This window comes from Polypterus senegalus, chromosome 7 (assembly GCF_016835505.1).
Source record: "Polypterus senegalus isolate Bchr_013 chromosome 7, ASM1683550v1, whole genome shotgun sequence".
NCBI lineage: Eukaryota > Metazoa > Chordata > Cladistia > Polypteriformes > Polypteridae > Polypterus > Polypterus senegalus.
Window position 1 is genome coordinate 129,411,770 of NC_053160.1, and position 144,179 is coordinate 129,555,948.

General features: G+C 37.0%; 1 protein-coding gene across 3 annotated transcripts; it reads right to left on the bottom strand.

Annotated features, from left to right (window-relative positions):
- Window positions 1–13,161: 13,161 nt before the first annotated feature.
- LOC120532856 (hyaluronan and proteoglycan link protein 1-like) lies at window positions 13,162–120,308 on the bottom strand. Of its 3 annotated transcripts, none has more exons than XM_039759293.1 (5): window positions 119,873–120,308; window positions 81,407–81,520; window positions 63,781–64,149; window positions 24,715–25,017; window positions 13,162–13,544 (listed from the first exon to the last, which is right to left on the bottom strand). In XM_039759293.1, the coding sequence occupies exons 2-5, from the start codon at window positions 81,498–81,500 to the stop codon at window positions 13,255–13,257; spliced, it is 1,056 nt and encodes a 351-aa protein (XP_039615227.1). In that variant the 5' UTR covers window positions 81,501–81,520; window positions 119,873–120,308; the 3' UTR covers window positions 13,162–13,254. The 3 variants fall into 3 exon arrangements, with proteins under 3 accessions (XP_039615227.1, XP_039615228.1, XP_039615225.1); XM_039759294.1 differs by lacking the exon at window positions 119,873–120,308 and adding an exon at window positions 94,493–94,583; XM_039759291.1 differs by lacking the exon at window positions 119,873–120,308 and adding an exon at window positions 85,799–86,091.
- Between the last annotated feature and the right edge of the window lie 23,871 nt (window positions 120,309–144,179).

Below are 144,179 nucleotides of genomic sequence, written 5' to 3' on the forward strand. Positions count from 1 at the left end.
CCTACCATATTGCTGACAGATGTTTTTTCTTGTTTGCCACTGAGAAAAATTGTTTCTCAGTCCCTGTTCTGACACAAAAGCCTAACGGCATGTATAAACCTGTTGCCTATTTTTCCAAGACACTGAACCCTATGTGTAAAACTTTGCCACCTTGTCTAAAAGAAAAAGCTGCAGTTCAGTTACCTGGTAATTCTGCTAGACCTATCTTGTAAGGTTCAGCCTATACTCTTGTGGTGCCACATGACATTGCAATGCTCTTAACTACCAGAGCTACCCAACACTTGATATCTTCCAGACTAACAAATTAAGAGATTTCATTCTTAGATCCCTATCTAGAAGTTCAAAAACACTGAATACTCAACCAGGCCACTTTACTGCCAACACTTTGAGGTGGAGGAACTGAAACATGACTGTGTGTTACTGACTGAGGTATTCAGTAAACCTTGACAAGATTTGGGTTCTACTCTACAAGCAAATCCAGAAATAGTATTGTATGTAGACAGATCTTGTTCTAAATATCTAGTGGACATAGAGTCTCAGTATATGACATCTATTCAGATTGTGAAACTGGGACCATTTCTCCTTAATGCTCTGCACAATTGGCTGAGCTCATGGCAATCACCTGAGTCTACTGCTTAGATGCAAGCAAAGTGGTAAATAAAAAGACAACAGGATATACCTTTGGAGTAGTGTATAATATTTGGTATACTGTGGAAACAAATGGAATTTCTTATCTCTTCTAGAGATGGAGTTAAACATGGCTCCCTGGCTGAATCATTGTTTAAGTTTTTCTTCTGTTGTTTTAGTTCAAACTTGCTTAACAAAACACTTTTGAAATAAGTAATTGATGGAGAGTTATTCTCTGAAGCCTCAAGATGAAATTGTTTGCTGCTTTAGACCGTAATATAGAGAAGGTCTGGAGCTTTGTGGATAACTTGTAGTGCCAGGGAAATATTGAATTATGATCTGCAGATAATGCAGCCCTGAGGGTGTTTTTAATGTTAATGAAAATCCAGAGTACATATTTGTTCACTCTAATGCTAACAGAGCAATATTTATACTGTATAATTCTTTACCTCTTACAATGTCTAAGACAAAAGGCAAATCAGTAACTTTTGCAAAGTAAATTAATTTTTCCTTTATGTTACTTCAGCTGAATTACCTGCAGAATCTGAGGACAAAAAACCAATTGGGGGCCACATTCTAATAGGTTTCAAACTTCTAAAAAATAACTAGCAATGATATGAGACTAGGACATGAAAATTATGAACAAGATTTGAAATGGGACTGCATGCATCGGTATGGAGTTTTAGCATTTCTGACGTTTTAGCAGTTGCACATCAGCAGGAATGCAAGGAGACCCATAACCACCCAGCACCACTCTCTTCGATTGACTTTGAGTGGACCACCGAGTTCAAAGCTCCTACTCACATGGAGTACTGGCACTTATGTGTATCCACTTCAGGCATAGAATACATGGAAAAAAGGTGGAGCTGGGAATTAGGACCAAATAAACACATGCCAAAAATTCACCACATAAAGATGATTGAAGGACCCCCATAACAATTTCAGATGACTACTGTCAGCAAACATGAACAACTTTCTCTAGGCAAGCAAGCACCCCCTATATAGACATGTAGTGCTGAAATCGTGTATGCCTATCAGAGATGTGATAAGTCACTTAGGAATTCCTTTATGTGGAGATGCTGGAAAGAACTTCTTATCTCTCTCCTGGTGGCAACACCACTTTCTGGAATTTCTGGAAACTTCCTGCCCCTGGCTATGATTGCTGGAAGACTGAGCAGACAAAAGACGAAAAACACTAAAATGAACAGGTAATCTAGTGGAAAAGTTAGATTGAACTGAGTAAACAAAACAACCACCATTTTGATTGTTTGTATTGGAACTGGTGTGTCTGGTCAGTAGGACATTTCATAGTTACTAGGCATGAAACACAAGCCTTGTATGACCACTGACTTTACTTTATGGTGTCCATATTATAAAAGATGCATAAACTTAAACAGCATCGTAAATTTAGAGAGACAACATTTTTGGCATTCATCTGGTTGTGAATCTTTTTTTCCATGACTCTGAATTTAGGATTCTTGCTAAACTTTAACACGCAATCTACTGAGCACTTGAGTTACTCGATTTGATTATGCCTAACACTCCTCCTGAATTGTCCCTAAATCTCTGCCATTTGATTAATTAATTCTGTCCATCTGAACACTTATAAAAAGATTATGGTATTCTCTATACATTCACTTTGGGTAACACTATTATTTGTTATATGGTCATCAACACTATTAAATTTAAAAGTGTTTTAAAATGTGAAAACATGTTTGAAAATCTTTTTTTTAGTCGAGCAATTTTTGCAATGATAGCATTTGGCATTTGCCTTATTATATACAGTATTTTACATCCTCCTTATTTCTTGTAATACATGTAATCTTCATTTTTACTGTGAAAATAATTAAATCATTTCTTATTGTTGACTTTGACATTTTGAGCCCTTCTTTTATTCTTACTACTTTTTCTTTTTTCTAATTTCCTTTTAATATTTATTCTGATGTGCTCATGATCATTGGGCCTTACACAGTTGCTTTTTCTTTACTCATTCACTTAGGAATTCTCTTTAATTTTCTAATGATTCCATATTTTGGGATGAACATAATCTAATATTGTAACTAACATACCTTTAAACTTACTCCACTGCTCTTCAGCTGTCTCTATACTTAAAGATTCATGCTAATTTCTTCTTTTTAGTATTTCTCACATCTGCTTTAAAATGACCTTACTGTGAAACTTACTGTATTACTAGTAGTATTTACATCCTGCATTCTGCAATCAGTTTGGTTTTCTTGTTGAACTGATACTACAGTTGCCTTGATAGTGCATATAGGGAATGAGACATTTTTGGAACACTTATGACATATAGTGTTTATGAACTAGGCAGTTAATTTTATACTCTTAAATAAAAAAAATCATTCAGGAGTAAGTCATCCATCCATCCATCCATTTTCTAACCCGCTGAATCCGAACACAGGGTCAAGGGGGTCTGCTGGAGCCAATCCCAGCCAACACAGGGCACAAGGCAGGAACCAATCCTGGGCAGGGTGCCAACCCACCGCAGAGGAGTAAGTCAGACATGAACGAATAAAGAACAGTGCAGGACAGGTAGAGGCAGCAATAGTTGTTAATTTGAATGGATCATTGGTAATGTAATCAATTTATATTACGAAATGGGTATAATACAAGTTGTCACAATGTGGGTAGAAGGTTCGGGCCGAGTGAGACTTCACCAGGAAGTGCTCTGTTCCTGCCTGACCAAGGATAAGAGTTCTCTAATTGCATTCTCTGAAAAGAACTGCTTTTGACGGTCCTTGTAATGCAAACATCACAGTTTTAAGGCTATCATTTGGTAGTTGCCACAATGAAAACTTTTTAATCTTGTTATGGGCCATGGTGCGATTCCATTACAAAATAATACAGTATAACACTGAGGGGAAAAAACAAAAATCAAAATACTGCAGGTTGTTATGCTTCCAGACAATACAATAATACAGGACAGGAAACTGAAGTAAAGACTGAACAGTGTTAATATCTTAAATTTTTAGGACAATGTGGGACAATAGTTTTTGTATGATTTCACAATTTTTAGTAACATTTTTTTTTTCATTGGTACCACTTAGGTAATGCTTGATTATTTCTTTGCAAATATTTTCATACAAAATATAAATACGATAAACATAGAAAAAAGAATACAAGCAGCACTTTAGTTGTAATACCACAGATTTGTAGTCATCTGTGTTATTCAGCAACTGCTGTAGACCAATACAGAGATAGTCTTTTCCACCTACAAAATGTGAAACAACATCATGATGAGGTTGGATTTTTTTTTCTTTTGGTTTTTTAAAACTAGCCAAGAATATCTTGTTAGTTAATCAATCAATGATTAACATGTAACTGTATTTATTGTGTATATTTTTGTATATAAAAAATAAATAGGATCAAGGTCAATAAAGGATACAGGCAGGACTCAAACCAAAGATTCTACTATGCTGCATCTGCTCTAGACTAGCACTAAGATCACTATTACCGGATATTAAAGGATAACCGGTATTTTTCAAGTCAAAGTTATTTCTTCACAATAACAGTGTTTATTAGTTTTGTCGCATTAAATTGTGCTGTAATGTCAGCATATTTTATAAATTTAAATCTTGTTTTGTAATGGAGCTAGGGTACTCTGCCCCCATTGCAAAGAAAAGCCTTAAAACTTACCGAGTGCTTCCAATTTAACAAAATATGTTACTGAGCAATGATCTCCATCTTGAGATTATACTCATTGCAAAACAGCATATCCATATCATTTTAAGAAGGGTAAAAGGCAAAAACCAAAACCATTGTTACGAGATTCAGCTGTTTTAAAAGGAGACTAAATCTGCAATTTACTTTATCTCTTATTTTCCTCCATGGCACCTTTTTACTAATGCCAATTCACCAAAGTTTAATCAGGTTGAAGTTTAGTAAGTTTAGAACAGATGTTTTAACACAGGCAGACTGGTAGGGCAGAACTCTCCTTCCTGCCTTACAGTGCCTGTTTTTACACGGAGTCCACATGTTTTCTCTGTGCATTTATTGAACTGATTAATATCATTGCAATTCAGTGAGTTTTCTCTCAAACATTGTTCTCGGTTCTTTTTGTATCCTCAGAGCGACTTGTCATGAATTAAAAAAACTCTAATTGCCTTCTGGTTCTTCAGTTTGCTCTATTGCATTGTATGCTGTTTTTATTTTCTGAGAATTATTTTTATTGTTTTATCAAAAATTACAATGTACATTAGGCTTGGTGTTTTCACAAATCTAAGGATTTTTATTAAAGTGACAATGCAGTGTAATCAGTTCAATTTAGATTTATTGCTATGTGTACGAAGTGCAATGAAACTCATACATGCTCTTTTCACCACTCTGCCACTTGGCATGCATCTCGCTCTGTCTGGTGGTAAGTGTTTTCATAACTTCACCCAAAACAGCCGCTGCAAGTCGAGACACGAGCAAGAAATACATCTTTATTTCAGGATGATAGTGCAAATAATATTTGATAGAATGTATTACTTCAAGTTTACTTTAGTTGTCACAAGCATGTCTCAGAAATGTGGAAGACACATTGACTTAAATCAAAACCTTTGTTACTTCAAAATGGGCATATATGGTAAGTTTTAAGCCTTTTCTTCACGTTAGTTCCATAAAAAAACGCAAGAGCAGGCAGTTTTTCTTTTTTTTTTCTCTTTTATAAGATATGCTTCATTTTACAATTGAATGTAATTTGGCAAACTGATATATACCATGTAAAGAATTAACTTTGACATTAAAAATTCCAAACTTATCTTTTACATCCAAATCATTGTTATGGTTTTCCATGATTTTTTTTTTAATTAAATTACCTCTTCAGTGAGGTACGATGTTTCTGGGCCTCAGTACCATGAGATTGCTCCATTAGTTTTTCTTATGTTACCTGTAAATAGAAACTGTGTCAGTGAGTCAAATGGGGATATGTAATTTTATATACAGATGGTCACTTTTTGCAGGGGTTCAGTCATACTTGCCATCTGATTTCTGTTTTGAGTGTTATATAATGTTAAATCCAAAACGATCTCCTTTATTTTGTTTTGATGTGCTGAAATATATCAACTGTGAACTCCTGTTACTGTTTTCAAGTATTTTGTGGGAGTTAAGTTGGACAGTTTAACATCTGTGGCAGAGCGACGGGCATTAAGCAAACTCCTGTCAATCATGAAGAATCCACTGCATCCACTGAACAATGTCATCTCCAGACAGAGGAGTAGCTTCAGTGACAGACTTTTGTCACCGTCCTGCTCCACTGACAGACTGAGGAGATTGTTCCTTCCCTACACTATGCGACTCTTCAATTCCACCCGGGGGGGAATGTTAATGCTAACATTAATTTTATTTTAATTTTTTTCATTTTTTTTTTCATTTTTATTACTATTTAATTTAATATTGTTTCTTTGTATCAGTATACTGCTGCTGGATTATGTGAATTTCCCCTTGGGATTAATAAAGTATCTATCTATCTATCTATCTATCTATCTATCTATCTATCTATCTATCTATCTATCTATCTATCTATCTATCTATCTATCTATTTGTTGGGTTTGCAGAGCTGATATTTTCATAATTTAAGTCCCCAATTATTGCAATAGTCCTTCCTAAAGTTGTTGTTTTTCATATTGTTACTGACTTAAATACTGGTAGTTCAATTTATATTACGAAGGATACTGTCCTTGCAATATCTGTTTCAAAGTTACATATCCTCACTAAGTTGTGCCTTTTTTGCCATTTGAAGCACACAATAATTTTCTCTGTTATGTACATGTACACACACAGCACATTTTTTATTTTTCTTGTTTTTTCTAAATCTTTTATCATGTCCATCACTGGGACTGAAATAGTTTCTGTATATTTTAACGTCAAATGTTTGTGCAGCAGCATACAACTGTAGTTCGTTCGTTTTATTTTTAATAATTCTATCATTAAAGTAGTTTAGGCTGCTATTGATTCTGTTCCCTGGTGCCTGGTAATTTCAATCAGATTTTTTATGTTTTCCTTCATGTGAAATCTAGCTTGCCTTAAGCTCCTTTATCTCTGTCTATAGTTTAAACAGTCCTCCTAACTACTTGTTTGTCTTCTCAGTGCATCAGAGTCTATGTGATTCAAATGTGACCTTCTGAGCAGTACAGTACATTCCTTTCAACAGGCTCCCTAACATCCCAGAAATCGATGACTATTCTACACAAAGATATATCCCACAAGTTAAATCTTTGATCACCTAACCTTTGTCTTATCTGGAGTGGTGTATGACATATGCAGAACTTCAGAAATAATCTCCTTTCAATTAATGCTCTTCTGCTTAGCAGCTAGCTCTTTGAATTATATTACAGAGCTCAAAGCCAACCCTAAGCTGTGTAATTTGTTCACACATGGACAATGACAAGTGTATCCAGTCCTACCCTGCACAGCAGCCTATTCACACATCTGGGGAAGATTCTAAACTGTGAGCCAGAGAGGTGACATACTGTGCAAGACTTCCTGACATGAATGCAAACCACTAACCACCTAATAACAGCCTCCTGCTCTCTCTACTTGCCCTTTTTAGGGTAGTGGTTTAGAGGTGATTTGCGGGAATTTCTTTTTTTTGTGTCTGATAACCTAAAGCCATCAGAGTCTCTACATGGTGCTGAAAGCTGTTGAATACCTCTAAAACTGAACAGTGAAAACTGTTACCTTGCTGTTACATCTGCCTGTAACTCACTTGTCTCTGCCATTCTAAAACTGTACGTCTGGGGTCCGAATTCTCTTTAAAGGACATGCGAGCAAGTTACTTCAGTTGTCATTTGTAACAGAGGATGGCTACTCTATCTTTAAGTTCGGAAAGCCTTGTCTTCAAATGCTGGACTGTTGGCATACATTATATATTATGGGCCTCCTGATAACAGTTTTTCAGATCCAAACATTGAGAATGAGTGACATTGCAATTGTCTCATCCCAAGTAGTTTTAGTGAGCCTTTTAACCACTTTTCTCATAAGAACTTTAACATAAAGGAACTACAGTACAGTGGTTTCACCTGCCAACCAAAAGCAGCATTTCAGGGTGGCAAGTGGGGTGACTGCTCTGGGCCCCGCTCCTAACGGGGCCCTGCTTTTAAGGTCTGCATGTCCCATTCGAGTGGATTTCTCAAGTTATATTCTCCAGTATATATATATTTGAGATGCTTCTACGAGGAACCCCTTTTAAATCCCTCTTCAAGGTCATATTCCATACATGTAAATCTTTGAAAACATGCCATAGTCCACCTTCATCGCTCGAAAAGGGTCGCCAGTATAATCCCTTCCTAAAACAGGTATAGCAAAAGACATTGCATCCAGATTAGACTACCAAGATGTCATCAATGACTTTTCCAATCGTAAGGCAAGAAAAATGGATTTTCGTCTCTGAACCTGGAAACCAGATAGAGATTTAATGATAATACCTCTACATTAATTTGACACTTCCTGTCGAAACACTGAAACTCACATTTTATTTGTAGGCCATAAACATGTCCAAATATTAATGCACAAAAACATGTATATCGCTAATGATAACCGGCTGACATGACATCAATATGAGTTATGACTATGATATCCTGCATATCGAGACTCAGAGTATACTTGCAATTTGGGTACTTTTCTAGAAGATGACACCGCATCGCATTTCGCACTGTCGTGTCATGAATTATGAATCTTTTTCAATAGATTATATTGTTATATTTTGATAAAGTCTGCGTGTTATCTTGCATAAATTTTGTTGGATACTGTAATGAGAAAATCTGGTGTATGTTAACATTATTTTATTAAATTCGTGCACAAGTTTATACAGTCCACACATACCACTAACAGCGTTTGACGTAACCAACCCATGTGAGGTTGGTCAACGCTAGGCCCCACACACCCCTAAGGCCACCTCTGCTGCCAACCCTGTACAAGCACTTGTGTCACCTGTTAATAATACCTGAACTTGTTGGCTTTGTGTCTCTCTGATACTTATGTACTGTTCCTGCCTGTTCTTTTTACTGTTAAGACTAAGACCCAGAAGCAGCCAAATAAACAAGCTTTCTGTGATGTCCAAGCCGATGCCGTTGGAGTTAATGCTGAAGTGCAATCCCTAGAAATCTAAACAAAAAGATGCACCCACAGCCTTCTGGTAATGAGCCTGTCTCTCTGTCTTTCTCTCTCTCTGTAGTTTTATCTCCCAGTATCAGCAACAAGCACTCCAGCTGATGTCTAAAGCTGGTCTGGTGAGGAAGAGTGATTATGTGGGAGAACATGGAGGTTAAAACATCCAATAGAGAATTCCATTAAATTGAGGACAGACAGACAGACAGAAAGATAGAATTTTATTGTCATTGTCACTTTTACAAAGTACCAACAAAATTGAAGGTGCAGTCTACTCAGTGTGAGGCATAAGAGTTAAAAAGACAAGAAGAGAGAAAATAATAACAAACCGAATAGTAATAAAAATATTTTACAAAATATACAAATTACACTGGTTGACATAAGGTCTATATTGCACATTGGGGGAATGATATGGAGTAGTTTTATTCCGAGTTCAGGGCCATGATTGCTTTTGGATAAAAGCTGTTTTTAAGGTGGTTTGTCCTGGTTTTCATTGCTCTGTATCTCTTGCCCGATGACAAAAGCTGGAAGAGGCAATGACCGGGATGTGATGAATCTTGTGAAATGTCTATTGCTTTTTTGCGGCATCGGGAGTTGTAGATTTGTTCCAGAATGGGGAGGGTACAACCAATTGTTCTCTCCGCAGTCCTGACGACCCTGTGGAACGCTTTCCTTTCTGAGGAAGTGCAGCTGCCATACCACACACACAGTTAAAAGGCAAACATTCTCTTTTAAAACCATGAGCCTCGGTGCTGCCCTCTAAAATTCAGCTGCTCCCTGTCTTGCCCTTTTCAGATTTCTCAGCACAAGGAGACATTTACCAACAGGTACAACCAAACCTTCAATCCAGCTGGGTCCCCTGTTGCCAGGTCGGTCGGCATTCGCAGGGTGCTGTGCTGAGCTTTACTCCCTCGCCTCCCACTGCAACTCCTCGGCCTTACATGGGTGACCTCCTGAAGTGCTTGGTTGCTCCTTTCACTAGGCTGCTCAGCAGGAGCAACCCACAGCCCCCTTTTGAGTGTCTGCCATATGCTCCTCTCCTGGAGCTCAATTTTCATCCTCCTGCTTCCTCACAGAAATCGCACCAGCGCCTGTCCTGGTCCTGCCTTTTTCTCTGGTCCTATAAAACTAAATTCCTTTTTATTTTTTACTTTTCTTTGTTATTCTTCTGTTCTGTTCTCTCCTCCCTCAAGGCCACCAGCTGCATGGGAAGGCTGCAAACTCCTCTCAAAGCAGTGCAACTAGTGGCCCAGGTCTATGGCATGGCCCTCTCACTGCAGTAAAAACAATAAAAGCACTAAAACAAACCCCTCAATAAAACAACCCCCTTCTAAAAACAAGACATTAAAAGAATAAGAGTTTTAAAAGACAATCGGCAAAAAATAAAAAGTCCATTAAAAGTTGTAATTTCTAAAAAGTTCTGTCCGGGTGGGTGGGTTTGTAAAACAGTCCGGCACCAAACCCACTTTCTGTTTTTTCTTCTGTTCTTCGTTTTCTCACCACCATCACACCCCAACTACCATCTTTGAAGGGCCAGCTCGGCTCCACGCTCCCTTGTCGATTCCAGGAGCCTCGTCCACCCAAAACCATTGATAATCATGAATCGAGATGAGCAGACAGACACACACATTCAGCAAGGGGATGGTGCAAAAGTGCTGAGATCATCATTCAAGTATCTTATGATTGTTCCGCTCACATCACATCTTACACGACACACCTTGACATTTTGTATGCTCAACTTCCCAATTTTATGGCTGTGTTCTCAAATTAAGTAAACCAAGCTTTTAAATTTCCAGCAATGATACTAAATGCTTACCTAGAAAACTGGCTTGCTGTTCAGCTGTGTCTTCTAATATATATACTTGGGTAAATTATAATACAATAATTAAGAATGACACATTAGAATGAGCCCGAAACAGTTTAGATAGTATATCTTTATGTAAAAAGAAGCATATAAGCCAGTAGGAGAGCATGGCAGTTTGAATTAATCAGTTTTATGTAGAAGGAAATGTTTAAGATTTCATATACTGTAGATGATAATTGGTCAGGGAAGGAGCAATGAGAGGATATTGGTGAACACTCCAAAGAATTATCCTGCATGGATATACAATACTTGTTGACAGGAAGGCTGGATCAGTGTAGTGTCGCTCAGAGTTCCAAGGACCAATCATCTTGTTTGAAGTTTTACATGTAGATGGCCTTTACTTTTTGACCTATAAAACCACCAGTGTAAACAAAGCATTGGACACATTTTATGGACCAGTTTTTATTAATTATTTCTTTGACACTTCATTTGTGGTGGCAGCCAGGGCACATAATGAGAACTTTTTCTATAAAATGATCAAGACATCAATTACCTTTAGTATTTTCAATTCCTTGTTAAATTTTCCCATAAAAGCAGAGTGTGATCAACAGCCATTAAACATAAAACTCAAAGTACTTATCAATGAATATGGTTTTCATTTATGAATACTACAAATCAAAGCATGTCTTTTTCCTCAACAAAATGAAGACTGCAAATAGAGCGCTGTCCAGGATCGATATTTTTTTTTTTTCCAAATGAACACCCTTCTTGACTAGAATGCTATGCTTAATTGCCTTTAATTGATTATATAGAGAAATCCTTTTGTGTATGAACTAGAGTCCTGCTCCAACACAAAGTTGAAGTAATCTGCGCACATCTTGAAAAAAACATTGCTGCCCATTGTTAATGTTTTCAAGACTTTATTTTTTTCTTTCTCAAATTTAGTTCAAAAAGTATTTTACATGTAGATACAAATAATAGCTTCATATACTATTACTATCAGATATGTACATAATCAAATAGTAACTAATCTTACTATTGATGCTGAAAATATAATTAAGAAAAAAATGCTGTGCAAGGATTAATTCTATTACGACTTTTATGCCTTCAGACATGGTCTGTATGCCATAGTACAGTTTGTTACTGGCTTCAGCAGTCAGTGAACTGATTCATTCACTGGAATTGGTATCCCTCACACTTAAAATGCATGATATTGCCAGCAATGTCATTTCTGCCTTCTTGTGAACGCATGATATTAAAGCACATACTCTATTGGCTAATTTAGTGGCGATTGTTTATAAAATGAATGAGCACCTGTAACGTAACACATTTAAAGCCTCCTGGCTTTCACAGTGTTTCAATGCAAAATAGAGTGAGAAAATAGTTCAACTGTGCATTAATGCCTTTCATAGCATTAGAAAAGCTATCTAAAAATCAAGCTGCTAGTTGTTGGAGGGAGATCTGCCCTGAGTAGCAGCAACATGTAACACCGCAAACTTATTTTTTCCAGATTCTAAACTGTAATGATTGTGAGGACATATTTGTTTTTTTAAATGATGGAATGATTTTTGTGGTTATATGTTGATTGTTGTCTACCTTTATAGATGGTTAAACATTTAGCAATAGTATGTTCAAACATTGCTTTTCTGAAAACTTGTTCAGGTCCTTTCAGTTATAGGAATTACTCATTGGGCTGTGTCAGAGCATCTAACACCAGCTTTTTAGCCAGATGTTTCTGAATGGCATTTCAAAAAAGGCTAAGGGTGAGGGGTGAATGCTGGTTTCCTACATCGTGAAACAACAAGATCCCACATGCAGCTGCTAGAAACACTGGGTTATTATGTAGGTAGTCCCCTCTGATCTCTCCCTTATCTAAACTACAGCTCTTGGAAATTATGACTGAAATGTTATTTCCTGTTCAGGTTGCTTGAAAAGCTTTCATTGTCGGCTCTGACAGGAATGGGTCATTTAACATTCTATGTCTTTAACTCACTTATTTATCAAATTACCTCTACAGCAAAAATCATCAAATTATTTCATTTCATAACAACTGAGTAAATATTCATGCCCATGTTCTTTATGTAAAGAGTAAGCCCAAAAGTGTACCTCATTGTTCTTGAGAAAATAATTCCAAAATCAGTTTGACAAATACAGCATTTAATAATTGCTGTAAGGTAGCAAATTTACAGCAACCCCATTGGGTTGGAAAAACTTGGAATGGAATGGAAAAATTCGGTACTGTTTCACTTCTATCCTGTAATGTTCTGTATTTCCTAGCAGTGCAGATTTGCATATGAAAAAATATCCATAAAATATTAATATCCACTTCAACAAGCTTTGCTATGTTTATATATCAGCCCTAGCAAAATTTCAAGCTGCTGCATGCCTCATTCACCCACGGAAGTTTGTTTCTGTTGGGATGATATAAGTTAATCATTCTTCATTTTTTTAACTTCAACTACAATAATATATATAATTTTCCAGACATTAATTTAAGTTTAAAATATTTGAAAATGTCTATTAATGAAATGATCAGTTTTCATTTTACAAAAAAGAAGCATTTACCTATTTTGTATGAAAATGATTTTGCTTTGTCTTACAGTAAGTAAAAGTAAAAAAAAAAGTTTCTCACAGTTTTGGAAAAATGATTTTTTTTTTTTTTTTTTAAGAATAAATCCTTTATGTGTTCAGAGATGAATGGATTTTCTCCCTCCGTCTCAGTTATACGCTCGGAAACAATAGACACCATACAATTTGTGCTTTTTGTCAGGAAATCCCACAAAACGCACTGCTGCTTCTGTGGGACTGCAACGTCGCCGAGGTCTGGAGATAGGATAGCGGACGCTGCCATCAGCCAGCCAGCCACCATCACAGCGGTCATATCCCATCAGCTTCCAGGCAGCGTACATCTGTCCAACCTTGGCGATTTGAGAGCCATCTTTCAGACAGGCTTGCACTGCTTCGTCGTAGGTCAGCTTAGTCGGATGTATCAGGTAGTAAAAGCGACCTGTAAAAACAGCAAAGGTTTTAAGCAATTAATCTGTCTAATCTAGAAATGCCTTATTTAATCTCTTATATTTACTGTATGTAACAAATGAGCCGTAATACTCAAGCACAACTACATAAATGATTTTTTAATTGGTAATTGGTTTTTGTACATTATAAAATGAAAATTCACACCTGTCTCTCTTCACCCCAAATAATTCTGAAGAGTTAACAAGAAACATATAAGTAAAAAAATACAGGAAGTAAAATAGAGTAAGTAAGCAAGTATCAAAGGCAAATTGTAAAATAAAACAATTGTACTTGTCTGTTATGATTTGACTTTTATTCTTTATTTTTATTTGCTTTACTTGACCTCAGAGGTCAACTGAAACTTCATTCTTTTGATTTTAGTGGTTACAGAATTCTGTGGTCACATTTACTTCTTGATTTGATGCATTTTGAACAGCGTTATATTTAAGTCATGTTTTTCTGCAACACTATTTTTAAAACGGTTGTTTTGACGATCACTTGCAATTATTAGGAAGGATGACCAGGACTGTCCAACACATGACATTGTTATCGGAACGGGATAAAAGGTCCACATCATGCACTTCCTGGTTTGTCCAAGCTTCTGTGGATTCAACATGAAAAGTCTCTAATGTTATTTTTTTCTGTGCATCATTTTGATCCCAGGTTACAGAATGTTTACTGTCTTTGGCTCAGTACATGTATATCATAGTTTCTGACTCTGACTATGATTTTCATTTTGTGCACTGAGGTTCTCAAGATTCACGATCTCCTGGCAGTTGACCTTAGCTAGTTTATACTTCTTCTTTTCTACTGATTCCATTTGTTTTCAGAACTGCTCCCATCCTGTGCAGACAGTACACTTGTCCCACTGGATGTAACTATTAAAGTCTCTGTATTACCAGCAATGTTGAGGAACATTACTTTTAAAAGTAACCTTAGTTACATTACTCATTAATTACAAAAAAGTAACTAAATGTGCTATCACCTGATGGTCGATCACACGCATACATGATGTTACCAAACTGATGCAATACTTCTGCAAAATAATATAGTAGTTTTGTTTTTGTGTTGGGAGTAAGTTTTGGTAGTAACACTTTTTTTGGTAACACAGGTATATTTTACTCCAATAAAATAAGTATTGTGTTACATCAGTTGTTACTTTAATCGGTGATCTGACTACATAACACGTACTTTTAACCCATTACACTTATTGATAGTAGGGTTGCCCCCCTATGTAAAATCTTCAGTCTGTTTCTATTCATGCCTTTATTCCAGTCTACCAGTACACCTTTCCGCCAATGTAACTTCTAGATTTACTGACGAACTGAAAGGAGGGCTTTTAAATGCAATTGAAAACTCTGTTATTTCTGTGGTAGGGGTGGGGATCCTTCCGTAGGCCCACCAGGTTATAACACCTTCTTGAGACCCCGTTATCCCAGCATCTTAGAGTGTCTTTTAAACGGCCATCTGCAACGTCATTTCTGGGCTACCTACCATCTGTTTTCTGCACCAAACACAAGAAAAATTATGACACAGATCTTATTTCATTATTTTAATTGCAGAAATACTGCAGCAGCACTAGGGTGTTGGACTGTGTTAGTCATTATGAACGTCGTGATAAGACAATCAAAATGACACCTTTCATTGGCTAACTAAAAAGACTACAATATGCAAGCTTTCGAGGCAACTCAGGCCCCTTCTTCAGGCAAATGTAATACAGAGAATAGAATTCCCTATGCTTATATAGACACTAGGACAGATAAAACATTGAAAAACCTTTAAGTGAGACATCTTAAATGTAAAAATTAATAGAACTCTTCAGGCTAAGATTGATTTAGCAAGAGAGGAGAATAATGTATAGGCAAGATCTTTGCTTTATGGTAGCTGAAACCTGAAACACACAATTTTGCACAGTTGCAAATATTGTGTACCATATTGCTACACAAAAAGTAAACAGCATAGTTTAAGATTTAAACTTAGTTATTTTCTTCTAATATTTATTCTATACTTGGTAGCACTTCTTTTTGAAAATACTCCTTGATATAAGCTACATAAAACAGAACTTCAGCATTTTAAATGTTCAGGTCTTGATAGCCTTGGTTACCGTATGTCTCATGACAAATGGTTGCGGTTCATGAAAGTCTTTAAAACTCACGTATAACGTACTTCTTGTGTCATGCATACATCACTGTATATACAGGTGCAAGTCATGGAACTGGAAACGTTTGATGCTATTTTACTTCCCAGGTTATTTTCACCTGATGTTTTTCTTTGGTCTTTCTGCATTTTTTTTAGCTTTATTTGTTTTACTGATTGATTTGCACTCAATTCCCTTTTTAAAGCTAGTGTGAAGTATAAGCTAGTCACAGTTCACTTTGATCTTGAGGATGTATGATATGTGAAACTCTGCTTTTCTTGCATGGTATGGGCTGTCTTTCTGCAGGTATTTTGGTAATGTAAATTTGCCATGCCACCTGGATATGAATGCATCATTATAAACAAGAACAGAGTGACACTTATAGTATACCGTCAAATCTAAAATCGTGCTTTTCTCATCTGTTTATTTTTCTGATTTAATAAAATCTGTTTGTATTTTACTTGTTTGGGCAATCTCTGAGGGTTTTCATTTCATTCCTGTCTATTCCCAAACTGGGATTGTGTTATCGTTAATGAAGTGGTCAGGGCAGAAGCCATTTGGAACCTCAAGACCACACATTCTTCAAAGTACATGTCACCTGTGTACTCACTTCCAAGATTAACATTTCCAGTCCTTTTTGGTTTAATCTACCATATGAAAACCTGGAGCAAGGAGGGCAGATTATAAAGCTCTGCTTCACATCTAACTATAAGGTCGTATCTTAAATGTTATACAGTAAATTAACTTCATGCTTCTAGAATTTGTGTAACATTCCTGTACACACTCCAATAAGCTGTACACTCTCTGTTATTTGGACTAATAAAGATCTATGCATCATTACCATCTTGCTGTAATCACTGTCTGGTTCCCCAACTGTTACCTTTCATACTACTTCTCACTGATCCTAAGTGTTCATTGCTTCATAATGAGAAATTTGTTTTCTGTTGTCTGGTTACTAGCTTTTGAACTGCTGTTTGAGGATTTCAAAATGTGTATTATAGTAGACTGCTGTGAGCATCTTTGCTGTGATGTGTCACCTTATAAAGTATTTTTTTTTTTTAAAAAAAACCTACTGTAGGTGTCACTTCCTTTTTTGCTGATTAACAGCTCTTTCTCTGTACCAGCTGGCTGCATGTTTAAAACAAAGCTGGTACCCTCAGTTGTTCAACCAAGTATCATGACATTATAACCATGCCAACTGACTCCAGCTTTACGTGCTTATCACTCAATAGCTGAACAATAACCATCTTGAATGTAAACTGTGCTTTTGTTTTAATGTCAAGCAATATATCTTATTTGTAAATGGGAAACACTCTTGTAGTGCTGTGACAAACGTCTTGGCCCAGTTTGATTATTTTTCTCATTGCTTCATTTTTACAGTATATTTAGTCAGATATTTTTCAAGCTATGTAACAGAATAATAAGAAAATAAACGCATATAAAAGTCTGGTGCTTAATTTATTTTTTGGTGTGCAACTTTCAGTTACACATTGCCAAATCTTGTGATGTCATTGCCATTGTTGGATAACTAGTCAGCTATTCAGTTCCTTTACTTTAACAAACAGATCTGGTGTAAAACAAGCCGTGCTCAATCTAAATCTGATTACTTTTATCTTTCTGTATCAGAGTGAAGTTGTCAGTACCTAGGGTTTATAAGCAAATTATGTCATAATAAAAACAAAGTTTCTTTAATACAATTTCTGATGTCTATCAACTATCAGTCCTGGAGTTTGACTGACCCAACTTCATAGCTGTATTATCTTTAAAAAGATTGCAGAGTGCAGTGCTCAAATTATTCAGAAGGATCTGCCCATTAAAAACAATGTTTTCATAAGTAAGATATACATTTCTATATAGTGAAACAGCACAGAAAAAAAGAATACAGTATTGGGCATTAGCAGGCCTTTCGTTGTTCAGGGCTCAACCATAAGAAAAAATGTTTGGTAAAAATGAAAAAGAATGAGAAATGAGAACCGTTCATTCAGCCCAAGACAGCTTGCCAATTACATCCACTTAATTCATCTACCACAATATCAGTCTGAGTTTTGAATGTCCATATAGTCCTACTGTCCACCACATGACTTGGAAAGTTATTCAATGTTTGCGTAGTTCTCTGTGTGAAGAATAACTTCCTAATATTTGTGCAAAATTTGCCCTTAACTATGCCCCCCATTCACATTTTAATGTAGTTGCCTGGCTCTACTATATTAATTCCTTTCATAATTTTAAACACTCAATCATGTCTCTTAATCTCAGTTTGCTTAAACTGGAAAGGTTCAGTTCCTTCACAATCTTTCCTCATAATTCATAACCTGCAGTTCCAGAATAAGTCTGCTCACTTCTCTGGACTTTTTCTAGCACTGCTACATCTTTTTTAAAACCCAAAGACCAAAGCTGCACACAGTACTCTGGGTGAGGCCTCACTAGTGTTATAAAATTTAAGCATAACCTCCATTGACTCATAATAACCTCCTTAGACCAACAGTAGCAAGGTGGAAACTATTTTTCAATAGTAAGCACATATGTGCTCTCCAAAAATTTGTCAAAATGTATCAGAATCATTCTGAAGAGTTCTGCATTATATGGGAAATTAAAAATGTGAACTTTCTGGCTGACACATACAAAACTGAACAGAAACTGTAAACCTCATTCTCCTGTATGATCTTCACACTATTTTCCAAACATCGTGGCAGTTTTACAGAAGCTTTATTGAATCAGTTACCAGATGACTTGCCATGACTGAAGGAACCATGATTTGGAGGATTATTCAGGGTAATACCAGGCTTTCAATCTGTGAGCTGAAACTGAAAAGTGTTTGCATCGAACTGCAAGACAATGAGCCAAAAATTGCATTCCATTCTAGACACTAATGATTAATTCTTAATGATTACTGGAAAAGAAATTGAGAGTTATGGAATGGCTGTTTACCAGTTAACCCACACAGATATGAGAAGAATATGTAAATTTCACATTCACATGAGTAGGACAGGAGAGAAACCCAGTGTTCAGAGGCATGGAAGAACAACAGTGAGCAATGCAACACTGCGTTGTCTGTAATGAATAAATAATACACTTGAAAATGTTGCCAGATTTCTTCATTTGGTGTCCTTTATTTCTAATATTAGGTTGTGGGTGAAGATCTTATTACAATTTACTATAAAATACATACAAAACACCAGAAAGACAGACGGGGCAAATAATTTTCATGATCCTGTATGCTTTTAATAATTCTGCAGGCCGTTATGCTTTATTGTGTAAAATTCCTGCTCTACAAGAAAAATTAGCTATTTTCATATTTTTGTATTTTGTTAACTTTACATACTACCAGAAGGGCAATCTGCAGAACATTGACATCCATTTTGTAAATGCTACCATTCAAAACATAAGTGATCTTGCAAAGTAAAATCCTGTCTTTCAAGACATACACTGCTAATAATATTCTCCACGGCTTCTCCTGACCCTTTCACGTCTTTCATATATACTCAGGGTGAACCTGCTCTCATCTGTGAAAAGCACAGGACGCCAGTGGTGGACCTGCCAATTCTGGTATTCTATGGCAAATGCCAATTGAGCTCCCCGGTGCTGTGCAGTGAGCACAGGGCGCAGTAGACATTTGGGCCCTCAGGCAACCCTCATGAAGTCTGTTTCTGATTGTTTGGTCAGAGACATTCACACCAGTGGCCTGCTGGAGGTCATTTTGTAGGACTCTGGCAGTGCTCATCCTGTTCCTCCTTGCCCAAAGGAGCAGATACTGGTCCTGCTGATGGGTTATGGACCTTCTATGGCCCTCTCCAGCTCTCCTAGAGTAACTGCTTGTCTCCTAGAATCTCCTCCATGCCCTTGAGACTGTGCAGGGAGACACAGCAAACCTTCTGGCAATGACACGTATTGATGTGCCATCCTGGAGAAGTTGGACTACCTGTGCAACCTCTGTAGGGTCCAGGTATCACCTCGTGCTACCAGTAGTGACACTGACTGTAGCCAAATGCAAAACTAGTGAAGAAACAGTCAGAAAAGATGAGGAGGGAAAAATGTCAGTGGCCTCCACCTGTTAAACCATTCCTGTTTTGGGGGTCATCTCATTGTTGCCCCTCTAGTGCATCTGTTGTTAATTTCATTAACACCACAGCAGCTGAAACTGATTAACAACCCCCTCTGCTACTTAACTGACCAGATTAATATCCCATAAGTTTCATTGACTTTATGCTATACTCTGATTAAAAAGTGTTCCTTTACTTCTTTTGAGCAGTATAGTATGTTATAATGTCATTAGCAGCTAAGTAAAGGCAGGTGCCTCTTTAGTCACCTTATGTTAGAACCGATCATAAGTCGCCGTGGCAATCATTATTGATTGCTCCAATTTCAAATAAACCTGTGCTATTGAGATTCATATTGACCAGCTGTTGGACCAACAGGTGTCCAGTTCTGGTACATATACAGTAAGTAGCTGAGCATCACTACACCTAAACCAGTGCTAGCATTATGTCCTTCTTTGCCACCTTTCAGACCAGCATTCATTAATTTATTTCCACACAATAAACTAAGCAATATGTGACGCCAATCAGAAGTTGACAGCACTGAAACCCCTGCAACATTTACCTTGATAAAATACAATCATATGGAAAAATCTGAATAAGCCACTGTAATGTTCTTCTGTTATGTGAGACAGTTGCTTACGTGTGTGTTGTAAAATTTTTTTAAAATTTATCTGATATTTATCTGTAACATTTAGTATGCAGAACTGTTAGATTATACCCTTTAGTTCTATAAAACTATACAGTTAGCCCCATAGCTAAATTCTCTGAAGCTTGACACTCTTACACAGGGTTCAGTTTGTAAACTTATACTGTATGAGGAAAGGTTCAACAGCTGAATCAGAAAGGCTAAAATTAACCTCAACAGAAAGTAGGAAAGAATTTTTGTTCTATGGGTATACCACATAAGAAGTATGGCCATATTTTTGAATGTATTTTATATGGCAAATAAATTAACAGTATATTCAAAACAATTTTCTAAACCTTTATGAAAGATAACATCAATAGCATTACGATTTTTCTGTTTGTCATCGTGGGAAAGCAACTTTGCTCTGCTATGTAAATGAGTGACATTCTCTTTGCATTTCCAGATGCAAACAATTTGAATTTCTCCACTGAATAATAGGAACTTGATCCAAAATCTCAATGAAGCACAGAGATGGATTAGCATTTATTAGAAATAAAGGCTTTTGTTGGCTGAATTCCAAGGTCTAGTTAATCACAGCCATATTTTGACAGCACTTCTATATCATGCTAATGTATTTTCTACAATAAAAGTTGCCCATCTTTCCTAAATTACAATAAGAGTTCTAGTTACCTTTTAAAATATGGTATTTCTTGCATTCTGTTTGTTATCTTGTTTTAAAAGCTATGGCAAATTCCTACCCTGAAACTAGAAACTGCAACTTGATACAAAAATGAGCAACAGTAATGTCTCATAGCATTTTGTTTGTGTTCTTGAAACGCCATAATAGTATAGCTGCTTTCAGAGCTTCATAGCCAATGTAAATAATGAAAGCTTTGAACATAACCCAATTTGCATACGTCTTGTTTAAACGACTGACATATTGTGAGATTTTTGCTACTTGCTTTGTCTTAGCTTATAAATGCTTTATTTTTCAGACATTTGCAATACTTAAATGCATTTTCATGCCCTTTTGTTTTCATTACATTGTCCCCATAATCACATTTTAAGTGTTCATTTTCTTGTGACATAAAATATGCAACACATTGTAGTAGATGTTTGCCTGTCAGTTAAGCCTTTTTTTAAAACCTGTCAGTTTGGGGAAAAAAAACACACACACACACAAATATAATACACCCAATTCTTCAATAATATAGAGGGCAATGCTCTGATACCTTTCAGTGTAAGGATTTGTGGTGTATGAAGCTAAACAAGAGAAAGTTTCCTTATTTAGGTCCATGTTATGTTTCTGTTGACAGTATTTTTGTTTTTTGTCTTGTGGGATTCAAAACCACCATTAGGGGGGTTAGTATTAAAATAACATGTCCTGGGACTGAAAACTTCCTCTGTATAATGGAAAATCCACCTACAGTCATGTAATGTCAACTTACAGATAGACAGATGTTTTCACTGTAGCATATACTTCTCTATGTGGTGATGCGCATTAAGGTCCGTAGCTGTAGGCAGGTTTATTTTTTAAAAAACTGTGTTTTTCAGGCTCCATGGGACTGCGTGTGCTTATGAGTACACAATTGGTTCCAATTGCGTCATTGACTTTACGCAGATCCTAATTGAGACAACACACCCAGGGAGGCATAAGAGACCCTGAGATAGAAAACGGAAACCTTTGGAGGGTGAAACCCATTGGCAAGATTGAGAGGACAAGCGAGCGTGGAAGTCAGGAGACAATGTGGTTGGGCCCCTGTGGTGGAACAAAGCAATGATGCTCCAAAGGGTGTCCCACTAAACAGAAACTGGTGAAAGAGCCTCCCTGGGAACCAAAAAACATAGGGTGAAGGATAATAGGGGTTAGAATTCAGACATTGAGGCAGATGGGACAGGAGTTGGAAGAAAGTGTGTACAGTTGTTGGAAACCCCCACCAGGTACAAAGACCCATTGGGGTAACCTGGGAGGTGAAGGAGAGAGCCATGATGAACTGACTGGTGATCACCTGCTGAGATGGTTTCCAATATGGATTTTATCTATTTATTGTTTTAATTCTGCACATGTAGGGATGGGATTATTTGGTGACTTATTAATTGATATTATCCACTGTACTTTATTCTTTGAAGACCACAGAGTAAATAAAGACCAATCTCTGTGGTGCTTGTGTCCTCATTGGACTGGCTCAAGATGATGGCCAGCTGCAGCCAACTCAGGCCGTCACACTATACTTTAGCTATTTGATTACCTGAGTGAAAATGTCCTCAATTTGGCTCTAGTGCCACCAAATGTGGTAACAGTTTCTTCTGTTACTAAAGACATTCATTGCTCAAATATTTCTTGACTCCTGATGCTATTGTAGTTGTTAGAATAGCTTAATGGCTTCTTTAGTTGTTTTTTCGTGACTGAGCACATTTAAGAACTGTGCATCTTAGACTGTAATGAGTTATGACATATGAAATCTAACTTCCTTCATAAAAGTGTATTGCTTCTATAAACAGATCTGATAAAAATATTTTGGGGACGTAGGTTGTACTTCAATTTAATAAACTAGCTTCAAATTTAATGTTCATATTTACTGCTAATTGCTATAGATACACATTAACAAATAAATCCACAATAACAAACCAATAATATATATATTTAAAATGTTTTACTTTTAAAATAGTTGCTTTCCTGAGGCAAAATACATTGTTCTTAAACATTTAATTTACATGTAAGACAGAATATACTCCATGTACAGGTTGTGGATTCCTTAACCAGGGACCAGAGGTATTTCAGATATTTTTGGGTTTTGAAATATTTGCATTTGCTTAATGAGATTTGGGGGGAAACATGATCTACTAGGGAAATGCAGCCAAACTAGCTAAATAACAATGCATGTGTATAATTCTTATCACTGAGCCATTACGATAATGTGCATTGACATAACAAACATATTAAACCCCAAAACTAATGAATATGATGTAGATTGTATTTTAGTTCCATTTCAAGTGGGCCAATATTTCATAGTTGCACTGAAGAACTTTTTTGTTTTTTTGTTTATAATGACCAACTCTAATTCCATCATGCCTACTGTGATAGAAGTTAACAACAAACCGAGTTGCTACATTCAGCTTTCTCAGGGTGAGGGTGTACATCCATAAAACATACCATGTTTTTATCAACCTAAAAAGGAAATTTGCAGCAGTGTCTGGTGTAAGCATATTTATACGCTCAAATCAAAGTAAAATTTTATAAAAGAAACCCCTGGTATGGAATTTTACACTTGTCACGTTATGTACCTGCTCAAAAAGTATCTAATTTTGGAGAATTTTGTATTTTGAAATTTCAGATTAGGGATACTCAATGTGTATTGTATAGAAGATGCCTCTGTCAAAGGGACACAAAAAATGGACAAAAAATGGGAATTGGTTGTAACACGGCCCATGTGTTAAAAGAGGAGTCCATTTCAGTTTTTTTGTGTGGTTACTAATCCAATGTATTTAACAGGTCTAACGAATGCCTCAGTAATGATTACTTACAGCTAAAAATGAGTGGGATATCATAAGAGATTGAAGAAGATATCAGGTGGTAACAGAATTTTCCCATATTATACTAGTACTGCTAATTATGTGAATGTAGGAACAACTGGAGCCACCAGAGTAAGCTGAGGGATTGCGGCTCCAGAACTTTCAGTGTGTTTGTAACCTCAAATGGTCAGAGGTGTAGTTTGACAATGGAGAAAGATGAAAGTTTTAGGACATGAGTAGGAATGTTACTGGTATTTTTGGTGCAGTGATTTTGCTTGGTGAGGAAGTGAGAGACAGTGCCTTACATTTTTGTAGTGAGTCCCAGTGAGGAAGTCAGGGTTTGTTGTGCCTCTGTTTTAAACCTTTTATGTTCTATTTTTTATTATCCATTACTTGTGTTTTGTATACAATTTTGGATTTAGGTCCTCTGGAGACTTAAACACTCTTAGAGAAATTCATAATTAAGCAGAAAGTGGGACCTCCCTTCCTCACCTTATATACGAGCAGTTTCACATTCAAATTTTAACAATAACAAAGGAACTCCTATAGGATAAAAAATAGTGCAGTACCTTTAATATTAAACATTGTGGATTGTTGCTCTCTACTGCTATTATCGGACCAAAACAAAAAAGATGTGATTTCAAAGCATTCATAACTATATGTATACAATATTACAAAGGGTATAATTACTGCATACATGTTTAAATTATACATTTCATAATACTAATTAATTTTGACATGAGAATTTCACAACGATAAAAAAATCAAGAATCTGACTAGTTGGTTCTTGATAAACTGTTTTTATACGGACGTGACATATTCTAATAAAACAAGCTTCTATGAGCCTTACCTTTAAAATTGGAGGTGAAACAAAAAACATCATAACGGTTTCTGTCCTTATCACGATATCCATAGTTGCGCACTCCTGGGACAGTGTCCTTGCCTCCACAAGGTTCTCTAGGTTTGGTAATAGGATACTGCACAGAGCCGTCACTTAGCCAGCCTGCGTTGCACCAGTCCAGTCCACCTCTCCATGCGTCATAGAGCTGATCGAATGAGGCAATCACTGAGTCTTGATCTTGGCAGACCTGTTGAGCTTCTTTAAAGTTTAGGTTGTAGCGACCCATTCTTGGAAAATATGGGTATACAACACCTATAAAAAGGCAATTAGAATTACAGTTAAACCATTCTCACAAACACAAATTACTTTCATTAGCATTTCAGTGCTAAGCAGTTCCATTGATTCATCTGTCCATTTTTTGCAGTCACTGATGTATTATTATATGTCTGAGAGCTACAGATATGTGAGAAAATATCTGCAAATACAATTGGTGTCCTTCTTTACAAGCAAAATGGGCATATTCTAGAACATTAACTACTGTATTGCATCACGGTACAGCCCAATAATGTATATTCTTTACCTGGTTATAAAAAAAAAATCCTTAAAATCTACTAATGCATAAAATACAAAGTATGACAAGCCACCCATGGCAGATGGTATTCAGTGACAATGGAAAATTTCCCTGTCCGGGCATCAGCCTTATTCATTCTAGAAACATTCAGAAAAATATTTGATAAGGTTTCCTATCTGAATTCATACTCTGCATTTTATTACCTTACTATTCAATTATCCAATGCCACAGAGGGTATGTGAATGACAGTTTAGCCTTGCTATTGAAATCAAGGCCTTACATTTTAGTATATATGCGTAAACAGTTCTACGAATACAGGGAAATTCTCTATATTGGAGCCACCTTATAAAAGCACAAAATTTGATGGTTCATTGATCAATGACACGATGTGAATAGGATTGTCAAACACCTCACATCATTTCTACTTATTTACTGGTTGAAGGATTGTGATATTAAATTCCACTAAATTTTCATGATCTCTAACTCTTACTTATACTCTGAAATTTTTAACACCGATTGAATGGAGGCTGAAATGGTATTCAGTAGTGTATCTTTAAGTAGTATGTTCCAAATTTTTAGTAACGTTACCACAAAAAACTGACTTAATTTAACAGATGTCCTAGAGTTTGATGACTGTGTTTACCCTTAAGCAGATGCATCACCGCAATTACAGGAGAACAATATGTTATCCCATTTTAAATATAACATTTTGCTTATATTTGAATAATTTTGAAGGAAAAAATGTAGCCATGATAAAAACAGGTCATATCTGTGACCAGGATAAAATTGAAATTAACTTTTTTTTTTAATTCAATATACTGTATATCTGGTTGTGAATAAATCTAGTCATGTCTGTTTGATTTGAATTCAAGAACATTTTAGGAAGCATAAATTCAAAACTAACCCTAGTGGCAGTATGAAGTATCCAACATTAAAAATGTGCTGCCAAATGGATATTTCCCTTTGTATGAATAATCGCACAAAACATTTAACAGATGTAACAAATGAATGGAAACATTGAAAATATATAAGCACATTGACATTTTCTTGCAAATAAGATATGACAAGCTTATACGAGTATAAATGAAAAGGGAAAATAAATTGATTAAAAGAGAAAACATTCTAAATGCATGCCAAAGTATTCTTTATTGTACCCTTCTAATGCAGGAAACCATGAGATTTGTTTAAAAACCACATTTCATTTGTTTGTATCAAATGAATGGGTGATGACAGAAAACAAAATATGCTAATTTGTTTTGTTAAAACAAGACTTTCTGACTTTTGTATATTATATTAATTGATCGTAATATCAGCCTGGGTTCAGAGTGTTTTATATTTTCCTTTTCTGTGGATTCTAGTTTCTCTGTTCTAGCCATGATGTTCTTGTACATCCTTTAGTTTTACCACTTCTCCTAATCAGTTACATTTCTACTTTTTTATTAAATGTTTTTCTCTCTGTTTGACACTTCTAGGAAAATTACAAAAAGCATGCACATCAATCCTTGGTAAAGATGAACAAACAAGGCTATGAAAAAAATGTATTGTTCATAAGCTTGACCTTAATTTTTAGAAAAAGTGAACGTTTCGCTGAGGTAAAATTATTAAAAAAAAAATACTCTAATAAATTAAACTTTTTTTCCATAAAAGACATGTAACAATTATACACAATTCTCAGGAACAAAACATATTTAACATAATTCCCTATTCATATTTTACCTACTTTGAAAACTCTCAAGTGGGGATCCATTACTTCTTGTTACTACATATTTATATCCTAGTGAAACACACAGGCTTTGAAGGTACTGAAGAAGAAAGCTGATCTTCCTCTCCCCAGTACAACTCTGTAGTTGTAGGGAGCGGACAAGGCAGAAACACCTGTTGCCACTAGATGGAGCTGTACATTGATAACACCAGAACATCAGATGGTCACCAGATAGCTCAGCAGTACTTGTGGCCGGTTACCTGGAAGTTATTGTAGACTCTCAGACACAAGAATCTGGAACCTAGATGTATCGCTTGTTGGTCAGACATGCAAGTAAAATTTTCACTGTACTATGTACACGTGGCAATACTAAAACTACTGGAGTTGAAAGTGGAACGAGAGGTAAAGATTCCCCTGGTGAACAGAAAACAGGACAGTAGAGTTTCACAGAGAGGTGAAGAAGATAGGAAGGAGCATGTTTGTTTCTTGGTGTGTGAAAGTGGACCAAGCACCTGGCATGTTGAACAAGTGCCTTTATTTGCGTTAGTAAGACCCAGAGTGTCTTAAGGATTGTTATGTTATTGTTGTGTATTTTGTTACTCATTTCATTTCACCTTTTGATTACTAAAATACTTTTTTTTAATATCGTCTTGGCTACCCAGGTGTTATTCTGATTTCAATGTCATCTCGCAAGCACCTCTACCGATCACAGTTTCAGTACTGTACATCTATGCATATTCCATCCAGACATTATCAGACTCACTTAATTCGAATAAGGGATGTGGGAATTCAGTTTATATACTTAGAACATTTCACTGCATATAAAACAACTAAAGGTGACACTCGCATTTAAAGCAGAATTGGGTCAGCTGGTAAGTATTACCTCTCAACTCCTCCAAGAAATTATTTTCAATTTCCAGTGGTCACTCCTTGCATTAAGGTTATGTATACTCTTTCAGTTTGCTAGGTTTTATTGAATGCTACAATTTGTTCTACATTTGATCAGTTTGATCTAAAATGAGAAAGAGTGAGTGTGCCCTGTAATGGACTGGCTTGCCAATCAGGATGATTTCTATCATGAGCCTAGTTATGGTGAGAAAGACGTCAATTTCTATCAATCTATAATGGAATCAAATGCCTTAGGAAAACAGTTAAGCATATATTAATACGTATTGGATGCATTTGTAATGTAAAGTAACATTGTTGAAAATGCACATTTCAAATAAACCCTACAGTATGTTTTACTCTATTGCGTAGATTCCACACTGAACATTTCTAGTTTATCAGGCATTTGTTTTAATATCTGATTTAACAGATCCAGAAAAGTGTTCAAGGCTTATACATGTTACATAGTTTGTGCCATGAATTGCCATGTCTAACAGTTTTAAATCTACAAAATAGAAAAAAAATCTAATTATTTAAAAAATATACATTGAACTACTATTTAAAATTAAGCTTAAAAGCATCATCCACTCTTGACCTCAAGTAGTGTTTCCATTTAAACCACTAAAGAGATCAAACATTAACTTAAAATCAAAGATCAAATATTTGATTTGATGTTATCAACTATCTGGTGATATTGGGGAAGGATTTGGGAATGACCTGCCTTCCCTAACCCTCGGCCAGTAACAGCCAAACTGTAAGAAGACCGGTGACCCCTGTTGCCCTTTCGGTCCCACCAGTACAAGAAACCAGCGAAACAGAAAACAGCACACCGACATTTCAGTGTTTCAGTTAAAACCCCATCCTTTTAAACTGACATCTTTTCACCTTTGGCTAATAGACTTGGTTTTCAATGTGAAGTCCTAGGCCTTTATAATTTCTGCTTCTGTTTATGTTTCATTAAAATGGAAAAATATCTATAGTGGTTATTCACAGATATGGTATCTCAGGTTTAAGCAGACCTTTCCATTGAAAGAAAGCTCTGGAGAGTTATATGTTTTATTAGTTACAGAAATGAAGGAAATCACTCCAGGATGTTTAAAAACATTTCTTATAAAATGGTTCTACAAAATGTCTTGTTGCGGTTTAGTTTTTACATAATGGAATAACAAAGACTTAAGCCTGTAGGCTTGGCTGCATGTATGAATGTGAAATGCTGTCCCAAGTTCATCTAGCTGCAAAATGAGCACAGACTTAGTAAGCCATCTGTTTGGTAAGAAGAACTTTAATGATAAGCTCTTAGTATCCTTTGTTACGAGGTGACCTTTATAACAGACATCACGTTAAGTAAAGTAGTTTAAAGCACAATACTGCATGTCTGAAATTGCTGATATGATTACAAGAACAATAGTGGGATGCTGTTCTCCTGTGGTTTGATATTTTTTCCATTAAACTGTACTAGCAGCCTACAATATTTACAATACAATACATTGCTCCCTTATTGATGAATTCTATGATAGCTTTTATTTTTCTTCTTTTTATTCTGCTGCGTTTAACAATGATAAGACCAAACTGAAAGAACCCCCGGGGAAGGATTTTGAGGTTACACCAGGAACTAACCAGCTCTTTGATACTTCTGTGGAAATGACAGCTCAGATCTCATTCTCGAAAACCCTTGTCTTCCAGTCTCCATTTTTGTGCAGTGAGTGATGAAAGCACAATAGTGTTTTTAGATATATAGGGTCATCACCATCAAGTGTGTAGAGTGAAATTCCTACTTGCATATTTGAATTATCTTGCAACACATTGCTGCTCTGAACCATCAAATAATGATCAAACTTATGCACTTTAAGTTTTCCTTATTTTGTTTTCTCTAGTCTTTTATAAGTGCCATAAAATGGGGAATTTCTAAAACCTTTTTACACCCCCACCTTTTATTTAGTTTACAATAAATATTACTACCAAGATGACTAGATGTATAGCTTTCAAACTAACTAATTAGTTCCCTTAATAGGCTACTAAACTATAAAAACAACATTTTGTTCCATTTTTATGTTTGCTATCTGTTCCCAGTAATTTTATTCTATGGAATGAACCCACAAGATGCTTTTATTGGTACCTTTACCAAACCTGTTTTAAAAGAAAAAACATCTTACATTTTGTTTAGAGACACAAATGAAAATCCTCACACTTCATTATTTACTGTATTTCTTATGTGAGATTTTTCTTAAATAAAATGTAAGCAAGCATAATTAACTTTCTTCTCTGAGTAAGAATTGGTGTCTGGTCTACATGGTCTTTCCTGAAAATACAAATAATAATAATGATAATACATTTTATTGATATAGTGCCTTTCCCATGCTCAAGGCGCTTCGCAGAGTCTTAGAAAAACAGCAGGGTATATGTAACATTGGATACAAATGTTTTCCTGAATAGAACAATGAAACAGATAACAAAACAGTAAATAGAATAAAGGACAATAAACCACAGTAAAATACTAAATTCAATACTAAAAGAAAAACCTAACAAATAACCTAATTTGTGATATAACAGACATACAAATTATCCTGAGCACCTGGACAGAGAGGTAAACTGAAAGAAAGGACAGAATGTGAAGTTAAAAGTCTTCCTAAATAGATGAGTTTTAAATTGTATTTTAAAAGAATGAATTAATTTTGGGATGTCATTCCAAAGTCTGGGTGCTATGGAGCTGAAGGCCTTGTCACCCATAGAGTGCAGGTTAGTGTGAGGCACAACAAGTTTACCAGAATCAGGGGACCTTAGTGGATGCAAATGCAAAATGCAAATACAAAACCCAGTATACAGTATATACTGCATATTTTGATTGTCTCAAACTGATATTACCCTGTGTGGCACGCGGCTGGGGGTGGCAACCAGCCGGGACTCCCAGCAAGATAGGAGGAGGGCTCAGGCCTCCTCCAGACCACGAGGGGGTGACTGCCCTGGTCCCTTTTGGGACCACGGGTACAGAGCTGGGAAGCTCAACCCTGTAGGGGCCCATGGTCACCGCCAGGGGGCGCCCCCATGCCTGGAGAACCCTGGACCCCAGCACTTCCGCCACACCAGGAAGTGCTGGGGGGAAGACGAGTGGGGACACCCGGAGTGCTTCTGGGTACGCAGCTGGCAGTTTTGCCACAGTTGGGCGTGTTCGTGGGAGATTGCCGGAACACACCTGGAGCACATCCGGGTACAGATAAAAGGGGCCGCCTCCCTTCATTCGGGGCTGGAGTCGAGTGGAAGATGGGCGAGGTCGGTGAAGAGAGAGAGAAGGAGGCGGTCCGAAGAAGAGGCAGTGTGGTTTGGCCTGGACTTTGGGGAAGATTGGGGTTTGTGGCGCACTAAACTTGTAAATATTAGTGTTAATAAACGTGTGGTGGTGACTTTGAACATGTCTGCCTGTCTGTGTTCGGGGCTCGTTCCACACCTGATGGTAATTGAAAACTATATTTGGAAATGTTGGTGCTATTTACACTGGATATCTTGCCCACATAACAAGTCATTGATTAATGATTAGGTACAAAATAACTGATATATTTCCAGTTACAAGTGAAAGTTAGAGTGACTCTACTCCTGTTGCCTCAAGAATCTTCCTTTAGTTCTGTTGAGTTAGGATATTAGTTAGTGATTGTGTGTAACTTCTATATGGCAATGGTCACAGTTACAGTATATCAATAGAAATATTTTCTGTATGAATCTTTTTCTGTAATGTAACATTAATGTTACATATGACATATAAACCATATACCCAACATGTAGTAATCACATAGGAACAGGAGGTGAACAAACCTATTTCTCAATTACTGTTACCAAAGGTGAGGGATGTTCTTTGATCTTTCAGAAGAGCATTTAATACAAAATCTCTTTCAGCCCAAAAGAATATTATGCAGATTTTTTCATGCAGTATTATGCATTTACAGACTAGTATTAGGACACTCAATGCTTTCTTCATCTTTTGTGCACAATGCAGTTTCCAAAAGTAGCTTTTCTGTCTTATTTCAATTTGTTTTTTCTAAGGCAGGGGGCAGGTTGGTGCAGTGGTTATTGTTCTGCTTCATAAATTCAGAAACATGCGTTAAATCCCCAGGGCAGCCATTGTTTATGTGGAGTTTGTATGTTCATATTTGTTTGTCTGGTATGAGTCAATGTATGAGTATATAGGGTGTTTAAATAGGCCCTCTTATTGAGCAGATTTCAGTCTCAAGACTGAAATAGCCAGGTTAGTCTCTGAATTCCTAGAAAATATGTACATGAAAAGGTAAGTTCCCAAAATGAATGTACATATATTTAAAATACTTTAACGAATTTTAAACTTTGCTGTTCTGACGAGTGAGGTTCATGGCTTGACACATGTTGATTAAATAATCTGGAGTCCGAGAGCGTGCAGGCTCCAAACCAGTGCAGATGCATGTGTGGATGAGCATGTGCCACTACAAGGTTGATTGGAGGTGCTTGGCTGATCAAGCAATTCACGTGCAAATGCAGGCATTTGGTCAAGCACTTCATTCACACCTTGGAGACGGTGGACGACTGCATCTAGAATCAATCTGCCCTAAAAATGGAGCCTGCACAACAAAATGGGAAGGGACAATTGGATGAGACAAAGAAAGACAGTCCGGAGAATAGCTGGAATGGCAAATGGTCAGGAAAAACCAGATGGTGGCTACAGAAGTGTTTAACATAAGAGACAGATAACCGGGCTCTGTAAGTGGAACAAATTTGAATGGCGCTCTGTGGGGTGTCTACATTGTATAGTGTAGGAGCTAGAATGTGAAATGAAGCTCCCAGGGATCTATACAGTGCTATACTAGCATATCGGATGTCAGTCATCTGACTGCATGTCCTTTAGAATGCCGGTCAAGGCAGGTGGGATAGGGGTCAGGAGAGGTGGTTGCAGTTGGAAGACTTGCTTGTGAGATATAGAGTGAAGGGCGTGCTGTGCTGGCTGAGGAAGAACTTTTGATGCATATCAAACATGCTTATTTTTTTGTTTTTGTATCATATACAGTGTTTGTTTAAAAAAAATCAACAGGTTTAAATCATGTTGTATTGTACTGTATGAAGCAAAATGTTGCCAAAGTAATCAATTCATTCATCCTTTTTTTTAATATAATTTAAATAGAATTGATCTTGAAATTCCATTCTGGAATAAAAGATTAAGTTAGAAACTGAAAACTGCCGAACTGGAGACCCAGTGGCGTATCTCAGAAGAATAAACCAACAGATTAGTGACACCACTCTCCTGCCAAACTTAAAACCATTAACTAGTTTTAGACTTGCCACTGTGTTACATGAAAATAACTTGATCCTAAATAGTATGTTATATGCTATTTTAGTTTACTTTATGATAAATTATTAGAATAGTAATGATCACCTAAAGTGATGGGATAGAACAAAAACTAAAAAAAGGTTGAAATTCAATGGCCTGCAGGGGGTGCTCCAGCTCCCCAAATCAGACACAGACAGATACAAACACAAGTTTAACACAGTTTTGTTTTTTTTTTTGTTTCATGCGAAACTCTTCCTTAAGCATATCCAACAATTCTGTCACAGTTACAAGAAGCACTGAATACAGCAACTCTCTTTCCTTAGCTTCTCTTGGTCTCTCTTCTGCCTTCTCCTTTCTCCAGCAAGCTTTATCACCTTCCTCCCGACTCTGGCGCTCACAGGAGTGGCAGCAGGCTCCTTTTATGTAACTTCTGGGAGTACTTCTGGTGTCCCATAGTATTGGTCTGGAAGCACTTTCATGTAAGGTGGGAGCCTGATGTGGTAGTCCCTGCTGCACCCTGGAGCCAAACAGGGCTAAGCCACCCATTTCCAATTCCCATGATGCTCTGTTGGAATTTATAGTGATCTGGGGAAGGTAATGCCCTGAGCACACTCTCCCCTGAGTTCTTCCACTTTAGAGGTAGCCAGGCAAGGGCACTGACCATCTGCTACAATGCATATTCACATACATATACTGGAATAAAAAGTAACATTGTGTACGTTTGCAGAGTATGCAAAAGGATGACTGAATGCATAATACATCAGACTTTGAAGCAGATGGGCTACAACAGCAGGCTTCTAAACCAGGTTTCTACTCCTTTTAGCTAATAACAGATAAATGAGGTTGCCATGGACATGTGACTACCAAAAGTGTAGGACCGAAAATATCATCTGGTTTGGACAATGTTGGTTTCTACAGCAACATGCAGATAATGGAGTTAGATGTTGGTGTATCCATCCTGACATGTATTAACAGTGTAGGTTTGTGGTGGGAAATACTGTATTTTCTTACCAAACACATTAGGCTACTTAATACTAATTAAATGGAAGTTGACCGTACCTAAGCATTATTGTTGTCCATGATGTGAGGATTCCTTTAAGGCCACAAAATTCACTAAAACTGATTACATCCCATTAAAAGTTTTTTTTTAGTGGTGAAAACAATGAATATTGCTCCTTAAATACTGTTTCACACTTATATGTGTACCTGTGGTTTTTTTTCTACAATTGTATAATGCAGTTACAGAGTTTGCATAGTCCAGTTATTCTGGAGCAATAAGTTTCATTTCGGTAAACAATGCATCTTTGAAACTGTGATCACCAAGATTATTATAAAAATTGGAAAAATGGGCATCCTCTTACCATTAAAAACATATCACACATCTATAATAAATCCCCAACAAAATTTTTACACATAACAGGAACTTAGTTATTTATTTAGTTTTTTTTTTTCCTCCCCACTAGCTTCATTTAAACACTAAATGACTGGCAGAAACATTCTGAATTAATGTATAAAAGCATTCTTGGCAGAAAATAAACACATTTATTTGGTGAGTTTTTTGGGAAGCAAAACACTGAATTTTCTGGCAAATTCAATTTTACAAGAATCATTTTGGTCATTACTAATCAGGATTTTTGCAGTATAAATGTATGGCCAAATGACTCAGCAGTAAATTGCCTGATGCCTTTATATCAGCATGGACCAAATTCTCAAGGAATGCTTGCTCATCTTATGCTTAAGAGTTCAAGAAGACAAAGTTCTAACTTATCTGGTACTAAATACTTGTATCTAAGGCAATGGTCATTAAATTTACAGGGTGAGCCAAAATGAAGTACCACATTTCTCAAGGTCATTGCACAAGGTTGAGGCAGCCGAGTGGGTTGAGGCGGGGGTCCTTTGATAGATGATCCCTTGTAGTTTTCAGTTGGCAACATGCCTTGGTCCGGTGCGCACCATGTTTTCACTGTCGAAGCATTCTTCAAAAACAACAAATCCATCATCACTACACAACGTGCCTTCCAAACTGACTTCAGCATTCCTCCTAACGGTGACGTCCCAAATCGGAAATCAATTCTTCAGTGGGTGGATAAATTTAGACAGATGAGTACAACATTGAACAGAAAATCTCCAGGCCATCCTCAGACTGTACAAATGCCTGAAAACATCCAAGCTGTAAGGGTATCAATTTTGCAGTCTCCTAGATGTTCAGCATGCAAAGATGCTTCTGCCTTAGGCATTTCCAATATGTCTTTGAGGAGGATTTTGCATGAGGACCTTAATTTCCATCCATACAAAATGATTATAGTGCACTCATTGAGAGAGACTATGAGAGCCGCAGAGAGTTGTGCATGAACATTCATCAAGATGCCATCGTCATGTGCAGTGACAAGGCACATTTCCATTTGAATGGTTGCATAAATAAGCAAAACGTTCAGTATTTAGTTGAAACCAACCCTTGTGAACTCCATCAGAGACTCCTGCACAGTGAGCATGTTACAATTTGGTTCACCGTTACAGAATTTGGCATTGTAGGCCCTTACTTTTTTGAGGAGGTGGGAGCAACGGTTGCGGTCACTTCAGAACGTTATATTCAAATGCTTGAGAACTTTTTGCAACCCCAACTGGAAGAAATGGATGTGGTTGATATCTGGTTTCAACAAGATGGAGCAACAGCTCATACGGTGCGGAGAGATATATTTCCAGGGAAGCTGATCTACCTGCGCGGCAATGTCGGGTGGCCTTCATGTTTTCCTGATCTCGTTTCATGCGATTTCTTCTTGAGGGGCATCTCAAATCAAAGATATACACACACCAACCTCAAAATCTTGAAGCCCTCAAGGATTCACCATGAAATCGCCAGTATTCCCCTTGAAATGGCCAAACGAGCCATGCGAGCATTCAGAAATATTCTCAAAGTGTGTAGCGCTAATGATGGCCACCACCTTGAAGACATCGTTTTTAAAACACAGTGGAAAAAAAATCAATTTGTATACCCTTTCTTGTATCGTAATTAAATTTATTTTATCTTGTAGTGTTTTTGTGGAATAAACATTTGAAATGTGGTACTTCTTTTTGGCTCACTGTATAAGTACAGTGTTCAATTACTAATTCGGTCACAAAGAATTAATTCTGTTGCTTTTGAAGAGTGAATGTAATGTACAGTAGACCAAATTTTTATTGATTTTCAGTTGACTTTCACATAGCTGTCCCATTTGTTTCTGCTTGATTGCTTTATGTGATCTGCAGATTGAGCATTTTTAAGTAACAGCTGGAATGCAGCCATTTTTGTTCTACTCTCACCTGTCCAGATGTTTAACAAGCTTGTTAATGTTCAATTATTCATTCTGGTATGCTGCTAAATATTGCTATTTGAAAAATCTGTTACTTAAGTGAATGTGCTTATATGTCTTACTCACTGAAGAATGAGGTGGACAATTAGCAGAAATGTAATGATTTTTTTAAGATTGATCTGTTATTTACACAGACAATTGATCAAACTATATTTTACCTTAGTCTTTTGTTAACAAAGATACAAAGCACTGACAACAGAGAATGGAAGATACGTATGCATACACACCTCACTGCACCGATCTGCACAACATGATTTGTTAAAGAGCAATGGAAATACAGAGCATTGAAGTTTAGTATGAATGCTAATTTAGCATAAAATTAAAGCATATTTCAGATTTTAAAAGCCTTCCACTGGCTTTAATTGATTTGACAATTTGTAAATACTGCCTAAAATGTGTTTAAGAAAATAGGTAAATTAATTGAACAAGTGAAAAATAATTAAAACTTCTGCAAAGCAAACAGATATTCCATTCTATATACACAGCCCCATCAAAATACTAAAATATTGCCTGTTTCTTTTGTGCTTTACTTGAACATATGACACAAATTGATTGTGAAATTTTATTACTGTTCTACACAGTAAATTTAAAAGTGTCTCTGGAGCCTACTTTAATATAAGTCTTCAATATTTAAGGTAATGTGGACAGATGCTACATCACATAACTGAAAACTGAAATAAAACTGATAGCTGTGGACATTTTGAATTAATATTCAAAATATAAAAGATTTTTGCAAATTATATACTACAGTATCACTTTTATGCCCTTTTTCAAGCCTTAGTGAATTTAATGTGTTATAATTATGAATTATACATACAATTATTTTTGTGGTATATCATTTATTATAAATACTAGCGGGGCAAAGCCTCTGGTGCCAACTCAAACCAACCCGAAGTACCTTTAGTGCCTCAGCCTTCAGCTAACTAAATCACCTAAATACAAATATTGTCGTTATGAATACATCATTTTTTTGTTAAATACTGTAGTTTGTTCCTGTGAAAGAAAGTTTACTCAACCAAAAATAAAAACCACGACTTATCTTGATATTTTAGTTTATAATTTAAAAACGGAATAAGAATTTGAAAATCTAACAACATCACATCACAAGTGTGACAAAAAACTTGGCATAAAAATGTCACATTAAATCATTGCACAGAATCGTTGCACTTTTAGGCTTAGGATTTTATATATATATATAGTAGATACAACTAATATATACAAAAGTTTTAAGAATAAATATGTATTGTTCTAGTTGCATTTATGAAAGGTTTTCTCACATTGAAGTTAAAAATAAAATGATAAAAGTTGATCAAAACAGTAGAACATGTGTACAGAGTCAATGCTGGTGACTCACGGATAATGGCCAATGAGTGCAGTTGAGGAGGGATGAGTGAGGCACACCCACAGTCCCATAGTCACCAGCTCCATGACTGCTCACTCGGTATGGCATTCACTGTGAGCTTTTATAAGTTATAAGAAAAGTAGTGTATTACACTTACAGGTTTGCCCCAGATAATTCGCAATCTTGGTTAATCAGGCCGCAAATAATTGGGGTTCTACTATATAGCCATACAGTTTCAATGAGTAAAAGAATTCAAATTATATATTTCGTGTTCCTTTTTCAGAAAAGTCATTTGAATGTAATTGGTCAAAATGAGATGTAAATTGAAAAAATATTAATATAAACCACTCTCCACAATAAGGATTCCTGCTTTTATTCACAAGTACTAGGTGGATTCCAACTGTGGATAAAGTGCACCCAAAATTCACACCACCGTCCCACAATTCTGGATTGGATATGTCAGTTAGACAAATAATGGCTGGCAATTTTCAGTACTGCATATTGCAAAAGAGGGTTGCACACCAGCTTATTGTAGGACACAATCTCATAGCCTGCATGAAATAAACCTAAAATATCTTTCATCTTATAGTTTCAACACTATTAGCACATTGTGTTTTATTCCACTGACAGAGTTAAAGGAGTTATTGTATTAAAATACCTAATGCATAAATTACACATTTGATTGTTCTGTGGGAAATCTATTAACTAATTTAAAACATATTTGTTCTTTTCTGTATTAGTAACAGGTTTTGATCAATTCCCTCCTCCACTCTAAAGATACATTATTCTAGCTAGGTTCTTTTAGAATATCCATCTGTTCTTACTGAAATAGATCAGTATCTGTATCAAGTAGCAGATGTTTTCAAAGTGTCATTATTTAACAAAAATAAACAAACAAAAACATCAGTCTCATTGATCAAGATTAATGGAAACTGGAGAAGTATAAAACACAACACATGTTTTTTCTGCTTCCCAAATGTCAGCTTTGGAACAGACCCTGAAGGGCACCAGTAAACTTAACCAGTAAGTCATGGCAAAATTGTGGTCTCCTCCTAAGCAACAGAGCCCTTTTCATGTGGATTTGCGGAATACAATAGAAACTTCAGGAATAAAAGGGTTCATATGGGATACAAGGCTCTGTGGACTGCCGACTGCCAAAGAACATTCCTCGTGAGGTAAGTGGGGGCACTGGGAAAATAACGGGAGTTTAAATATTTAACAATAACTGGTCTTGCTCAGAAAGATGCTTAAAAGGACAAAGAAAAGCTGTCAGCAAGCACCAGCAAAAGTAAAAAAAATAGTTAAAAATTCAATTGTGCAATTATAAATTCAGAATTACAACATTTTAGTCACTTAACTTTCATTACAGCTGATGAAGGCACTACAGCCAAAATATTTTAGTATTAGCCTTTTTATTTGGGCCAAATGTAATTAACCTTTACCTGTTTATTTCTTTAAAGGCTATGTAATTTATTATTAAAAATAATATTTATATAGTACCTTTCCCATGTTCAAGGTAAGTGCTGAAACACACTATTTTTAGCATTACTTGTTTAATATCATCTACAGTCGCTACAGTATCCTTCAACCAATAATAAAAAGGGCATTTAGGCCCCATCCCCACTACTATGTTTTTGTTTAAAAACGCAGGCACGAGTCTCCATTTTGCCTTTTGTCTACACTTCCCCAGCATTTTGAGCCCCCAAAAATGGGAAATTCTAGAAATGCCCCCCATTGCTGAATACTTCTGAAAACGCTGAGCTTGGAATTTTAATGTGCATGGGCAAAAGAGCAGTTTTTTTCAAAACACAGACCCTAATCACGCTATGTTTTGTTTGTACTTATTGTGTGGCCCATCTCTGATTGAATTGTGCTGATTATAATGTCTCATTCCCTGATTAGTTTACCCTTCATTGAAGAAAAACATATTCCAACACAGCAGACATAGAAGAGTTTCTTTCCATGGCACTTGTTGTGTGGCTTATCTGTAGGCATCTAAATTGCATTCTGTACAGTTTAAATGCTGTATACATATGCAAAAGGCAAAGATAGCTGTCAACCTGCTATCCCGTGGCATTTCCCACTGTAGTGAACATTTTGGCACTGTGTAAAATTCAGATTGTAAATACCTCAGTTGTTTATTACTTAAACTTGATCTATTCAGTAAGGAGGGGTGATTTTTGCAAAAAATCATTAATATGGTGCTTGATGAAATGGAAGGATGTACAGTGTAGCAGAATTACAAGAATACAGAGCAGAGACATAAAAACACAATGTATTAAAGAGAAGATCTATACATTTATTTATGTCCAGTATTGAGTTACTTTGTTTGGAACAAGATCCTCTTACAAATGAACGTATAACTGATTTTTAAGTGTTGCTTTAACATTTGCAGTGTTTTTATTTAATGACAAGACTACTGTCGCCAATTCTGAAGACTTCAGCTTTGATCAGCGCATTAATGGAACATGGGGTTAATTTGCCACAGCCCTTTAAGAACTTCTTTCTCTTTCTATGCTGTGAATACACTGTCAGTGTCCATACTCTGAAATTATTAAAAGCACAAAGTACACAAGAGAATCTGATCGTCATGGGGCTCTGCATTTTTCACCATCCTTCTCTTCAAGAATTTTTCCACCTGAAGCGCATGCCCAGTATAGGCAAACATCTGCATCACATGCATTTTTGGTCATTTCAGTGTGGACAGGGACAATGTGAAAACACTGGTATGGATGGAGATCATTTTTGTTTAAAAACACCATTTTTAAATAAAAATGCAGTAGTGGGATGTAGCCTCAGGATAAGTGGAAGTATAAGCTACAACAATGAATCAATGAAATTACAACGGCCACAAAATGTTTTGCAAAATAAAATGGAATGTGTCTTACTGCCATGAATTGTAGCAGAATGTATTCACTCTATATTACATATACTTATTATTTTATTTACAGGATAAAATGCAGCAACAAAGCACAATCCCAATACAAAAAGAAAAACACAGCAAGTATAATAATTAATATGTTCCTAAGACAATCCATAAAACAAAACACTCAACCCCCACCTAATATAAGAGAACCTAAACGAAAGTAATTCTTCATGTTGAATAAAATAAAGCATTTGAAAAAGGCCTGGCAGGCTGGCTTCTCAATTATGAAAAAAATTCAGAACTGTTTCTCACAAAGAAAATGAGATTTTTTCCTCTTCGAGATAGTAAACAATATCACTTTCAAGATGAGTTATTCAGGGTGGATCAGGATTCTTCCAGTATTTATGAAAGTAATGTGGTATAGTACATTTTTCATAGCACAAACCCTGCATTACATTTAACTAACTGTGAAATATTTCACTAAGGGACAACTGCAGCTCTGATGACAAGAAACTATCAGTCGGTAAACTCCATACTCAGCCTTAAAGTGTGCCCAATCCAAACTTACTCTCTGTGTTATATGCCAAAGGAGACGGAAATCCAACAGTGCACCTCTAATGCAAATAATATGGATATGTAATAAATACATTATTTTAGATAATGAAGTTAAAAACACTCAAACATACAAATAGAGTTTCAATAGCAATATAATCTATAGTGTACAGGTTTACATGTACAATACTAACATACACAGATTGCAAAATGAATAACTATTTAGATGAAAGTCTTAATTTTAAGAGCCTGCCACAGGCTCTAACATTAAAAATGTAAATGCTCTATCTCAAAAATCTTACTTGGGGTTAATACATAAAATGGATTTAATTAACAATAATGCTTAGAGTTTATACCAACACAAATACATTTGAAAACACAAGTTTTCTTTTTAAGTTTTTCATCCACATTAGTGTTTTCAGATTTTTTTTTTTAAACTAAAAACTTTTTCCATTGGGCACATGGTTTTTCAGCCAAGAGGGATTGTTTATTTTATGCAAAAATCTTGAACTTATTTAAAATATGAAAAAAATGAGGAGACAATTGTCTCAACAGAAGATGAAGTACAACTGCTTTAAGAGTCTTCAAAAGAGTAAGTTAGACAAAGCCGTGGATAATACAGAATGGGGATTCTGCTAAAAAAAATACAGAAAAATATTCAGTGTTTTAAAGCGTCATACTCATCAGCTGATGTATAGAAATTGAGAAAATACTACCTCACAGCAAAAATGAAACTTGGAAGGGAATTATCACACCAAAACTTAATTCTGCCTGACCACATGGTGATTTTTTAAAAACTGCCCATACTGCTATGTACTGCTCAGCATTTTCAAATTAACGGTATATATTCACAGAATTTGTGGACCCCCTGCAATGGTGGTGGTATGTGCCCCTTCTCGAAAAAAGATATTTACAATGGAACACTGATTTAATGTTCCCATATTTAGCATTTTCACACATTAAACTTATCTTTGGTTCTGTTGTTGACATAAGGTTATTTTTACAATGCACCTAAAAGTTTCTGTCATTTTTTTTTCTTTTTTTCATTGGTTTCATTAATTTTGTGACTGATCAAAATCTGATTAGTCTATCCTGAATGTGCCCCCCACATACAAAATGAATAAAATAATTTTGTCAGAGAGAGGCAAACCAAAACATTTGGGTTGCAGCTCTACTTTGCATTACTTTAGTGTGGGACATCTGTGTATTATTAAGTTTGTGCTGGCAAGAAACATAACCTAGGAACTAAAGATCATTGCTATTGGTTTGAGTGCAGTTATCACAGTGTATTCTGTATACAGAAACACATGACTCAACGGACAGGTGACAGGACTGGCGAGAGCTATGTGAACGGTCTGGATGCAACTGATAGGCTGTCTTCCACAGACGAGGCAATCGCGCTTTGGGACGCTCTTCAGTGTATCATTCCATTGAGGCAGTCCCAAAAGAGTTTAGAAACTTTATAATATATACAGTATATAGTAAACACAGCCTACACTGAGAAATTGTTGCCAATTTCCTACATTTAACACTTTTCCCGTTGATCCATTAGGAAAATGCTACATGGGTGTTCTACTGGATTTCAAACTCATCTGCCTCATTGCTGAAGTTAGAAGCTATTCAAAGAAACATTTTGTCGCAGATCAAATGTTGTGTCTTGGCAATTTGTTGCAACTCTGCTGTGTCATTGACATATAATAATAAAACCTTTTTGGACACTAATGGTATTATTTACTTAATTCTATTTATATGCTATGTATCCTTATTTCAGCTTGGATCGGGGGCTTTCAGGTTGCTCGGCTCATCTTTATAAATCAGTTCGTTGTCATCCACAATGGGAAGAGGTAGTCAAGAATAACGAGAAGGAACCTTTTCGCTGTGATGTTCGATTCAACTGTTGCACAGTATAATAATCTAATCTGGTTATGACACTCTGAAAATCCTTATGCTTGTATGCTGGAGTCAAATTAACCTTTCTATGTACAGGAATCTTCCCTGACACAGTACATGCACTAGTGTATATTATGTCCAAGGTTATGTAACACATCAAATCAAGTTCGTCAGTGGACCATAATTGGTACTATTCAACTTTTTATAGTATTTGACTGGATATGCTGGGCGAAGAAATAGTGGGCCGTTTGTTGTTCATGTCATCTGAATTTAATAAAAAAATTGATTTGGTCATGTTCACATGCTGTGCCATAATGTATTCCCTTCATGTTACATCCATCCACACTATATTACACTACAGAGTTCCAGGTAAATGAAGTATTACCTGTATGAATTTGACTCTAGGACCTAATAGCACATATTTATACAAACAACCCAAACTGATCTTACCCTGCATGGAATACTTGGAGAGAAACTGATGTACACATAGGAGGAATATGTATATTACTCATACGAAGTAACCAGGTCTCTGTAATGACTCTCTTTGCAAAACTGTTTTCTAGTTTTCACCAGTTTGTATTGATGTTATGCAAAATTTCCTTTGCAAAACAAGTATTTAATGATGCATAAAAGACAGAACTCTTTATTGTGTGCCATTGGATACAAGCATACACAGTTAAAATATCTCCACCTTTGAAATTGAAAGCAATATGACCTATTGTATACAAATACAAAACCCAAAGAGAAAACTGAGGAGATAAAACATTCTTGGTAAATTAATTACTAATTTAAATCGGAATATATAACTGAAGACGCTCCAGATTCCTCCAAATACAATGCATTTTAGTTTGAATGATGACTCTAAAATGTCTTTTTGTGAGTGAGTGTGGGTATGCATGAGTCTTTTCTATACTATCAAAAGTCATCATATTGTTTAAAGTATTTCTGTCTGTGGTTAGTTCTTGCCTTACATTTGAACAGTGGCATTCTTGACCTGAAAATTCTCATGGGCAACAAGAAGCTGGGAGAGATGAAAGGGCAGAACCATCCTGAGAAGCTATACAGAGGGTTTGTGAGTGAGTGAAAGAGTGAGAATGAGATAGAAAAAGAGAAAGGTTCAAACACTTAAAAAGCAGACCTTACAAGACTGACTTTGCTTCTTAAATACACTAATCTGACTACTTGGCCATTGTTCATCTTGGGAGGGATCCTGGCTTGGATCAGCTCACAGCATAGGGAAATGTAAGTGAAGACAGCAATGTGAATGTGCAAGAAAGGAAGGTTGTTGGAGCCATGGAAGATTGGAAAATGTTGGAGGGTAGCCAAGAAAGGAGATGGCCTCCAATAAACATCAAGTGAGGGAAAGACACTGTGTTTTACAATGCATTTGGCTATCAACACCAGTAACAAGAAAATGTCACTGACAAAATGGCATAAAAAAAAAACTCAAACAAAATGAAACAGTAAAAATGTATAGTAGCGGCATAGCATGAACAATAGCACGAACAGACAACATTAAAAGATATCTTTACATTAACATCAAAACTCAAAGATGCAACCAAAAAAAATGCGTAATTTTTATTCAGTGATAAAAGTGCTAAGTTGTACTGTACAGAAGCCCCAGTGTGGAACAGAAAAGTTCAGGCAGCACATGTGAACACATGAACAATGGTATCCCTAGAACACTATAGAGTTAAAGGGCCTACCCGAGCATCCCAGAAACAGGCTATAGCATCACCAGGCAGGAAGAACATTTTACATTCCCTGAAAATAAATATTTTTCTAGATAGGCAATTGCATTGTATAAAATACAAATAGCTAACACAAACTTTTTAGTAATAATTTAGCTGCTCCACTCAACTTTTTAATGCAGTTTATTGAACTGTTAAATGAAAACTGAAATATTCAACTATTTATGAACTCCATTAATGGTGGAGATCCTTTAAAACACATTATTTAAAAAAAAATGGTATTTAAGACAAAGTAAATTATTCCTTACCTGGTGCAATGAGTCAAGTGACTAAGCTATTCATGCCGTCCTTTAAAAAATGAGCACTACCTTGAGACACATTCACTATAAAGAATTGATTTTTCTCAGATTTACCAAAGCTTAGACTAAGCATTCACACCGATGGTCACATACCTCAGGAATCTATTCCTTGTTTTGTATGATAATTATTGTTTTATTAACAATATGTTTGCTTTCTTCATTTCTGTTATAGTAAAATTAGTGTGAGGAATATGCTTAAATGAAAGAAAACATACACTGTTTTTATTATATGGCAATTATTATTTGTCCGTGAAGGGCACTGTTGTCATTATGGCAATAATCGGGTTCCTGGGTTTCAGTATGGTACTGATTTTCTTAATAGGGGTCTCAGATTTAAAAATTGAACAATCTTGTTGTATTGTATGATTATATAGTATTCAACTAATATGTAATCAGTATGTATGTAACCAATAATTTGCATGTTATTTTTCATTACTGTTACTTTTCAATTTCATGATTATCTGGCAACTAATTAACAACTTGTTATTTAATACAGGCCATCTTGTCTAATGAATAAAATCAATTAAATATTTAAGGTATTCCAATATTATGTATAGGCTGGTGTTTCTACAACTTGTATCTAGGTGGGAAATGGTTCTTGAATATAGAAAGGTTGGGGACCACTGATTTATACTACGGGTAAACACGTCTTTTTTTTTTTTTTTACGAAATAAGTAATGATTGATTGATTGATTGATTGATTGACTTGGCAGTACATAAAGTTGTCAGGATTTGGTAAAGTTGGAGACTGATGAAAAATCTTTCATGGAAATCATTGAATGAGGTGAGCTTTCAATGACAAATTGGAATCTTCTTCATGGCAAAGCATTAGCGTTTTCATTCTCTCTATGAGACACTTCGCTGGGCTAGAAAATACTACTACTTTTCTAATCTGACTTGTTACGTCTTGACTTCAGTGCTGGAACTCATTTTGCATTAGCAGAAGAGATTTAGTGAGCCAAGATCAATGAGTTAAATGACCTTTAATAGAACGACTTCCATGGGAGCTTTCAAGCATGGCAGTAGTGTTGGCAAGAGTCTATAAACTCCCAGAGAGATTACGCTGAAGGCAATTATAAAACATAATTGGTACATTTATAACAACGTTTCTGTTACTTAAATCATGGAGTTTAGATATATAGGCACAGGGTCTCCTGACTGGGGTTGCTATCAAAAAGACAGTTTATGGTTATTGAAACATGTTTTCTTTATGGTTATTAGAACTTTAGTATTCATATTAAGTTAATGTATTTCATTTTCAGGATATCTGATGGCAAAAACATATTAGCCTGATGAATTACAACACGACAGCAAAGTTGGCAGGAAATAAAAATTTTATGTTCATATTAATGTTTTGGCAAATAGAAATCTCAAGTGTAATTAAAAATGCTGTCAAATAAAATAATTTAACAGAATTTTAATTTTTTTGAAAATCATTTGTTGAAGGCACTGTATAACAGACATTTGAACCAAATACTTCAAGATTAATTTAAATGGATAAAATTACACCAGTTTATAACTACCTGTTCATCTCATGTGCCATTTGGTACAACATTTGCTGTTTTCCACCTAATGCCAGAAGCAAGGCAAAACAAAGTTAAGCCTGACCCTGTTTGATTTCTACTATCTTTGCAGAAACTGACTCAGAATGTTGCCAGCTTGTTTGATTCCAGCTCCATCGCTGGAAGCCACACCAACAAGAAAGGCATCAGCAAAGCTTTGTTGACTTTTTGGCAACTGATTGATTTCAGTCCTTGCCTTCAGCGAAGTGTAGTCAGAAATTGTACTCTAAACACTGACTTCAAGTAAGTTTCAGTTTAATTTGTAAAATTCAAAGTATAAGAAGAAATTATGTTGGCAAATATCAGAGAAGACAGTGAAAATGGGTGTTCTAGGAATGAGTGGTTAATTGATGTTTTAATATTTGTTTTTGTCTTTATGGGAATTTATTTTTAATTCCTATTTGTTAATGCCTTTTAGTGTTATTTCAGTAATGTCACAGTCAAGAATATATTATTATTATTTAATTTATGATGTTTATGGTCTATTTCTTGTTTAGATTGTTTTATTGTTGTATATGGTTTTTATATGAATAGTGCCATTTTGTGGCCACAGGTTACGTGGCAGTGTGGTATGCATCTGTGCGTGAACTATAACAGAATTCTGTAGACACAAAAGCATGCAAATATTAACTAATTCAAAGTTGTGGTGATACATGTTAAAGGTTGTACTTGCAGGCTGATTTTGTTTTAAAAAAACAAAACAAAAATGGGTGTGGCTCAGCGGCACGGTGGCGCAGTGGTAGCGCTGTGGCCTCGCAGTTAGGAGACCCGGGTTTGCTTGCAAGACATGCAAGTTAGGTGGATTGGTGATTCTAAATTGGCCCTAGTGTGTGCTTGGTGTGTTTGTGTGTGTCCTGCGGTGGGTTGGCACCCTGCCTGGGATTGGTTCCTGCCTTGTGCCCTGTGTTGGCTGGGATTGGCTCCAGCAGACCCCCGTGACCCTGTGTTCGGATTCAGCGGGTTTGAAAATGGATGGATGGATGGGTGTGGCTCAGACTTTGTGGGCGTGTGTTCTTGTAAGGCCTCTAATAGAGTGATTGGGGTTAATAGCACTTGCACATGAGTGCACAATTGGTACCAATTGTTCCATTGTTTTCCAACAGGTCAGAATTGACTGGGGGAAGAGATGTTTTGGACAGGAAATTGAGGTAAGAGTGGGAGGATAAGCAAGCAAGCATGGATGTGATGGGCCAGTGTGGTAAGAACCCTGTGAGGGAGTGAAGAAATTACACTCTGAGGGGTTCCCCTGCTGACCAATGGCACCTTAGCGGGGGACTTTTGAATGAACCTCACAGGAATTGGAAAAGTGCTTGATGAGTATGAGAGATGATGGAGGTCCAGCTCTGTGCATCCACCCAGATGCCAGTAGAGGCAGATGGGATAGGAGTCAGAAGAATGGGGTTGTAATTGTCAGCATCTCTGTTAGGTGCGAACAAATGTCAGGATGAGACAGAGAGACAGCCATAATGAATTGGCTTGTGATCGCCCCCTTAGATGGTTTTCTATGTGGATTTTAATCATTAAATGTTTTTATCCTGCACATAAAGCACATTTTTTTAAAAATTGGATTATTCATAATTATTTAAAGAGATCTGCATGTTTTACACTTTAGGGTTTTAAGTCCCTGTTTGACATTTGACATTGTTTTAATAAAAACACAGTACGCTTTTGCACATTATTCTTGTATATAAGGCTCCGCATTGCAGTGGCTCATCTCTGTTTATGACTATCGACAACCTTAGATTCAAGAGGAACATGGCAGCTGTAGCCAACCTGAGCCGACAGTGCTCAACCAACAACCAAATAAAGTATTTTAGTAAAACAATCTGTTTTTGACTCATGTTTCATTACTTGACATTTATTCTCATTCATATCTAATAATGTACAAAAAAGCTATATGAAGAATTCTGCACAATGATTAAACCATCTATTTTTCTTTTGCCATCACCTAAATGAAAAAAAATGATAATCTCTCCTGCTTGCAAAATACATTTGTTCCCTTACATTTCCAGCCAGAACCTATCACAATCAGGTATTATGCGCATCATTTGATGTTGCTTATATACAAGTAATTCCTTCTTATTATTTATTTTAGAATAATGCCTAGAACCAGACTAGCTGGTTTCAGTCTCTGATCTTAGTTATCTGCCACAAATGACGCTATTTCTGTTTTATTTGTGCTTCCTGTTCAATTTAATGGTACATGTTAATTTGAGTTTATTACAGAGAAATGCTTTCTTTCTTAGATCTCATATTAATTTATTTTCTGATATGTGTCCTAAGGAAACATAACTGTGTTGTTTATATTCTGATTATTGTGATGAAGTAAGAGGGGCTTTTCCTTAATTTACTGGCTATACAATTTTATGTTATTAATATCCTACTGAAAAGAGTTTGCTTTCTAAAATGTAAACATCCTCTGTTTTATATATTTAGAGTTGCAAATCATTATAAATTGTAAACAGTAGTCATGATTATCTCATGATACAACTTATTAATGCTCAGTGCTAGCAAATATCCCAACATACAATATTTTAAGTAAATCAAATCATGCCCTAACACCTCTTCGTACTTTCTTTTGTGCTGAATCAATTTTTAACAATGGATTTAATGTAATTACATCAAAGCATTAGTGTGCCAGCCTAAAATAAAATAGCCAAAATGAGACAACTGCTTAAAGAATGTATAATTATAGGTAGGAATTTAATTTACTAATTGCCACCTAGATGACTGGAGGGTGAAGTCATCTACCAATTCCTGCCTAATCCAAATCATGGCAGTTAGAGGATGAAGCCTATGCCAGTAACATGTACATGGCTTGGACAAATCATATGGGGCAGCAGTCCAGTACAGAATACACTCTTCATCACACCCACCACACCAATTTGGAGTGGTCAAATGACATATAATGCACTTCTTTGAGATATGGAAGAAACTAGAGTATCTTTAGGAAAAACACATGTGGAAAAACTGAAAATATACATGCTGCATAAAAGTTCAGGGTGAATATCCAGGCCATGTTCCTTAAATACAATGTTGACCTGGGACCGTGGAGTCTCACAGGCTAATGATGGAGAGCTGTTTTTATTAGATGTTGCAGTTGATCATGAGACTTTGGGCACTGCATAGTAGCCAAAGACCATTTCAGAACTTGTCTAGCCTGAGAACAGTTGATATTACAATGTTCAGAATTTTTTTTACTGATTTTATATCATAATGTTTACTATCTTAACACAGCATGAAGTAAGAATGTAAATGACACACAAATTCTATTAATATGTAGGTGACAGCTTACTTTTTCATTTTGTATTTTTTTTTCAGGTTTTTTTTATTAACTTTTCAAATAAACATAATTTTGAATTTCCATGTTTAACGAATGGAATTTAACAATTAAAAAAGCAGTACCTGTGTTTCTACTTGCACTGTGTGGTTCTACTTCACAGACTGTTGTTGGCTATGCCTGCCATGCTCTTCTATGTCACTTCAAACATCAGTTTGTTCTAACTGCATTTGGTCCACTACTTGTTTTATGTCTGTTTATGGGTATGCAGTGCCATTATATTCATTCATTATTAACAAGAAAGTATAAAAATAAATGCATGTACTCTTAAGTAGTTGTATTTGTCTATTGTACAAATTGAACCCAGCACCTTCCCCTCCAGTTTCTCCTTTGTTTTGCTCCTAGCAGCTTTTGTTGGTCACAGCTAAGCTCCTGATATTTCTAAGTCTGCCTCAGTATGTTTGTAAACACTGATAGCTGGCAGCACTGTGGGTTTTGGAGACTGAAATAGCTTTCATCTCTGGCTTTACTGGCAGCTTCTTGTCCATTCGTGGTTATCCACCACTATTAGATGGATTATAATATAAACCAGTAGCAAATAAACATCTTTTACAATTAAAAATGTTATCAATTTAGTTATATTTTCATAAGAAAGCTTGTACTAATGTACAATGTTTCAGAGTGAAGCACAACTGCATTTAATAAAGAAATTACATGCTTAACTAAATATAACTCAAAATATAAAGCTTACAATAAAAGTGATGAAAAGAAGGAATCAACTAGTTTGGTTCAAAACTTAAAACGGTCTAAAGCATAATCAAAAACCGACATGCAGTACAACTTAAATGCTTAAATTCTTGTTTACAAAAATGAGCATGACATACATAGATATTCCAAAGAGATGGTGGCTGTTTGAATGTAAATAGGGTTAAACAAGCAATTGGGAACACCTTCTCGGCTGGGTAGTAATATGGATAGGGTTGCCATCTTTTGGTACTTTACTTTGTTATATCAGTACCCACCCCAGAGGCTCAATTTGAGAGTAGGATACATTTATCATTCCCTAAGACGAAAGCTCACAGATGACAACGGTATATATGAAGATGGTAAGGTAGGTGATGAGAGATAGTTTTCAGAGTTTTTTTGGGTAATCAAAATATCAATGAAAATGATGATTTGTTTAGTCTGAGATTTCAAATTTAAAGGTGGTCAGTAATTTTCTCTCTGTACTGGGCTAATGATGCTCAGGTCAAGGATAAAATGAGTTTACTCACCACTCTCCAAGTTGTTTCAGTGCTTTTCTGTTGCCATGTAATGCCTGAGTGACTACAGTGTTTTGAACGGAAAACTTTTGGCTAGAAATGTGGCTTTGAGTGAAGCTTTGGAGACAGAGTCATCAGTGTTGCCTCTCAAACCAATTACAGTTTAGCTCAGAGTATTTAACACGGGCAGCAGATCTTCAATGATCAAAAGTGCAAGCTCATGCTTGAATGTGTTTTGTTTTACTCAGGTGCACTAAACCTTATCCAGTCAATCTAATTAGATTTTTAACTAATGTAAATTCAATGCCATGTGTATTATATATTACACTAATATATTTACCGTTGTCGTGTTCTTTTACTTTCCCACAGTATTATGAAAGTGGATGATAAGCTGAGATGCATGAGAAGAATTATTTATATCTGCCTGTGTAAGAGTATTGTTTATTGCTAGCTGGAGGGTTTGCACTACTAGCATATATGAGACTCAGATTTTGACTAATAAGAATTTACCATGATAATGTTACATGCACTGTTGTGTGTGTAATTTCATTTTGTTAGCTATTCCTTCAGCCAACTAAAAGAATTCTTGTCAGTATGCTTTTTTGTGTGAACTAGTAGATCCATGTACTTCATAACTAAGCCATAAAGGAAATTGCATTTACAGTAACATTTGACTCTGTTGTAAATGCTGTGTGCATTCAACATGGTACAGGATGGTGCCTGCTTACCTTTGCATTTTTCAAAGAAGTTGTGATTTTATACTTCTAAGAAATAGAATAGCCAGCCTGAGAAAATATTGTTAGATCCTTAAACTCTGTCCACAAAGCTAATGACGAACATGTCTCACTGCCATGTTAGCAACTACAATTGCTTGTTTGAAAGAGAAGAAAATCTTTCATGAACTGATGTCACTGACAATCATGACTATCAATTAATTGAAAATTCATATATAGTACCACTATAAAGAAAGTTTTTTGCTCTTCTTGATATGCTGTGTCACTGTTCTTTACACTGTGTCACACATGTGCGCATGGGAGGCAGCAAGAAGGACCAAAGTAGGGCAATTCCATGCCATACCATGCCAGGCCTTGTAGGGCGTAGTAAACATTTCTGGAAATTCTGCCTGATTCCAACCATGTCACTTCTAGTTCCGGACCCAGATGATGTCACTTCTGCCAGTTTCTTTTAAAAGCCAGTCATCTTTCATTTGTACTCAGTTCTATTGTTGGACTCAACCTCTATACTTCTGTGTTACCAAATCTTTGTATCTGCAGCCTTCAAGTATACGGTTGGCTGCCTCATACCTCCTTTTGGTGTCAAGGTCTATTCATTTCACAACTGCTTTATATTTTAAAAGCCACGTCAAAGGGATAATATACAGTAACTTAAACTCCAGAAAACAAAAATTTAGACCAAAAACACATTTATTAATCAGAGATTGTTCCACTAAATTACATGAACTGGGAGCATAATAGAATATCAGGTATCCTAGTTTTTGGTTTTTATTCAATACTAGTGGTCTCTGCCCCCTGCTCACTTCGCTCACCAACCCCCGGGGGCAGGTGCCTGCTATCCTTCGTTAGAGAAAATGATTTTATTTAAAGCTATGGTATATAAAAGCGTATGTGGGGTGCAAGAGGAAGATGGTTTGGTCCTTAGTTATTATAGCTAGAAAATCAGTTACTTGAGTTTTTCACTACAACTGTCTATTTTAAATACAAATGAATAATAAAAAGTAAATAAAAATTAAATTACATTAACATCTCATCAAAAACAATATTATGAAATGCTTTATCCTCTAACTTACATTCTATAAACGTTGCTTTTTTCAGTTTCTGTTTGTATATTGTTCGGGATATTTTTCTCTTTTTCATTTTTTGGACGATTTTCTTGTTCTTGATTTTTATTATATGCAGCTCTTTTTTTGTCCATTTTCTTTTTTTGCAACATTCATTATCAGCTCATGCCGATCTTATTTTATTACAATGTAAAATTCAATGTTCTTGAATAGATAATTTGCTTTTCTGCCTTGCCATTATAATCAACTGCATTGAAGGTCGAGTTAGCAGCACTGAGAGTGTCACGGGGTGGTACAGAAAGAGGATGTGCGAAGTAGGAATAATGATTGGGCAAGCGATGTGGAAAGGAGTGGTCAAGGCTGAATAACATGGACATGACAGAAAACTTTCTTAATATGATAGAGAAAAAATGAAGCTTGTCATGGTGCCAGAGAATGAGGATGTGTTGCATGTTTGTTGAACGTGCAAGTAAGAATTTTGCCATACTCTGTGACTACTACTCCAACTGCTGTGTGCTTTATACCCCAGTCACTTAATAAGTGACAGTAATACCACTAGTGACACATATAACACAACCTGCAGAATACATTAAAATGTATGCTTCTTCTTTAGTAAGAGTTGGGTCAGAATGCATCAGGTTTTTTACTAGAGGAATATCCTGGGACTCTTGAGCACAAGAATGAGACAGGAATGGTTATGCAGTATGAATAGGATATAAGGTGAATATAAAATGTTACACTGCACATCTTTTTTTCTGGAGTTCCTAAATGTCTAATGGATGTCATTTTCCAATGTTTTTCCTTTCACTTTTTTCTAACAGTATAACCCCTTATGTAAGGGAAACGGGAGTAAACTGTGTACAGTACATAAGTTAGATTATCTCTAACGCATTAACTTTCATGATGTCGTACATTTTGCACTCTACAGTATGGTGTAATTGAAAAAGAATTCTCTGGTCTATGATGCTATCACATTATAGGGATGATCCTTGACTCATCAGTGACAGATAGAGAAGAGGGTGATAGTCAGCAGGACTAATGCTTTCCATCCATTCCACTTGTTTCAGTGTTTATTCAGCAGCTTCATTCCTTCAGGAAGTACTAAGAAGCTACCAGAGACTTTTTTTGTCTAAAAACATTGGTTGGTATAATATCCCCTCAATCATGTATCCTTTTATTGTAGCATAGTGACAATATTTTCTTTAAAATAGTATACACATACACTGGTCACATTGTGTGCATAGTTAGCACTTCTGAATTGGTTTTGCTCTATGCCTTTAATGAAACTGTTTAGTTCCAATCCATATGTGACTCGTGCTATAATTGCTGTTTCTGCTTGTTTTAGTTGGTAGCTAATAATCTGTAATAGTCTTCACTTAAGCCTTGCTAACTATCCTCGTCTCTGTACATCTAAACAGACACACAGTACCAGTGACTTACCTAGTGGCATATAATGGCTCTCCCTGACAGAAGGATTTGTCTTCAGAAGTGGTTAGACTTTGTGCTAAGGTGTTAGCTGGATACTTTTTACTAAGAAGCCTTTACTAGCCAGCTCAGTCATGTTACTAGCAGACTTGTTTTGTGCTTGAAACCAATTTTGAGAATTTGCTTCTTAAAAGAACCAATCACTTTAAGTGATTAGCATAATGCTTGAGATCAGAGTGAAATGACATGACAAATAAATACTCAGAAAAATATTTTCTTTTAAATAATTTAGGTCTGGATTTGAAATTTAATTGGATAAACAAAATGGCCAAATGATAATTAGCAGGCATTGTGGTGTCTGAGGAGAATAGGTAAAGTCAATATAAGTATTGATAGAACAATTGCATCATTGATTAAATAGTCTTATAAATCTGCATGTCACAGGAACTGTAACAAAGAGATTAACATCCGTCTTCAATGAGAAATTAAATCATTTACTGTTTTGGTGATGGTGATGTAAAATTGTACCTCGGACACCACTATAAAATATCTTGTGTGTAAGCTGAGATTTAGTGAATGAGACAGGTTTACATCACTGTCGTGGACTTCAAACCTTTCACTGACCACGCATGTCCTACAAATTGGGCCACTGTCATCCTGTGTAATTCTGCTACAGTCAGAACAGAAATGTTTCACCACAAAAAAGATCTCTCAATTAATATATTAGAAAAGGAGTGGAAAGTAGCAATGCAGAGAATTCACTCGAGCTCCATATGCGCAAAGCATACAATTATACAACTTAAAATTATATATCGAGCACATATGTCTCGACTAAAACTCTCCAAAATGTTTCCAGGGCATGATCCAACCTGCGAACGCTGCAACCAAGCCCCAGCCTCAACAGGTCACATGTTCTGGGCCTGCACCAAATTAACATTATTCTGGACAAACATTTTTAATTACCTCTCAGACAGCCTTGGACTCACAATCCCTCCTAACCCATTAACAGCTGTGTTTGGGGTTCTTCCAGAGGGGTTTAAAGTGGAGAAGGACAAACAAATTGTGATGGCATTCACTACACTGTTGGCACGCAGACTTATTCTGATAAACTGGAAGAACCCAAACTCTTCTCTTTTAAGTCAGTGGGAAACCGATGTGTTATATTATTTGAAGTTGGAAAAAATGAAATACTCAGTTAGAGGATCCGTATAAACATGGCAAGATCTAATCAGTAATATTTTAAAATAAGCTCATAAAGCACAGAAAATTTATTAATTTAGGTATGTTTACAAGCCTTAAATTTAACGCCGTTCGGCTTGCTCTCTCTCTCAGGGGTGGGGATCGATCTATTCTTAACTCAATTTTTCTTTTTGTAAAAACTTGATTGCTTTGTATGGATTGTAATAAAATTAATAAAAATTAAAAAAAAAATAAGAAATGTTTCACCACAGAGTAAGTTAAATCATCCAGAGACGCTTTGTGTTTATTGGCATTTACTGTCCCCCGCTGCGGGAATTAATTGACCAAAAATGTGTCAGGAAAATGGACCATACACCATAAGACAGTTGCCATAACAAAGCAGCAGGACTGCTGACTTCCTTCGGTGTGCACCACAAATGTACTCAACACAGGTAAGAAAGCCTAATTCGACCACATAATTTAGTGCTCTTTGCCCATTTACCTGCAGCCATGGTTTCTGCCATTGTCCTCATTTGAAGATATAAGTTTAAAAATCACTATCCAAACATAGTATCTCTTTCAATAAAGTTCTCTATAAACTGTTCTTAAGAAGTTCTTGCTCCCACCTTTGTTTCATAGTGCAGTCAAAAGATCTTGAGTTGCTTGCTTGTGTTTCTTTGCCTATTGAATTAAATCATCACTGTCAAGGGGTTTGACTTTTATTTAAGCTAATGGAGACATACCCTCTGTTTTCTAAGCAATTGGCTTCAGTATTATGAAACAACAAAAGGCCCTCTGTCTAAACCAGTAAGATTTCTTCTTTGAAGAATAGTAGCTTCCATAATGAGGCCTGACAGAAATTTTAAACCACACTTTATAGGATGCTAAAAGCTTAACTGCTTCAATGATCATATCTGTATAGAAGTATCTTTTTCCAAAATTATATGCATCCCTCACTTAGTCAAATATTTACTTTAATTTGTAATTTACTTGTACAAACTATGCATATTATTCATTTTGTATTTGTTTACAGCTCATAAATAAAATGATATACAACTATAAAGTGGAACCAGGGAAACAGAATTTCTATCTAGATAAATGTCTAAATTAAAGTTGATTTTAATTATAGTTTGTTTGACCAATTCTACCACAGTAAGTATAAACCTACATTATGTAAAGAGTACACTCCAAATATTAATCACAATTGTAAAAACACTAAAAAAGATCGTTTTGTAAAAGATCTTTCTTTTGAGGGTATGTCTGAACACATAAAAAGGCTGTATATAAATTTTACACCAAATTTATCAAGTAAGAGTATTGAATTTAATCATATGGTCAGTCATTAGATGATAAATCATATTTTATTGTAGGCAATGTGTACATGAATGTTAATGTGAATTGAAAAAGTTAATTTAAGAAGCACTCTTCATATGTTATTATTAATAGTGAAGCGCCAGGTACAAATAATATAATAGCTTGGTAACAAATTATTGCTCCTTTGTTCGGATGATGCTTAAGATATTTACAAAAATCCCTAATTTAACATCATGGTACATTTGCAAGCTACAGAAAAGTCGCTATTTGTCATTCCTGGGGCAATAAAACCCTTTTTGAACAAGGTAGCACTTTTGAATTGAAGACTCGCCTCTCCCCCGATACACTGGTCAAGAGTCCTGTCTTCAATTCAAAAGCACAACTCTGTGTGAAAGGGTGCTGGGTTATGGGCAACATTCTTTTTAGCAGATGATTTGATTTAACAGTATTTTAGCAAAGAAATGCATGTATATTGCATGTTTTAAGTATAGAACTGGATGATTTGATGTGTATTATGTGATAAGAGTACTTTGAATTTTTTTTCTAGGACATTTTGACACTGCTTGCCGTTTTCCAGCATCGGTGAACATCTACTTCCATTGAAAGTTAAACTTTGTTAGCGCCATTCAGCACAAAAACATGATATTAATATTTTTTTCTCTGCCATCACATGGGGTAAGTAACATAATTTTTGAATAGAGTATTCTTTTAACTTGTTATTTCCAACTGCTACCTCCCATGCCGATACTGCCCATTGCTAGTTGCATTATGGTGCTGATTCTAAACACTTTATATAGTAATTTCCCCCATCTAGCTATCAATGTACTGTAACTACAATTGCCAATCTTAATAAGTATTTTTCACTTAATTCACTCTGTATCTAAATCCAAAAAATAGTGAACATATTGTCAAATAGATGATCTAACTCTATGGAATAAGAATGGCTCATTATCGTGGAAAATGTCTATAAAAAGCTATGATTAATTACATCTCTTCATAGTTCAACCACTGACTACTGATTGTGTTTTTTGTTATTGTATCCAATTAGTCCTGCATGGCCCTGTTACTTCAAGCACACATACCATGTCTATTTCTGATGATATTCAGTTAAATCCCAAATGCACATTATACGTGCACAGCATATTATTAACTTAAATAGTCATATTTTCATTGAAAATGGTAAATCTCTTTTTCAGTCATTTAATAGAAATTAAAAAGACCTCTGCATTATCTAAATAGCAAATTAACACTTTCTTCTGAGATATTTAATTAAAATCCATCTATGTGAAATTTTCAGTCATTATTCTTATCCCACCATTACACAGAAGTGACAATATAAATAGTGCCCTGGATGGATGCTCTGCGTTGCTTCTCCTTGACATAACTGCTGCTTTTGACATTGTGGACCACTTCAGTAATGTATCAAGAACTGAGATGGGCTAAAAGGAAATTAATCTCATCCCATTCTCAAAACTTCTTAATCCATTATAGGGATGCAGAAGATGGAGCCTGATAGCACTGAGTACGAGGTAGGAAACAGCCCTGGTCAGGGTGCATGTTAATCACAGGGCCAACTCAGGCACAAACCCACACTGACACTCACAGAAGGGTCAATTTAAAATTGCCAGTTGACCTGAACTACATTTCTTTGGGGTAAAGAGGCTATTCATCTCTGCACAGTGTGGCATTAGATACTGCATGTTGGTAAAAATTACTTATGAATATAAAAGATTCATAGGAAGTATGCAGTATCAAGAGACATACATCTCACTTAAGCCACCTGTGACTTTTCCAAAGTGAAGTTATTTTGAATAACCACTTTACTGATGTTTTGTAAGTGTTATGAACACTAATAGACCCTTTCTTTTTGTCTGTTACATAAGAGTAAATAAATAATAATCCATCCATTATCCAACCCGCTATATCTTAACTACAGGGTCACGGGGGACTGCTGGAGCCAATCTCGTCCAACACAGGGCATAGGACAGGAAACAAACCCCAGGCAGGGCGCACACACATAACACACACCAAGAACACACTAGGGACAATTTAAAATCACCAATGCACCTAACCTGCATAACTTTGGACTGTGGGAGGAAACTGGAGTACCCAGAGGAAACCCACACAGATACGGGGAATAAATAATAATAATAATTCTTTCAATTTATAAAGCACTTTAGCCACCACTATTGTGTAGCATCCACCTGGATGATGCGACAGCAGCCACTTTTGCGCCAGTACACTCACCACACATTAGCTGTTAGGTGGTGATGTAGCAAGAGAGATGGCCAATTAGGGACTAGGGATGATTGGGGGCCAAAATGACTAGGCCATGGTGGGGAATTTAGCCTGGACATCAGGATAGACCCTACCCTTTATGAAGGATGCCCAGGAATCTTTTATGACCACAGAGAGTCAAGACCTCAGTTTTACGTCTTATTCCGAAAGATGCCACCATTTATACAGCGCAGTGTCCTAATCATCATATTGGGGCATTTGGATCCATATTCACGCCACAGGGTAAGCACCCACTGTCTAAACCTCTTCCAGCGGAAACCCAACCTTTTCCTAGATGGTCTCCCATCCAAGTACTGGCCAGGCCCAAACATGCTTAGCTTAAGGTAGATGACCTGTTCTGAAAGAAGTAATTGCCTTTTTGCAGTACCTAAACTAAAGCATTAATAAACATACGTTTGGAGCATATAGAACTTGAGGCTCGAGTTCCATGTCAAAGATTTAATGCAAGCTACACACGGAGCCATATGGAGCAACAAAGAACCAAAAGCACTCACAGCACAAATGCTCATATGTGCCTTAGTTAGGTTTATGAACAAACATGATCTGCAGTATTAAATTGAGTCAATTTTTTAGACTCGCAAGAAAAGCCAGGAGAAAGCCCAGTATTATTACATACAGAACATATTAATATCATGTACAGTGGTTCCTCATACTTCAAACTTAATTCGATTCAGGAGGCCATTTGAATTCTGAATTGTTCGAAGTCCGAATCAATTTTCCTTATTAGAAATCATGGAAGGTGAAGTAATCAGTTCCCAGACCCTAAGCAATACCCATTTTGATAAACTTAAAGAGCAAATACACATAATTTAAAGTACAAATACTACAATTTAATGCCCTAAATAATGAGTTAAAAGATGAAAAGAATAAATAAAATATGTAAATACTACATAATAAAATGAAAATTGTATTTACTGTACCTTAGTGAGGAGTGGTGATATTCTGTGTGGATGCCATGGTTAAACGATGTTTTATATATATGCTGTATAACCAAAAAAAGCATTGAAAACACATAGGCATAGTGTAAGAGATGCTTTCACAGCAAGAGCGAGAGACTACTTGGGTCCACAACTGATGGCATTTATGCTCACTGCGTGTGCACCATCTGTGGCTGCATATTTTCACTGTGCACATAGTAGCTTTGTTCGAACTCCGGACCAAATTTCTCTCAAATTTAGCATTCAAATTCTGGAATATTTGAAGTTAGAATCATTTGAAGAATGAGACGCTATTGTATCACATCATATCATGCTTTTTCATTTATTCCCCCACCATATGAACCATTTACAACAGTACGTTAATTGTTAAATGTTAACTTGAGTCTGACAACATAAACTTAAATTTCACAAGCTTGATTCAAAATCCTTAAACAATTTTTTTCTTGAATATTTTTTTTTATAATGTTTCTCATATAGTTGGTACATGGAAAAACTGCTTTAGTGTTGAAAAAATGAAGCTGTAGACAAAAACGCCTCAGATGATAAAGTCTTCATCAGGTCAGAATGCATGACATTTAATGATGTGCTGCTCTGAGGCTAGGGATTGGCGCTGGCAATTGGAAGGGACACTACCATGTTGGGCCCTTGAGCAAGGCCATTAACCTGCAATTTCTCTGTCCTGGGTATAAAGTTAATCTACATCTAGCCCAGAAAGCAGGTCCTCCAACTTGCAGGAAAAACTTGGGGTTGGTGGTGTCATCCGTTGCACGGCTGTATTCCGATCACAATCCGGGTTGTTTGTTGTAAAGTGGGTATGGCAATGCTCTGTAATCAGCGCATGCTCCTAACCTCCTCCTCTTCCTCTGATAAATTAATGTTTCTAGGTCTGGCTGATTTAGTGTATATTTTTTTAAATCACTACTAATTTATGCAATAAGCATACACTTAAGCAGCAGCATGTCGGCGCAGTGGTAGCGCTGCTGCCTCGCAGTAAGGAGACCTGGGTTTGCTTCTCGGGTTCCCACCTGTGTGGAGTTTGTATGTTCTCTGCGTGGGTTTCCTCCAACAGTCCAAACACATTGGCCATAGTGTGTGTGTGCCCTGTGGAGGGCTGGCACCCTGCCCGGGATTTGTTCCTACCCTGTGCTGGCTGGGATTGGCTCCAGCAGACCCCTGTGTTAGGATGGAATGATGACTGATATACACTTAAATATCCACTATTTGTTTGCTTTAAAAGAGCAATACATATTGTTCTCTAGTAGGTAACTCTAAGCACAGATAACATCATTCAAATTCAGATATTGTCCTTCATTTTTAATTTATTAAACAAATTCTGTCTTAATTTCTAGTGAACTGTATTTCAGTGTTTAGAAACTGATACACATGAACCGTGTGATATTTGTATTACTGTTAAAGGTCAGGTTGTCAATACAACCTAAACAGAATGTTGCTGTCAATGTTTATATCCTGGTTCTTGAAATGTTATAATTATATTTGAGTTTATTTCTTGTTACTGTTTTTATTGTTTAGTCTATTGAAAATAGTACTTTACTAACTGGTATCAGTAGAAATGAGAAATGTGCAGACACCACATTAAATGTACAAGCATAATTTACAGTCTTGTGAAGTTCATCACAGACAGTGAAACAAACCCTGGAAAATAAATGTGTTAGCCTGAAGGTAATGAGAACTGCATTAACGCACAACAACCAGAAAAGTATCAATCTGAGGTTTAATGTATAACATATACATTTTTTTCTTGAGGATAAGGCTTTGCATTTTTTGATGGTATATCCCTGCACAAAAACAAGAGCCTAATGTGAATCAGTATCAACTCTGAAAACACAAGTGTTCAGTGCTGTTACAATGTCGCCTTCCTTGTGCTCTGTGCTCCCTTAATGTCTGAGCACCATTCCTGCTCTAAATCTTATCTGCCTAATGCTCGCTGTTGAAATGTTAAATGTAAGGAATCGTGCCCATTTCATCTCCTACTACTTTGCCAGCAGAGGACATTCTAAAAATAGACATTTCTTATTATTTTCATCTAATGGGCTGCTAAAAGTTAGGGAGTAAGTTCTACCTTCAGTTTTAGTGGTATTTCTGAGGACAATTGACCAATACTGTATGCATTACAAAAGAATGGCACACTAAGTATTTCACGATGCAACAGAATTTTATCATTTGACAATAGTGTAAGATTTTATGAGTGCATATTGCAAAAAAAAAAAAAAATTGTGACCAAGTAAAACTTATCGCGGAAGGAAAAAAATTAGACAATATTCTCCATTATTACAATTTAAATCTCATTATTTACACTTTTCATATGTTCTTTGCTTTTTATATCTAAATAATTTTTTAACTTTTAAGAAAATGCAGCCTTCAATCACAAAATAAATGTAATATATCTCCCCTCTCAGCTTAAAGTCCTCTATTTATAGTGAAGAAAAAATCTGTTTAGTAAATTGTGTGCAACACGTTGCCAGAGCTGGTAAAGTAGCATTGCCATTCCATGTGGGACTCTGGCAGTGGTGTCTCTAAGGGGCTAGCAAGGGAGCAGCTGCCTAAGGACACTGCGTCAGCCAATGCCCTACTCCCAAATCTGTAATCCCTCTTTACACACATATAAAAATTGACATACATACATGGTGAAATATTTTAATAAAGCAAAACACAAAACTCTTAATGAAGATAAAATCTAAAAGTAGTGAGAGAGCAGATGTATTATTCAAAACTCGAGGCATGTCCGTTCCTCAGTTTGTCATAGCTCATTTGCAAGCTAAATGTTATTGCAGAATGCGGCATAACTAAACTAGTTCGGAGAAAATAATTTTGGCTGTGAAAAAAAGGCAGACAAAATGAGACATTGTGACAGATTATTACAATAGGAAAAGAAAAAAGAACCAAAAAAAAAGAGGTTGCCTATTTGGAACTTAAACGTTTTTTTTTTTCAAAAGAGTGTTGTAAAAACCAGGTGTGAAGAAGAAAAGGATATACAGGGTGATTTTGAAGACAAACATGGTAGTTACATACCTGAAGGGCTCAACAGCAATAGCAGCAAATGCACCAGCCAATTAGGTTTCAATCACATCAGTATTAATCCCTGTTGCCTCCACTCCACAGAAAAATCCTGAAAGAATCCCTTGATATTCCCAGTGTTTCATAAGACCCGTCTCACCTTGGGTCCTGCTCACCCCTTGAAATGGCCCTCAACTCTGGGTTGGGACTTGGTGAACTCAAAGGGACTGGTGTTATGTCAACTGCTCAGTGTTACATGTATACTTATGTGGATTATGTTATCTGTGGTTATGGGCTCCCTATGAAGATTCAATCTGTTTCCTCCCAAACCTTCAGAGTTTAGATTTAAGCTTTCTTTGTCTCCCTAAGCATTGCAGGTTTGAAAATGGATAACTATGATAATGATAGCTTCAGTAAGGGTGCTTAATCTATTAACTAAACGGTTACATATTAAAGCACCACAGCAGCACCCATATTTCTTAACTGAAAAAATAACTCTTCAAAGTGATTACCTTGTAAATCCAATGTAACAACACCTGTGTCATCTTCCAAGCCTTCGATGACTTCACATTTGTACTTTCCATAGTCATCCAAAGTGATGTCTGTGATAATAAGGGAAGCATCATTCTCACTGGCTCCCTGCAGAAATGCTCGTCCATGATAACTTCCATAGCTTTTTCTATGAACACCCATCGCAACATAAACATCTGTCTCTTTGAGGTAATCAGCTGTAAGCTTTGTCCACTTGATTCTTGTCTTCTGAGAATTCCCATTGCCAGAGCTAGCTTCTCGATGGAACTTGCAAGGCAATGTGGCATTTCCACCACGGTAAGAAATGACTTTTGATTGATCCATTTGCAGAAAGAGGCGAGGTCCATTTTCTGAAAAAAAAGAGAGTAAATGATATTTTTGATTTTAATTTTTGTATTTTAGTTTTATTTATAATGTGTGTTTTATCTATTGTTCGGTGTCCTCGAGTGTTTAGGAAGGCACCTACGAATAAATAAAATGTATTATTATTATTTTACGCCTAGGTATTTGAAATTCATGAAAACACATTAGTGGTTATATTATTGTTTCTGCTGTAACCCATGAAAATCTTGTATATATGCAAAGGGCAATAATCACCCTGTACCTCTAAAATTTTCCAGGGACTTTCTGAATAAATAAGTTTTTAGAAAAAAAGAATCCTAAGGTTTCAAAGAACAGTCCACATTTGACAATAATACTCGTGGGTCATGGTGCTGAAGAATAGTGACATGATCCATCCATCCATTATCCAACCCGCTATATCCTAACTACAGGGTCAAGGGGGTCTACTGGAGCCAATCCCAGCCAACACAGGAAACAAACCCCGGACAGGGTGCCAGTCCACCGCAGGGCACAAAAACACACACCCACACACCAAGCACACACAAGGGACAATTCAGAATCGCCAATGCACCTAACCTGCATGTTTTTGGACAGTGGGAGAAAACCGGAGAACCCGGAGGAAACCCACACAGACACCGTGCCACCCTAGTGACATGATACAATTAAGAATTTCTTAATTCTTGTACTTGTGACATTAAAATTTAACTTAAGGATGATGTCAAATGGTGCTCCTTCGATTCAAAGTCTTAGGAGAGCATGGATATTCAGACAAAATATAAATGTTAAAGTGAAAATAATATTACCATGTATTACTTATGCCAATATAAATAGTTCCCAAAAACTAAAGACTAAAATTGAACTCATATTTTGTAGAGAAAGTAAATCACAGCAAAGCTTACTGTAGGAAAAGCTAAAACTGTTTAAAGATTTGTTTTTTCTTTATTTGTCCAAAGGGGAACCACTTTATTTTTAATCTTGACAGTTTAATGTGAAATAAGTTTTCTTTGTTCATAAACTTCTAAAAAATGAAATTTGTATTCAAGTAAAGAATTCTTGGTCTGAAAGAAGGACTTAAAGGACACAGTTTAAAGCAGAAGGAGCTTTCTTTAGACAAATATGAAAAGATAAATAATCTAAAAAGAAGTTAGCCTCTTGTTTGCTTATTCAGCTGGTTGAAGCTTCAAATAGCAAGTCATCCATAATGCTGGTGGTGAAGAATAATTTGCTGGCCTGTTTTCACAAGTTAGTAACTTTCAGAGAGTGTTGCTTTGAATGTCCAATGCTATATTTAGTGTTAGTTTTCTAAATCATTCACTAATATATCTCTTTCACAGCAAATCTGAACAGGCTTTGATGACTCTGCGTTCAAACTTGGCATGGTACTAACAACAATTCATCTAATACCCAAAAATAAATTGTAGGTCTCAAGTTATGCTCTTATTTTACAAAAGGCTCTGTTGTTTAATGTTGGATATACTGTTTGCATCAAACATTTTAAAGGAAAAATCGAACTGTCTATAAAATGCATTTAACGGGAGAGGTAAATTAATAAGTTGATGGGTAGACACACTGCAAAGCAATCCACTCATATTGCTTATTAAATATCTTCTTTATCTATTTATTTGCCTAGAATACATATACATTTTTTAATTAAATGTGATTTTAGTGTGTGATTATTTTCATGCAATAATGTAAAACACATTAATGGGGCATTTTACTATTAACTCAGTGACTTATTATCGTACACAATGATAATATTTAGAAAACCTAAATGCACTCATGAATTCTTGAAAGCTTGCAAGACTAGTTTACTGACCAGAGGCCTGGATATAAACTGAGTTCCTCACATGTTGCAGTATATTCTGGTTAAGGTTATAATGGTTAGATTTTACCAAATCATCACAAACACTACTGCCTCCAGACTCTACGATGAATTTAAAAAGTGATCACAATCAGGGAAAGAAATGACAGGCTGAAGAAACTGAAGAATGATGGAAAGCCTTTGTATTTACAAATTGTACAAGAAAAATGTGCATTTTAATGTGATGTGACTTTATATTAGTTGAAAGCTTCTCTATGGAACAGATGACATTCAACAATTCACACTAAAAATTGAGAAAAAAGTTTTTCACATTCTAGTATACATCCTAAATTTAAATATATATACATCCATCCATTATCCAACCTGCTACATCCTAACAACAGGGTCTGGAGCCAATCCCAACCAACACAGGGCACAAGGCAAGAAAAAAAACCCAGGCAGGGCGCCAGCCTACCACACGGCGCACACACACACATCCACACACCAAGCACACACTTGAGACAATTTAGAATCATCAATGCACCTAACCTGCATGACTTTGGACTTTGGGAGGAAACCGGCCCACCGCAGTTAAATACATGTTAATCATTTATATACGTGTACTGTTCTTCAATAACCTAGTCCCAAAGGGCCAGACATAATTCTCAAATGAGAATACGTGTCTGGGGACAACTCGTTAAAAAGTGTGAAGTGAATAGCGGCGAAATCCTGATAAGTATTGTAGTCTATTTTGAATTTCTTTAATTATTCGTTTAGATGTGCAGTCAGAAGGTGGGTGTTGTGCAGCCTTGTCCTTCTTTAGTTGGTGTCGTTAGGCAGATTTGATGATTCAGGTATTTTGAGTGCTGAAATCTGCATCTCCTGTGGCTTTTGGTTATCAGCTCTCTTAACATCAGTCCTTGATGGAGTGGGACACACCATATACATCAAGTGCATATTTTGCAGTTCATATTTTCATGAATATAGCTACCAATTCTTTCAAGCTTAAATCGACAACTACACTGTCATTGTAAATGAAAACAGCAGAGAACACAAACAGCACCATTAACATTGTTGACGTTTAACATTCATCCATTAATGTCTTCAAATGCCAATGTATAATCTGATGCTACAGAAAAAAGTTTTCCCTTGCATCGGGTTATTTTTATTTTTAAAACAGGATGTTTATTTCTAAGAAGTGAAATTTGCTGTCTGCACACATGACACACATTTATGTGTCTAATAGCGTTTTTAAGAAACTTTAAGACCATAGACGGTTCATCACAAATAGAAGCTTCCTTTCTGTTGGACCAGTTTAAGTAGAGCACCTCTGATCTTTGCATTTCAAAATCATCACCCCAACGCTGAGCACCGCCTTCATGGGGCATTTGATTGGTTTAAAAATGTGACACTCAGTGAGCCATCTGATTGTTCTCAACCAGTTTTAAGGAAAATTCACTCATTGTTGTCTCCAGGCATATATGACATACATATGGTTTTGACATGACTAACAAAAACCCAATAATAATAATATGGTCATCATATGATGCCATCATATCTAGTAGTTCAGCATCACCTTCTGATGGCTAAAGTATAAAAATATCTTTAACTTGTCTGCCTTCTCCATAAATCTGTTTTTCTTAGTTTTCTCTATGACAAGATTTCTGTGCTGTCAAATCATATATCTGTGATTTTTTTTATTATTATTATTATTATTGTTTCTGCCTACTTTAACAGTGCTTACATGGTGTTAGTCAGATTAAGCCCACTTTTGGAGTTGGTACCTACTTGTGCCAGTTCTGATAGAGACAGAGAGGTTTTTATCAATCAATCAGGACTGGATGTGAATTAGATCACACCATCTTAGTACTGAAAAATGCCAAGATATTTGTAAGAATTAATATTTATATAGTAGTTTTGTGCACTTTGGTATGTACATTGAATCAAAAATGAGCCCAAAACATGTGGAAGAGAAACAGACCTACAGAACCTGGCTATTGTCTTTTCCGTTCAATAAAATTTCTCTTTAGTTACCAACATGATTATGATGTTTAGAAATTGAGGGTTGAAGTGCAGAAAAGTAAAAGAATAAATATTTATAATAAATTAGGTATCTTAATGTTGTGTCAGAATCAGATATTTTTGACTATATAGATTAATCAGGGTGGCACGGTGGCTCAGTGGGTAGCGCTGCTGCCTCGCAGTTAGGAGACCCGGGTTCAGAGTTTGCATGTTCTCCCCATGTCTGCGTGGGGTTTCCTCCCAAAGACATGCAGGTTAGGTGCATTGGTGATTCTAAATTGTCCTTGGTGTGTATGTTTGTGAGCCCTGTGGTGGGCTGGTGCCCTGCCTGGGGTTTGTTTCCTGCATTGTACCCTGTGTTGGCTAAGATTGGCTCCAGCATACCCCCGTGACCCTGTAGTTGGGATATAGCATGATGGATGGATGGATAGATTAATCAAAAAATATAATTTTGATTCCTAGTGAAAATGGTGATTTATACTGAACTACAGTATGCCTTCAGAAGAACTTTAAAAATGAGAAATTGACTACATTTAGAAACAGTGTAAATACTTATTCATCCATCTTCACACCTTCTTTAGCTAGAGAAAATCATCTGGGGAAATAATATAAAAATAGCAGCCATTAAACAGGACTTTTCTTTAAAGTCTACAGTCACCCATGGCTGGTATAAACAGGTACTATAGTATACTGGATTGTTTAGTTGAGTAATTTAAATTTATTCCTTGCAACTCTTTAAGTTTGATTAGGTACTTTCCCACCACACGAATTTTGTTTTCAGGAACCAGTGAGTTTTTGTATGATGAAGGCCCTGGGCTTCTTGTGGTATCTGGTCCCTTTAACCTTTTTGCAAAATATGTGGCATGCAAAGAAAAGTGATGTAGTGCGTTATAAGGTGCCTGAGCCCCATCCACGATGGTATGAAACAATCAAAATAGAAATGTAAAAAAATATTCTAAAAGTACTGCCCTTTCTAAAAGAATTCTTTCTGTCTCAGTTCCTATCAACTATTATTCAATCTATATTCTGCCATTTCTAGCATAAGAACTGGAGTATATATGTCTCCCACAACTGATTTCTACATCCTGGTTTTCTGCAGAGGTCATTCTACCGAGACTGTCAGAGGGAAATGGTCAAAGGGATTATCTTTCTTCTGTTTCACTGTCCTTCCTGACATTTCATTAATGTTTAACAGGTTAACTTCTCTGCTTAGAGCATATCTGTCCTCAATATGGATACACTCATATGAGCATTTCACTAGTCATTTTTCATTCCCTACTGTATTAACCAGTTTTTCTGCGTCACTTACCATAAGCATGCCTGATGGAAAGGTTGCATAATGTGGCAGTGCCTTTAAGCTTGTTGCCTTTTTTTTGTTTTGCCATCATTTTTCCACTCTGTATTGTTTTTATGTTAACATATTTGTTAATTATAAGCCCCATCCCTTTATTTTCCTCAGGTGCTGAATCAGTTAGGAATGCAGTCATTTAAAGTTATTTTAAGGTCAAGCTTTGCTCATTGCTCTTTGCTGTGCCATCTGTCTAGCAGCCTTTCTCCTCTTTTCAGAGTAAGCACTAATTTAATTTCTAAAAAAAATGATTAAGTTTTGAGCTTATAGCTTTGTTTTGATTTTGGGTTGTCTTTTGTAGTTAAGTCGCCTGTCTGCTTTTAATTTAATAACATTATAAATTTAAAATTGAGCTATAATAATACTTTTGTTAGAGTTAAAAATAAAGTTAGATCATGAAATGCAAGCAGCAATTGAGGATTTGTATAAAAGGCAAAATAATCTTTAATGTAATATTAGTGATTTTTTTCTTCTGTTTTATTAGAGTTTTGTTACTTGATTTGTACTAACTGTATGGGGTGGCAAGGGTTTTCATAAAAATGGAATCAAAAGATGGGTCATAATAGTAATAAAATAAAAAGGACATAACTAGGAGGACAAGAAATTATAAAAAAAATCCAACAAAGGCCATGAGGTCAGACAAACTAACACATTGAGAAAGTCAAAAACCAAAATAGTTCACATTGCTTAAGCTAAACTGTAAAAACCTGAATCAAAGTGGAGGAACAGAAACAAATGTGTCACCAGAGATTTTTTTAACAGTAATAAAGTTAGGGTTTCATTTTTGTTTTGGTTTATATTCAAACTTAAGAGAATCGGAAAGTGCACAAAGCTGACCTTTGTACCGTTCCAGTAATGGCACCACACATCACACACTTCTAGTTGTTCAGCTTAGCAATAGCTTGCCAGACCTGCATAAAAAATACTTACAAAATAACAGCAGCCATTCTGAAAACAAAGTGGTGCAACAGTAAGATGTAGTTCATAATTCACAACCTTAAACACAAACAAAAAAAAACTGAACATTAAATTCCTAGGCCATAAAACCCCCCAAACAATGTTTGAGGCCATGGACTAAATTTTGGATTTATTTCATTTACAACTTTGTGCATTTTTTCTGCATTTGGTTCATTTGATTAAACGTAATTAAGATTACTGTATTTGCTGTCTTTATTTTCTAATTAACTCATTCAATAAATTATTGTCAGGCTCTGCTTTTGTTGTGATTAATTCTGCAACAAAGCACAAAAACTAGAGTGGCCTAAAAAATGTCAAACTTGCTGCTTCCTACTGGATAGCAGCCTAGTCCTAAACTCAAATGGCAGGCTACCTGCCAACCCAAGCTCAAAAAAGGGGTTGCTGTAATGTTTTTAAAATATCAAAAGTTCAAACTATTCAAAAAAGTTGAGAAACAAACTGTGAAAACACTGGTCCCAGGACAACAAAGATGAAGTTCCTGAATATTTAAAGAACAGGAATAACAAAAAGAAGGGCAAGAATAAAGGGCAAAAATAGGTTTTGCCTAAAAAGGCAAAACATTTATCAAATCCAGTAATCCACAAACAGTAAACAGTACCTTTAAAGAAAATAGGGGTCAGAAAATCCAATACAAACAAAGCAAAACTCAAAAACAGGAATCAAAACTAAGACACAATGCCTAGCTGGGTGGTATGCCAGCTGCCTAATACTGGCCCCACCTCCCTTGGCTCAAAATAGACCAGACAGTGCAGATAAATGAAATTAAAACTGTGAAACTAAATGTAAAGAAAAAAACACAAAATAACTAATAAACATTGCAATATTATATAAAGACAAAGTAAAAAACAGAATTAACAACAATCTACATATATATATATAATATTTAAAATACAACAAAAAAAAAAGAAAAGAAAACATTTTCTACTCCAATAGCCTGGTGTACACATGGACTGTTTGATTCCCAATGCAAGCACAAACAAAACATGTAAAGGCTATCAAAAGAATTCCTCACCCTGGAATTGATTTTTTTTCCAAATAGGTGATATCTTAAGTGATATCTCTAGCCACTATACCTACATGTCATGATGTTATCTGTCAACAGCTTATATATTTCTCTATCCAAACAAGCAGGACAAATTGACAAGACTCGATATTTTAATTCACATATATAAGTGATTGAACAGTTGACAGTAAATTGACAGGGGAGAAAAAAGAATAATGGTTGCACATGACTGGGGAAGAACCTAATGAGAACAAGTCAATTCAAGTGAAGACGGGGAGCATGCACTGGTACAGTGCGTTGCCTTGCCCACCACAAGACAAAACAGCTCAGGATCCCGGTTGGCAAACCCCCAGGCAGACACGCAGTCCAGTCCCACCCTTCAGAAATTATCTTCTATCTGCTGCAGCCAAGTGTTATGTGAGTGACCCCTTGGCCTATTCCAGCCACTTGGGTCCCCAACAATGAGGATCCTACGAGCTGGATCACCCTCGAGGAATCACGCCACATGGCTGTAGTGCCGTAACTGACGCTCACTCACGATGTAGGTAATGTGCCTCATTCAGGACTCCATGAGCAACCGCTCATTTGACACAAAGTCAAACCAATGGTACCCAAGGGTTCTCCGGAGAGAAACAGTACCAAAGGAGTCCAGTCTTCATCTCAGGTCACTGGATAGTGTCCATGTCTCGCAACCATATAGCAAGACAGGAAGCACCAGGACTCTAAACACTTGGGCCTTCATCCTTTTGAATAGATATCAGGAACTCTAAGGGGAAAAAGAGTGACCAAGAATAAAAGTCTGTGAGCAGACAACGAATGGTAAGTCTTGTTTATATAGAACACTATAGCTGGGAGAAAGACATGGTGGACTAGGAGAAAGTTGGAATAATCTCCACAGGATTCCAGAGTTAGCTATGAACTACTGGCACTAAGATGAATTAATTAATTGGAACAAAGTAATCTACCAACTGGAGCACAGATATTACACAATATACTGTAACTAAGCAATCAATGAGGCAACATAACTGCAACATTAGGCATTGAATACACTAAGATTTAATTCAAAGTCAAAATATAAGCATCTCCCAAATGAGCTTACATTAAAGCTTGTGTCATCCTCCGTTTCTGAAAATCATCTGTGAACTGATCGATGACACTCTTTATGTTCAGTCCTGCCTCATTAATGAAGTTTCTATGGTTGGCTTTTCATCTGACAGATTTTGTGAAACTATGTATTGCTGGTGGTGATATTTTGTTCCCTGTGTACACTGACATGGGCCAAGTAAGAATTAGCCAGTGTTTAGGGGTGATTGTCAATTACATCAAACTTCATGATTAGTCTGTTTATTTCAGGGATCTTAATTAAATGTACATGTTTATAGTTAATGAGGCTGCTTGGGTAAGATTGTGATTTTGCTGTCACTGTCACCTCTGGCAAAATGTTAGCAACAGTTGCACCTTTAATAAGAAGCCTGTAGCAACATAGATTTAAGCAAACTCAGTTTTACTAATGAGACTTTTCGGTAGCATGGCTCCAGGAATGTGTGGGCATTGTCTTGACAACTTTAGGACTAGACCCAATATTCCCAATAGACAGCACCTGTGAATTATTTAACTAATTAATTATAATGATATAAAAAATCAAAAAACAAAATTTCTATTTGTTACAATTTACAAAATTTGCAAATAACCCAAGTTTCCTACCCTTTTAAAGTAAATCCATGCCACCATGCCTTATCAATTTTTATATAACTTTATCTTGATTAACCTGGTTTAAAAAATAAGGTTCACCATAGCTAATGTCCTGAAACAAAGTCTTGAGCAATTGGGTGTAACAGAGTTGAAGTGAAAGGCTGATGACTTCATCCAACTCTGGGAGCACACAGGCAGTTTGCCAATTATTACTAAGGTTATTCTAAACAAAAAAAGCTATTAAAAAGCTTATATACAATCATGTGTGTAGTCCTTTTATTAGTTTTACTATGTTTAAATGGGTGTTCAGATTTTAAGATCCTTTCTAGAAAGGAATTCAGAGCAGAGAGACTTGGATGATTTCCAGCATTTGTGAATTACTCACATGCAAGAAAAAGTAGTTCCTGAACTGTGAAGCCTAAACTCTAAAAAGGAACTAAAATAAATACTTTCTAAGCAATGTTTTTCCTTTGCTCTTTCAATATTTACCAAATGGCTATTTTAATAATAACGGAAGAATAAAAAAAGCAATACTTACTTAGTAACCAGCGGAACTTTAATATGAACTCATCTATTCATAAATTTGTTTTACTAAGAGTGACAAACCTAGTTCTAAAAGGCTGTATTGCCTGTTATTTCTTTTCAGTGTTTTATTTTTCCAGCAATTATAAAGAGCAATTTTCAGTTAAAGGTCAGTGTTGAATTAAAACCACCACTGACTCATTCATTAATATTCAAAAACTGGCAGCACCATCACTCATATACATGTGGATTACTGTATTCTTTTGGAAATATAAAATGAAAATATATAAACTCTGGAGCAAACTTAAAGCATAAGTTGTGAATCCTCCATTCTATGATCTTGTGGGATTTTCTTTATGTATCACACACACAATTCAAAAATCCCTTCATTATTTATTATTTTTAGTTATGTCCGTACTTATGTCTGTCGTTATTTATTATTTTTAGTTATGTCTATACAGAACAACATTTATTTCTATAGCAAATTTTAGATAGATAGATAGATAGATAGATAGATAGATATTTTATTAATCCCAAGGGGAAATTCACAGATTGTATTCAAATTGTATTTTCATACAAACAATGTAGCTGAAAGTGCTTTACATGATAAAGAAAAAGAAAAAAGAAATAATTAAAATTAGGGAACACTAATTAACATAGAGCAAAAGTAAGGTCCAAAGGCCAGGGAGGACAGAAAAAAAACTCCAGACGGCTGGAGAAAAAAATAAAATCTGCAGGGGTTCTAGGCCATGAGACCACCCAGCCCCCTCTAGGCATTCTACCTAACATAAATGACCTCAATCAGTCCTCATTGTATTCAGGGTACTCATGGAAGAATTTGATGATGATGGTCATGTGGACTTGAACCTGTTTGTTAAGTGATTATGCATCATTTGAGTCATTTTGGTGTGTCCAGTCTGTTACATATTAGATAGACTCTAGTACTTCTGATGATTTCAATTTCAGATTTATTTTTTTATTTATTTTATTTTTTTTTTTATTTCAGATTTCAGTTTAATAATATTTTGAAAAACTTGGGAGAAAAGAGATTGAAAAGATATGTTGAGCCCAACAATCAAGAATATGCTGGCCTGAACAATCCCTTCTGCTCATCACTTTCTTTGAGATTTGAGATTTATAGTTTCTTAGAAGATCCAGAAAGCACAGTAACCAATGCATTTTTTCACTTCTTCCCTGCAAGACTTAAAATATTAGTGGTGAGTCATAAAATTGAAACATAATCTTAAGCACTTTTAAGGTTTAAGAAAATTACTCAGTGGTGGGTTTTTGTTTATAAAAAGGAGTTCTTAAAGGCAGGAGCATTTATTAGTGTGATCACTATTAGTGAGCCTTACTATATATGTATTACTGCTGGCAGCTCTAGAGACATGATTTTTGTATCCTAGTCCTATTTCTGTAGTATTTGCACCTTCTCCTTGTGACAGACAGATTAGGTTGTCTGTCATATTTAAATTGTCCCAGGAAGAATGGTTGTGTCTGTATGTAAGAGCACCCTGCTATCTCCTGGTTTCCCCATATACAGTGGCCCACTCTGACCTTGTAATTGACTAAAACAAATCAGAAAATATACAAATATTTATTATGTGAACACATTATACAAAGCTTGAGGAATGGGAAATCTTATCAGATACCCCAGAATTAATCGTGAACATTGGCAATGAAAGTTGTCCATGAATAATGAATAAAAATCATGGAGTTTTTTGTTGTCTGTTTTGCCATGAGCAAACTTTTCACATAAATGAGCGTGTAGCAAATACACTAATCAGTCACAATATTGACCAAATCATTCTGATTGTCCTGTAACTTGGTGAACTGAAAGTTGTTTCTCATAAGTTTGAGCTATCAGTATTCACATGTCAATGCAGAGATGCATTAATGCAGGGTATACTGTATATATCTACTTAGTGTTGATTCAGTAAATCAATAGGTGATTTAAACAGGTCACTTGGATATTTTCTAACACTTTTGCATATGCATGGCTCAGGTCATTGCCATCTATCTAATTTGCTATTCAAAATACTGCAACCTGTCATGAAGTGTGTTCTATTCAATTACTTTCCATATAGTAGTGAAGTAAACTAAGAGGAAGGGATGAAGACTTTAGGAAATGAGTACTTTTGGAAATTATTCATGAAGAGAAGGTAAATGAAGACATGATCAGTGAGAGCTGCTGCAGTGACAGTGAATTGTGTGAGAAAAAGCAGAATTATTCATTGGAGGGAATGGCTGTCCATCCAAAATACTGCCTCCATATGTTCAATATATTAAGTCCAAACTTAGACATCCTACAGAACAAATCTTAAGGTGAATCTTAGAAGAGGTACAAAAGATATTGTTAAATATAATGGCATTATCATATAAACACACTCATTATAAAGTATTAAGAAATTATGACATTCCTGATGACTAATATGCAAAGAATTTCTGGCAAATGTAATGTTTATGTCTAAGAATGCTTGTCCTTGCTAAACAAGGTATTGTGAATTTAGGCGTGTCAAAGAAAATCAACCTCATTGTCCTATCAGTTAGTCATAACACCTCTTGAGGTATGGAATCCTTGTCCCATGAGCACTCTTGCCTTGCCCAGATCTATGGAACTGTCGGAAAGCATTGCTGAGCATTTACACAATCTGCAAGTGTAAAATAGACAAGTAACAGGTTGGATAATGGATGGATGGATGGACGTTGTTCTCTGTTGTATATTAGATTTGGACTTTCTTCAGAAATGTTTAGATGTTGTGTATGGGCAATGACTGTCTGGGCTGCTGCCATAAGTAAAGGCATTTGCTTAATGATAAAAATAATAGTAACATCTCTGAATAATCCATCCATGGTGTGTGGGTGTGTTTGTGTGTGTACTGCGGTGGGTTGGCGCCCTACCCGGAATTGGTTCCTGCCTTGCGCCCTGTGTTGGCTGGGATTAGCTGCAGCAGACCCCTGTGACCCTGTGTTCGGATTCAGCGGGTTGGAAAATGGAGGGATGGCTCTCTGAATAACTGAGGGCTAAGAACACAACGCTAAAAGTAAAGTGTTTTTGTTTTGCATATATATTTACAAATATTTTGCAAATTTAAATTGATAAAGCATTTATTTTAGATGTATTATTTTGTTTCAACTTACAGTAGGAAATGTACAAAAAAAGAGGCCACAGAGGTAAGTTTTACCTCTCAACACATAGTAAGGTGCATGGGTGAAGTCTAAAGCACAGTATAACTCCTCAGCCAACGGCAAAATCTTTTGAAAAAAACAATTTAGGTCCTGTCTTATTTTAATTTAGTATTTTTAGTCAATCACAATCCTCGAGGGCTACAGTGTCTGCTGGTTTTTATTACAGCTAGATTACTCAATCAAAGACTGATGGATGATTTCATTGAACTCATAGAGGGAAACATCTTTCTAGAACAACATTCTGCACTTTTCTCTTTTTTTATTAAGCAATGTTGACTTTTGTATTTCTGAGGTAACCATGGATTTTGTGTTTTGTTATACAGTATTTTGTTACACGTCTTGGAAGAGGTTTCATATTTCAAGGTCTGATGAGCTGATCTCCAAGTTTAGCAAACGTGTGCTTCTGAGTCCCAGTTTATGTTTTTGTTCAACTGAACAAGTAAAAAATAGAGTTTCTTGCATTTGTATTAGTTATTAGGCCATCAACAACAGAAAAATAGATGTTTCCACTATAAAGTAATGTTGCATTTCTTGCAAGGTTAACTTGATCTTTTTTATTCTCCTGATAAGTGTTTGTGGTAGTAATAGTAAAAACACATTTTCTATACAGTATTATATCTCAAATTATTATTTTTATGTATTGTTTTGACAAATTAATAGTGCCTTTTTCTTCCAGTTTACTCAATTAGCATCAGTACAAGGGTGGAATTAGCACCCTATGGTAGCATACCATTTGTCTTCTGTAATTTAGCAGATTTACTACATATATAATAGAAAGACAATCCTGCTGACTACAACAGCAAGAACGTGTAGACCTATTCACAACCAGAAAAAAGCAAAACTGAAAACTTTTATATTAAAAGAAGATCTTATAGTAAAAGGCTTAATCCAAATAGAACACACATAACAATTAAACTATATACTTTAAGAACCTGCTTTTTCCATTACAAAGTCACAGGCAGCTTTGCCTTCAAGACATGAATCAGCCTCCGATATTACAATTATGTAGGTTTACCTAATCAAAGATATATGTATTTTGCATATTTGAGAAAACGAATATGGACACAAAGTAAATGTATAACTTTCCACAGACAGTAACCAGGCTTTACGTTATCCCTGGTACTAAGATGCATCAGCACTAATTAGTGGGCCACTATACTGTTCACTATAATAATAAACCTCAATAATAAAACTCCTCAAGAATAAAATTTCTTTATGTGACATAGTAGACTTAGAAGTCACTATAATATTTGCAAAACAATAGCTGCCCATTAGTTTGCTTTTAACTAAACACCATAATCCTCAAAGATCTGTTGGTCATTTGTACTTTTTTTCCCCCAGGTGCTGCTTCATTTTCAGCAAGAAGAGCTGCTTGAAGAACATCACAGGCCACTTTTGTAGCATGATGATTCTCGAATGGGTAAAACTCATCAGTCATGTTTATTTTCACCATGACCCTCTCCACAGAGATGGATTGGACAGACTATTCTATCAAGATGGTGCCATAAGTGAGGATGTAGACTCACTGATAAATCAAAAGCTTCATCCAAGGACCTATCTCCCGTATCACCAGCATGCTCCAGTGCATCCATTCATCCATTTTCCAACCCGCTGAATCCGAACACAGGGTCACGGGGGTCTGCTGGAGCCAATCCCAGCCAACACAGGGCACAAGGCAGGAACCAATCCCAGGAAGGGTGCCAACCCACGGCAGGACACACACAAACACACCCACACACCAAGCACACATCTTTGTCAAAACTGCAGATGCTTCTCAAATGTATTAGTCAAATTCACCATCTACTTTTTAGTCACTTGTGAATAGTGAGTGCTACAGTATGTTCCATTTGAACTTGGAAGTTGGAATTTTCTGATTTCCAAGCAGGAAGTTTCAGCTGGAACACCCACACATGACAGATTTACTACTTGGAAAGTCAAGTGAGTCTCACCAACCTCAACCTCAAAATGAAAGAAGGCTACACTGTGCATCAATTGAAGTGAAAGCTGTGATGTTATACTGTTTATTAGCACTTCTGTCTATTTTTGTCTCATTAAATTAGTCATACTGTACACATAGCACTGCCCAACTTCTATCTGTAGGCAAGGTGCATAATGTGTTGTTGTCAACTTGTTCAATAGTTGTCTGTATTCTGAAAAAGCATGCATAACAAAGGTTTTCCTGAAAGCATCCATATTCGTTTACTGAATGTTATACTAGAATTCGGTCAAGTCAAGTGTGATGTCATTCCCAATGCTGATATCTGACTTTTGAGGTAAATGGAATGCAGCATAAGGTCCCATAGTAGTTGAACTGATCCACTTCGGGTGGTTTCTCACCCCTAAAGAGAACAAACCATTCTTTTTGAAGAGATTATCAAGATCTCGGCTTTAGAGGTGCTGATTCTCATGTCTGATGCTAGGACAATAGCTGTGAACTCTAGTGCATGCCAGAGATCACAGTCTAATACAGCAAGAAAACAAGATCATTTGCAAATAGTAGAGACAAATTCCTTCGACCAATATCTAAGTTCTGTCCACCCCCTTTCACTCAAAAACAGCCCCTTGTCAATATATTTGTTTCTTTATTGTCAAGGTGATGTCACTTTCTTTAGGACCAATTATAACTGTCCTTAAGGGCAACTACTTACATTTTTCGCAGCAAATCTTCCCATTCCAAAGCAACTTACATACTTTACATTTTTTTAAACTCACGGTCAGGAATTATTTTTCTCTCCCTAGTCTGTGAGTCCTTAGGGCATATTGCTATAAAGACCTCAGTTTAGTTGAAGTCGCTAACTTTATTTAAAAGAGTACTTTTATTTAATCCCAGTCTCATAATGTACCCAATCATTTTGGCAAAATGTATTATTGAAACCATCTGTGTAACATTTCGTGATGTTAGAAAGCATAAGTAGAGTAAATAAAAATGTAAGCCTTTGTTCATAATTGACATTTCTCCAAAACATTATTTGTAGAGCCTGTGAACTTGTACAGTATATTAAAGTTACGCAACACTCTGCAACTGCACACAACTGGACAACATTCATTTTTAAGGCAGCAGGCATACATTAATTGCCATTAAAGAAATGCTACCCAGTCACCATTCTGGAAATAAACCTGATCCCCTTTCTCAAGACACATGCAATAAATAAACCAATGAGAGTAATGATAAGAAAAAAAAAAAAAAGACAAATAAGGTCATGCCTAGTATGGGCAGTAAGTACCTGGAAGTAGAGATGAGCCAGAGTGGTCAAATTTAAACACAGAAGCCCTGCTCTTTCTGGTCATGTGTTGGATCTAAAGCCACAAGTTCACTTCAGGATGAGCAAACAGAAAGAACTCTGTCTCATGCTAGGATGGTAAGTGGGACTCTAGCCCTGGTAACCTGGGAAGCTTCCTGCTAGGTTAAAGCAAAACATATAGGTTTAAAAGAGCAACTGGACTCAATAAGCCTAAAATATGTTGGAGGAAACAACTGGACTGGAACTTTAGTAGAACCATTACATTTTAAAGGTTCATACTGGGCATTGGTTTTTAATGATTTATTAAAGCAGAACTTGTGTGTCCATATGAAAAATATCCTATATGGCTGTATGGGTGGATAGCGTGATAATGATTGTGACAGCACAGGTCCCCAAAGTTGTGAGGATACCCCATTATGCAGCCTGTGCATAGTTTACTTCATTGTTTTTTAATTAGTAACTCTAGCCCCTTATCTGTTTAAAATTCTACCTTGCACTTCAAACACTATTATTTCAGAAAAAGTCACATATTCTAAATTTCCTTCATTCAGCAGAATTGAAAGCAAAGCAGAATCCAGCCCTGACCAGGACACCAGAATTATAGTAAAGTGTACTTTATTATTGGAATAATCAGGGCTCTAGTTCCTGATGATCATATATTTGAAATAAATTAGCTTGAGAAATGGATAAATAGATTAAAATAATCCATGTCATTTAAGATTGTTGTGTTTAGATATTCTGAAGGTGTGACTTTGGTCATGTGCATATATATTAGAGTAATATCTGGGGATTTACTACATTCAACAAAACATGTAAGTGTTGAGGGCTAAATCAGATTCTTGACAGTTTTCAGTATTTGAAAAAGAAATAAAAACTTTGACCATTCATTTTCAAACCTATTCAGAACTAATTTAGGTCTATGGAGTGTAATTAAGACTGTTACCCGTCTTTCACTGAGAATGTATAATCACAGTCACAAACAAGCTAACCAGAGTAATTCAGAGGCAACAACTGGCTTGTGAACATGTAAGAGGAGAAAAATCAGAATCGATGCTGATCATAAGTCAAAAGAGAGAAGAGGCTGTGAAGTGCTACTGACACTTGCTTGCACCACTGTAGTCTCTAAAAAAAGATAATAAAATTGAGCTCCATTATTTTTTGACATGCTGAAATAATATATATTTTTTTAATAAAGGCAGGGGATATGAAGGCTATGCTAGGACAAAGGTTAAAGATGACTGATGCATATAATGGAAAATAAAATAAATGCATTTTGATCCTGTGGAAACTAAAACTAAAACATCCTGTTCCACATTTACTCAGCCAATTTGCAGAAAAAACCAACGACTTGTTTTACTCATCCTTAACAGTGAGTCATTTTGAAGCAATTATGAAAACTTAACTCCTTGTGTAGCTGCCAATGATCCTGTAAGATCAAGTGTCTTAGTAAGAGCAAAGAAATGCCTACCTGAAATGTAGATGGTTTTGTGATGATCCAAGTCAGGATAATCAGCCACACAAAGTGAAACAAAAGCTAACAGAAGCACAGGGTTCATCTTCATAGCACCTTGGGTCCTTTTCACTGAAAAAGAGTTACCAATACAATAAAGATCTTTTAATATCCATTACATCTTGTGAGATGAACTACCTGCTTCTTGGTTAATTAAAAAACAGTTAAAATATTAACAATTGTTAATTAGATCAAAGGACATACTTCATTATGCCTTCAGTTGATGAGGAAGGAAAAGGCAACTCTCTGTTCATCTCTGTTACAAATGTTGTTTACTCCAACCATCCAACCATTTTCTGGACCCACTTCTACTTTAGAGTTAGAGAGTGCTGGAGCCTCTCCTATTGGCACCAAATACAAAATTCAAGACAGGTGCAAATCCAGGAAAGGATGCCAGGCTATTGCAAAACACATAAGCACACTCAGATGTTTTCCAAGTGATGTTTTTCACTTGCCAAGCAACCTGGGATGGACATACAGTATCTAGGATGAGTAAGGCGCAAACCCATACAGACTTGGGAAGACTATTCCAACTCCACACAAAATGTTGGTTTAAACCCAATTTCCTGGAGCCGAGAGACAGCAGTGGTGACTATTATTCAGCAATTTGTTTTCACTAGTAATGCTACTTTAACAATAACCCATCTCCCAGTTAACCCAGTAATCCTTCTTAGTACTCTGTAATGCAGTCAATCTGATAATATCTAAAACATTTTGAATTAATAATAAATAATGAACACAAAGTGATTTACCTTGGTGTTAATGTTCTATTAAATATAAAAATAATTTGGCTATAAATAATATTTTGTGGCATTCTGTTGTAATGTGCCTTGCATTAACTACTACAAAATGTTACAGGTTAATATTTGTTTCATCTGTCCACAAGACCTTTCCCAGAATTCTGCAGGCTCTTCTAAGTACTTCCGGGTGCACAGGTGGGAGACTTCTCTGAAAAGGTTGATAAGCTTTTGGCCAGCACGGTGGTGGATCCAGTGATCATTGACCATGATGGAACAAATGACATACGAGATATCTGTTAGTTCTGAAATCCAAATTTAAAGAGTTAGGTGCCAGGCTGAGGAGCAGAACTGACAAGCTAGTCTTCTCTGAAGTTCTGCCTATGCCACTCCCCAGTACAGGTAAGACTGAGGAGATTGGAAGGTTTAATCCGTTGCTCAAATCTTGGTATTGGGCCCCCTCTTGGAATGCATGGGACCTGTTCCGCAGCAACAGGTTACATCTGATGCGGAGGGGCACCAATTTGTTGGGAGGACCTGATTGAAGTGCAGGGGTGGACTGGCCATTTGGGCAATGCCAGGTGGGATTCGGATTCTGATCTGGTCATGGGCCGGCCGTTTCATGAAATAAATTTTATATACTGGTTACTGTTTGACATTAAAATTAATTTTCTAAACTACTAAACATTATCTGTCCGGTACTGTGATTTATATAGTCCTATATAATATACTGTATTATGTCATCAAGTTGTTGTAGTTGTCAGTACACAACGTTGCAGCAAAAAATTTGGTCAAAACTGCCTTTTACAGATTTCTGCTTCGATATCGCTACATTTCAGTTAGCATATACATTATTGCAATTTATTTTATCTATATCTAGTATTTAAATTCTTCAGTACTAATAATTAGTTTAGATTATGTATTATGCATTTTATTGTCCTCTGGTCGTCGATGTGAGCGATAATTAGTGGTTTTCAGCTGCAATTATTAGTATGATAAAATAAAGTTATAAAGTTACAGTTTATCGTTAAGTTAATGGAACATTTCAATCATGGTTTTCATTATAACCTCGGTTATAATTTATTCCATTGTAAATGACCAGCTACTAGCCTACTAGAGTACTGGCACTTGGACATGACATTGACATCTGACATGTACTCTAATAACATGGAAGCCGTGTTACTAAATTTTTATTTTTCATTAAATTTTATTTCTAAGCATGTTGTCAAATTTTAAGTTGTGTCTAAACAACAGTGTACAGATTAAGTTTGGCAACAGCTTAGAGTTCATATCATAGGCTCATAGCAAGTAGCAAGCCACATACTCATCCCAAATTTTAAGAAAATTACAATGAATAATGGGCCGAGTGGGTCGACCTCGTCACCTCACTTGTTGAAGGATGCCCGGGCCGGTTTTGAGAACCAGTCCAATCCTATTGAAGTGTTTAAAATTATGAATGGAATTAGCACTCTGGATTGAGTTTGTAATTTTATAATGAGTTTTCTTTACACAGAGAACCACAGACACATGAAATAAGCTACCAAGTAGTGTGACAGACAGTAGGACTTTCAAAACTAGACTTGATGTTATTTTAGAAGAAGTAAGTGGATAGGATTGGTGAGCTTTGTTGGATTGAATGGCCTTTTCTCATCTAGATTGTTCTAATGTTCTAATGATGAATAACAATTTACTGGTGTCATTAATTTACTTTAAAGAAATTAACATACTAGCATAATATAAACATAATATTCTCAAACTTGGTCACCGAGAGGCCTGTGGCCTAGCATGGCAGCTTTGGTGTAAAGCAAGCTATAGTTCTGGACAGGACATACACTCATACCTACACACACATTCACACTGGAGTTAATTTGGAGTTGCCAGTTAAGGTTGGCAAGAATCTTTGAGAATGTTGCATTAGGATTGGATTACCTGAAGTAAAGGAGACATAGGCAGAACATGCAAACTCTACAGACAATGAGTGGGTTTAAAACTAATATCCAAAAGGTTAGATCCATGCTAACTACAGTGTCACCATTCATGACTCCTGAAATCTAACTAACACTAGATAAAGATATACCCTAACTGTAAAGGAAACACTACTGTGGACAACACCTGGGTTGTCACCTGGCAAGAACTGATTTATATCTCACTACAAGACATAAACCACTAATCTGTCTTCAAAGCAGGGCAATGGATGAAGCAGTTGCCACACCCACTGAGCATTATTTGCAATTACCATTTTGGTTTAGTTATCGTCATGACCTTTTTATATTCAGTACTTAGAAGAAGATTTGTTTTTCCACTATAGGTGAACCAGCAATTAAAACCAATAACACATTTACTTGACTTGAAGGGTTTGAGCTTTGTTTTAGGTTGGTCGCACAAAACAAAGTAAGTAATATATATCCATTCTGATAAGGTGGTGAGTTGTTCTGGTCTATACAACCAAGCAGGAATCACTTCTGGCCTGGAAGTCACTCCATTACACATTCACTCACCACCAATCGGCTTGTTATCAAGATGCCTTCACCATTCAACAGTCCCAACAGAATGAGTATAGTAGGTCCACACTGAGCCTACCAGAAGATATTATCAGTAGTCAGTCAAACTTGCAGCTGGAGCAATTAAAACACTAATTAACCTAACTTGCTTATCTTATCTAATTATATGGAAGGCAATTGCAAATTGCAGAGACATCCCAAGCACGCAGGGTAAATGTGTGAATTCCACACAGACAGTGTTCAGGCTGGGATTTGGATCTAGCTTCTGCATCTCTGAAGCAGCCAGGCAAAAAACGAACATTAAAAACATTTTGGGGGTGCACTCGTAACCCAAATTCTTGCACAAATAATCCCATCAGTCTCTTAAACATGTACACTAAGGAGAGGCTGCACCAAATCCCCCTGCTACAGCAACTCAATTGAAATAACCAATTAAAAAGCTGCCCCCTCCATAAACTCCACAAATTAGCCCCATCTTGTAGCTTGCTTTCTGCAGCCAGGTATTATGCTAATATAGTTCAGCTGAACTATTATAGCATAACTGAGCAAATGTTTCATTTTATTTTAAACACTAGATAGTTATCATCTGCAGAAACTTTTTGACAGCATGATCTGTTTTAGCCTGCAGAAACTTTGCACACTGAAGTCTTTCCACCCGATGTAGCCTTCACTCCTCTAGATGCCCTTCACTGTCAGCATCGTTATGCTTTATTACAAAATTAACACTTAGTGACCCCCTAGGAACACCTCACTCACGGAGTATTATTGATTTTTTATTCTACACTTAGATCAAGACACCTCATTTTATAAGAAGTGAAAAATCCACATTAAATGTAGAATAATACAATATAAATCATTAAAAAGTTAAAAAAATTCATTATGGCAAAATGAAGATATATTCCCTAGACCTCTTTGAGCCACACGTAAAAGAGGCAGAAAACAGCTGAATGCTTTCATGCATTAAAATACCCAGGAAGTAAATATCGATTCTGTCTGGCACTCAGTTTTTTAAAGCTGCACAAAACTTGCTGCATGTTTGCTCTAAATGACCCATAGCAGCAGCTAGCTCCTTGATGCAATTACAGTTTAGGAAATGGTAATATTAAACTTACCATCGTAAAAACAGGAGAGTTCTTGCACCTGAAAAGGGGACACCATCCACAAACCAGGTTGGAGTTGTGAGGGCTCACACTGCAGTCAAGCTGATTGATTTTTCATTCATTTCTACCTAGAATGCTGACGCACTAAGTCCAAGCGCCAGGTACTCTTTCTGCAGTCAGCAGAACGGAACGCTGCAGAACTGAATATGCCAGCCTCCGAATAGTAATTAAGTAGACACGGATCCAAAATAGATAAAAGACGAGGCCCGGGAAAGAAGTGGTCCTTCCCCCAAAGGAGCTGAAAGTTATAGATAGCATTTACTATTTGAGCCAACTGAATTTTTAAGCATTACCCCCGCTCCCCCCCTCCCAGCCACCACCACAACCAGCCTTATCCCAGCAGAGGGCTTTGCTGTAGTATATTGCAGAGGATCAACTGAATGCAGCATCAGGAATCGGGCACAGCAGACTGCACAGAATGATTCAGAAAAGTAAAATGCCAAAATTTCCTGAAGAGAGGGCAAACATACTCTAGAATTTCATTTTCAGAAGCTACAACAGAAATTAGAAGTTAAAAGGCAGAGGCATACCATACAATGATATATAATTAGCACAGCAAAGCAGCTATGTGATCTGCACAAATAAATTATTTGCTTATTGACAGACATTCTGAATGATAAAACAGTCATTTGCCTTTATAATAGGCTTCATGGTGAATTACACTATGAAAGGCACTACATGTAAAACAGAATAATTTATTGTATAATGCCAATTAAACTCCTCATGTATGATAGTTTAGCCACACTGGAAAAATTGGTGATTCAGCAGAATGTCTGTCACAGAAGGTGTTAGTGACCTTCAAGTTAATTACTTATTTATAATAAATTATTCCTTTGTTATGTCCAATACAAATAAAAAAATAGGGTCCCTTACTGATAATCTTTTAATCTCCATTCTATTTGAATTTGCATTTAAATGCAGTAACATACAGCATTATAGATAAAAAATATAATGTAAAACTTGGCCATTTGTCCTTGTCTTATACAATTTGCAGGGAACGTGTGTGTGTGTGTGTGTGTGTGTGTGTGTGTGTATCTCGGCCAGGGGGTGGGGTCTCTACACTGCACTTTGAGCTGCATGCTGAGCACTGCAGTTACTTCAGCAGCATTTGATGTGTTTCTTTATCTTGCTACCCACTGCATCGCTGCTTTCTCTTCTTAAATAAAAGTTTATTTACACATTATACACTGCTATAGTTTAATATCTAAAGCTGGGAAATTGCTGTTGCTTTATAATGTAATTTATTGTGTTTTATAAAGTATCCATCCATCCATTATCCAACCCGCTATTTCCTAACTACAGGGTCACGGGAGTCTGCTGGAGCCAATCCCAGCCAACATAGGGCGCAAGGCAGGAAACATACCCTGGGCAGGGTGCCAGCCCACCACAGTTTATAAACTATCTCTTTCTATTAAATATATTATCTAAAATAATGATTGCTTATGTCATTGATAGTCAAACTGCTTTACTTCAGATTTATACTTTCATTTTTATTACTGGAAGTCTATACTGGTAAAATACTGTGATGACATTTTTGCCTCTCAAGATCAAAGAATTTTAATCATCATCAACCAGCAAAGCAAGCCAGAAATGAAATTCGAAAGAATTGATCTGTTCATCCTGTGCATGGCTACTCTGTGGATTGGTGCCTGTTATTCATGTCAAACTTGCTGACAATTTGAATTGAGGCACTGTGTTGGGAAACCAGAGTAAATATAATTACTGAGTGGCTATTAAAAGACTGAATCATCTACAGAGAGATTTAAAATGTTAGGTAAAGTTAAATGAAGTCACAGGTATTCACCTGCTAGGCATTGCTGCTTCTTGCAGTTCTGCCAGTTCCAATAGGCCAGCTGTTGGGTCATCAGCCAGAAGCCACCCTTCCCTGATGTTTCATGCATTTAATCCTGGAATTTTTCAGGATGTTGGGGCAGCAATAAGGATAGTCCCCTATTACTCCCTATTGTTTGCCTTAGGATCCTTGCTCTCACAATTGTGTGTTCTTTTTCTCCCAAAAACTCTTTAAACACCTTCTTTTGCATAGAACTGGCTTTCAGAAATTGTTGGGTAGATGTCCCAATGAAGCCTTTTGTGGCTGACATCTACAGCGTAGATTACTGTCTTCCACTCTGCTCCCATGCATCCCTCAGCTAACTCCTTCTGTGTTTCACTTTTCCTCTCAAAGCCTGCCTCCATTCTGTCTTCCCATGAGTTCAGCCATGATCATCTTCCTAACAGAGACAGACTCCAAGAAAATATCTGGTCAAAGGGGAGTTCAGAACAAGTACTAAGAGTGCCAGAGAGCTGGCTGAATTGTGGCTGTCTAATGAAAACGCTATTAACAGACACTTGGACTTGAACCCAGCATATGCAGACTTAAAAAGAAGAACATCTGAATAATAAAACGATTTCATGACCAACACCTTCCGAATCCCACCTTACTAATCCACCTCCTATTTCCTCCCCACCCTCCACCAGTTACAAATTGCCTTTGATTCCTATAGGTTTAATCATTTTCCTCTGATGATGATACTGGGCAGGTTGTCAAAAGCTTAGGAATAAAATACTGTTTTAAGACATGTGATTCATTTTTTCCCTTTGTGGATCTCTAGCTACAAATATGCAAACTGTATCATAGACCTTCACTTCCAAATATATATGTATATATAATTTATTTGGTTTCCATTACTGACATTAGCCTTTGATGCAGTTCTACACCAGAGGTTAATTTTGAAACTAACAGTTATTAACATCACAGATGACTTACAGCAGTGTTTCTTAAATTAGTTAATTGGTTAAGGACAAACAGTAGAAGTAAGATAAGGATGCTCAACATCGGGCAAGGTCATCAGTGAAGAAAAAAGGTACATTTAGTTAGGTGGATACTCCTGACTGTTTGGAATTTAAGCTGAATAGCTGGAAAAAAAGCTTTTATTTTTAAGTCTTCCTACTATCAGTGATGTTATCTCCATGTTTCCTTGGATTCGCAAGTGTTTCTGTGATTTGTATTTTCACAGACAAGTGGTGTAGATTCAGCCCTTTACACTAATGTGTATTTAAATTAACATTTTCAATAAATTCACCTACAGTACAAGGACCGCACAACCCATTAGAATGCAATTAGTCTAATAAATAGGCTTAGGTGTGCAAGTCTGCAGTTTAAATAAGCCATCTGCTGGAAAAGCAAGACAAATCATTTTTGGACTGTTTGTAATTAGTGGATAAACATTACATTTTCAGGACTGAACCTAAAATTGGAGTGTGCCAAACTGGTATTTTATACATTTTACATTTTATACATTTATATACATGGTCAAACATAAAACAAAGTTATTTTTTACTAATCAATTACTTCTTTATCGTCACATTTTAAACATATACAATATATACATATTATGTACATACTATTCATAATAGTAGATCCACTCCTAAAATAGAAAACAACTATATCAAATTACTTATGACCTTTATTAATTATTATTTTTCATAGGGTTAAGAGTGCACCCTCAAAATGTTTTAAGGTAGTGTGGAGCAGTGGTTAAGGCTTTGAACCTCAAACCATGAGGTTGTTGGTTGTTGGTGGCCCTGAGCAAGTCACCTCACTCACCTGTGCTCAAATTTGAAAAACAAAAGATATGTAACCAATTGTATCTCAAAATTTGTAAGCTGATTTGGAAGAAAGTGTTGGCCAAATAAATAAATGTAAAATCATCCTGCTAAAACCTCTTTCCCAATTTTTAACAGGTTATAATAGTAATCAGTGTGTTACTCTTCATACTCATATATGACAAGTACTTTGGGATTCTTAATTTTATTTGCTCTTTTGATAAATAAAAATGTAAGTACATTCTATAAGGCAAATTACAATTCTACCACATAGCACCCTTTGCAGAGTTTAAAAATCAATGCAGTGTATATCAGTATTCAGTTATGTGCAATACACCATACAATTCATATTTCTGATACTAAAATTCAAGGTGCCCTCATGTGATGCCCGCATTGCCCATAACTGGCATAATCCCTTCTTGCAACCAGACATCAATAAGTCCTGTACTGAGATGGACTAGTGCAATAAGGGTACACAGAAAACAAAGGTTGGTGCAAATGTGCATTGTGCAGTCAAATGATAACAAATAACAACATCTCCAACAAATAAAAAGTGTGGTGCAACATCTTAAAAACAGTCAATGCATATTCCAGTTTCAGTTTTCTTTTTTTAAATTAGATTTAATTAAACTAAATGAGTTGCCTGAGGATGAGTTGCTTGAGGTGGTAAAAAATTAATTTAATATGCTGTAATACACCTATTAAGGCCACCCTGCCATTAGAACAGCAGTTCTTCTTTATTTTCACTTTTAAAGTAACCTATCAGCACGTAAGGTTAATGAATTAGTTAACTTAACCAGGAAGAGAATTTCTCATTATTTAAAAGCTCAAGCAATTTTTTTTTCTCATTAATTTCGGACATACAGACGGATGGATAGATGGATACATTTTCGATTGTGATTATAAAATAATAACTAATTGATTATAAGATATCTGTCAAGACTGATGTCCATTGCATTGCAGGGCATTTGTATTTCATTTAAAACAAATTGTTTCTCTTGCACTACTCTGACAGGCTAAGCAAATAAAAGCTTTTTAGTCCTGAGAAGACCTAATGTGGACTTAATAAAAATATTCAAAATGCTCAGAGGCCTAAAAAAGTTGAATCGTGTACTCAAGGACATTTTGAAATTAAGTGGAGTGCTTTTAAAATTGGAACCAGGAAGCACATAGAGCTGTGTGAATCTAGAGCAAGATGTAAAGTCTTATAGTTAAAGAGGAGAACTTTTAAAAATTATCTGGATGGAATATTAACACAACTTGGCTATCAGCTAACCAAAAATCTCGATGGATTGAATGGCCTTGTTGCATAAGCTCTTATTCTCTTACTGTATATTTTTATTCTTATTTGTTTAGCTCCATCATTAAAGACTATTAGAAAATGTAAATTATGTATGTCTGCAGGGGCCAAAATCTGTTACACTATGTTGTCATACAATGCTCATCCTAAGGTGGTGAAGTTGGGGTCATCTCGTTTCTGTTGATGAAATATAAAAACACTTGTGTAATATACACCATACCAGTAACAGCGCACTGCACGATAATGTGAAGTGAATATACTTGACGTGAGCATTCCTAGTTTTCATCCTCTTTCTCTGTATGTTTACCATTCTTTTGCTCAGAGGTTGATGCGCTTGCTGCTTCCTGAGCAGCTCTTCTTTTCTCCACCCTAGCACCTGCTTCTTCTTTTCTTTCATCGGCATCTGTTTGCTTCAAAACTGATTAAGTCAGTGTTTGTGTTGCAATTACTTATTACGTTTTCCTTAATTTTTCACTTAAGCTGGCAGTTAAGCCTTCAATCTGCCTCAAGAATGATTTAAGATATGAAGAGGTAGGGATAGTGATGGCAAAGGTGGTAGAGATGAGAACGGCACCCATACGCATGCGCCGCACAGCCACCCTGCTGGACACTGCCGAAAGTTGATTCTACAATAAAATTAAATAAAAGAGGAGTAACCTTGGATGTCAATCATCACCCCAAAGGCGGATAGTAGACGTCACGTAGTATATGTGTACCAAATTTCAGGTCAATAGGTCAAACGGCTTGCGAGCTACAGGTGATTTAAAATGCTGGACAGGCAAACGGACAGCCATAGTAGCATCAGTCAGTCATTTTTCAACCCACTATATCCTAACACAGGGTCACGGGGGTCTGCTGGAGCCAATCCCAGCCAACACAGGGCAGGAACAAATCCCCAGGCAGGACACCAGCCCACCGCAGGGCACACACACACACCAAGGAGAATTTAGGATCGCCAATGCACCTAACCTGCATGTCTTTGGACTGTGGGAGGAAAGCAGAGCACCCAGAGGAAACCCACACAGACAATGAGAGAACATGCAAACTCCATGCAGGGAGGACCTGGGAAGCGAACCTAGGTCTCCTTACTGCAAGGCAGCAGCGCTACCACTGCGCAACCATGCTGCCCCCATGGTAGCACATTACTGTATATATAAAGATATATGAAAATACTTGGGTATGATGTTCACTATGAAATATATAAGCAGTAGAATTAGAAGGTATTGTGTCAGATAAGTAAAGTGAACCTGAGGTATCCTAGAGTAATGATGCAGATTTCAAATTGTGCCTTTGCAGATTTTTAAATGTCTTTTTTGCTACTGACATAACAAGTAATTGTGCAAAGTGCTGCTAACTGAGTTCTCACTGATTACTTGAAGTAAAGAAGAAGGGAAAAAGCCAGTCAATCATTGTTAATTGTCTAAGTCGTATTTGATATCATTGTAGCATGCTTTTTAAACCAAACAAGAATACTTTAGAGAACTAAAGTACACAATGAAAAACCCAAATAAAATATGATAACATGCAGACTCTGCACCACCAACTAACTGCCTGGACAACATTTAAGTACTGTGCCATAGTAACATGTGTGACCACCAGGGGTCGTGCCAGCTCCCCAAACACCCAACACAACAGACACAGCCACAAGTCCAGCAACACGTGTTTATTTTTAGTGGGAACGCTTCCTAAACTGTTCTCAGAAGCAGCACAGTACAATAATCTCAATATGCAGCACTTTCTTTCCTATTTTTCTCTCTTTTGTCTCTTCCTCTTCCACCTCCACTCCTCCTCCATCCTCTTCCTCAGAACTCTGGCTCTTCCAATGGCGTGAGGCAGCGCCTTTTATAGAGCACCCGGCAATACCCCAGGTGTCCGGTGATCTCCTTCCGGCCGTACTTCTTGGTGTGGCGGCAGTCCTGCAGAGGAGGGCTTAGTCATTCTCCATGCATCCCCGGCGGTGGCCACGGGCCCCAGCAGGATTGAACTTCCTTGCTCCAAGCCTGTGGCACCATAGCAAGCCAGGGGGACTGCCCTCTGTCATCCCGGGGGAGATACTGCCCCGTGCAAGTTCTTTTCCCAAGTCCATTATGAAGGCCGTCCATTACACATACTATATACTGTAAAGACTAGTTATATGAAAACAAAAAACGCCTTAAACTAAAACTTTGTGTTGTTGAAAACTAATAAGTACTTTGATTTTTAATCCTAGAACAATACCCTAATGCATGTTGCCAGACATGCAAACAGTGTTTAGGACAGAAATGAATTCCTAGTGCACACAGTGCCGATAAAAGTTGTTTACTCAGCTTAGGGATTTGTATTCATGCAACCCCGATAACATAGAAACATTTGTATTAAAAAAGCTACAAATTATACATTTTTAACTACCAAAGATTAATATTTTTAGTAAAGTATACGGTAATTTAAAAAGAACTGAACACTTTCAAAGACAAATTACTTAGTAACTAACTATTGCAGGAGCATATAATCTAAAACAATTTTTTGCTATCTGCTATAAAAAATCTTGCTATTTTTTTTTCTTAATCATTAGTAATAGGGTGTTGTACCCTGTTAGCCATTATGAATAGTTAGTTAGCCAATAAATGGTGTCATTTTGCTTGATTTCTTAATCATTGAAATGCTTAAAATGTGCCCCATATGTCACGCATCACATGTAAATCTTGCAGTCCAGTTCTTCCCAGATCCCTTGCTGTAGATCAATTTGGTCCTTACTACACAGTAACACATTTTTGAAATTCCCTTGTGCCAGGTTAGGGGGCACCACTGAATCCCAACTCCTGAGAGACAATTACCACAGATAATGTCCAGGGTCAAAAATTTTTTTTTTTGTTTATACAAACAGTGTACCTTTTACAGGCTTTCTTTTCCAAATGTCCAGCACAAACAGAACATTTCTTTTTCTTGTTCTTTGTGTTCTCCTCCACTCCTCCCAGTCAAGTGTTGCCTATCCTGTCTCCCGGCTTCGATTCCCCAGGATACGTGGAGAGCTCTCTTTTAAAGCCCAACATTTCAGTACTTCCAATGCTCATTCTGTTGCCCCTGATAAGCACTTCTGGGTCAGACAGGACCAGAATGATCCTTATGTTTTTGTTATCTGCCAGCTCCCCTTGCAGCCCCCACAGAACCACAACTCCTCTGCTTCCTAGCGGGCATCCATTCTGGGCCTCACTAGGTGGGATGCTCCAAACCAGAGTACCACCAACAGCAGGCAGTTACCCACTATTCTATCTTTCCAGGCTCCCAAGCCCATCCAGTGTGTCCTTCAGTGGCTGTTGGGAGGCCAGCCCCAGTGTAGAGTCTTTCCACAGCCATGCCCTGGCATGGAAGGAGAGTATCCCAGTTCCCTTACTTCCTTTATTAAGGACTTGTGGCCAGTCAAGGGACCAGGGTGCATCTCGGCTGGGACGTCAATCTGTCCCTCAAGCCCAGCATAATTTCCCCTTCTTTCTAATGTCACAATTTTAATATAAAAGAGAATATTCAGATGACAAGCACATAAATGCAAGCCACATTGATCTAAACATTAATAAATGTATTCAGTTGTTCATCCATGACCTGAATTGGTTTAGTCCTTTGCTAGCTATCAGAGTTAGAGCTTATTACAACAACATTAGGTGTGAGGCAGGACTTACCCTGCATGGGATGTCAGTCCATTCCAGTGAACACTCACACAAATTTACACTCACTCAAAGTTTACAAATTAACAATCACCAACTGACCTTAGCTTGCAGAATGTTGAGAGTTTTGCAGGAAATAGCACACCTGTAAAGACGCCATGGGACAAACAAATCTGAAAGCAGTACAGAGATAGTGGCCAGGCCTGGATTTGATTCTAGACTCTTGTTGCTGTGAGACAGATGCAAACGTTTGCTTCTCAAATACTTTGAGAGATAATGTTTTAATTTAAGCAGTCTACGATAATTATCCCTTTCCTCTTTTCCTCCAAAAGCCCCCGGCAGGAAATGACAGCCTTCAAGCTGCATGTTTCACATGCTCTTAACTCATGATTCTCCTTGATCACAAAGCGCTGAACTGTAAAACAAGTTGAAAATGGAATGACAGGAAAAAAGAAATCACAATCAATGAACTGAGTAATATTGCAAGTAACTGCAATGAAGTCGGACAGATGAGTTTGCAAAAGAGAGGTGCCGGTCATTAATTTTCTAGTAGGCAGATGCAGTGCTACAGATCTGCATTCTTTATGTAATATTGGATAGAATCATCAGTAGTAACCAAGGCAACATGACAACAAAGAAATGTGATCTTTTATTAAAAGGTAAAAAGTTAATACATGGTTGTGTACGAACAAGCAGTGAACCTACACAGTATTTAGGATTTGCACATAGCTTACACAAGTTAAAATCTAATGGTAACAGTATAAAATATGAAAAAGTCACTAATGCCTGTGCATTTCTCAGACAAATATAGCAGAAGAATTAAAAAGTCAACCCAAAGCAAAAGGGGCTCTAAACGAGTGAAGGGAAAAGGTGCCAAGTATTGATGAAAATCTGCCGAAACAAAACCAGTGCCAGTGTTGTATCAATGAAATTGGTGATCTGATCATAACCAGATAGCACTTGACTAAATTAAAAGCCAGATGTAAATGTACTAATGATTGAACTGAGATGGGAGAACTTGGATCATATTCGTTGGTGGTTAGAAATCATACTACCACATTTAACACAAGTACAAATGCAAGTGTATTTTTTACCTGCGTACAAGAACTAAAGAGAAACTGATTTGATTTTTGCATGGGGAAGGTGACATCAGATATTGAGGTTAATATTATTCAGATAAATTATATTCAGATTAAGTCGAGACACAACATGTTAAAGCCAAGTGTAAAAAGAACCTAAGAAAAACGCATTATGTATTAATGGCAGCATAGTGGTGCAGTGATTAGAGTTTGTATTTTTTCCCATGTGGATTTTGCATGCTCTTCTCATATCTCAGTAGGTTTTCTCTAGGTATTTCGGTTTTGCTACAACATTTGATAGTCATGCAGATCAGGTAAACCAGAGATCCTGAATTGACTCTTGCTGAATGAAGGCGAGTGTGTCAGTAGTTGTACAGTATTTTGTTATGGACTGGTTCTCAAAACAGGGTTGATTCCTGCTGACAGTGGGTGCCTTATGATGCTCAGTTGGAATCAGCAGATTTCATAGAGGGAGGATGAATATCCAAATATCCATTTTTTAAAACTCCTTATTCCAAAAGCAAAAAAAACATATAAATGGCCTAAAATGAAAAATAGAGTCAGAACAGTTTGAACTGAGTTTGAGATCCTGCAAGATGAAGCTACATTTTTTTTGATACAAGGAGAACATGAGGTCCTGTTCTTGATTTAATAACTCTAAGAGTAACACTCACATTTTGAGCAATTGCTGAATGTTCACAGGCCTCAGAATAGAAAGGGTGCATAGACGTGAATGTGCCACCATTGATTTCAGGCAATCAGAGAGGAAGGTGCACATCCAAGAGTAGTATAACATAAACACAACATTTATTTAACTCTGATATTAAGCCAGTATGGAAATGTTCATACTGGTGGCATTGAACGCAACACAGGAAACCCAGGAGAATGTGCCAGTCCCTTTCAATGTGTCCCAGACTCCCACAATTGGCCAATCCCCAAATAATGAAAGAAGAACATTTTTTTAAACCTGGGAGGAAAACCAAAGTTCTGATGCAGACATGGAGAAAATGTGCCAGCTCCACACAAACAAAAATCAGGCTTGTCAGGCACATCACAATTAACTTTTCAAAGAATATTCAGAAATGATGCACCCTGTCTAATTTGGTTTGACCAGCTTGATCTGTACAGGAATGAACAATTTTCTTTGTTGCCTTTAAGGTATATGTCACACACAAGTGCAAACAATCGGAGCAGGAGGGTAATGCAAAAAAACAGACTGTTATTACCCCATCCACTCACTTGACAAGCAATGCTATCTGAGAGAATCTAATGAGAACCAGATGGCAGACCACCTCTTGGTTTGTCTTAAGTGTGGCGCTTGAGTGCAGGATTAAATGTTAAGCTGTTTGTACAGGAATCTGAGTTATTGCAATCAGACCATTTACAAGGCACGAGAACTACATATATGGTAAGCTTTACTGGTATTGGTTTTTGCATGTGGAGCCTTTCTTATTTCTTTTTACATTCATAAGCCTTAATCAGTAAACCAGTAAGTGGCTTGCTTCTTCTCTCTGCTAAAGCTAACAGTTTGCCAGAAGAGATGCACATGACTTGGCAAGATTTAACGACTTGTCTCTGAAGGATGCAGTCTCTCCAACACAGATTGGCCCATTTTAACTGTTTTCTCCATGGGGTTGGGAGAAATTCTGTAGAAACTGCAAATGAACGCCTAGTGCAAAAGAAAGAAAAATTCAGTTGTATTGAAGAGTCTTATATGCAAGAGGGGGGCGATGCCTTACATACTGTACATTATGCTGCATACCGTACATTGAATAGAAAACAACAGTCAAAATAAATCAATCAGATCTCAGTCAGAACAACTGACATAGCTCTTCAGAAAAGAGGTAAAGCAAGTATAAGTCTTTAGATCAAAGTTTGTGCTCCATATTCTCCCATATGTGGTGTCTGTCTAGAAGACCTCATGTTATGTCTCAGGCAGAGAACCCTCCAAGTGGCACACTCACTTCAGAGTATGAAGAAAGAATTTTTTACATTTATTATACAAAATGTAATATTATGGTCCATTTATGCATTTTGCAGACAAGAACAAGCAGGAAATTAAAAATTCCTGGAGCAGAAAATACATTTACAAATGTGTTCTTCTTACTTATTCATGGCAATTTGACTGCATATTTAAAATTACTTACTAATTAGTCAAACCTTTCTTGGTGTTGCAAGGTGAAGCTGACTTTTCTTTGATATGATGCCAGGAAACCAACTCCATAACTGATCATACTGAAGCATAACCAAATTAATGCTTTTCTGCCTCCTATGGAGTGTTTTCCAGCATAAGAAGCAGGAGGAGCTTAGGATGGCAAAAATAAGTTAGGATTCAGGCCAAGATTTTCAACTAAGGGATGGAAACAAAAGAAAGGATATTCTGATGTCAGGCCATGCCATGCACTTCAGATTCTTGGAAAATCTACATGATTTCATTTTCTGTATGCATGCATGCATGAGTTTACTATTTAATTGGTTTACTAAAAAAATATTTTTCCTATTTTGCTTGTGTCAAGATTTATTGTTTGCTCTATATTTAAAGCATTAACATAGCAAATAATTATGCAGTCATTTTTTAAATATTTCTTCTTTAGCTTACTAATTTAGCTTTTATTTACTAATTTTTCTCATAACAGAAATCATCTGACCATTACCCAAACCTGCAATGTTAGGTGCAAGGTTATATGGGAATATTAGGCATAATAAACAAGCCCACATTCTCCCATGCTATCCACCTTAATAAAAAGATAAGTGTGTTTGTTTATCTGTCCTGTCGCTATGTCTCTGTCATTCCAAAAGACAGAACATCACAGACATTTTAGTATAAAATGCATTACATTTGTCATTCTAACAGAGGCTGCATCACAAATATTGTTTTTTCAAGCCCCATACCAAATAGCATATATTAGAGACATATGCATTGAATGCTGCACTGAAAACATTAATGCAGATGTCTATGTTGATTACTTAGATTTCAACCCATCTTAGCTTGTCTTAATATATAGCAGTAAATGTAGTATTCATTGCATGTGAAGAAGCCTTAGTACACAAAGAAATCCAGTGCAAACATGTGTGGAAGGTACAAACTCCATCTAAAGTGTGACAAGACTGTGGTATGAACCCTGGTCCCTGAACCTTTAAAGTAGCATTACCTCTCATATCGACCAGAAGAGTCATAATAGAAAAAGACCAGAGTAACCCAGTGATTTATAAAATGAATCTGGAAAAACAATCCATATATCTACAAACCCATATTAGGTACCAAAGCCTGCCTTAATAATACCAATTAGAAATTACATCTATATAATGCATTTCTCACTAATGAAAGTGCTGTATATAATGAGTGGGAAACCACTTCATTCACCACTTATGTGCAGCATCCACCTGGATGGTACAACAGCATCCATTTTGTGCCAGTAAGTTCACCACACATTAGCTGTTAGGTGGGGAAGGGATGAGAAATAGTTAGCCAATTAGAAGCAGGGGGAGATTAGGGGGCCACAGTGACTAGACTGAGGTAGGCAGTGTAGCCATGATATGGGGATACATCCTACTCTTTACCAAGGATGTCCAAGGACCTTTTATGAATCAGAACTTAGATTTTATATCTCAAATGAAAGGACAACACCATTTTTATAGCACAATGTCCCCATCACTGTACTGGAGCACTGGGAGCCATATTCAGACTACAGGGTAAACACCGCTTACTGGTCTCACCAATACCTCTTCCAGCAGCAAGCAAGCTTTTCCTGGTTGGTCTCCCACCCAAGTACTTGCAGGGGATGAACATGCTCAGCTTCAGAAAAATTATCTGTTCTGAAGTGTATGTGGTATGGCTGCTGGCATCGGATGCAAGGTAGGAGTCAGCCCTGGACTAGCAGCTAGTCAGTTACAGGGCATACTAATGAATTAGCCGAATTATTCAAAACATACTATAAACCATTGTCTAAAAATTCATAAGCAAATAATGTGATGTTGTTTTTTTGACAATGAGAATGATATATAATCCATTATACACCATCTATACTGGGATGCTGAGAGTGAAACCCAGCAGTAACAGGCCTAAAGCAAGAACAGTACTTATACAGAGTACCACAAGGGAGACACCAAAAGAAAGCCAGTAGACTGGAGAGTATAAAGTTGGATAGTTTGGGGATGCTGGAATCTTTGGACAAAAGCCCATTTTTATTTTGAAATTACAAAGCTACCAATTGTGCCATAATGCTATTACCTTTTCTGTTATACATTTTATAAATATATTATTAAAACTAAAAACGAACATTTTAAAAAATGAAACATTTCAATATTGTTTCAGCTAAGTAAACACCATTGAAAACTCATTATGCATCCTGTCCCACCTAACACAAATCTGATAGAAAATCAGTGTACAAAGTAGCCAGCCTTTCAAAAATCGTTTAACTGCATATGTTTTCAGAATATTCACCACATTAAATGTAAAGAACTTTAGGTATTAAGCATAAACACTACCCTTTCACAAATAAAGACCAAATAACAATAGCTGTCCTAACAAATAATGTTCAAATTGGAGCAACAATATGGGGGCACTGCAGGAGGGCACATTGAGGTCATTCAGTTATAATTTACCAAATCAACAGACCAAACAAATGACATTAAAGCTGCTCCATGCCAAGAAACAGCACAGAGGAGATGACTGGGACAAGACCATCTGGCCATTCACAAGGCTCCCTTTCCTTCTTAACGACCCTAACAAAACAGGACCAAGCTGTTCTCTTCTGACATGCCATTTGAAAGCCCTGTAGATAGTTCAAGATATTCATTCATTATCTCAATTTGCCTCTCTCTTTCACATTAGCAACAGGACTATTTTGGGATGAACACATTCCCGCAGATAAGACTGATTTAAGACAGCTTGCACAGACCCTCAGATGTGTTTCCTAGGGTTTGTGAAGGGCCTGCCTATTGATCAAATGATTATTTCTTTACATGAGGCCCTTGCAAATGAAATGGAAAAATCTTTTGAAGGTTGATTTTTACATAATCATTTTTTAAAATGTACTATAAATAATTTTTATATATTTTACCTGCCTACACAAATGCCACACTACAAAACAAAATGTATGGATGTTATCATTATTTTGTATTACTGTATAAACAGAGCTTGGCATAACCTCAAAAAAATATACTAAAATACAAATTAATGAGGTCATCCAGACCTGTATTTTACTGTATATGGATCATTATGACAAGAATTTTTCAAAAGCAACACACTCCTCCAGGCAGGGGATAACATCTATAGTGATTAAAAAATAACAACTTAGACGATGATCACATTACAAAGTAAATAACAAAAGATGTCATCAGGCATTTGGTAAAGTTTGCAAATATCTTGCCACTCTTCAATTAATGAAAAATTAAATAGAGAAAACTAAAGGCTAATGGAGCTTACCTTGGCAGCACAGGTTGCAAGACAGAACCATAACTTGATAGGATGGCAGTCAACTGCAAAGTATATTTGCTCACGCATCCACACATACTCATTCTTGGCAAATTTTTAAGATGTGAGAGGAAAAAAGGGTGGGCAGTTAGAGCATAGAAACTCTAAAGAAATTAGGCTTGGAAGCACAGCCATGTCCTTAAGTGATGCTGCATTGGAAACCATTTTACTCCCCTTCTGGAAGAAGATAGATGGTATAGTCCGACAATACAGTGTGTTTGACATTAGTGTAATTAGTTCACAAGGTTCAAATTAAATAATGTGCTCACTTTACGAGTACAGCAGAATAAATGCAGGAAAGAGAGAAAAAAAATTAGTTTTTAGGTGTAACATCACAAACAAAATTACGGTTCAGCAGATTTGAAACAACTAAGTGAACCAGCAGTATTCAGAGAAGATTAAGAGAATTGATTACATTTTTAAAAAAAAGGTCTGATTAAAGTATTACTCCATCAAAACTTTGTGCAATGGTGCAGGCTTTACTGCTACTAACTCGCAGATCCAGTCGGCTTGGTTCATATCCCAATTATTGCCAATGTGCAGATTTTCTCTGGCTGCTCCAGTTTTCCTCCTACATCCTCACAGACATGCCAGTTTGGGTTAACTTGTGATTCTAAACACACCTGGTATGTACGTGAGAAGATTCTGAGATTAACTGGTTTCCTGTACAGTGGTTGTTACCCATCCATATCCAGTGATGCTAGATTATGTTCCACTTCCCTACTTTTTGTAATAAGGAAAAGTGTCAGAGAGAGTATTTTTCCACAAGTATCAGGAAATGAGAGATTGTTTACAGTCAGAAATACAAATTCAGCGGGTTAGAAAATGGATGGATGGAATTCTCTAATCTTGCCTAATCTTCTTCTTCTTTTGGCTGATCAAAAGAATGCACATGAGGGATGTAGTAAAATCCCGTGAAAAAGAAAAAAAAAAAGTGGCTGGAACCTCCACTTGGGCCACTCAGCTCACTCCTAGTCGCACGTGTGTGACTATATATATATATATATATACTATATATATATTTAACCGGGCGGCACAGTAGCACAGTGGCAGCGCTGCTGTCTAGCAGTTAGGAGACCCGGGTTCGCTTCCAAGGTCCTCCCTGTGTGGAGTTTGCATGTTCTCCCCGTGTCAGTGTGGATTTTCTCCCACAGTCCAAAGACATGCAGGTTAAGTGGATTGGTGATTCTAAATTGGCCCTAGTTTGTGTGTGTCCTGCGGTAGGTTGGCACCCTGCCTGGGATTGGTTCCTACCTTGTGCCCTGTGTTGGCTGGAATTGGCTGCAGTAGACCCCTGTGACCCTGTTTTTGGATTCAGTGGGTTGGAAAATGGATGGATATAAATTTAACTTAGATTTAATGGCTTCAAAAAGTGGATGGATGGTTAGATTCATGAATGCTTATTCTAAATTGAGACTAGCTATTTTCATCAGACATTATGGTAACAGCCAGTCAAAATAAAACATAACTGCACTTTAAAAGCTAACCTGCGCAACACTGCATATTTGCCACCATGACCTATGGCTCAGATAATCGAGCACAGAAGGGCTATTGCGATGGGGACATAGTTGTCAGCACAAACCTCAACTGACAAATCTGAAGCTCCTTAATAGTACTACTACTAATAATAATAAAACACTATTCTTAACAAATGTATTATGCTTTTTCTAACATCATCGTATTTTTCAGATTATTTCCCATTAGTTATTATGTTGTCTGTCATTTGTTACATTATCAGTTGAAACAAACAGCAATAATAAAAATAATGTCAGAATGACCAATATGTAAGATGTGTTAAGAGTTATGCTTAAAGAAATAAGTAGAATGTGACTTCTTGCCATAACACAGACCCACAAACACACACAAATACATACACAGTATGCATTTTTGAAGTAAGATTTTGAATGAAAGCTGTCATAGCAGCACAGCAGTTAGCACTGCTGCATCACAGCCACCGGAACATGAGTTATCTTGCTAGCTCAGTTATTGTCTGTTTGGAATCTTCATGTACTGTACTTCCCATGGTTGAGTGGCTTGTCTCTGTGCACTCCAGTCTTCTCCTACATTCTGAAGATGCACATGTTAACTTTGTTTTTTTTTTTTTTACATTGTTTCAGACATCCCACTAATGGTTGGTTCGTGCCTTTAGATCCAGTAATGGAATAAGCAGGCTGTACAAAGAAAAAATAAATGGATGAATAGTTTTGTATGAAAGTTTTAAGTTATTAGTGTAAGTCTAAATATTAATTATCTACAGTAAATAATGTATTGCCTTATATTAAACCACTTATTGCTAATGTGTTTAGTGTCTAAGGACAGTCAACTTTCTGTAACCCTCACACAGCATGTACACCATTATGCTATAAACAAAGGGGCAGATGTTAATCCTATAATGCCGCCTCATTTGTTTATATTCTTTTAGTTTAATCATAACAATGTTAACAACTTTCATGGCAAGCTAACATGGAGTGAAATAAATTTGCTCATGGTAAATTGCTTAATGTTTATTGCTAAAGATGAATTTTGAAGTTAGAAACTTGGCAACAATCAGAACAGCTTTAGCTATCTTGTGAAATTGATTGACAGTGAAATACATGGAGTAAAATGTCATTTGAAGGGAAAATATTGTTTTTCCAAATTTTAGAAGAATTGAATATTTTACTCACCATCTGGAAATGTGGTGTTCTTCTAATTCAAATTAAATTTGAATTTCCCCTGGCAAGCCAATACCCTTCAGGGAGTAGGGCAGTAGGTTAGATCAATGTATCGTCACTGACAGAGCTATCGCTACTTCTTTCTAGGAGACAGAAGGCATGAGCTGGAACTATAGCTTGAATTCTCTTGCTACATGGACCTTATCTGTCTCTTCCACATACAGGACAACATTTTCATACATTTCCAAAAGAATTTCAGAATTTCACCTATAATAATCTTTCTAGTCAGACCTATAGCAAGAAGGATTTTGATTTTAACCACTACAGTGAGAGGCTGAAATGTACAGTACCTTCTGCGAAAAGAAGATTGATTCCCTCAAAGTCAGAGGCCAAGCTGGTCACTAGAGAGAGGGGAGTTTGTCATGCCAGTCGTAGAAAAACAAGCAACTGTTCAAAAACTCATACCGCACCTACCACCTGTCTTCTTTTCCAAACTCTCTGCACACATTCTTTCTCAAACTGTCTGTCCCAAGTTTCCCGCTGGCATGATTTTTAAAGAAGTTGACCTGGAAAAGCATGTTTACTTCAGAACCAAAATAAAAAAAATATTTTTCACAAGGTTCCAAGCACACGAGTTTTTATTTTTAATCAGAGGGCTTAGTCAAAAGAATCTTAGTCAGAATAGAATTGCAAAATGTTTCTCACCAAGAACATTCTACAGTAATCCCTCGCTATATCGCGCTTTGACTTTCGCGGTTTCACTCTATCGCGGATTTTAAATGTAAGCACATCTAAATATATATCACAGATTTTTCGCTGGTCGCGGATTTCTGCGGACAATGGGTCTTTTAATTTATGCTACACGCTTCCTCAGTTTGTTTGCCCTGTTGATTTCATACAAGGGACGCTATTGGCGGATGGCTTAGAAGCTACCCAATCAGAGCACGTATTACATATTAACTAAAACTCCTCAATGCTATAAGATATGCATCCCTCGCGGAGCTTTATTGTTTGCTTGTCTCTGCCTCTCTCTCACCCTCTCTGACATTCTCTGCGCCTGACGGAGGAGCTGTGAGCAGAGGTGCTGTTTGCTTAAAAGATACTGACGCTCCTCTAAAAAATGCCGCTTTTTTGCGGTGCTCGGTATATTTAAAAGCACAAAAGCACACGTATTGATTTTTTGATTGTTGCTTTAATCTCGCTCTCTCTCTGACGTTCTCTGCGCCTGACGGAGGAGATGTGAGCAGAGGGGCTGTTTGCTTAGAAGATACTGACGCTCCTCTAAAAAATGCCGTGGCAAACTTAAAAGCACACGTATTGATTTTTTGATTATATGCATTTCTTTGCGAGCGCTCTCTCTCTCTCTCCCTCTGAAATTCTCTGCTCCTGAAGAGAAGATCTATTTGCATTCTTTTAATTGTGAGAAAGAACTGTCATCTCTGTCTTGTCATGGAGGACAGTTTAAACTTTTGACTAAAGGGTGTTATTTCATGTCTAGAGGGCTCTAATAATGTTAACAGTGTGGGAGAGTTTATAAGGGCTTAAAATATATAAAAATAACTACACAAACATATGGTTTCTACTTCGCGGATTTTCGTCTATCATGGGGTGTTCTGGAACGCAAACCCCGCGATCGAGGAGGGATTACTGTATTCAATAACCAGAGCCAAAACACTAAGACATGAAGTGAGTCAGTTCAAAAAGCAAGAGGCAAACCAAAATATTGAACATTAAATTTTGCACAAACACTAGTTCACTGGTTTAATGCATAACTCTGACAAGGCATTTTGTGCCTCTGCACTACAGTTTATTAGCTTTTATCAGAAGGGCAAACCTGTAGAAGCTGTCAATGTGTGATGTGACACAGTGTGGTCTCAAGAAAGTAAATAAAGTTCAAACTCACATAAAAAAAAAATTTCAGAAATAAAAATTTCAAAATGTAAAAAAATAAATACACAAATTGATGAAATGGATTTCCTCATAAAATAGCTCAACAGGCTAAAACAGTTGTACTCTACACTCTGAATCTAGACCCTGAATTCATGTCCACATCTGTGGGGTAAGTATATACAAATGAGGGAATGTTGCCTGAGTGAATTTCCCACCAGTTAAAACTGTATAGTTCTACAATATCTGTTGTCCAATCTCTTGCATGCTACCATTCCCTGTTAATTCTCAAACCAACAGAGGAGTGTAACCAGGTAATACAGTAAGTAGGGAGGCTAGTGCTCTGGATTGTTTTTTGACTAGTTTTTCACTTCCTATAGGAGATCTATCTTTAAGCTTATTATTTAGACTCTCTTCTTGTGTTAATTATAGGTGTTTTCTAGCCTTGGGATCCTTTTTCCTTCCATAAAAAGAAGTCCACTTTATAACTTCGTATTGTGTTCTGGAAACACTTTTTCCATTACAAATATTTCAAAGCGCTCAGACATTGGATAAAAGGCAAGGAATAATGTAACATCTAGTGTTAAATCTAGTAATACTAGATTTCAGCCCAACATTCTATCATTTCTTCACCATATTCAGAGGATTTGACCCTTTCTCTCTAATCATGCTATGTAAATTGTTTATGCTCTGGTTCTCTTTTGCCTGGACTACTGCACCTTTCTCCTTTGGGGGAGCGTTTCCTTCTTAATGGCTATCAGACCTTGACAGCTCCTGCCAATTGCAGCAGCTAAACTGGTATTTTCTGTTCCTCATTTCACTCCTACTACTTCTCTGATTTGGTCTCTCCACTGGCTTCCTGTTACTTCAAGAATCAAGTTCAGAACTCTTTGTCTTGAACTATAGTCCTCTGAATGCATTTGCCCCTCCATATCTCATATTTAGCCTCTCCAAATGTCCCTTCAACAAGTCTCTGTTCTCCCTCTGCCTGTCTGATTACCGTCCCCTTCTTGCTAGATGCGCCAAGATTGCACAATACATCTCCTTTCTTTCTTCAAAGCTCTGGAATGATCCCCCATTGTCTATTCGAAATGCATCCAATTTAGGTCTCTTTTAAAAATGCTCCTTTTAATGAAATATTTTGGAACTGCTTAATTTCTCTTACACAGGATAGCTGTACTTGCAAAGAGCTTAGGACTGATTTTTTGGGTGCATAACGTAGGCTACCACAGCTATGCTAATGACGCACAGCTGTATTTTTCAATAGTGCCTGATGACTCCGCCTCTCTTGATTTACTGACACAATGTCTTATTTGTGTTTCTGAATTGATGAGTAGTAATTTTCTCAAACGAAATAAGGAGAAAAAAGAAATTTTTGTGATCGGCAAAAATGGATATAATGAGGGTATTAGAAATAAACTTAATCCATTAGGATTAAAAGTCAAGGCGGAGGTAAAGAATTTAGGAGTAACTATTGACTCAGACCTGAATTTTAAATCACATATTAGTCAGATTACTAGTACAGCATTATTTCACTTAAGAAATATAGCAAAAGACCTCTTATAACATTGCAAGATACTGAGAAATTAGTTCACCCTTTTGTCTTAAATTGGCTAGATTATTGTAATGCACTCCTCTCAGGACTACACAAAAAAGACATCAATCGATGGCAACTAGTGCAGAATGCAGCTGCTAGAATCTTAACTAGGAAAAGAAAATCTGAGCACATCTCTTCAGTTCTGATGTCACTACATTGGTTACCTGTGTCATTTAGAATTGACTTTAAAATACTGCTTATGGATTACAAAGCCTTAAATAATCTCGCTCCATCTTTCAGAATGTCTTTCACCTTACACACCAAATCGTAACCTTAGATCTTCAAATTAATGTCTGCTTATAATTCCAAGAGCTAAACTTAAAAGAAGTGGTGAGGCAGCCTTTTGCTGTTATGCACCTAAAATCTGAAATAGCTTACCAATAGAAATTTGCCAGGCTAATACAATTGATCACTTTAGAAAACTGCTAAAAACTCATTATTTTAACATGACATTCTCATAGCTTCATTTTAGTTTAATCCTGATATTCTGTATATGCATTTAATTATCATTATCATTCATGGTGGCTCCGAAATCCGTACTAACCCCTACTTTCTCTGCTGTTCTTTTCTGGGTTTTGTCACCACCTCCAGATCAAAGCACCGTGCTGTGTCTACAATGATGGATTGAAGGCCAGAGATCCACATGACTGTCACCATCAAGTTCTTCCATGTGAACCTTGAATACAGTGAGGACTGATTGAGGTCATTTATGTTAGGTAGAATGCCTAGAGGGGGCTGGACAGTCTTGTGGTCTGGAACCTCTGCAGATTTTTTTTTCTCTGGCTATTTGGAATTTTTTTGTTTGTTTGTTTTTTTCTGTCCTCCCTCGCCATCATCAGACCTTACTTTTATTCTATGTTAATTAGTATTGCCTAATTTTATTTTTTATGTTTTTGTCTTTTTTCTCTTTCTTCATCCTTTAAAGCATTTTGAACTACATCATTTGTTGAAAACGTGCTACATAAATAAATGTTGTTGTTGTCTGTTCCACACAGACTGGGACTGAGCAATTCACTGAAACTGTGAGGTAGTTACCGTAACCATTTAAATCCAAATCTTTAAATGCTATGTTTTATTAGGCTGCATCTTATCTTAGCTTTCACTACACCCATGGTGCTCGAAGTTTCACTAGGGCTCCCCAAAACCCCCATTCTTTGATCAGATGTGGTGCTTGAAGCTTCATTAGGAAGCTAGAATACTGCCACTTTGTAACAGTGTACCGTGGTGTTCAATGTTTCATTGAGACCTACCTAGAATGCTGGCACTTTTCTTTAGCATACAAGTCTATCTCAGCCCTGGAAGTTTTAACAGGGGACCCTGCCCAGAGTACTGGCACCTTTCCTTAGCATACCAGTGTATCTCAGCACTAGAAGTTTCACTCCCACTCTTAAATCACATGCTATTGGATCACCATAAATAGATAACCACAAACATTAAGTCCCACTTCAAGCACTGCACAATACTACTTCATTTTATTGTCTTTAAGTACCATGTTGACACATAAGTGTGGTGGTCGTGCATATGATAACAGCTTACAATGTACTGCATTAATTTCAGTGTCACAGCTAACCCCAGAAGCACTGGATTCTTGGCAGGAACAACCCCAGGCAGGTCACCAATCCCTCATCCACCAACACACAGGGCCAATTTGAAATTGCCATTTAACCTGATTCTCACAAATTTAGGGATATGGCTGGAAAACCAACACAAGGACAGTGTGTAAAGTCCACACAGACAATGACTGGTCATTAGATCTGAACCCCAGACACTGGCCCAATGCACAACTTTGTATCTTTTCATAATCCATTCCGTCTGCAAAGGATACAAACAAAAGAAAATAAGACGTTTGGCAAATACAGAAGAGTCCATTCAGTCCATCAGATTTGCTTGCTTACCAAAATAGCTTAACCATTACAAAATCTCAACAGGATACCAGTACATATACACATTCCCTTTAATATTCAATATCAAAATTGTACTAATTTTGTAAATGGAAAGCTCATCCAAAAAACACTGCTGATTGCAAGACACAAGCAGAAACAAATTCTGTATTTTTTGTACCAAACACATCAGTGTCTTGTGACTACAGATTTTTCATGCTGAAAACATTATCTAATATAATAAGACAAACAAACTTAAAATTGAACACACACACACACATTTTTAGCTAATATGCATACAGTACATTTTGACTGTGTTCAGTTTATAAGTGATATTGATTTGAGAGGTAGGCAGCATGGCTGTCTCTATGCCATACTGGACGTGGAATGAATTGTTTCTAAGAGCTCTGGGTGATTTAGTACAACTTTGACAGAATACTGAAAGTTCATTAAAACAAATGGCAACATTTATAGCCAAAAATGACTTGTCGAATTTTGAGCGTAGCAAGATTCGTGAGCAATGATAAATTCATTGCAACAATACTGGATGAACAATAGGTGAATGTGAATGGCGGGACAAGCAGTTTCAAAGACAACTGTATTATTTTGAATCGTAACCTTAACTGTATTCAAATATATACTGCCTTTAACTTTTTGAATAAGTCCTATCAGTCTTCAGCCTATATACATCAGACTTCCAATACGACTCGGAGTCCTGCCACGTGCAAAAGTTCGCTGATGACACCACTATCGTGGGCTGCATCAGGAGTGGGCAGGAGGAGGAGTACAAGAAGCTAATAAAAGGCTTTGTTAAATGCTGTGACTCAAACCACTTACACCTGAACACCAGCAGGACCAAGGAACTGGTGGTGGATTTTAAGAAGCCCAGGCCCCTCATGGACCCCATGATCATCAGAGGAGACTGTGTGCAGAGGGTGCAAACCTATAAATACCTGGGAGTACAGCTGGAAGACAAATTGGACTGGTTTGCCAATACTGATGCTCTGTGTAAGAAAGCACAGAGCCGACTATACTTCCATAGAAGTTTGGTGTCCTTCAATATCTCCAATAAGATGCTGCAGATGTTCTACCAGATGGTTGTGGCGAGTGCCCTCTTCTACGCGGTGGTGTGCTGGGGAGGCAGCATAAAGAAGAAGGACGTCTCACGCCTGGACAAACTTGTTAGGAAGGCAGGCTCTATTGTAGGAATGAAGCTGGACAGTTTAATATCTGTAGCAGAGTGACGGGCACTAAGCAAACTCCTGTCAATCATGAAGAATCCACTGCATCCACTGAACAGTGTCATCTACAGGCAGAGGAGTAGCTCCACTGACAGACTGAGGAGATCGTTCCTCCCCCACACTATGCAACTCTTCAATTCCACCCGGGGGAGTAAATGCTAACATTATTCAAAGTTATTGTCTGTTTTTACATGCATTTTTATTACTCTTTAATTGAATATATATATATATTTTTTGTATCAGTATACTGCTGTTGGATTATGTGAATTTCCCATTGGGATTAATAAAGTATCTATCTATCTATCTATCTATCTATCTATCTATCTATCTATCTATCTATCTATCTATCTATCTACCATTTAAATCTCAAATTATTATTGCAAAAGCAGTTACCAATAAAAGACATTTACACTCAAGCACATAATTAAATTGCTATGCTAGGATGACTGTTTTATAAGTTTTAATGTTCATTAAAACCATAAATATTCAAATTTGTATTTATTGTCAGTGCAACACTGTCTCCACATTCAATAATGAATTAAGGACACCAAACAGAAACAATGAAAATGACTAATTTTAAAGAAGTGAAACAGAACTGAACTAATGGGCAGGACTGCTATAAAGTAAGATTTGTGCAGATTACAGACAACCTAAAAGTCACTTAAATTTTGAAAGAATATTAATATCTGAATATGAATGATATTTCTAAGTGGATGATATGAGAATATTTCTTGTGGCTTCTGATTAAGTATCAGTAGAAGCACAGGTTTTGGGAGCAAGATCAAGAACTAAAAATGAGCAACCAATTAAAATGAAACTGCAAAGCAATATGGAGGTTGACATAAGCCAAAAAATGCATTACTGGCAATGCAACAGTGAAAAGGCAGTGAACTGGATGCCTGAACATCTGTGATACTTTTTTTTTTTTTTCTTTTACCAGATGACAAGAGGGAAATTAACACTAATTTTTAAAATCTAGTCATTTCTAGCTGGCTCAGCTCCTAGTTTCCTTTTGACAGATAGCACACACTTCTCGAGCAGCTGTAAGATACTGCAGACACATTCAGAAGTATAGAAAGAGAACATGATTTTGCACATTTTTGCACAGTTATCCTGGTATAGGATGGCAACTTGTCCAGCTCTATTTTCTGCCTTGCACCCAATGCTGTCGTGATAGACTACACCTCTGAATTTGATTAAGTGAGTTCGAGAATATACTAACTTTGCTTTGTTTGAAACTAAAAGCCTAAAACACACCTTTAACTGTGCCATGTGAGATCAAATTGCATCCTCATTAAATGTTTCTTTTTTAATTGTAACAAAATTATCAGTATTTCATTACTTCTACAGGGTGTAACATTGGAATACTGCTGAACGTCTAACAATATGACAACATTCACAAAATACTTAGTGTTACCAAAATGCAACCACAAAGCCATCTTCAGGAAGCGTCAATCAGGAAGCATCTATAGAATTATGGACCTCTTAAGTTCAGCCATCAGCCGGGAGTAAGCGCCTGCTAAATCTCAACAGCTGATAATGGACCAAAATAAAATGTTTACACTTTATGCAACCACTACACCTGGACTACGTATATAGACGGCAATGTCAAAAATCTTTATCAGGACAAACCAATGCAGATTATTTTGTGACAGAGTAAACTTTTACCTGCTTTCTGTGAGAACTGCATAAAGTGTCAATAGCTATAACACATCCAAAAGACAACAGAAAAAGCAATTATTTTACTATTTGAATATACTGTATAAAAACTGCTCAAAAAAATTAAAGGAACACTTTGAAAACACATCAGATCTCAATGGGAAAAAGAAATCCTCCTGGATATCTATACTGATATAAACTGGGTAATGTGTTAGGAACGAAAGGATGCCACATCGTTTGATGGAAATGAAAATGATCAACCTACAGAGGCCGGAATTCAAAGACGCCCCAAAAATCAGAGTGAAAAAATTATGTGGCAGGCTAGTCCTTTTTGCCAAAATTTAATTGCAGCAACTCAAAATTGCACGCAGCACTTTGTATGGCCCCTGTGTTCTTGTATACATGCCTGACAACATCGGTGCATGCTTCTAATGAGATGACAGATGGTGTTGTGGGGGATCTCCTCCCAGATCTGGACCACGGCATCACTGAGCTCCTGGACAGTCTGAGGTGCAACCTGGTGGCATTGGATGGACCAAAACATAATGTCCCAGAGGTGTTCTATTGGATTTAGGTCAGGAAAGTGCGGTGGCCAGTCAATGGTATCAATTCCTTCATCCTCCAGGAACTGCCTGCATACTCTCACCACATGAGGCCAGGAATTGTCGTGCACCAGGAGCCACTGTACCAGCATAGGGTCTGACAATGGGTCCAAGGATTTCATCCTGATACCTAATGGCAGCCAAGGTGCCTTTGTCAAGCCTGTAGCGATCTGTGTGACCCTCCATGGATATGCCTCCCCAGACAATCATTAACCCACCACCAAACCGCTCATGCTGAATGATGTTACAGGCAGCATAATGTTCTCCATGGCTTCTCAAGACCCTTTCACTTCTGTCACGTGCTCAGGGTGAACCTGCTCTCATCTGTAAAAAGCACAGGGCACCAGTGGTGCATCTGCCAATTCTGGTATTCTATGGCGAATGCCAATCGAGCTGCATGCTGCTGGGCAGTGAGCTCAGGGCCCATTAGAGGACATGGGGCCCTTGGGTCACCATCATGAAGTCTTTTTGGTTGTTTGGTCAGAGACATTCACACCAGTGGCCTGCTGGAGGTCATTTTGTAGGGCTCTGGCAGTGCTCATCCTGTTCCTCCTTGCCCAAAGGAGCAGATACTGGTCCTGCTGATGGGTTATGGACCTTCTATGGCCCTCTCCAGCTCTCCTAGAGTAACTGCTTGTCTCCTAGAATCTCCTCCATGCCCTTGAGACTGTGCAGGGAGACACAGCAAACCTTCTGGCAATGACACGTATTGATGTGCCATCCTGGAGAAGTTGGACTACCTGTGCAACCTCTGTAGGGTCCAGGTATCGCCTCATGCTACCAGTAGTGACACTGACTGTAGCCAAATGCAAAACTAGTGAAGAAACAGTCAGAAAAGATGAGGAGGGAAAATGTCAGTGGCCTCCACCTGTTAAACCATTCCTGTTTTGGGGGTCATCTCATTGTTGCCCCTCTAGTGCATCTGTTGTTAATTTTATTAACACCACAACAGCTGAAACTGATTAACAACCCCCTCTGCTACTTAACTGACCAGATTAATATCCCATAAGTTTCATTGACTTTATGCTATACTCTGATTAAAAAGTGTTCCTTTAATTCTTTTGAGCAGTATAGTTTACAGTGACTACATAATGCAAAAGGGCAAAAGAATCCAAATCTTACACAAAGTAAATTAGCAGGGAAATAAAATAGCCAAATACATTTGGAAGACTTTAGGTAAAGTGAACTTTTGTGAAGTGGGTTACAGTTGCAGTCTGGTCACTCTCTTTGTGAGGTTTCCTTTGACTATTTGGCTGTTCTGATTTCCTCTAACATCCAGAAGGTTATGTTGATCAAATACTCAAAACTGTTCCTGTAAAGATGACTTGTTTCAGGCTGACCATCATCCATGGCTGGTTTCTGCCAGTGCATGAACCTCCAACAAGTCTGTTATTTTTTATAAAAAAGAATCAGTGAATGACTGTAACAGGTGCCATTTTAAAACAATACAGTTGATTATTGTATCTAACAAAGCATTCGATAGAAAGCTTCAATCAAAACAATTTAGACCAAACATAAAAATAAGGGTTGGCAAAGCAAAGTTGAATAGATACTTTAATGAATGGTTAAGTGAAAATGAATTCTGTAACACTGTAGTTTAGGTACTGCAAAATGCATCTGTTATTCATGCACTGTTATGTAACAAGACCTTAACATTTATAGAATCAGTAAAGTGGTTATTTATCTGTGTTCAGTGAGGCATATTAAGAGTATGTAAAAAGTACTTGTAAATATGAAAGATTTACAGGTATTACACTGAAGCAGAAAATCTCAAGAGAAATATGTCCCACTTAAGCCCTCTCTGACCATTCCAAAGTGAAGATATTTTAGTAAGCCACACTGCACAGAGATGAATAATCACTTTAGTGATGCTTTGTAAGTGCTATTAGGATCATAAGAAGTCTTTGTCAATGTCTTCATACATAACAATTTATGAGTAAGAGATGCATTTTTGCAGTACCTAAACTAAAGTGTTTTCAGTGCGTCTCTTCTATTTTAAATTCTTATGATTTGACAAAGAACCCCAGCTTGAGGCTCAGCTTTGCTCAAGTATAACCTTCACTCTCATGTCACGGCTAAAAGAATGTCGAAAGTTCACCCTTCTTTATCCATCAACCCTCACTTCTATATTTCAATAGTAAATTGACAGTAATTATTCCAAGCTGAGAAAAATAAGAGACAGTTGATTGCATTTAATTGGAATTTGATTAAATATAGATTTGAACTCCTTGGAATGTTTGCATCTCATCTCTTAAAAACAGCACAGATATAATTTTCATTAGAACATTATTTTAGATTATTTGGTGGAAAAGAAAGTTTCAGAGTAAAAAAAAAATATTCTTTGCAGAATGTGCCCTCTCCTGAAAAGGTGTTATGTGACTAGACACATCGCTTCAGATACCTGAAAGCAACTCCATCTATTAACATACTATGATTCTATTGAAGGAGTTAAGATACTGTTTACAGCCTCCATACAACACAAGAGGGTGCACTTTACCCATCATAAGATTTTGTAAAAACCTCAGAAAATACTCTGCTGTTGCTGTTTCTTGCACAAATGTAAAATTAGCCAAACTGAGGCCTAATTAAAATGAACCATTGGCTCACAAAACTATAATAAGATACATATTAAAGTAACTTCCTGGTACAAAACCTAATATGGCTCATAAGTGTACGACAGTCAGTTTAAAGGCTATGTCTGCTATACCCTCAACCTTGCCCTTTCTAAAGATGTATGGCCCACAAAGAACCCCACACAGCATTGATATAATTTTCACAAGTAAACCCTAGCTGGAGCAGTTATGAAAATTATCCTGCCAGCATTTCAGATTTTCCTGTCAGATAGATAGGCCCAATATCCTGCTACTGTCTCTAACCCATTTTCACCTTCTAATATATACAGAGATAAGCCACTGCATTTTCTGTGCTTCTGGATCTTGGTTATAAACTCAAAACAGATAAGAACAACAGTCTCTTGCCATTTCTGCTAACTCTGTCCCACATAGAGATAGATACTGTGTGTGCATCATACCTCATTTTAGCTTCAGATACACAGACATACACACCTCAGTGTAAGAACCTACACATGTACAAAATAAAGGCTTTAAAACTGAAAAATAATTCATGTTACTGTTGATTTTCCTTTTAAACACTGCCCAAAACAAAAATTATGGTATATTGTCAAAAGACAGCAGAAAATAGACAGATAGGAAAGGCACTGTATGGTAGATATTTTCATTAGACATGAATGGCACTGATAGATAGATAGATAGATAGATAGATAGATAGATAGATAGATAGATAGATAGATAGATAGATAGATAGATAGATAGATAGATAGATAGATAGATAGATAGATAGATAGATAGATAGAGAGGACACTATACATAGCAGCCATACCCACCTTCACTTCAGAGAAGGTAATCCACCTGAAGTCAAGTATGGTCAGGCCCGCTCAGAATTTGGATTTGAGAACATCTAGGAAAAGCTTGGGTTGCTGCTGGAAGAGCAGTTGGTGAGTCCATCAGGGGGTGCTTACCTTGTGGTTTTTAATTTGATCCAAATGCCTCAATGCAGTGACAGGGACACTGCGCTCTATATCGCCACCATTCTTTGGATCTGATGTAAAACCAAGGTCCTGACTCTGTGGTCATAAAATAAATCTGGGCCTCTATCAAAAATAGTAGGGTGTTTCTTGATGTCCTGGCTCAACTGCACACCACAACCTGATTATTCTGCCCCCCTAATCATCCTTTTCCCCTAAATAGTTGTCTGTCTCACCCCCTCACCAGCTAATACCTAAAGTGTGATGAGTGTACTGGTGCATATATGGCTGACGTTACATTATTCAGGTGGATGCTACATTGGTTGGTGATGGTAACTGGTTCCCCAATGTTTATGTAAAGTACTTTATGCAGGTTAGAAAAGTCAGTCCGTCAGTCATTATCCAACCCACTATATCCTAACACAGGATAATGGGTGTCTGCTGGAGCCAATCCCACCCAACACAGGGCGCAAGGCTGGAACAAACCCCAGGCAGGGCGCCAGCCCACCGCAGGGCTATAAAAGTGCTTTACAAATTTAATTTATTATTATTATTATTATACAGGCTATTCAAAATGAAACAGCAGATTTCAAAAATGTATTTCAAACAAACTGTACAAGACAGATACACATTCCACACATCACTGGATAGAGGAAAATTCAAAGTTTAAAAGCCCACCTAAAAGCACTAGTGAATGCTACCGAGTGCTGTTTCTCGTTTATAGTAAAATGGCAATGACACCACAAGAGAAATCATTTTGTGTGCTGCAATTTGCGAAGTGTGAGTCCATTATTCAAGTGCAACATGAATTCTGCTGATGGTTCAACAAACAGTCGCCTCGTCATAAGCAAATTTACGAGTGGCATAAAAAATTCGTAGAAGAAGGTTGAATATGCAAACGTACAAGCAGTGGTCATGGTCTTGGTCATCCACGCACGTCAGAAGAAAATGTTCAGTGTATCCGAGGTGTGTTCAGTAACTAGGGGCCAGTTGACTCGTGTGTGGCAAAAAATGGTCTACCATTTTGATGCTTGTTGCGCTACACATGGTGCTCATGTTGAGTGCATACAACCTCAAGGACCATAGGACCAAACTTTCAACTTTCCTCTATTCAGTGATGTGTGGAATGTGTTTCTGTCTTATACAGTTTGTTTGAAATACATTTTTGAAATCTGCTGTTTCATTTTGAATAGCCCTGTATATATAGATAGATCAGGTAAACAAGAAAGGCACTATATGATAGGTAGCAAGATAGATCACAATATGATAGAGAGATCTGATAGACATGAAAGGAAAGGTGCTATATAACAGATAGATATCCATCCCTTTTCACTATAAAATTACAGAAAGCAGGGAATTCAGAGTCTGTTCTATGACAATCATGTGCAACTCTGGGCACCAGTTCACCACAGACCACACTCTCTGACACAGCCACACTCATTCATGCTGGTCCAATTTGGGGGCACCAAGTAACCTTGTGGGAGATGATAAAGTACCCATAGAAATCCCACTCAAACTCCACTTAGACAGTGACTAAGCTGCAAGTGAAACACAGATCTTTAAAGCTGTAAAGCAGTAACGTTAAATATATACAGTATTTCATGTATAAGCTGGTGTGTGTGTATATACATATACATGTATGTATATATATATATTTGTATATATATATATATATATATATATATATATATATATATATATATATATATATATGTGTGTGTGTGTGTGTATATGTATATATATGAATGTATTTATATATGTAAGATTTGTTTTTCTTTATTAGCCACAATGTGGAAGACTGTTCCAGTGGACAACAAAACCAACACAAATATATTAATATAGTTAAACCTCATACTAAATGTAATTTCTGCATTCTTTAATAAGACAAACAAAGAAAATCTATACAAAAATCTGATTTAAGGTAAATTATTTTATTTCTCAAGAAATTATTTTCTTCAGATTTACAGTTTCACGAATACTTAATAAATAATAAAATTGAATTCATACAACTAAATTGCAGTTTGTCACCATTCTCACAATTGCATAAAGGCACCGTGTCGTGCAGAAGTTGAACAATACGCCCACATAACCCACCCCAAAACTGTGCTCCTGCTTCATTTTTATATACAGCCGGCTTCACAAAACGCGTGCGCGTGCCCGCCCGTGTAACAATGATCTTGCTCAGGTGGCAGTCACACTGGTTCTGTTTTCGGCCTGAACACGTCATTGGCCACGGCGAGGCGTAATGGTCCTGCTTTTACGATTTGTTTTACAAGGTGGCAGATGCTTTACTGCCTGCCCAGGCCATGTTCAACGTATCCCGTTTTGACCATAAACTCTAGAACACAGTTTTAATTGAATGTTACTACAGATTAAATGTAGTTCGCTTTTTGAATTTTTCAGAGGTGGGGAAGTGGGAGTGTTAGATGTTTTAAGACATTTTCTGACACGCTTACTAGAAAAGTAGCCTCTTTGGTTCCACAAAATAACCCCATTCATGAAATAAATAAAGAAGTTCATTATTAATTTATCCGATCACACACGCTCTGACTCTAATGTTTGTTTAACCAGCTGTTTCCACCCCGCACTCCCTAAAACTTCATAGAAGTGTGCCTTATGTAAATGCCCTTGAAGACCGTTTGCCCCCAAAAGAACATTTTGTCGTTGTAAGCAGTGCATACAAGCGGTCCTTTCAGACGGTGAGCTGACTGTGCGTTACAGTTATCCAGACAAATTCACAATTCATCAGGTTTTCAACAGAAGCTAATTGAGAGCCTATCGAAATGTGCTTGGAATAACGATGCAATAACTAACGGTTTTCCATTCATACATTTGTAATCTGGAATTATTTTTTGTCTGATTCTTTTTCAGATAACCGTCATTCATTATTATTTGTATTATTATTCTTTGGAAATGTGCACTGAGTTCTTAAAACAAAAGATCAATACCACTGCAGGCGGTAATATATATATATATATATATATATATATATATATATATATATATATATATATATATAAAATTGCTTTTGAGTAAATAACGTTAACATGTTATTCTATATTACAGATCAAGTTAATTTGGTAACTTTTGAAGGTCAAAAGTAAATTCGTCCCGTTCACAGTTGATTCCACGTTTACGTTGCTTCCTACAGCATTGTAATTATAAAAGAGAGTTCGGGAAACCGATGGATTTGACCAAATGATTGACTGAGTTACTGACTGATTGATTGTAACCAGAGTCTTCTTTATGATTCGCACCCTTACATGTTACAGACGCTGTAGCCTCACTGGGTGAATCACAACAAAAACATAGTTGCATTACTATAAAAAGCATCAGTGCATTCACCAAACTTTCCAAAAGCTCAATGACCAAAAGTTCAATAAAATGATTCAGTCTGATATATTTACAGCGTAACAGTATTGCAATCGGATGCGAACAATGTCCTTATTCAAAAGTTTCTAGAAAGTCGTGTAGCTTGAAATAGTGTAACACATGCAAAATATTGTGAACACCAATAAACTTTAGCATCATAACAATTAACTAAAACCGCACGTAGACTAGCGGAGACGCGCCTGAATAATGCCATCTAGTGAAGAGGTGTATTTCATGTAAGTAACCTGTTCATTTTTATATTTGATAGGTTTATTGTTTTCTTTTACAAACTAATGTAACAGAAAATAAAAAAATAACAATTAAAAGCTGCAGCACAAATCACGTTTATAAAAATCCGTAATGGTTTATTTATTTACTGATACAGAGATGTGAAGTATTGAATATAAAACCACATTCTACTGAAAGTAGTACGGATTCGTTTTTATTTATTTATTTTTAATACGGAATGATATATAGGAAAAAAAACTCACCTTGTGAAGTTGCGTGTTAAGGTCTTGGAGACTCAGGGGTCCTGTTCCACCGAGGTGGGAGTCCAGATCGTAGCAAACTTGGAGCAGGAATCACGTCATATGCACAAGCGCCAAGAACTACTAATTACTACCCTAACAATCACCTCATAGAAACTTTCATACGTTAAAAAAAATAAGTTGGGAAGCCACAATGCAGCTTAACTCCCACCTCAAAAAAAGATCCAATTGTCTCACGCTGTGTTTTCTTTTCGCAGCTTTCCAAGTAAGGAGTAATGATCGACTGGCTGCAATGTATACAGATTAGTGGGTCGAGATTTAAATATAATTACTGTTTTAGTTGTAGTGAGCCATGCAGCAGGACACGTTAATCTGACTGATGCGATCCCTTTCTTTGCACATTTACTTATAGTGAAATTCCAGGGGGTTGGGTGAGTGGGTGGAGAACGCTATTACATGGTAAAAAGTCAGGGTTCATGTCACTGTCGGCGCCCCAAACACCAACCCACCCGATTGTTAAAAATCTTTTCAGAGAGAGATATGGGGCGGAGATGGGGGTCTTAACCAAACAATTGTATAGATATCATAGATGGAAGCAGTGGGGTGTCGGGGTGGTCCGCACACAGCTTCCGCCTTCACCTGTGGGAAAAGGTACTCGTCGGCTAATATGTAGCTCACACAAAGACGCTCTGCGCGACCCCTCAAAGAGCAGCGATTGAGTTCGCGAAGTCGACTGTGACCAAGCAAACCTGCGCCGGGCCGTTACAGGAGGGCAAACAATGAGCTCGCAAACAGCGCTGCATTCTTTACGATTAACGATTACCTTGTCCGTATAATTCACAAGCTTTTTATCTGGATTAAATCCTTCTCACCTTGTTTGCTTTCCTTGAAGCAACACGTGCGCATTCTATGCAATAAATAATCTTTCCTTACCTTCTTTCACTCGAGCATCTTAATTTTGCACTTGGTTACTATGATCTGAAAGTCTTTTTTTATATAATGTTATGGATGATTAACATGGAAACTCCGTTCTATAGACAATCATTAGATATGTGTACATATTTTATTTTCTTTGTTTTAATCTGACTGGGTACACGGTGGTGCGGTGGTTAGCGCTGCTGCTTCACTGCAACACATTCTGTAATGTCTGGTTGAGTTATTTTATTTTATTTTTTTTCTGTTATATTTACTGTATATGGTAGGATGGTAGTATAATAGTACTGAGTTTGCATGTTCTGTGGTTTCTTCCGACAGCAAGGCCATGAAGAAAGGTGAATTAGCATTAATAAACTGACCTGAGTGTGTGTATGTGTGTTCACCCTGCAATGGACTGGTGTTGTTACTACCTGGTACCCAATGATTGCTGGGATAGGCTCTAGCTGCCCCACAACTCCTTCATGGATAACCAGGCTATAAAAATGGAGGGGAAGATGGATGGATGAATGTGCTGTGGATTAAGTGGTTGAATAAGGGATATACTTTTTTGTATGTATAGCCCTTTACAATGGGCAGTGATGTTGGTGCAGAGTATTATCTGCCTTATGTTCAGAACATTTACAACTTACTTCCTTTGAAAAGCAAATAGGATAATTAAAGACCAATATATTAGTTGCAGAAGTGCTAATTTTTTCTTTTCCATATTAAAGAGGACGAGTCCTGAGTTGGAGTATAACAACACTTCTGGTGCGCTTCTGGAGAAAAGAGCAACAGGGATATTAGGCCCTGGGAGTTACTTAAACAACAGCATCTAAAATCGCTGCCTACCTTAGACTATGCTCATGTGAACAGCAGAACTTCATGAGGAAGAAACCATTGAGCTAGAAACTTACAAGGATGCAAGATGTACTCCTTTTTTCGATTCTATTATTTACTTTCAATTTGGTTATTAAATGGGGTACCTGGCTGGTCTCCAACCTTTTACAGTTGTGTTTGCTTTTGTTTACGGAATTGAACACACCCAGACATTTTCTTTTTTTTTCTAAAGGTTATTAATGCTTGCTTATTACTGTTCATATGCCTGCAAAGCCCCACTGTCAGCAGCCATTCTTTCTGTGCCCTAATGGCCAGCTCTCTTAGCTTGTCCTTAATTAGTCATTTTAAATGCTAATTGGTTATTGGAGAAACATTTGTAATTGCATGAGCACTTCTGAAACCATAGGTTGTGAGGTACTATCATTCCTACAGGTTCGAAAAGGGTCAAAATGTCACAGCTTTCTCTAGAATCATGTTAGTCTGTTGTTTTTGTTTACAGAATGAAGGTTATTCCATGTGACAAACTGCCAAGAAACTGAAGATTTCATACAAAGTCATCCATTACTGTCTTGAGAGAAGAGGGCAAACTGGATCTAATCAGCATAGAAAAAGATAGGGAAAGGTCCACATGCACAACTGCATAAGTCAATAAGTACATCAGAGTCTGTAGTTTAAAAACACCTAACAGGTCCTCAGTTGGCTTCTTCCTTAAATACACACCAAATCCCAGTGCTGTCTGCAACAGAAAAAAAGATGACTCAAGAAAGCTATCCATAATACACTTTTCCAGCCATCTTCCATCCAGTGTCTGTGTTCTTTTAACCATTTTAATCTTTTTTTTATTTGCCACTTTCATGTAGGGCTTTGTTTTTGATACTCTGTCTCACTAAAAAGATTACAATATGCAAGCTTTCGAGGCAACTCAGGCCCCTTCCTCAGGCAAGATGTAAAAACATCTTGCATCTTACATCTTGCCTGAAGAAGGGGCCTGAGTTGCCTCGAAAGCTTGCATATTGTAATCTTTAGTTAGCCAATAAAAGGTGTCATTTTGCTTGGCTTTTCTCTACATTCATAATGGCTAACACGGTACAACACCCTGGTACTACATACTCTGTCTCTAAAGCCAGCATTTCGGAATTGTCTTTTCTCTTTTGCAGATGACATTGGGATTTGGGCTGTATTTAAGAAAGAAGCTGACAGTATTCCTATGATTCAAGTCTCATTCTTATCCTTTTACAACTTGTTTCTCAGCTATACCCAACTAAACCAAAAGCCATATGTGAGTACATTTCCAAATACGTACTGAGTTTGCATTTAGGGTATGCATAACATTTTACAGATTAAAGGCCATCTTTTAGATATCCTCTTAACCTGAGATAGAAGTCATGTATGAAAGTAACCGCCAGAAAATTTGAGCAATAGCTGCAATGAAATTGAAATACAGTAGAAACCATGATAGCGTTTCATATAGAGGATGTGCGCATTGTTCATTATGACCATCAACCTCGTCCTTATTCTGACCTCCATTGCTCTGTCCAGTGGGTCGAGAGTATGTCCCATAACTGAGCCTACTTTCTTATTCAGCTAATTGATTCAGTGGGCCTCTCTTGAAATGACGTTACCAGCCTAACACACCAAAGAGTACAAAATCACACTGGATATCAGAGAATTGTAGAATATGCAAAAGGTTTCATTTCTTGTTAAATTATATTTTTAGTAATTGTTGTAATATTGATGAAAGCCATTTCCCAATGCTTGGGCTTCAAGTTAAGCTCTGAGTCAGGATGCTTTACATGTTCTGCACACTAAATGAATGTAATGTATTATGTTCATGTGGGCTGTGGTTGTATTCACGATGAGAGGTACAGAAATAACACTATGTAGTACAGATTTCCACTATGCATTTGGGTTATTTACTAGCTCATTATGGTCAAGAACCAAAGGACTACAAATGGTGGAATAGATGGGTTCAGATAAAAGAAATTGATTATAATTACACAAAACAGGTGGAGAATTTTCTAAATGTAAGTCAGAAGTAACAAAATAAATGTTAAATTTAAGAGTTTATAGGTGGTCACTGCAACAGTAACACTCACTTCCTTCAACAAATTCCTGTCATATGGGGTCCACTTATAATGTTAGGTTATAGGAAATCTCAGGTCTTTGTAACTGTCTACATTAAGTTAGCATGCAGCATTAGTTTAAAAGTTAAACTGCTACATCTAGAAAATGCCTAAAGACGTCAGGTGTAATCTTTGCCGTGAGCATTAAGCACAAAATCCTAAGAAGCAGCACCTGATTTTTCCATTAATCATAACATTCCCAAACTGCCCTAATCCAGTCTATGAAACTCAGGATCTTGTGTGGGTGGGGTGTAGAATATCACAGCAACATCAGGTGCAAATGAAGATGAAGTTCAGGTCCATCACAGGCAAACTCATGAACACTCCCACACTCCAAATTTATTGAATTATAAATTAACCTAAAGATTTATCTTTGGGGTGAGTTCTGAAAGCAGGAATAACCGGAAAAATCGCATTCAAATGCTTGAAGGACGTATCCCACAAAAAGTGGGGTTTCAATCTCGAACACTAGAACAACGATCAGTTTGCAACCATGATATTTCATGGAACAATTTATTGTTATTTTACATTGCATTTTTTCTCATGTGAGCACTCTATGGAGGTATTAATAAATACCATTTAAGACTTTATTTTGTAAACCTTCTTCAGTATGAAAGGAAAGAACAAACTTAGGTCTGATATAAATATTCAGAAATATTGAGGTCAAAAATAAAACTGTTAAGAGCATTGCCACACCACAGAAGTCTTCTTAAGTACAAACCTCAAAGAAATTTGCACACAAACCCATTTTAAATCTGGCCTATGCAGCCACTTACCCACTAGTGTGGTACAATATGGTACCCAAAGGAATTTGTCTTGGAAACTCTAGGTAAACCCAAACAAAGATTTTATTTTGATTCTGCCAGTTTTTTAATGGGTTTATTTTATTACAACATTTTCTTTACCCAATATTAATAACTTATAAAGAATATGTTAAACATAATTTGAACATCTGGGGAAACAAAAATCAGTGTTCTTACAACAATTAAGGGGAAAAAAAGTATACACAGCAGACAAAATAAAGGACATGTTAAATAAGTAAAGGCTGCAAATTATATTAAGTTGAAGTTCAAATTTATTATGGCATCTAGAGAGTCACTGAAATTCTTACTTGAGTATCTGACCAATATACTGATCATGCAGTTAAGTGAGCCCTTGTGGGCTCCTCTTAGGGCTACCAATTTAGTTTTAGCCTGTCAGGAATTTTGTTCACTGCATACATCCTTTCTTTTGCAGGCTCCTTGTCACAGTTTAACCCTTAGGTACTCCATATCCTAAGGTGCTGTCGACAACATTTATTTATTAACCAGTAACGGTGGACTGCACAATAACGTGCAGTGAATATACTTGACTTACAGTTTTCCTACTCTTTTTCTGTACGTTTAGCATTTGTTTGCTCAGAAGTTGATGCCCTTGCTGCTTCCTGAGCAGCTCTTCTTTTCTCCACTCTAGTGGCCCGCTTCTTCTCTTCTTTCTTTTCGCGTTAAAAGTGATTAAATCAGTGTTTGTGTTGCAATTATTTAGTACGTTTCCTTAATTTTTTACTTAAGCTAGCACTTAAGTCTTCAATCTGCCTCAGGAATGATTTAAGATATGAAGAGGTAGAGGAAGTGATGGCGAAGGTGAGAGGGAATGAGAATGGCACCCGGCTGGCTGCTGCTGAGAGTTGATTCTACAATAAAATAAAGTAAAAATAAAAAGAGTAATAAAAATCATCACCTTAAAAGTGGATAATAGAGGTCATGTAGTATATGTGTATCAAATCTCAGGTCAATAGGTCAAACGGTTTGTGAGCTACAGGTGATTTAAAATCCTGGACAGATAAACAAACAGCCATTTTTTTCCATTTACAACAGTGTGTTTATTAAGAGACTTAAAAACAGCTATCACTCCACAGCTAATGTTTGCACATGACAATAATTTGCCAGCCTCATTATCTGTCAATTTTGAAGAAGAGATCTTTAAGATTAAGCTTCAATAATGGAGGCTTCACAGATTGGTACTTTTTCAGGAGGGACAGTGACAAAAGGTGATGTTGGTGTTATGGTGGCAGGGCATGCCAAACAGAAGGAGCAAAAGCCAACAACTAATACATGGATGAACAGATAAATAAGCCAACACTTTTAAAAGGTTTGCATAATGACATTACCTGTCACAAAGCCAGTAAACACACAACTGACAATGGAGCATCATTAATATCATCAATATGGTGGCATCCCAAACAAAACAAAAATCCAAAACAGTGGCAAAGGCATCACCAACATATAGACTGAAAAGTATTAAGTTAAAGAAAAAACAGTGCAAATTAGTAAAATGGTGTGCTGGGGAGGCAGCATAAAGATGAAGGACGCCTCAACACCTGGACAAAATTGTTAGGAAGGCAGGCTCTATTGTAGGAATGAAGCTGGACAGTTTAACATCCGTGGCAGAGCGATGGGCGCTGAGCAGGCTCCTGTCAATCTTGGAGAAATCACTGCATTCACTGAACAGTGTCATCTTCAGGCTTCAGTGATAGACTGCTGTCACCATCCTGCTCCAATGACAGACTGAAGAGATCGTTCCTCCCCCACACTATGCGACTCTTCAATTCCACCTGGGGGGGTAAATGCTAACATCATTCAAAGTTATTGTCTGTTTTTACATGCATTTTTATTACTCTTTAATTTAATATTGTTTTTGTATCAGTATACTGCTGCAGGATTATGTGAATTTCCCCTGAAACTGCAATCAGTTAGAATCAGACAAGAATTAAACTGCAAACTCTCCAGTGATGTTCATTAATTGCTTTGAGATTCATGGAAAAAAAGAGGTACAACTCAAGACATTTGGCTCTAAACGCAAATCTAGTTTTATCAAGAGACACACTCATGAAGAGTCCTCCAGAGAAGGACATTAGAGTCCATTTATAGTGTACAATCTACCCTATTTTCTCATAAAACTGAACATTTCCAGGTAATGTCAGGCTCACACTATGCAATTTTCGCTCAATTTTCAAGTCAAAAGCAAATGTTTGAGATCTTTGACAAAATCTTCATATTGGGGTTGAATCTCTGCGTGTGTTTGTTACTAACCCTTCAAAATGACATCCTTATTTCCTGTTTTTATGCCTCATACAGATATTTGGATTGCTTATCCACCCTTCAGTATATTTTATTGTTATGATGGTGACATCGCTACAACAACATCTTGTGTGTTTTACTTATTGGCACTGCTATTTTGTGCTAGTTTTTCATGGCTCCGGCCATGTAGTTTATACCAACAAGAACTGTATCTATTCATTGGGGTCATTTAGAGATAGAAATAAATTGATGATTGTGATTTAGTTATGGGGTAACAAATCTAGATAGTGTAAGGACCTTTTTGCTTGCTCTCTATTAACTCTGATTTTCATTTCAGTGTAATGTGTTTTAACCCCCTTTTTGCACCCCCCTTTGTATCAAAGGAAGCCAAAATGAGTTGCCAAGATGACTTTAATGCCTTCCTGTTTCCTCTACAACTTTAGTTTGTCACTCTGGAGAGTCAGATTATGTTCTTATGTAGTCCAGTATGCCTAATCCTTAAACTTTGTTTATTAACTTTCCCATTTTGTGCCATCTTCTGATTATAAAAAAAACTTCTATTTCCCTGAGATCATAACACTAATCTGCTTTGCCCCAAGAATCATTTGGATGATATATATATAATATGATATTTACTATATAATAAAACACTGATGTCTGTGTATGTGTGTCCAGTCCCTTCAAGCAATCTGATTGGTCAATTTGGTTTTGGTGGCTCAGTGGTAATGGTAATGACACAATAAGTTAGGGGTGCAAAGTTCACTTCCTGATTTTTACAAAGAAACAGTTAAAATGGAGCATTTTCAATTACAACAAGGCAAATAACCTACCGAGTGACATTGGGTCACCAAATACTAATGAGGCTCAACCTGAGTCACCTTCAAGCACGGGAAGTATTTGCAGAAATACAAATGATGTTTTCACAGCAAGTAATAAGGACTCATCTAACATTGATGCTAGTCAAAAAATGAACAAGAGGTGAAGAAGGTATGTCAAAATGGCACAGTCTGAGAAGCAGTATTTACAGAAATGCGATTGAGAAAGGAAGTGCCAGGAGAGAGAGGTTGAGACATATAGATCCCAAAGAAAGACACAGGGCAAATGCTAAGGGTACACATAGGACAAGAGATGTTCAATATCAACTATTTTTAAATTTGTTCTATTACCTGTCTTTAGCAGATAGCATAGCTAGTATAAGAATAACTTGATATGGCAAATGAAAGTCATAAAGTTAACTAACATATTGTTTTATTAGAAACTAATGTCTTTAGGAACTGGGTTGGAACAAAAAAGCCACAGCCACTGTAGCCCTCAAGGACCAAACCTGAAGACTCTTGAATTTCTCAAGATATGAACAACCCTGGACCAGGCATCAGAGTACACCCCCACACACACACATACAGAGCCAGGTTGAAGTTACTAATTAACCCAACCTGTACATCTTTGAAATGTGAAAGGAAAACATGGAATAAAACACCAGAATGGGTATAAAGTGCAAACTGCACAGACAGCACCCAGAGTGAGATTTGACCTTAGAATTAGAAGAGTCCTTACTTGAACCAGCAGCAGCAAGCACATCACACCCATCCTGCTCCGTCTTCACTGGCTCCCTGTGTCTTACAGAATCGAATATAAAATCCTCCTAATAACCTACAAAGCCTTAAATAACCTCGTGCTAAACTACATCAGTGACCTTCTCCATCACTATGTGCCTGCCCGCCCACTAAGGTCTTCTAATTCTGGCAATCTTGTTGTGCCCCACACTAATCTTCACTCCATGGGTGACAGGGCCTTCAGCTGTATAGTGCCCAGACTCTGGAAAGACCTACCAAAATTAATTAGATCGGCTGACTCCATGAATTCTTTTAAAAAACAACTTAAAACTCATCTGTTCAGGAAGGCTTTTAGCTCTACTTGACTTTACTACCCTTCTCTCAGTTTACCTCTCTGTCAAGATGCTCATGTAACCTGTATGTGTGTGTGCTAGACCATCAATTGTGTTGTCTGTTAGGCTTTCTCTGAATTTACTGTCTTAATCTTCTTTATTTATTTGGTTTGTACAATGCTATATACTGCCGTTCTATCTTATATTCTGTAAGTGTCTTGAGCATGGGAAAGGCGCTATATAAATAAAATGTATTATTATTATTATTATTAATTGGGATACTACAAGGTCAGCACTACCCTTCTGGGCTGTTCCTTCTGTAAAAAAAGCTGCCATAAATTCTTGATATATTTTTAGCAGGTATTGTACTGGATATTGTGTGCAATGGTAAGAATTTTAAATGATCTAGCCTGTGTCTCAATGTGTTTTGTTAAATACAATGTAAAAAAAATGATAAAAACTACTTTTTTGACTTTTCAATGTATTATGCACTCAATGGCTAATGTGATGGGCAGAGCAGTTTGTGGCATTTTTTGAACCTTAATAAAAGAATTATAAAATCATTTTATATTAATTATCTCAAGTAGAAATTCAAGTTGATAATTTCCAGATAGTCTAAAGTATTCATATTTAACATTTTCAACAGACGAAAACCATACATGTTGGGGTGAAGCTGAATCACCAGTGCAGGGCTCTGTTCACTGTTTTAAAATGTGTCAGACTGAGAAAGTGAACCTTTCCAATTGGGCCACCTGTCATCAAAAGTCAGAGTATTTTTATATAACACATATTCCCTCAAAAGAGCTGCATTCAGTCATTTACAAGTCAAAATTCATTGCAGTATTGCAAAAATAGAGCACACCCTTTGTGCATGTTTTTAGAACTTAGCACACCTTTTGTGCACGTTTTTAGAACTTAACCACATATTTGAAAAGTCAAAGTACAGCACAGTGACGAGATGCATGTTTTATATACAAATTGACAGTATAAAGGACGTGTTGCACTCTATTAATGCCCTGGCCATGGCTTACAAAAAAGTGCTGTGTAATTTGTATTGTAAGGACTCTGGTAACTTTTAATATTACAGCAACTTACTGCCAATGGTAATCATTCTTGATTTTTATTTTAAGTTTAGATTAATCCTATAGTATATTAAAGAAGATAACCAAACAAAATATAGTAATAATACTTTACTACAAAGCTGTGCAGTGTAATTTTTATTGTAAGGAAGCTGATAACCTCTAATGTTTCAAGAAGCAACTAACTGCCAGTGAAAGTAATTCTTGATTTTTATCTTAAGTTTAGTATTATCCTATTTGATAATGGAAAATTGAGATAGCAACACAAAATACAGTAATAATATAACATTACTTTGCTACACAGCAATGGATAACAACTGACAAATTACTATGTCCCTTGAATAATAATTAACATGGAAAGCACTTGCCAGTCAGGATCTAAATTATAACTGTTTCACAGTTGACTTTTACATTTTTATTGTATATTTGTAAAGTGTTTCGGTTTAAATTGTTGCTTAGTGTTTAATACTTCCCTACAGAAAATATATTATATACAGTATAAATAAAAGAGACTACAGAGTTGACAATAGGATATGTTTCAGTTAGATCACTGCAACATCAAGCATACCAAAAAGATCCATAGCCAATATTAGAGTAACCAATGCTCAAACTTCCAACTGTGACACTTGGTATTCTGTTTCAGGCATCAGTGCTGTTATGAGTAATACTTTTTTATGACCATGTATTACTCATATTTTGTATTTGTCTCCTTCTGGTTTGATTCACAAGATTTGGCACCTTCCAGAATTCTAAAAACTCTCCATTTCTGAAATGAGTCCAGCATAGAAACGTTTCTCTGGACTTTCTCCCAATTTGTTATACCTACCTTATGGTATGGAGAGCAAAGCTAAATACAGTAATGACAGAGAATAAAAAATACAATCTTTGACAGCCCAAATTCATACCCTATGCAATATTATATGTATCCCAAAAACTTGTAGATTTTAATATTTTTCTTATAACAGTTCTGGTACATTAACATCATGGATATGAGTGCATTAGAGTATTTATGGCATTGCAACAGCCCTACACCTTATTTGTGTGAATTGTGCTCCACATTATGGGTTGCTGAGGATATAAACATGATTTCTAGCACCAGTCATGGCATTTTAGGTCATATTATTTCTTCATTGCTTACCAGAAAAAAAACATAGTTTTGTGCTGTGACTAAAGCATTTTAAATTAAGAAGTAGGTTATTATATACACTTGATCATCTTCCATTGCCACTTGCATAAGATGAGCATTTGTCAATTGCTGAGCACCAGTAGCTCCTGAAAAGTTGTTTTGGTTCATGATGTTTTAATGCTGTAGGCTTAAGATCACCATCAATGATGCAAGTGCAAGACTTGGGAAGTTGAGATCCTTTGATAATTTCTAGCCCAAAATGGACTTGTCTTTCCATATTACAAAATAGGGGGCTTTGCCCCCTGCTCGCTTCGCTCGCCAACCCGCCCGGCCTGCGCTACACGCCAGCCACTTTGCGTCTCTGCCGCTCGTGTATGTGGATTTCAATTTCACCAAACAACAAATCTTTTAATTGTCGCGGATACGCCTCTTCATTGGGAAGAAACACTACTTCTACCTGATGGCAACATGAATTAGACAATCTTAAAGTTTAAATCCGAACAATATATTCGATCACTTTTCACTGTTCTGTTATTTCACCAAGTAATAATTTCCATTTGTTTGTGCCAATGTGATATTTACTGTAATTTTTTTGAGACTTTCGAATTTTAGTATTTTCATTATCTCTAACCTGCTCTGCATGTGTATCGCGCCAATGTTTTTGAATTCTTTACGACATTCTACTTTGTCATCTACTCTTGTCTTTTATTGAACCACGGGCGTGGTTCAATCTCTTGGCACAAAGTCTTGTCTTGATGGATGTGGAAGTATCTAACGGAAAAAGTCACATTTCGTCCCTGGCTAAAAAGTCTCGTCTCGTCCCAGGATTTTTTTTATTATAATAGAGTGATAATAAATGTCTTGGTGGGTTTACTGCTTAATGATTTTTTGCTGCTAGTAGATGAGGGGTTCAGATTCTGAATAATATTTTGTTAAAAGAAGAAATGTGAGTTTACTTACCATCAATAAAACACATGTATTCTGATAGGCATCACATACTACTTTATGTACTGTATCTTTGTATGCCTGGTAAGTCCTGAACAGTGAGAGGCTAAAACATGAAAGAAAATGATATCACAAACAAGCAAAAAAAGAGCATCTGGCCACCTGGAATTCCTCAGAAGCTTGTAAAGTACAATAAACACATTTGATCAGTGAAACAGGTTTCATTATATGGAACCAAGAAAATTGCCCCTGAAGGCACACAATACTGTAGCCCACCCAAGGTGTGTGCTTAGGATATTTGCTTTCACCATTTCCCTTCATCCAGCCTAGGTTTAAGAAACACTTTTGACAAGTCAAATGGCAAGCAAACAAAAAACTTACCTGATGTAGAATGGAAAGCCTGACAAGAGTCCACAAGCACAAAACAAGAAAATAAATGAATTAGATAACACAATGAATTTTATGTTTCCCACCCTCCTTCATAGTCTTTAAGGGTCAACCCTTGTGTTCACACAAACACTAGGTGCCATGACAATGTGTTATCAAGTGAAAAAGTCAATAAAACAATTTGTCTTAAAGTCATAGCTGTAGGATGGCCATCTGTCTTATTTCTCTATAACCATAATGTTGTGTACTATATTTGTGCGTTAGAATTACTTATATCCCTACAATGTGCTGAGGTCTGCTCCATTTTAATAAAGGGGTCACAGGGAATATAAAGTATATAACAAAAAGTAGCTCAGATGTTGTGGATTATTTTTCAATCTGTGTTAGCATCACAGAGTATTTTCAGAAACACAGGGTGAATTTATGACTTTTGCTCTCTGTACACATGTAATGACCAAGTGCCACATTCTTATACTGTAAAAGAAGGGTATTTTATGTCATTTTCTCACCCACTTAATCCAGAACAGAATCACAGGTGGTGCTGGAGCTTATCCTGGCTAGCATAGAACACGAGGAGGAACAGACCCTGTTCAGTCCATTGCAGGGCAACGACACCCCAGGAAGCCCACACAGACACAGGGAGAGCATGTGAACTTCACAGATGAAGGACCTGTGCCATGAACTCCGGTCCCCTTACTGTGAGGCAACAGTGCAACTCTGTGCCACTATGCCACCCAAGAAGCATATTTGATTTTATATTAAACTGTACAAACATCATGGCTATTTTTTTAAACTTTAATCAATATAAGTCACCAACATCCATTATGACACAAAAACACTTTTCCAGTTATTTCATAATTTGGATGAATAAAACAAATTAGCCCTTTGCATTGTTATAATTAAGTTTGGTTATATATTTTTTCTTATCTTATGATACCTTGCTTAAATCTTTTTGGATGTCTTTTGGGGTTTTAGAATATAAGGATTCCAAATATTTAGTTCATTTTTAGTACTAAACTTTGTTCACCATAGTATTTTTTTTTTTCTATTCCAACACTTTTTTTATGGATGTGAACATTTTGAGACAAGCTGTATTGTCTCAGTTGCAGTTGCACTATCTGAGTTTTCGAGGTGAACCTAAAGATGGTGTGCGTCTTGCTATAATCTTTGACTCTCTGGCTCTCTTTTTGAGTGAGGTTTTTGGAATTCATTTTGAGCATTGGCATTTAAGGATGGTTGATTTTTGGATTACAGTCATTGGCATAGTGTTTCTAAAAAATATTGTCCTGTGTGAGAAGGATCAAAACATAAGATAGAACATGCTTAACACAGCAATAGCCTTTGTGACCTTAAGGACCAAACTGTATTATTATTATCAATGGTAATGCTGGTTATAATAATAGTAAGACATTAAGTGGGGTATTCAGGTGTACAAAGGTTAGCTGCCACATGCATAGTTGAGTTTTTTTACTTTCTACACTCTGTACACATGACAATACTACTGCTACTACTACCACAACTTTGTTTTGTGTTTACATTTTATGAAATCTTTATTTATAGCATGATATATTATCCAACGTATGATGGATTACCAGGTTGAGAAAGCGACTAGGCCTTTTCTTTCACACTGAGAATACCACACGTCTCTGAATACTTATACTGCACTAGTTTATGCATTATTACAAAGTTTAATGCTTAACTGTGCTATTTGTTCTTCTTCTTCTTTCCTGCTGCTCCTGATAGGGGTTGCCACAGCAGATCATCTTCTTCCATATCTTTCTGTTCTCTGCATCTTGCTCTGTTACACCCATCACCTGCATGTCCTCTCTCACCACATCCATAACATGACATTGAAACCTTATTAGAGTAACTTTTAACCCTTTGCAAATATATTATAAACATGACTATAATATATTTGCAAAGTGTTAAAAGTTACTCTAATAAGGTTTCAATGTCATGTTACCATTGTTTAATGTTCTTTAATGTGCAAACTAGTTATGTTCAATTTTATACGCTCAAAACACTTTATCCATGGATTCCACACATTATGTGTGTGTTTTACACACTGTGACATTAATTTCTTAGAAATATACTGATATAAATATTGATATGCTGTTTATCTGTTGGGCGGCATGGTGGCGTAGTGGTAGCACTGCTGCCTCGCAGTTAGGAGACCCAGGTTCGCTTCCCAGGTCCTCCCTGCGTGGAGTTTGCATGTTCTCTCTGTGTCTGTGTGGGTTTTCTCCATGTACTCTGGTGTCCTCCCACAGTCCAAAGACATGCAGGTTAGGTGGATTGGCGATTCTACATTGTGTATGTGTGTGTGTCCACCCTGTGCTATGCTAGCGCCCTGCCTGGGGTTTGTTTCCTGCCTTGCACCCTGGGATTGGCTCCAGCAGACCCCTGTGACTCTGTAATTAGGATTAGTATTTAGTAGTTTAGCCAATGGCAATTTTTGGCCACAACTGCAGCCTTCAGTCTTTGTGTACAGGTTTCTATCAGCTTTTTCAGGACATTGCAATTTTTTACCATTCTTCTTTGCAAAATTGCTCCAGCACTGTAAGGTTGCGTGAGGATCCTGAGTGAACAGCCTTGTTTAAGCCTGCCATTAATTCTCAATTGGATTGTGGTATTGACTTCAACTAGGCCACTCCAGGACATTGTTGTTTCTAAGCCATTCCTGTATAGATTTGGTTTCTTACTTGAGGTTATTGTTTTCTGGAAAACAAATTTTCCAAGGCACAGGTTTCTCATAGACCTTTTTAGGTTTTCCTCCAGGATTCCCTGGTATTTTACTGCAACCATTTTACCCTCTGCCCTAACAAGCCATCTGGGGCTTGCTGCAGAGAAACATCCCCACATTATGATGGGAATGGTGTTTTATTGATCATGTGCAGTTTTTGGCTTATACCAAATATCATGTTTAACCTGATGGCCTAAAAACTCAATTTTTGTCTCATCAGACAATAAACAGTCTAGAGACTATCATGTGACTTGTAGTAAACTTGAGACGTTGTGTGTGTGTTTGTGTTTTTTTTTAACAGTGGCTTTCTCTTTGCCACTCTCCCATAAAGTTGCGACTGGGCAACATTTGTTGTCTACACTGTCTCTCCACTGCTGATCAGTTTGTAACTCCATCAGCATTATCATAGGTCTTGTGGTGGCTTCCCTAACATGTTTTCTTCTTGTTTCGACCTCTCAGTGTTTGTGGACAGTCTTCCTTAGGCTTGACAGTAGTGCCATACTTGCTGTGTTCCTTCCTACTCCAATAAATAATGGTTAAGCCAACGTGTATTTTTTACTCAGTAACGAATGTGAGATACCAACACTTCCCTTTTCCCACAAGGCAAAGCAAATAACATTTCTTTATGTAAATTGGGGTATTAACATTGCTACTTAACAAGGGCAAAATACACAATAATACTCTTTCCACTTCTAAATGATTGATTTAACTGGATTCTAAGGGATAATCTTGTATCCATCCTCTGATTTGTCCTTTTCAATCACTTTATCATGGAGTTGCTTGGAGTATTTTATGTCTCATGCAGGTTAGGTTACAATACTGACTCACCATAAGTTGGACGTCCAGGATAAGATGCAGTTTTACTACTCAATTGAAACCCCTTGACTACAGACCAGTGACCTCCATTGAATAATTATGTGAGCTATTAAATCAATTAGCTGCACCAGTTATGATTAAAGTGTGTCATGTTAAAGTGGGGGCAAAACTTACACAATTACTTTCTTTTTATTTGTAATTAATTTAGACCAGTCAGTCAGTCCATCCATTATCCAACCCGCTATATCCTAACACAGGGTCACGGGGGTCCGCTGGAGCCAATCCCAGCTAGCACAGGGCGGAAGGCAGGAACAAACCCAGGCAGGGCGCCAGTTCACCAAAGGACACACACACACGCACACACACCAAGCACACACTAGGGACAATAAAGGTTTTTCCTGTTAATCAATGTTAAAAAAGGGGAAAAAAAATAAACCAACTATGAATCATCTTTGTATAAGAATACAATTTCCAAGGTGGTAAATACAGTACTTTGTATAAGCATTGTATAAAGGCTGTCTCTAGGACATTACTTAAGGGAATTTTCAGCTATTTACTGAAAGAAGAAAATGATAGTAATGCACCATAATATTAATAATAGAAATTGATGTAATGGTGGTACAGTGATTAGCACTGGATCAGCATCCTAGGTACAAATCCTGTGCCTTGTCACCATATGGAATTTTTACATTTTACCTGTATCTGCATAGGTTTTCTCTCCCACATTCCTGAAAGACGTTTGTGTTTGATTAGGAGTAATTATAGACTGGCCTAATTTGAATGTAAGTTGTGGATGTGTGCATGAGTGCACTCCTTGATTAACTAATGCCCTGTTCAAGGTTGATTCATGCCATCAGTTGGTTTGTGAATGCTATCTTATCTTATAATCATAGTAATAATAATAATAAGAAGAAGAAGAGCAGTTAATGACAATTTAACACCTTCCAGCACATGAACTGTCACATTGATGCTTTAAGACATACTATTGTGATGGACGGCCAGCAGCTCAACCTGGCTGGCACGCCCAAAGAGTGGAAGGATGGGGGAAGGCAGCAACTTTGGGACACTGCCTCCCAGCAGGATGCTAGATGGTGATTTCCCTGCAGCATAGAGGTGCCCCAGATTCCCGCAGGGCACCATAGGATATAAAGTTCAGTTGGGTACCGTGGGTGCCGCCAGCAGACGCTGCAGGGAGACAGGGATTTTGGCTTCCCGTATAGCCCGGAAGTAATCCCAAGTCATGGGGACAGAAGCCCCGAAGTACTTCCAGGCTGAAGAAAACTCAAGCCCTCCATTTGACCTGGAAGTGCTGGCAAGTCACGTGGGAGGAAGAACAGAAACACTTCCAGGTCAGACACTATATAAAGGACTGCTGTGAACCCAGCAAGTGAGCCGGAGTTGGGGGATAGTTGACAGAGCTTGCTGGGAGGTGTGGAGGAGAGATTTACAGAAAGACAATTGTGTGCTTTATTGTAATTATTATTACTACTTGCCTGTGTATGGTGGTTGGAGTGCTTAGAGGCACTATTACAGAAAAGGAACAAATTGAAATACCTTTTGGTGCTTTTACCTGGTGTCCTGGACCAGGAGTAACAGCGCCCTCTCGTGTCACACTATCAACCACAACATTGATAAGACTGAGCCCATCATTCTATTAGTGAAGCTGATTGGACTGTTCTTCATGCTTATAAATGTTTAAAGCATGTGCAGAACTCTCAGGACAATACTCATTCATTTCTGCACTTCAAAACAGTGTCCCGGCTGAAATTATTGCTATTGTGTCTCTGTTGACATTATTCAGGAACTTAATAGTAATTTTCATTTATATGTTTAGGCTTCATTTATCAATAAAACTAAATGATAATTCACTTTTGATGTTACTAACAAACTACTTCAACAACATCAAAGGGTCAATTACTGAAATACAGTTGTTAACCCCAAAATTTGGGAGACCAAATCTGGTAAACCCAGAAAATGGCTGCTTTATTGACAGATTGAAAGTGTTTTTTCCAACTCTGAATATTGTAGAGAGGACTATCACTTTTAGGTTTGGCAAATAACAAAATTATCCTCAAAATTAGACATTATTTTGACACAATCCTCACATAACTTATGTTTAACATGTGCCTAACCTTTAATATAACTATGATTTTCATTCCCTTGTAATATTTTTAACTTTATAGGTGCATTTTGAGTCATTTTCATGTGGAAATATGTACAGTGCTTTCACCAGAAACGCAGGGATCTTGTATGTCATGCTACTGTTATAGTTAAGGATTTTCAATGGAGTAGACCACTCATCGTATGTGAATGCCATTTTCCATGTTGTTGTATTACTAATGGATCATACTGTTACAAATGTGGCAGAGAAGGCCAATTCCTGCCTTCGGTTAAACCATTTTAATTAGATGGCTTTTGTTAAATTGAACCCACTTTTAATGGCATATTTTATTTCAGTTTTAATGCCCTGTTTGATTATCATTTCTAGCTCAGCTCCTTTATGATTTAATGACTTGTTTCTCCTTGAACGAATCATTTAATTGGATGGCTTGTTTCTAATTCAACCTCAAAGCAATTAGATTACTTGTTTCTCGGTGAACAACTTTATTAAATGGCTTGTTTACATTTTCAATGCATGGACACTGAAATGCATATCTTCAAAAGTCTATGCAAAAACATTTGTGTTATTTCTACTGCTTTTACTGTAGTTGCATGTACCCACAACAGTTCAAGTGGGGCAACTGTTATGTCACTCAAAAGTATGTTAATGATCAGTCTGCAACTAAATAATCCAGGTATAATGTTAAGCTTCGAAAGCAGAGTTTGCAAAGAATATCACAGCTGCATATGATTTTCATGCAGAAGCGCAGATACAGATGTATTATTGTAAAACATATGTGACACAATCCACATTTTTGTATTATAATGTCACATAAATATACAGGGAAAATAACAGAAAGGAACCAAATAATTGTGCAATGAAAAAGAAACTAAACTAAAATAAAACAGCTTAAGACAATGTTGATAACAAATGGGGGAGCTTATTAATCTCTCTATGAAATCACAAGCCACTCTTGTTTTCATCATCCCCAGTTACGTTTTCTTCTATCTCACCTTAATCTGACACTACACAGCTGTTACCCAAACACCCATCCACAATAAAATCATGGAAACATTTGCAAAATAATGCCATTTCTAAATTATTGTCCTTTATGTTTACCTTTGAAATTAGAAGGGGACCTTGGCACTTATGAAAAATGTCAAGAGGAAAAACAATGAAAAAACTGAAACTCAAAATAATTAGACATGAAAGTACATATAAAAAGAACTAATTTAAATTTCCACTGCCGACGTGGACTCTGGTCTGTACAGGTTTTTAACCCTAGCTACCCAAATAGTTGGCTTGCCCACTTGCCCAAATCAGTACTTCTGAAATTTCAATTCTCTTTTTTTCCTGTTTCTTGCAGTTTCTACAGCTTGGCCTCTCAATTCCTCCCCCAGAATAAGGCTTTACCAACATCACTTGTATTAACTCCAGGATCAATGAGCAACCCAGACCCAGGACATCTTCTTCTTCTTTTTTCAGCTGCTCCCGTTAGGGGTCGTCACAGTGGATCATCCTCTTCCAAATCTTTCTGTCCTCTGCATCTTGTTCTGTTACACCCATCATCTGCATGTCCTCTCTCACCACATCCATAAACCTTCGCTTAGGCCTTCCTCTTTTTCCCTGGCAGCGCTACCCTTAGCATCCTTCTCCCAATATATTTAGCATCTCTCCTCTGCACATGTCCAAACCAACGCAATCTTGCCTCTCTAACCTTTCTCCCAACCGTCCAACTTGAGCCAACCCTCTAATGTACTCATTTCTAATCCTACACATCCTTGTCACACCCAGTGCATATCTTAGTATCTTTAACTCTGCTACCTCAAGTTCTGTCTCCTGCTTTCTGGTTAGTGCCACTGTCTCCAACCCATATAGCATAGCTGGTCTCACTACCGTCCTGTAGACCTTCCCTTTCACTCTTGCTGATACCCGTCTGTCACAAATTACTCCTAACACTCTTCTCCACCCATTCCACCCTGCCCGCACTCTCTTTTTCACCTCTCTTCCACAATCCCCATTACTCTGTACTGTTGATCTCAAGTATTGAAACTCATCCACCTTCTCCAACATTACTCCCTGCATCCTCACCATTCCACTCACCTCCCTCTCATTTACACACATGTATTCTGTCTTGTTCCTACTGATCTTCATTCCCCTCCTCTCTAGACCATATCTCCACCTCTCCAGGGTTTCCTCAACCTGTTCCCTACTATCACTACAGATCACAATGTCATCAGTAAACATCATAGTCCACAAGGACTCCTGTCTAATCTTGTCTGTCAACCTGTCCATCACCATTGCAAATAAGAAAGGGCTTAGAGCCGATCCCTGATGTAATCCCAACTCCACCTTGAATGCATCCGTCACTCCTACCGCAGACCTCACCACAGTCACACTTCCCTCATACATATCCTGTACAACTCTTACATACTTCTCTGCCACTCCCGACTTCCTCATACAATACCACAACTCCTCTCAAGGCGCCCTGTCATATGTTTTCTCCAGGTCCACAAAGACGCAATGCAACTCCTTCTGGCTTTCTCTAAATATCTCAATCAACATCCTCGGAGCAAACATTGCACCTGTGGCTGCTTACTAATCATCACCTCACTTCTCATCCTAGCTTCCACTACTCTTTCCCATAACTTCATGCTGTGGCTCATCAATTTTATCCCCCTGTAGTTACTACAGTCCTGCACATCCCCCTTATTATTAAACATTGGCACCAGTACACTTCTTCTTCACTCCTCAGGCATCCTCTCACTTTCCAAGATTCCATTAAACAATCTGGTTAAAAACGGCACTGCCATCTCTCCTAAACACCTCTATGCTTCCACAGGTATGTCATCTTGTCCAATGGCTTTTCCATTCTTCATCCTCTTCATAGGTGTCCTTACTTCATCCTTGGTAATCCATTGCACATCCTGATTCATTATTTCCCCATCATTCAACCTTTTCTCTCTCTCTTCATTCATCAGCCTCTCAAAGTACTCTTTCCATCTGCTCAACACACTCTCCTCGCTTGTGAGTATGTTTCCATCTTTATCCTTTATCACCCTAACCTGCTGCACATCTTTCGCAGCTCGGTCCCTCTGTCTAGCCAATTGGTACAGGTCCTTTTCTTCCTCCTTAGTGTCCAACCTCTCATACAACTCATGATATGCCTTTTCTTTAGCCTTCGCCACCACTCTCTTCACTTTGTGCCTTATCTCCTTGTACACTTGTCTACTTTCTGCATCTCTCTGACTATCCCACTTTTTCTTTGCCATCCTCTTCATCTGTATACTCTCCTGTACTTCCCCATTCCACCACCAAGTTTCCTTTTCCTCTTTCCTCTATCCAGATGTCACACTAAGCACCCTTCTTGCTGCCACCCTTACTATATCTGCTGTAGTTTCCCAACTGTCTGGTAATTCTTCACTAAAACCCAATGCCTGTCTCACCTTCTCCCTAAACTCAACCTTGCAGTCTTCCTTTTTCAGCTTCCACCATTTGATCCTTGGCTCTGCCCTCACTCTTCCTCTTCTTGATCTTCAGCGTCATCCTACAGACCACCATCCTATGCTGCTTAACTACACTTTCCCCTGCCACCACTTTGCAGTCTTCAATCGCCTTCAGGTTGACTCTTCTGTATAGGATGTAATCTACCTGTGTGCATATTCCTCCACTCTTGTATGTCACCCTATGTTCCTCCCTCTTCTTAAAATACATATTCACCATAGCCATGTCCATCCTTTTGGCAAAATCCACTATTCTCTGACCTTCTTCTTTCCTCTCCTTGACACCATACCTACCCATCACCTCCTCGTCTCCTCTGTTACTTTCACCAACATGTCCATTGAAATCCGCTCCAATCACCACTTTCTGTCCCTTGGGTACGCTTTCTCACCCATTGCACACCCAACCTGCAGGGCATATGCACTAACAAGATTCATCATCACACCTCTAATTTCCAGTTTCATAATCATTACTCTGTCTGACACTCTTTTCACCTCCAAAACACTCTTGACCTACTGTTCCTTCAGAATAACTCCTACTCCATTTCTCCTCCATCCACACCATGATAGAACAATTTGAATCCACCTCCAATCCACCTGGCCTTACTCCCCTTCCATTTAGTCTCTTGCAGACACAGTATATCAACCTTCCTTCTCTCCATCATATCTGCTTTCTTCCCTTACCAGTCATACTGCCAACATTCAAAGTTCCTACCCTCAGTTCCACTCTTTTTACCTTCCTCCTCTCCTCCTGCCTTCGGACACGTCTCTCCCCTCTACATCGCCTTCTTCTACTTCTTCGGCCAACAGTAGCCCAATTTCTGCCAGCACCCTGTTGACTAACAGTACTGGTGCAGTTGTTGTTATCCCGGGGCTCGACCGATCTGGTATGGAAATTTGTATTGTTGTCCACATATTTGTTTGGCAAAATTTTACACCAGATGCCCTTCCTGACGTAACCTTCCCCATTTATCCAGGCTTGGCACTAGCACAAAGAAACACACTGGTTTGTGCATCCCCTGTGGCTGGGGAAACTCCTGGAATCACTTGTTGGTCACGAACACTCTCAGAAAGATAATTTGGGGACTCAAATATTCCTGCATCACTGATCTCCAATTTACAGTTAAACAGCCTGGTAGCTCCTAGGCAGCCATCCCTTCCTTATATCCAGAAGTGACCTCTATGTCCCAAATGGGAACCCCTTGCTTACCACATATCATACTGGGAAAGTTCTCTAGGCCCAGTCGCTTTCTCAACCTGGTAATCCATCATACACTTAATGAAATATCATGCTATACATAAAGATTTCATAATATGTAAACACAAGACAGAGTTGTAGTAGTAGTAGCTGCAGCATTGTCATATGTGCAGAGTATAGTGAAATTCATACTTGCATGTTCAACTCTCATGCAACACATTGCCATAATAAGCAAGAACATATATATAACTTTTGCAAAAGGTACATTCCATCTTTTAACCAACAGTCTTCTTCTTCTTCCTCTTTTCTTCACTTTTATGTGGGGTCAATGTGCTTGATCAAACCTCCATACAGTTTGGTCCTGTACCTCCTCCCCAGTCAGAACCTTTTCCTTCAAATACTGTTTTACACGATCCATCTACCTACCTCTGATTTCACCTCTCTCACTTTACCTTCCCCTGTGCTTCCATTCCCATGTCTCTTTTGCCTTCATATTCATTGTCACCCCTCATCACATGTCTATTCAACTTAAACCTACTTTCCTGTGCTTTCTTAGATATCTCTCCTACTTTTGTTGTTCCTCTGATTGTCTAATTTTTTTATTTTGTCCTTTTCTGAACATCATTTTTGCGACACCTAACTTCTTGTTCGGCACTCCCTTTACTGCCCATGTCTCAGCTCCATACATCATTTTACCACTGTCTTAAGAGCCTTAACTTTCACCTTTGCCTTAATTATTTGACCACATAATACCCCTGAAACTTTCTTCAATTGTTCCATCCACACTGCACTCTGTGGGTTATCTCTGCATGTAATTTCCCATCTTGGGCTACCAATGATTTTAATAATTTAAATGTATCCACTTTTTTGATAGCTCTCCCTGCAAGCTAACATCTGAATCCTTATCATCATCAAACTTCATATATTCTGTCTTCTTCCTATTTATCTTCAACCCTCTATCTTCCAAAGTCCTTCTCCATTCTTACACCTTCCTCTCCATTTCCTCTTTTCTGGTGTTACACAAGACAATGTCAACAGCAAAATGAAGGCACCAGTGAGGTTGGTCTTTTATCCCATGACTCAATATTTTAACCAACGGTGTAGTGCTAGAAATGACCATATCCAGCACTGATAGTGGCCATAGCGCTAAAAATAATTAACTGTTTACCAGTTTGGGTGGAGACATTTATATTATTATAGCACCTAGAAGCTGTACATTATATGTAATGGTATTTTAAAGACACAATAAACTTAAAGATTTTAGTTAGCAATCAATAGTATGAGAACATGTAAGGAAAAAATATAGTTGGGTCACTGGAGAAAGTTGCAGAGTAAAAGATTAAAAGTTCCGAAAAGTATGAGTCCCTGGTAGCACAGCACAAGTATAGAACAACATTACATACCTGTGCTATTTTACCTTTTTCTTCCTTAACTAGCTGTTCTACCCATGTAAGTGGTTGAAATCTAAGTAATCAATGTAGTTTTAAGTGTTAATGTTTGTAATGCACCGTGCAAAACCCATGTCTCTGTTATATGCCATTTGGTATGGCATTTGTAAAAGCAGTATTAATGTTTGTTATGTGTCCTCCATTGGAA

What these genes read in the sequence shown, in the direction of transcription:
- LOC120532856 (XM_039759291.1), bottom strand. Translation starts at nt 85,844, where the DNA reads ATGGTGTCCCCTTTTCAGGTGCAAGAACTCTCCTGTTTTTACGATG. An exon ending in ACTCTCCTGTTTTTACGATG is followed by an intron (nt 81,521 to 85,798) that starts GTAAGTTTAATA and finishes ACTCTTTTTCAG; the next exon opens with TGAAAAGGACCCAAGGTGCT. An exon ending in CAAAACCATCTACATTTCAG is followed by an intron (nt 64,150 to 81,406) that starts GTAGGCATTTCT and finishes CTTTTTTTTCAG; the next exon opens with AAAATGGACCTCGCCTCTTT.